General features: G+C 45.0%; 1 long non-coding RNA gene across 1 annotated transcript; it reads left to right on the top strand.

The window, feature by feature from the left end:
- Positions 1-13,368: 13,368 nt before the first annotated feature.
- On the top strand, positions 13,369-121,909 carry LOC138570027 (uncharacterized). The gene is made up of 4 exons (XR_011303383.1): positions 13,369-13,529; positions 13,662-13,833; positions 85,332-85,370; positions 116,777-121,909. It is a non-coding gene; the product is annotated as an uncharacterized lncRNA (long non-coding RNA).
- Positions 121,910-134,309: the final 12,400 nt, after the last annotated feature.

Below are 134,309 nucleotides of genomic sequence, written 5' to 3'. Positions count from 1 at the left end.
CAGAGGCTCAACTGCACTCTCACGTGGATAGTTTAACCAAATGGAACACATGCCAGGCGTAGAAATCCTCTGCTGCGGAATATTCTCAACCAAAATGTGCTAGGGTCTCACACATCTATTCTCTTCTGTAAGATAGAGACACACAACACATGAGTGGACCTCAATAGGTCTATTTCCCAAGAAAATAGGGAGAAGAAAAAAGGAAACTCTAACATAATCCATCTTCACTCCAGGTCGCATGACAAATTACCTTTTTAGACAAAGTTCCATCCATAGATGGGTAGAGTTGTCCCAGCCTGGGGAATCCCAATGATGAGAGACAACGGGGGGAACGAAAGGCCTAGGAGTCCAAGTTTCCTACCGCATGCTTCTTAATTCAGGGCCTGGCACATGTAGGCACTAACAGGGAACCAGGAAGAGAAACACATGGGGAAGGAGAAAAAGAGAGAGATATATGCGGGTGAGTCTAAATCTCGCGGGTGCTCATTAACGCAAAACGCATATGACTAGCTGCTGTATTTTACCTTGCTGCAGTCGGGCTTCTCTCCGTGGGGTTCCGTCTTCCGGTATGTGGCGTGGGCGTGGCTGGAGGTGCAAATCTAACCGCCCTACGCCGTCCTTTATAAAGGAAGTGGAAATTCGCAGAGCATTCTGATTGGTGCGCCTGTGTTCTACGTACGGTCACGTGACGTTCTCAGATGTAACCGCGCAAAATTCTCTTTCGGGTTCCTATCGCGTATCTAATGTCATGTGCTGTTTCACGTGACATCCAAGTCCCTGCTTGTTTACATTCACAGCAGTGATCACGCTATAACGTACCGTGAGTACGAAGTACCCTAAAATGTACACCAGCCGTGCTCGGCATCACTCAATTACACATGGCACAACGTGAACTCCCACAGTACGTCCCCGACTGGAACCAAAGGGCAATCCGCCTGGAAAAACGGAATCTCCCTATCTGCCAGAAGCCAGATGGATACCATCTGGAGCACTGGGGAGCAGGCAAAAATCATCAGCCATCACGGGTGGAGAGAGAAGAATATATACCACAGGGGGTGAGTATACCAAAAATGGAGTCTGTTGCCAGCTTTAGTTGTTCCATCAGCCTTTCTTGGGGGACAATGGAAGTGGCCACCCTATCCATGGCCTGAGCCATCATCTCAGATGATGCTGCCTGTTGGTTTGCCATACCGTATATGGATTGCACCCATGCGGTATTGCCAGGTGGTGCACAGCCACCGCGTCGGCGGGTACCACACCTGTCTGGGGCAAGGCGAACTGCGCCTTGCTGTGCCGGCACTGCCTGAGGCTGCAGGACTGCATTCCCCCTCTGATCTGCTGGCCCAGGAACAGGATCAGATGTTGCAGAGTGTGACCCTGCATCCGTAACCACCAAAGGCGGACCTACCAACACTGACATCCCCATTGAGGGTTCTACCCCTGGTGCAGGTGGGTTGGACAGTACAGAATCCCTCCCAGAAACACTTACCGGCGACGGCACATATGTCTCATCATCCGAATCGACACCTGACTAGAGCTCAGGGGAGGTGCACCCAGAGACACCCCTTGTGAGATTGGTCTGCAGCAAGTGTGGGTTCTCACCCACCACCACACCACGTCCCTCACTGGTGCCCTGTCGGGCCTGAGACCCCACCTGGGTCTGCACCATCTCCACAACCCCAGCAGTATCAAGTGCGTCATCCCCTGCAAAGACATGAAAGAAAAGAAATGGGAACAGGCATTAGCACCATGGCACACAATTAGGGCTGAGAAGCAACAGAACCAGTACTTCATTGACACATGTCCCACATGACTATAACCCTCCCATGCATGCACCGTCACTGCGTATGAAGGGGAGGCAAATGGCACACATTGATGACACCAAGATGGAACACCAACACATTTGCTGCATGCTGGCTAGCAGTGCCATCACACATTGGCCTGTGATTGGCATGTCCAATACACATACATGACACATGCCATCACACAGATGGCATGTACCATAGCCATGTCACACATGTGACAATAGGACTGAGAAATGCCTAGTGAAAGTGGTGGAATGCAAACAATCAGCCTGAATGAACACGGAATAATACACAACAATGTTGTGGCGAGATGACACTTCAAGGGCAACTGGCGTGATGTTGGGCTAAATGTCTACTATTGCCAGAAGGGATACTGCAATACTCAAATCCTGGTGCGCAGAATGTATTGGATGAAGCACATGGGTGACCCAAACCACTCAGGCACACACACCCTCACCTGGCACTCAATCAGAAGCCCTCACACACACACCATGCACATGGATGACACACACATGCATGTGCACTCACCGGACAATGGGCCTCATTACGACCCAGGCGGTAAGTTACCGCCTGGGCCGTGACTTTACCACCATGGCGTAAACTACGTTTACGCCATGGTGGTTGGCGGACTTACCGCCCCATTCCGAGTTTGGCGGGGCGGTAAGTCCCCAATCCCCATTTACCCTTCCCCATTCCCATTTTTGCCCCATAGGGCATAATGGGAGTGGGGAAGGCGTTAATTACGCCACCGTAAATTACGGTGGCGTAATTAACTCCATGGTCCCTTAGCGCCATGGATTTTAACACCTGCTAAAAGCAGGTGTTAAATCCGCCATGGCGCTAAGGGACCTCGTACTCAGGCGGTAAGGGTCGGCGCTGTTTACGGCGCCGTAAACCCCTTACCGCCTGAGTTGTAATGAGGCCCAATGTCTCGTAATCTGGCAGATCTCACACGCCTTGGATCTGTCCCTCCGTGACGTAGGTCCCAGCAACATACTCATGTGGAGTGAGTTCAATGTTCTCTGCTGGAGACCCACCTCCAGTCACTAGAGTAGCGGCATGACTTGAGGCCAGCTTTTTCTTTGCCCTGCGCTTCAGGTCATTCCAGCGCTTGTAGCAATCATTAGCTGTGCGCCTCACGAATCCAAGGGCACTTATGATGTCCGCGATGGTCTGCCAGTGTGCCAGACGTTGTGCATGTGTGGTCTTGCATCCTGCAGTAATCACCATTTCGTGGTCATGTGCGGACACATACTCCACAAGTGCATCAAGTTCGGCCTGATTGAAGCTGGGCTTCCATGGCGGGCCAGATTGTGTAGCCGTGTCTGGGGCATCAGCCTGTACTGGATGAGCACTCTTCCTCTTCCGCTTGGAAGGTGGTGGGGATCCTGAGTGTCCTACGCCGCTCTGGACACTAGGGGCAGGAGCCCCGGTGGACTGTGGACTAGGAGTGTGGGAATGAACACTCACCATGGGACTTGTTGCAGCATTAGCTGAAGCGTGATGTAGTCAGGGGGAACGTCAGCAGGATGGACTGGGACCGACACTGTCCTGGCTGGGAGACTCAGAGCTGGGGTGGATGGAGCCGCAGCTGCCCCTGCAGCCTCCCCACCCTGCCTACTCGGGGCAGCAGATGACATAGCTGCCCCTGATCCACGTGGCCTGGTGACACCAACGTGCACCGCCACACGTGGCCTAGACCTGCTGACCTGGAAGTCAGCCATGGAGTCACCCTGTGCCAGGTCTGGTGCCACAATGGGCTGGTCCAACAAGGGCTGAGCAGGGATGGTGTCAGCCACGTTACCCTCAACCAGGGGTGGGGGCATGGGTGTCCCTAACTGGTCATCCACACATGGGGGGCTAGGGGCACCCTGCAAGTCCCAGCCACGTCCCCTACCGTATCCACCACGCCCACCTCTTGAGGCTCGGCCACCTTTGCCACCCTTACCGCGTGCTCGCCTCCCAACCATGGCACTGATGTTGTTGTGCGTATGGGAGTTGCAGTAAACTATTGTCCTGGGCGATTGGGGGTGACAGGGGTAGGGTACTAGATGGAATTCGTACCCTAGTGCGCTAGCAAGGCTGTATGCGACCCCTGGGGGAAGATGACGGGTCACGCAACGCACAGGCACCCCAAAAAAGGGAGATAATGTGCACGCAACCACCCCTAGACCACATGCGTGGAAAAATAAACCTGCACTACGCTGTGGCACCCAGAAACACAAAAATGAACGTATGCGTGTCACACGCAGCCTAGAATGACCTCTGAAGGGGTACGCGACACACGGGGCAAGCACAGATGTTAAATACATACCCGATATACCGTCTGCCTGGAAAAATAGCGTGAAAAAGACTTGCGTGTGCGTGTTGGCAACACCCCCGCCAAAAGAAGAATTGTACGCTGTCTGAGGAGACAGGACAACAGAAGAAGTGAACGCTGTTTGAGGAAACAGGCCCAGGAAAAAGACAAAAAGAGAAAAAGCTGTCAGAGGTAACAGGGAGTACGAACTTGGAACGCCGTGAAGTAAATCGCGTGTGAACCGACAAGAAGTACAGATTTCACCCACTCGCTCTCCACGAAAAGCACGTACAAGGAAATGGCGTTCTACACGTACCTTTTAAACTTGCCCACACGTCCAGCGTCACTTCCGCGTGTACGTGCTAAGGCCCTATCCTCCAATTACACAAGCTGACACCGTGACGTACAGTCAATGGTTGTGTAACATGCACCCGTGTACACGGAAACGCCCGCGCACGCACCTCACAGACGCGCATACGCGCTGAGGCCCTTTCCACCAATTACACGCTTTGACACTCTGACGTGCTTATTTTTTCTATGCGCCATGGAAAACGCACGTGCGCGTAACGTCATAGACGCACCTACACGCTGGGGGCCTTTGGGCCAATGAATTCGCGTACTTGTGCTTACGCGCTTACGGGCTAAGGGCCTTTCCTCGAATTACACGCAGACATGCTGGATTTACACGTTCCAAATCGCTCCGTATCAAGCTGGCCACGCGTAAGCACACGGAAGACCACGCTCCTGCCCAGAAGGCCGAATTACTGCCCCCCAGAGACCCGAGCACGCTCCGACCTGCCATCTGCTGCCTGACTGCCTGCTGCCCACGTGCCCTGCCATTTGCTGCCTGCACATCAGCCAGGGGTGCTGTTACTGTGACCACCCCTGCTGGAACCGAAGACTCCCGACTGGGATTCCATCGCTCCACAGACCAGCCCCAGGACCCAGTTGCCCACCCACTCCTGCCTCTGGGGTTGTCATGTCGGGCACTGCAACATCTGGCACCACTGGCAACCCCCGGCCAGAGAGGCAGAGGGGCACCAGCTTCACTGCCAACGAGGTTGGTGTCCTGGTGGAGCAAGTCCTGGGGCAGTATGATGCCCTCTTCGGAAGTTTGCGCGCCGACAAGGAAGGACGGACTCGGATCTGGACGGACATCGTGACTGCCATCAACGTGGAGGGGGTGGCAGTCCGACTATTCCATCATGTCAAGAAGCGCTCGGAGGACTTCAGGTCCAGGACCCTCAACAAGGCCCAGTGCCTCTTGAAGGCAGCGGATGCTAAGGGGAGCCGGGGCCACTTGTCGGAAGATCAGATGAGGGTCCTGGAACGCATATCCCCAGCGCTCCACGTCCAGGTCCTTGAGAGGCAGACCCGTCTGGAGTCGAGCGGTAAGTGTACATGCATCCTGAATGTAAGCTGTGCGTGTGGTGGTGTGCCAGTAGTGTGCAGGTTGCACATGTGTTTTTATGGGGCCAAGTATGGGGGGGGTGTACAGGGCCGTGGGGCTAACACATGCGAGGGCTCTCATGTGTGAGACATGGATGGTGCTTGTGTGTGTAGGCTTGCATGCCAAATGCAGATGTGTGGGCACACATGTTTGAATGAATGTGTATGTAAGTAGGCATGTTCGTGATGTCACACATGGATGTTGGTTTCAGCTGCATGTATCTGCACTTTGTACATGTGCATGTGTGTGTATTTGACAAGGGTGCAATAGTGATGCAACATGGATGCATGTGACACCGGGATGTGGAAGACTGATTGGCAGATGTGACATGCATGCCGATCTCAACACTGCGACAGTTGGCATAGGTGTACACATGCATGCAAGTGTGGTGGTGTGTGTGCATGTGTAGTGCACTCCCTGTGTTGCATGTGATGTCTGGTTCACCTTTGCCTGCTCATGCTGTTGTATGTGTATGGATAGTGCTGGCTGTTGCGATATGGCTGTGGTATGGCTCATGTGTGCGAGTTGAAATGGCATGTGTGTTGGTGATTGTGATGCCATGTCTGAGGTTTGCCAATGCCACTCATGTACAACTGTCATGTGTGTATGTGTCCATTGTACAGTGCCCTGATGCCTGTGTTTTATTTCTCCCTGTCTGCAGCGTCAACTGATGAAGAGGGCGGAGAAGGTGCTGTGGAGCACAGCGGCAGGGATCGCACCGCCAGCCGGAGACGCAAGGCCCGGCTCCCCTCCCAGGTTGTCATCTCGTCGGGGAGTGAGGAGTCCGGTGCCGCGTCCCAGGCCGCAGCTGCCGGGGGGAGGTCCAAGAGGCGGAGGTCGGAGTTGGACTCCTCGGCAGCAGAAGGGGCAGCTGGGAACCCACAGGGCCCAACGGGGGGAGATGGCACGGAGTCATCCAGGTTGGTGGGGGGTTTGGTGGAGGAGGAGGCCGTGCAAGCGACAGAGACAGGGTCTGGAGGTGGGGATTCCACTGGTGCTAGTGGTGCAGTGCAGGACCGGGGACAGGAGGCAGCACAGGCCACCGCGGAGGTGCCTGTGTACAATCCTATCCCTGATCCTGTCACTGCATCATCTTGCACCAGCAGGGATGCCTACGTCCAGACCCGTTTTCAGGCAGGGGATGAGCTTACAACAACTGGCCTTCCTCTGCCTGCGGACGTGGCTATCCAGGTACGGGTTGAGCCTGACCTGACTGGTGTGGCATTGCGTCAACGGGCCATGCGAGGTGACCTGCAGTCTTTTCATGAGGAGACTGCACATCATCTCAAATGGCTCGTTGACCGCGTCGGCCTACTGGGACAAGTCACCCAGGCCGGATTCCTCCATTTGCTGGAGCTTGTTCCGACCCCCTCCTCAACTGAACACCCTATGCGCCAGTCGTCCTCCGTGCCATCTTTCCACCCAATTGTCACCTGGGTGCCCTGTGGAGCTGCCTCTGACGGTGCGGCCAGGCTGGTGGAGGACACATCCCTGCCACAGTTGGGAGTCGGACGTCCAGCAGGGGTGGCCACATCAACGACTGCACCCCGGCCAGTGGAGGATGTGCAGGCAGCAGGAGCCAGGGCACGGGCACAGGCACAGCAGCAGCAGCAACGAGGTGGGAGCCATGATGGCTTGGGGCCTTCGACATCGGAGGGGCAGGCATCGGACGGAGGGCAGGAGGACCCAGGACGGGCAGTCTCTTCGGTGTGGCAGTGGTTGGGCCACGCCATAGATGCAGAGCGGCAGCGGGCGGAAGAGGCACGGCTCATGATGGTCAGGGCGGAGAACTCCATGCGGAGGGCCCTGAAGCGGGCCCAGTGCCTCGAGTCAATCCGCAGGGAGTTGGAGGAGAACATGTCGTGATCCCTGCGGACCCTCAGGGCCATGGAAGAGGACTGCCTCCGGGACATTGAGCAGGAGTTCGATGATGCCCTGGCCCGGAACATCCAGAAGTGAGCCGTCGGACTAGCCCGCTGCCCTTGTAAATAGTTTTTTAGTGTTAAGTTTCCTTTTGGTTTTGTTTTGTTTTGTTTTGGGGCGCTTGGACAATGCCCCAACTTCTTGTATATAATTCTTCATTAGGTAGGATTTTATTTTATAGGTTTCATTTAAAGGATTGGGCACATGGACCCTGGATGTTCACTTTGTACATAGTTTGACAATGGATTTGGATTTTTGATTTTTTTTTTCCCATGGATCAATGGTTTTTTATTATTTTTGCACCTTGGATTTATTTTCTCAGACTGACACTTTGGAGACTTGCTTTTGGATTGCTTTTCATTTGGATTTCATGCATCTTTATCATTTATTGGACATGCTGGATTTCATTTATTATTTCCATTTTCTTCTGTTCCATTTAATTGCCTTGCTTTTCTGTTTAATACATTATCATTTGGTACTTCAATGTGTGGTAGTCTCTCTTTGGTTTCATGCATGTCACAATGTGTGTTTTATCATTCACATGCTGTCATTGTGTGGTTTTGACGGATATATGTTGATGTGCAGACTAGCCATTTGGGATGCATCATGTGCTGGTGATTTCTTTGTGGGGTGGATGTCATACCTGGTGGTGTGTTCGGACTGGGGTGGCGTAGGCAGTGTATTGAGGGGGCATGGGGGCCATGATTATGGATCGTCATGAGGTGTTGGGGTGACATGTATGGGGGCCTGCTGGCAGGTGCCCTGCACTGCTGGTGGGTGGGGATGCAGCGGGACATGAGTTGGACATGAGTGGGGGCCTGGTGGAGGGTGCCCCTGGATGCTGGGGGGTGGTGGTGCTGGGAGACATGTGTGGGGGCCTGGTGGAGGGTGCCCCTGACTGCTGGGGGGTGGGGATGCAGGGGGTAATGAGTTGGACATGAGTGGGGGCCTGGTGGAGGGTGCCCCTGGATACTGGGGGGTGGTGGTGCAGGGGGACATGAGTGGGGGCCTGCTGGCAGGTGCCCTGCACTGCTGGGGGATGGGGGTGCAGGGGGACATGAGTGGGGGCCTGCTGGAGGGTGCCTCTGGATGATGGGGGGTGGTGGTGCAGGGGGACATGAGTGTGGGCCTGCTGGCAGGTGCCCTGCACTGCTAGGGGGTGGGGGTGCTGGGAGACATGAGTGGGGGCCTGTTGGCAGGTGCCCTGCACTGCTGGGGGGTGGGGGTGCTGGGAGACATGAGTGGGACATGAGTGGGGGCCTGCTGGCAGGTGCCCCACAGTGCTGGGGGGTGGGGGTGCTGGGCAACATGAGTGGGGGCCTGGTGTAGGGTGCCCCTGACTGCTGGGGGGTGGGGGTGCTGGGAGACATGAGTTGGACATGAGTGGGGGCCTGCTGGCAGGTGCCCCACAGTGCTGGGGGTGGGGGTGCTGGGAGACATGTGTTGTTGATCAGTAGTGCAAGGTGACATGTGGCTTGGCTGGGGGGCATGCCCATGGTGGATGGGCTGCCTGCGGAACATGAGCAGGTGTGCAGGGTAGTCCCCTGTGGTGTGGGCTGCCTGCAGGGACCGTGGAGGGTGTAGAAGGAACACCTGGGAGGACCCACACAGCCAATTCACGTGTAGTACTCCCCGGAACCCCTGAAATACACGTACCCTGCTGAAATCGTGTGTGAGACTTCCCGCACACCCCGAAATACACGTACCCAGGGCAATCGCGTGTGGAACTTCCCACGCACCCCTAAAATACACGTACCCAGGCCAATCGCGTGTGGAACTTCCCGCACACCCCTGAAATGCACATACCCTGCTGAATTTGCGTGTGAAACTTCCCACGCACCCCTGAAATACACGTACCCAGGCCAATCGCGTGTGGAACTTCCTGCGCACCCCTGAAATACACGTACCCTGCTGAATTTGCATGTGAAACTTCCCGCGCACCCCGAAATACACGTACCGTGCAGGATTCGCGTGTGAAACTTCACGCACACCCCGAAATCCACGTACCCACGGCAATCGCGTGTGGGACTTCCCGTGCACCCCTGAAATACACGTACCCTGCTGAATTCGCGTATGGAAATTCCCGCGCACCTTGAGATACACATACCCTGCTGGAATCACGTGTGAAAATTCACACGCACCCTGAAATACACGTACCCTGCTGAATTTGCGTGTGAAACTTCCCGCGCACCCTGAAATACACATACCCTGCAGGATTCGCGTATGAAACTTCATGCGCACCCCGAAATACATGTACCCAGGGCAATCACGTGTGGGACTTCCCGCGCACCCCTGAAATACACGTACCCTGCTGAATTCGCGTATGGAATTCCCGCGCACCTTGAGATACACGTACCCTGCTGGAATCGCATGTGAAAATTCACGCGCCCCCTGAAATACACGTACCCAGGGCAATCGCGTGTGGGACTTCCCGCGCACCCCGAAATACACGTGCCCTGATGGAATCGCGTGTGAAACTTCACGCGCACCTTGAGATACACGTACCCTGCTGGAATCGTGTGTGAAAATTCATGCGCACCCCGAAATACACGTACCCAGGCCAATCGCGTGTGGATCTTCCCGCGCACCCCGAAATACACGTGCCCTGATGGAATCGCGTGTGAAATTTCACGCGCACCCCTGAAATACACGTACCCTGTTGGAATCGCGTGTGAAACTTCCCGCAAACCCCTGAAATACACGTACCCTGCTGAATTTGCGTGTGAAACTTCCCGCGCAACCCTGAAATACACGTACCCAGGCCAATCGCGTGTGGAACTTCCTGCGCACCCCTGAAATACACGTACCCTGCTGAATTCGCATGTGAAACTTCCCGCGCACCCCGAAATCCACGTACCCACGGCAATCGCATGTGGGACTTCCCGTGCACCCCTGAAATACACGTACCCTGCTGAATTCGCGTATGGAAATTCCCACGCACCTTGAGATACACGTACCCTGCTGGAATCGTGTGTGAAAATTCACACGCACCCTGAAATACACGTACCCTGCTGAATTTGCGTGTGAAACTTCCCGCGCACCCTGAAATACACATAGCCTGCAGGATTCGCGTATGAAACTTCATGCGCACCCCGAAATACACATACCCAGGGCAATCACGTGTGGGACTTCCCGCGCACCCCTGAAATACACGTACCCTACTGAATTCGCGTATGGAATTCCCGCGCACCTTGAGATACACATACCCTGCTGGAATCGCATGTGAAAATTCACGCGCCCCCTGAAATACACGTACCCAGGGCAATCGCGTGTGGGACTTCCCGCGCACCCCGAAATACACGTGCCCTGATGGAATCGCGTGTGAAACTTCACGCGCACCTTGAGATACACGTACCCTGCTGGAATCGCGTGTGAAAATTCATGCGCACCCCGAAATACACGTACCCAGGCCAATCGCGTGTGGATCTTCCCGCACACCACGAAATACACGTGCCCTGATGGAATCGCGTGTGAAATTTCACGCGCACCCCTGAAATACACGTACCCTGTTGGAATCGCGTGTGAAACTTCCCGCAAACCCCTGAGATACACGTTCCCCGCTTGGCGTTTGCTGTTTGGCAGCCCTGTAAACTGGTTAGCGCAGACATTTGCGATGAATTGGGGATTTTGATGGATTTTCCTTGAGCGAGGGCGTTCTTGGGGCGTAACTGGCGCTGCTGCAGGGTCGCTGCGCCACTCTGCGCCACGGCTGGTTTTGGAGGCTAAAATCCATGAATACGCTGTGCGATGAAATGGATTTTATCGCACACGGCTGGCGCAGTGTATCGCACGGGGACACTGTGCGCCAGCTGCGTGCGCCACTTTTGTGCGAAATTCTATGAATTACCCAGTAAATGTGACGAGGGACACACAGCACAGACAGGTGGAGTGTTTACTTACCCACTTATTCCCTGGCCATGCTAATTCGGATGGCTAGTCCCACCCAAAACACATCCTCCTGAGGTCTCTTTGAGCTAGCTCTAACCAGCAGTAACATTACACTTTGGCTTGCCAGTGTTATTTCTAAGCAGTCTGCTGCAAGCGATGGCTTAATTACACTAGCTTGGAGCAGTCTACTTAGAAATAATGTGTAAGCACCAAGTAATGGCCAACACTTACAAACATTGACAAAGCCAACAGTGTTGCCTTGTGCATAGATATTAGATAGGCATTTGCTATAAGAAGCCCAGGCAACCTCACTGTTTCCCCTGCTGTTGCCATTTTGTGTACGTTCTTGGCAACTGCCTATCCCATGCCTCCACAAAAGCCAAATCTGTTGGCTTTGGAAATGCTTGTTCGGTCTTTTCCTTTCGCCTATTTTTTATTAAGCTCGCTCATTTCTCTTCATTCACTTTGATATCTGCTTTCTCCTCTCCTAAACAGTGGTGTCTCAAGAAATCAATAGGGTGGTGGGTGAACAGGGGGCACAAATAGAAGGGGGTGCGGTGGAGGCACAAACAAATAAGGTTCAAAGGGTCACATGTTTAAGTAAACATACCTTTTACCAAACTGTTTTGTATTTAGTAAAAATGTTCAGGGTTAGTATAGGACAATAAATGGCGTGCATCAAGCTAATATACACCTTAATGGGTTAATTTAACGGTTGCAAAAAGGCCCTAAAAAAATGTCCAAAGACATTTGCTCTTGCATATGTCTTTTACTGGGTGTTTTTAAATTGAACACGTTATCATCATGTGTTTCTGTGCTTTAAATCAATTAATGCAAAACTACATAACAAAATAAAATACAAATCTGTAATCACATCCCACTCTATACAAATCTGCGATCACACTCATTCTATAAAAATCTGCAATCACACCCCACTCTGTAAAAATCTGCAATCACACCCCACTCTATACAAATCTGCGATCACACCCCACTCTATAACAATCTGCAATCACACCCCACTCTGTAAAAATCTGCAATCACAACCCACTCTATAAAAATCTGCAAGCACACCCCACTCTTTCCCTTCATTATGTATTTCAGGGTCCAATCCACAGCACCCTGAATTGCACCTCAGCCAGACTTTAATTTTACAACTCCGACATGACATTTCAACTGTCTTCCTTACAGTGCCCACTCAGTGCTCTACACACATAAGTGTTCCATTTAACCCATCTCTGTTATTTCAAGTTTAACTGTAATAATGATATCACATTTTCATCTAGCGCTTCATAATAGATACCTCCCTTGTCTAAGTGCTGTAATAAGGTCATTACTACCCAATTTAATCCTAATATAATGTAATGTAAATTGGTATTGTATAGCACAGCTCTAAAATGTGGTTCTGACAGGGTGTTTATGAGGGAGAAGCAGGTGCAAAACATGTGACGTTGATGAATGGGACCAGAAGTACCAGAATCCATAGGGCTGGTATGGTGTGTTACAGTTTGTGGTATTGACACATTAGTATGTGTGTTAATTCCCCCCAACAAATCTCCACTCTGCTTAGAAACTTATGGGCATCATTACAAGTATGGCGGTGCAGGAAGAAATTGGCGGTAATGGAATTGACCCCACTTTTCCCGCACCGCCATACTATAAGTATGGCCCTGGAGTGGGGGATTTACCTCCAGCATAAGCTGCACTCGGCGCATCCAGAAAGTGCATGGGAAGTGCACTGTGACTGTTTGACTGTCCACGCTGCACAACTTTTGGGTGACTTTTGCTGCATTTACCAGCTTTGGGGACTGCTGTGAGGATCGCTGTGGGGCAGTTGGCAAGAGGAAGCTTGGTGTGCCGCGTGACGTGGTGTGCGGTCCTTGTTACAACAATCCACGTCATCAGACCCGAGCCAGCTGCCTGTGAGCTCCGCCCCTGGATACTGATCCAATCAGCTACTTAATCCTGGTGCACGTGCATCCAACTCGTGCATCCAGGAAGTCCATGGGAAGTGCACTGTGACTGTTTGACTGTCCCCGCTGCACAACTTTTGGGTGACTTTTGCTGCTTTTCCCAGCTTTGGAGACTGCCGCAAGGATCGTTGTGGGGCAGTCGGCAAGAGGAAGCTTGGTGTGCGGCGTAACATGGTGTGCGGCCCTTGTTACAAGTAATTGTTGGACTTTACTCCACCCACTGTGTTAGTTGATCTGCTGCAGTATACTGCACTATACTGCTGCACTGATGTTCACGTGTTGAACAAATTCCTTTTTTTTCGTTTCTTTTTCTTGTTTCTTTTTAGCAATCCACGTCATCAGAACCGAGTCAGCTGCCTGTGAGCTTCTCTACCGGACACTGACCCAATCAGCTACTTAATCCTGGTGAACGCGCACCCGGCGCGCGCATCCAGGAAGTGCATGGAAAGTGCACTGTGACTGTTTGACTGTTCGACGGGGTTAGCTGACGATAATATTGTGAGTATTATCTTCTCGTAACCCACAGCCCACGTTGGGAGGTTTTGGTAATCCAGTTTCGAATTACTTCAGTTTATCACATTGCTCCGTAAAATATAAAAGCCGGTTGGATTTATTTTCAGTTGTATTTGGGGCTGGGATTTGGGAGCATTTCCCTGGTGGTAATTGTATTACAATCAAAATGGTGAATGGGCTTCGTAATGATTCGATAGCAAGTCGCAGTGAGCTGGCGTGTGTAAATGTGTTGGTTACCAACGAAATAGATCTTTCTAAAGAAGCTGGCACGTCAATCTGTTTTGAAAAACAAGGCGGGATCATGCTACAAAAATTGCAATATGATGATGTTATTAGTAATGATGAAATTCACCATACTCTGCCTGTTGATGCCAATGTCAAAATAGGTGGACTACCAGTACCGCAGACTTATAACTTGAAGGATATGAAGCAAGATAAATGCAATACTGCTGCAAATGATTGCCTCGATGTACCTGAGTATGGGGAATTATTGTCCAAAATGGGTATTACCACTACAAAGCCCAGCTTTTCTGATGTCTCCATAATTGCACTGGCTATTGATGCCCTTCTAGAAAAACGGATGCTTTTTTCAAGGGGACCCTCAACCCTGGTTAAACAGAGCAGATATTGCATCGAAGATGTCCACGTATTTACCAAAACAACAAACCTGATTGAGAATCAAGGGCAGGGCAATTCACATGTGGTGAGCAATGGTTATCCTAAGTCTGATGACCCCACTCAGGGTTTTCAGAATTTGGAATCTAGTTCGCCTTCTGAAATCTTGGGCAGTGTCAACTCTTTAGGCGCATGTACATTATCCGAACCTGAGATTGCTATCTTCCCCCCCCTATCCTCGAGCCGAGGCTCTCTGAGCTAGTGGTTGAGGCTGAACGTAATTTGCTGGAGACCGCGGCTCTAGGATCAGATTTTCCAGTTTTGACAAGGATCTTAAATTTGCTTGATAAGGGGCATGAACAGACCCATTCCCAAATTGTTACCACAAACGGATTGCTAAGGGAGGTTCTAGCTAAAGTAAATAGGATGGAAGGGCTGCTATTTACTTGTGATACAGTTGCGGCTTTATCAGTTGGGCAACGAAAGGCAAGTTTAGTGATGATTGACAGAGATACACAAACTTTGGCTGATCCGAGAATGGCTGGCAAAACGGTGAAATCCTTTGCGGCAGTAACTGCCAGATATGATCATAAAGATGAGAGTCAATTGTGTCAGCTAAAGAATGAGTTGACCAAGATGGTTGCAGCTAATGCTGCAGCCATGCAACAGATTTTGCAAGGTGAAATAACTAATCATTAAGATGCACGGGGTAAGTTGGAAGTCCCACCTCAGGATGTATGTGCTATCTCTGATTACCAGCCTGATAGCCCCTCAGCCCTCACTAATCTAATAGATTTAGATGATGACTTACAGACAAATCATAGTCTTGCAGAGTTGGCCAAAGAGAACATGGGTCACGAACTGGCTAATAAACCAGTCTTGATTAGGAAGCAAAAAAGATTGATGGTTAGAGCTGAAAAACATAGGGTTCTACAAGAAAAAAATGTAAATACAAATAAAAAACAAAAAATGAATTCTTGAAGCCACTAAAAGCTGACTCTAAGAATACAACTATTGAAGAGGAGAAGATCGACTTTCAACAACTTAATCAAGAATTTAGAGTCCTTTTGAACATTGACTCAGATCAAACTGACTTGGTCACACAAAAGGAGCAGGGCAAACAAGTAAATAGAAAGGTGAATATTGAATTATTGTCTAGCGAATCCCTGTGCGCGGTGTAAAAGAAACAAACTGATCTGATAAACTTTTTTCCGGCATTATATATTAAAAATGCATCAAATAAAATTAAAGTGGCTGGTCCAATTAAAAACTTGAGCAATGCAAATGTGAATAAGTTGAAATCTGTGGGGTTAAATGCTAATGTCTGGGATTCTCATAAAAATGAGAGTAAGGAACTCAGTAAAAAATCTATGACTCAAGAAACTTTGCCTGATATTCTAGCAACTTGTACTATTCCTATGTTATTGAATGAAGGGGGTGCCATGGTAGGGACACATGCCACCAAAGATCTGAAAGGGGATCTGACTATCAATGAAGAAAGATCTAAGTACGATCAGTGTAAACGCCCGTACAAGTCTATGCCTGAGTCAGATGTGGTGATCCTGACCCCTGATGTCCATCAATTATGGGGTGGGAAACTAAGCTTGTATCCACTTGAAAAGTGAACTTAAATCGCTTAGCAATGCTGAAGGCATTCCAGGCAATCCCGGCGCTGCGAACAATTAGAAGTGATGATATTGATTGGGTACGTTTATCAAGCAGCAATCTGACCAGGATGATTTGTGGCTATCATTCACATATTATACTGAAAATAATATGGGAACAGCGAGAAGACTTGGAAGTATTAGGTTTGTTTCCATGAATATTTACCTCAGACGAACTAGTGGAGATTCCTATTGCTATGCTGCCGATAAAAGTAGAAAACCCCCTTGGCCTAATGCCTGGCGGAGGGTTGCCGCAATCTACTGAGGATCTATTCAAGCAGCTTATGAATTTTGCTGCTGCCTTTTCATGAATGACGGATCTGCCAATTTGGCACAGGTGCAAATGTTGAATGATAAACAGTAGGATGATGTGACTAGGCTGACCTTTATGTCAACAAATTCCTGTGGCATAGGTAATTTGAGGTCCTGGACTGCCCAGCTTGATACATTATCCCTCCCAGGTATTTGTTTGATTCAGGAAACCATGGCCCAAGATGGTCTTGAGGTAGAAGGCTATCATACTTATCATCAGCCAGCTATAAGGGGAACTCTCGGTCGCCCGTCTGGAGGACTTGCCATTCTGATTGATAAAAATCTAAGGATGGAGTCCTCACTGGTGTGTGCAGAGGATGCTGTATTGGCAGTGGAACCCCGGCTAATAGGAAGCAAATGCCTGAGTCTCCTACTCATTAACCTATATTGGAATATTGGTAAGATCTCCTTTGACAACCTCTCAAAACAACTTATCATTTTTGAAAATGCATTGTCCTCTAATCCAAGACTGAGTGTTATGATATGATATGGCATTTATAACGCGCCTATACACAAGTGTTTATGATTGGTGGGGATTTTAATGCTACTTGCCTATGTTCATCGAGGGAGGTAATAGATAGCAAACATGGACTGGGTAAGAAATCAATCTTGAATGGAAAAAGGTGGGTCGATTATTTTTTGGCATGGGATATTCAATTGGCCCCCTTTGAAAGAGGATCATACGAATATACTTGGACTAGAGGGCTCTGGACTTCTATGATAGACTATATTTTTGTTTCTACTGAGTTGCTTAGGTTGATAGATCCTGTACTAATTTGTAATTTGCATTATGGTGATCATTTCGCCTTGAAATCACAACTCCATCTAAAGTTGGATACTTTTGATTCTGCACCGGCATTGACAGCTATTGAATTCGATCGGTCGTGTTTATCCCTTAAATGGAATTCAAAAATGTGCCAGAAAATTATACTTAAAATGCAAGATGACCCATTATTTATTTTGGGTGTGAATCAGGTGGAATGGAATGTGTTTTCGCGGAAATTCAAAATTCTTGGAGAATTTGTGTTCACGTGAAACAAATTATGACAGCAAATGCCGAGAGCATTTTGCATACCCATCGGCACCATTATAATATCAAGGTTGTGAACCAACAAAAAGAGAAACGGAAACGGCTATGACAGCTCAGTTTAAGCAAATATGATTCAAATGCTTATCATGCTCGCAAATTGCTTATTACACAGACATATCAAAGACAATTGAAAACTTTAAAGTATGAGATTGCTATTGCTGATAATCAGAACATGAGATCCCTACTATTGAAAAATGACACGAGACATGTTTGGGGCACACTCAGACCCCTTACTGGGATTTCTGAATTAGTTGAAGAACCGTCAATTTCTGCCTCAAAATGGGTTGAGTTTATAAAAACCAAGTTTGCTATGCCACAACTCTTTGCTACCAAACTGCCAAAACATTTTTCTAGCCTAGTGGCTACAACCTGTCCATGGTCCAGTGAAGATATCCGTATGGCCATTATGAAATCAAAGAGCTCTAGAGCCCCTGGGCCTGACAGCATTCCTCCTTGCCTGATTAAAACTAACCCAGAATTATGGGCTTCTATCTTTAAGAACAATTTGACTCAATCCACTTGATAGGCATCATTTCCAGCTCCTGGTGTTCTGCTATTATGATCCCTGTCTATAAAAAGGGAGCCATGGATGATCCAGGCAACTTTAGGCCGGTAGCGTTAATGGATGCCTCAGGAAAGATTTTTACCAGGCTATTATTACAATCTATTCAGGCATATATCTCAGCAGCCAATTTACTGCCCAGATTTCAAGTAGGATTCCGTAGACACATGGCATGCTCACTAAATGCCACTATAATTGTTCATTTGTATCAGCATATGAAGCACAATACCTGCCCCATTTATATGGCAGCCCTGGATCTCACAGCCACTTTTGATTCAGTTATCAGAGCCTTACTGTGGGAAAAAATGTTGAAGTATGGGTTTTCGGTTGACTTGGTTGCTATTATGGCGGCTTTACATCACAAGACTACATATATCGAATACGGCTGACAAAGGCTGGGGCAATTACTGATCCTATTCCCACTGAAATTGGGTCGAAATAGGGCTGCAATTTAGCTGTAGTCCTGTTTAACTTATATTTATTGGATCACGATGAGGGGTGGGATGATGCCATCATCTTTCCAGTCAAACTAGGTGGCCTATTGCTCAATTGGCTAAGTTATATTAGCCAATTACACCCTTTGACCGTACACCTTTTGGTCTGCAGACTAAACTGGATTTGTTTCATACTTACACTTGCAGGTAAATCCCACTAAGTCTTTTATCATCTCTTTTGTGGAGGGTAGGAGAAGGTGTGTAAAGTTTACCTGGTGTTTAAATGGCATTCCCATTCCTCAGACTCTCTCCATACACTATTTAGGATATCATTTATCCAGTACATATTCAATGGATCGATGGAGGGAAATTTTGACTGATAAAGCTAAATCTCTCTCTTCTCAGATGAGGATTATTCATCGTAGACTTGGGAAATCTTCCCTTATTCCAAAACTGCAATTCTATCTAGAAAAAATAGAACCCATCTTACTCTATTCCCTGGACATTTATCTATGTGATATAGAGGATTTCTTAGACGTTTTGCAGAGGAAAATGTGGAAACATTATTGGGGTTAGCTCTATCTACTCCTAACATGATCATTTGTCATGAGCTGGGACTATTACCGCTGTCCGTTAAATGGCATTGGCGCCTTCTTTCTAATTATGGTAAAATGCTATCACCACCGAAAGCATCCTTGTATGAGGATTTGGCGTTTATGATCCCCAAAGGGCAACCTCCGTCCTTTTGAAATTTCGAAACAAAATGGATGCAATATTATCTTCAACTATGATTTCTAAGGAAGACTTAATAATGGGTCTTCCTTCATGCAAACATAAATTCCAACAATATTATTGGTGTCTCCTGGTTGATAGAATAAACAAAAGTAAGTCATATTATGAATACGCCAAATTTACACGCCAGTGGGGACAACGGGCGAAATACCAGGAAATGTTTCCTTGTAACAAGGCTAGGAAAACGTATTTGAGATTTTGCTTAAATCAATTATAAACTAATGAAAAATTAATGAACTGGTATCATGCCAAAGACAATTTAAACATTGGACAATGTAGAGAATGTGCTTGAAACATTTAACCGTCTATTGTACTTTCTTCAAATCTGATAGGAGGCAAATAATTGGGGTACACTTTTTTTCTGACTCCAATTTGAGCAGAGAAAGTTTGTGGCAAAGATGTATGTGGGGAAAGAGTCAAACCCTTATCCTTAGTTTAACGAAATTTATAATGCTTAAGGAAGAAAAATTGGTAGACAAAAGACTAAACTGCTATGATCTAGATTATAACGAGGTTGGTGAATAATTCCAGGATTACATCTATCACGTTCAAACTTGGATAAGCTTGATTGCAAAGTACTATATCATTGACAATTTGAACGTATGAACAATGTCTATGAAGGGCCTAATATCTACACTTGAAGGCATATCTTTCCAGTAAGAGCTATTATCATGATATATGATCGCTTTATAGTTCTAAATGTTAAATTTGGTGATTTTAATTTTACTATTATACATATTAGTATTAATTTTACTAGTAGAAATTGTGTTGATTTCTACGATTATTGAATGATATTTGATATGTAATTTTGTGGTTTTATGAGTCATTGTTGTTTTAATCAGTTTGTTTTATTTTCTGATATGTCTCGTATAAAATGTATGTATTTGTATAATAATGATATTGTAAAGATTTCTTTACCACATACAATAATAAATGAAATAAAAACAATTCTCCCACTTTCTCCTGGAAATCGGCAAAATCGGCCAAAATACTGCATCAGTAATTACGCCAAAAATACCCCATAGAGTCCAATGGACTCTATAAAAATAGAGTTTAACTCTGCCACCGCCACTTGTAATCCAGTGGTAATTCCGTTGGGCAGATTTCCGGCAGATTTACCGGAAAACCGCCCAACTCGTAATGAGGTCCATAAACCTTTATGTGGGCTTCTCTAGTTTAATACTGTATGAGTGCATCAAAGCATGTCACAATACAAAGGGGTTATTGTTATATTCTGAGCTTGTCATATTGGTAGGGCTGCCCCTAGTCCCTTGTAACTCTCGCCTAACTACCTCTTACCTTCCCCCTGTGCCCCACCCGACCTCCATATTCGAAATTTTAGGGAAGTTTGTTATTTTATGTTGGTTCAGCCTGGGGAAAGGGATCTATGTGATTACTGCAACCACTTCATTGTGACCCCAAAAAACATTTTTCATTTCGACCCCTTTTTCAATCAATGTATGTGCGGGGGAGACCACCACAGCCCCCACATGCATTATATGTTATTCTCACCCCCCACATATACATGGGGTGTAAAGGGGGTCAAAATAAAAAAAAAGGTTGACATTTTTGGAGGTCGCAGTGAAGGGGTCGCATTAATGGGACACTCCTGTTAAGCTTTAATAAACAGCTGTTCCAAACTTTCCTGTGCCCCATTTGTCAACGGAACAATTGGCAACAAGAGCTCCAAGAGAAAACCCTGGCTGGCCCACTGTCATTACCTACGTGCCACATCCTGCCATTCATAGCCACGATCGGCAGCCTCTAGGCCAGGCAGAGGAGTAAGTCAGCTACGCCTGCCAGCATCTATGGGAGATGTCAACCCCGCCTCTAGCCAAACTGCTGGAAGTAGGGATAGATCCACCAGCACCTCACACAGTCGTAATGAGAGTACCCTGAACAAACCTGCTGGAAGAAAAATCACTTTGCACAAGTATTCCAGAAGACAAAAATAAGTTTTCCCCAGCCCAATGCTGTCACCCTTCTTACTGAGCAGGGCAAAGACATGAACAGCATAGACAACTACAGAATGCTATCCTTAAAGTTCAAGGAATGGAAGAAAACGATGGATCACCCAGACCAACAGCTCTCATCATTACCATCAGAGTCGAAATGCCTCTGTTAGTAGACTCAGACTCCTAGTACACTGTAATTACTCATTGGCTATTTAATGAGAAACTCGGTGTTGTTGTGACAACCCTGCTTCCCTCTAACATACTCCCAAAGGGATGTTCAGGACATGAAAATTGACCTTAAGGGGTAATTTCAAGCCACCATGACAAGGTCAGAGAGACTATAGCGAGTGTTTTTGCAGCAGCCACTCGTGTACCAATCTTGGGTTGAAAGCACTAGGCTTATTTCAAGATGACATACATTTCAGTTTGTATGGAACAGGTCCTCTCGATGCGTTATGACACTACAAATGATCCAATGAAAGACATAATCAAAATGTGTACTGCCATTATCAGCCCACAACCTAGTGAACCTGTTAGGATGTAAGCATCAGATAATTTTCAAACCCAATATCTCCCCTGTCAAGCACAGAGTGAGACAAGTCTGATTATGTCTCCAGCTGAAACTACAAGAGCATTTAGCCAAACTGGAGAAGAACGGGATCATAGAGCTGACAGAATCTTCAGAATGCATCACCCCCATTGTACTAGCCTCTATATCAGGAACAGATGCAATGCAAATGTGCAATGATCTTAGGTCCTTGAAAAAGAACATCTTTCTTGACCCCTTACCAAACATCAATGCAATGGTCAAAATTATCAACCGAGAAAACATTTTCTTAACGCTTGACTTAAGATCAGCCTACTTCCAATCAAATCAAAATGACTGCTGTTTCAAGAGACAAGATGGCCTTTGTGAGCTTTTCTGGCACCTTAAAGTCCTTACGCATACTCTTCCGCCTAGTCAGTGTGATGATCTTTTTTCAACGCCTTATGGGTAGGTTATTGAAAGGAATCAAATATGACATCTGTTTCCACTCTAAGACCATTAAGGAGGAAAAATGCACCCTCAAGATGGTGCATACAAGAAAAATGCAAGTTGTTTTGCACAGACGTCGACTACCTTGGGCACATTATCTCCACGGCTGCAGAACTATGTATATGACATACTGTACAAATCAGGAACATTCAACACAGCGGCTGATTGCCTTTCACAACTTCCTCAGCTGTAGCAAGGCACACTATCTGAAGATGAGGAGAACATGATCGTCATGGTTGAGGCCATAATTGAGAAAAACATCTCTCAAAGTGAGTGAGCCGAGGCAGATAGGTGAGAGCTGATGCTATGAAAACTCAAACCACAGATACCAGGGGCTGGTCCTCAGTGAAAGCAGTGAAAGCAGCTTGTGAAGAACTAAATCCACAGGTCAAGGTGGCGAATGAGCTGAGCAAAATGAACAACCTTGTGTTTCAGGGGCAGCGTATCGTCAGCCCCACCATACTGAGACAAAAAAACCATAGAGAGCACTCATATGGGTGATCCTTGCATCACCCTGAGCAAGAGGTTAACTTGTTAAGACTTTGGGTGGCCAACTATGGCTGCTGAGCCTGCCAGAGGTGCTTGGGGGACGTCACAAATTGCTCATACTGCCCTGTCCCCATGACCATTGTGATGCTTTCACATGTCCTGTGGCAGAAAACAGCCCTAGACCTAATGGGGCCTTTCAACGCTTCCTAGGGAAAAGAGGTTTGCCATGATACTAATGATCTATTTCTCAAGGTGTCTAGAAGTAAAATATGTGGAGCAGATCTTGACGTCTGTAATTACATTTTTCAAAAGGTGTTTACCCATGAAGGATGACCTGAGACCATTGTAACCGATAATTGGGTGCAACTTGTCTCACACAAAATACGAATATTCCTGAACAACGTGGGAGTGAGATACCAGATGGTAGCACTATATCATCCAAAGGCTAACAGTTTTGTGAAAAGATTCAAAACGGTTGTGCAAACTGCCTTACTTAGTGGGTGCCCAATAGAGGGCGTGATTGATGACATCCTTTAAAATGTTCAGTCATATCCTCAAGAGCCTCACAGGTGTAGTCTCCCTTGAATTGATGTGAAGAAGAGGGACCACTAACCAAATTAGACCACAGTGGCTGATTAAGGAGGCGAACAAGAGCTTGGTATCCAGTAATAAATTGCACCTCATTAAAGAGAGGATGCCAGATGAAGAAAAAATCCACTAAGGGGTTTTATGATGCCATGCACAGAGTCAGGCTACCTGATTTCTCTGCTCACCTCTGGGTCTGCAGTACACTTCCCATCCACATAGTGACTCCTCAAGTTTAGCCAGCCCATCAGAGTAAAGCGGATAATGGAATATGTTATTCTTACCTTGGACAATCAAGTGTGGAATTTGAGGCGAGTGGCAAAATGTGATATTGGTGCTCCAGGGGTCCCCCAGAAAGAGGTTGTGGAATACAAATCATACAGGGTTTTCCCAGAATCATTACCCATGGGCAGTAACAAGTCTTGACCATTCAAAGGCCAGCAAGTCAATTAGAGCTAGATCCTCTTGGAGCGGGCTGTGCCCACTAGGGTCTCCCCAGAACATAGCCAGCGAGAGATCAGAACCTCTCCACTGTTCAGGGTTGGGAGGGCACTTTTGCCCAGTGAATTGCCCTTAGAACAAGTAGGGTCCATGAAACCCTTCATGCATTCCGTCAGGCACAGGGAATGATGTCCCGCTAGTTGCACCTTGCATACATGCCTGCATGCCTTGGTTACTTGTATTTACATTTCTTAGCTTAGCATAGAATCTTTGGTGAAATATTAAGGAGGAGGATGCATGTTATGTTCTGTTCTTGATCTTCTCGTCATGTTGGTAGAGATGTAAATAGACCCTAGCATCTCTCTTTCATCCTCCTCTTCTCTCCACACCCCACCTTCTACATTTTAGGGACATATGCTATTATATGTTGTTCCAGGCTCAGAAGAACAGCGACCCAATACGCAGCTGTTAAGCTTTGATAAACATGTGTTTGCGATGAACCTGTGCTTCGTTTGTCACCGCAACAGTTTTTCACCACAGGTGCCCACTTTTATTTTGGCCTCTGCAAAAGGATGCACGCGGAATTTGTACACCCTTGTTTGTTTGCTGATAAGTATGTAAACTGCTCCTGAATCAATGAGAAGAGGAATTCTAACCCTATTTATGATAAAATATTTACCTGATTTTTTTATGAAAATCACCACCTCATTTATAAACATCTCATCTGTCAGATGTTCTTCCATCTGAAACAGTTCTCACACACTGGCGTTGGAAAATTTCAACAGTTTGCTCAAAGTCATTTCCTTCCTCATGTTTAACAAATTACATTGAAATCAGTAAATTCCTAAGCATTTATGATATTTGATTTCAATATAATATTTTTTAAATGTATTGATAATAGATATTTATGTTGTTACCTTAACATTGTTTTAATATGTTTATAGACTTTAAGTTTTTATTTGTTTAACCTTAACTTTATCATTAAAAAAATATTAAAATAATTTCCTGTGTTTTTTAAAGGTTTTGGTAATTGTTTTTAAAATGTTTAAAAGTACTATTTCATTTTGTAAATTATGTGTTGTAATGTAGTTAATTGAAACATATGCATTTTTGTTGTAATTGTCTTTTTATGTACTAGTGTAGAATCTAAATTACTATTTGTGAGAATGTACGTAACATTTTTCCAACAACTTCCACATCACCGCTTTGAGCCATCCCTTACCGTGAATTCCGATTAGATTTAATGTATGTATTATAGCTTTTTGAAAAAGACCAATTAAAGGTTTTCCAATTTATAATATGAATACTTTTATGTATTTGTTCAATTGTTTTCTAGGTATCATTATGAAAATCGCCAAAGTAGACGTGCATGTTATTAATATTAAAAGAATATATATTTTGAACTTGTATTTTGTTTTATTCAAGAGGGATATCCTGGTCTCCAACCCAGGCCTCCCTATTGCTGATACCCATATCAACGCCTCCTCCAGACAGACTCTCATTGACATCCTTTTTGTCATTCCCTCTCCAGACCTTTGGACCCCCAGACCAGACCCCCAAATGGTCTCTGTTCTCTCTCCTTTCTCCTCCCCTCCACTCTCTCCTTTCTCCTCCCCTCTAATTAATGGTGGCACCTGGTGGGAGGTCATTGTGACCCCCTACCACTCCACTAAGACTATCATCAATGTCTATCTATGGTGCTGTCATGGTCCCGGGATCTTGGCCCGATCTCCTCAATTTTGATCGTCTTCTCATGCGCCTCATCAATTTCCTCCCTTCTTTCCTCCTGGGCCCCTATGCCACCTCATTCCTCCTCCGCAGCCTCTTTGGAACCCACATCCTCCTCCGATCTGGCCCCATGAAACCTCCTTCTACTGCCTCTGCCCACTCTCGGGCCTTTCTTCCGCTTCCGGTGGGTCCTCACTCCTGCACCCCACCCCGGAAGAATTTGAAATGTGGCAACCTGTTCCATGTAGCTACTCTCAACTCTCACTCTGCTGTCAAACATTGCTCTGACATCATGGCTAGCTCTATCATGAGTTTTGACACTCTCCTTCCGGAGGCCTACAAAATCCTCTACTAGCCCAGATTCAACCGGCCCGGAGGTGGAGTGCCCTGATCTTTCCAGAGTGGGTCCCTGCTTCTGACATTCCTGTACATGCCTACTCCTTCTTTGAATGCCTAGTCTGCAGGCTCACTATATCTCCTGGCCTCTCTCTGACTGTGGCCACCATCTACAGGCCACCTGGCCAGGTCACCCTCTGCCTCTCTGAATGGGCGGACCTCTCCTCTTCTCTCCTGGTCTTGACCTCTCAACTTCTCCTCCTCTGAGACCTGCACATCCACTTCGATACTCCTAATCCCTTCCCTGGGCTCTTCTGCAACCTATGAGATTCTCCCTTTCCGTACTACCCTCTGGTCCAACACACTCTGCTAGAAACACCTTGGATGTTCTCATCTCTTCTGACATCTCCCTCTCTAACCCTCTCACCACTCCGCTCTCTTGGACTGACACCTTCTGCTATGCTCTCACCTGAATCTTCTTATACCACAAGCAAAGCCTACCCAAGCACAGCTGCCTTCCTTCTCGGTCATTCAGCCCATGGGCGAGTGTCAGTAGACACCCTTGCCTCTACATTTCTGCTCCTCCTATTTCTGCAGCTGATTTGTACCTTGACACAGCCCTCTCTAACCTGCATCTTTCTATCTCCAACCCTCTGGACATGCTGGCCCCTGCCATGAGAAGCCTACCTCCAAGTGCAACTCTTGGTATGATTCCGACCTCGCTGTCCTAAAAGTGCAGGGTAAGTGGAGGGCTTTGGCGCATCCTCTTACAAACTGTCCTTTTGAAGAATAGGGTCAGACTCTCTGTCCTCTTTGAGAATAGGGTCAATATCCAAGCCAGCATCTCTGCAGCCTCTAACAACACAGCCAAACACTTTAAAACCTGCAAGGAGCTTGCCCATCCTACTGCAGTCTCCATCTCTCCATCTGCTTCCCAGGTCCTCTGTTGTGCTCTGGCCTCTCATTTCACCACTAAAACTCAGGACATCCTGCCTTCACTTTCATCTTCCTCTCCCACTACCTCTCTCAAGTCCCCTTTGGCTGCCTCTGCCTCTCCTCTTCCTTTTTCCTCCTTTGCTCTGACAACACCTGACGATGTCGCTAGACTAGTCCGATCTATGAAAGTGTCATCGAAACACATGCTCAAGGACCATATCGCCCCCCTCTCTACAGCCTTTGTTGATTTCTGCAATCTTTCTTTCACTACTGGATCTTTCCCCTCATCCCCTCTCTCCTAACCCACTCCCTTGTGCAACACCTCCTAAAAAAGCCCTCTTCCAATCTTACATGTTCAGTAAACTATCTCCCACTTTCTATCACTCCTGTCCTGGACAATCTCCTGGAAAAGCTGGTCATCTCCCAGCTTACCCTCCACACTGAATCTATTGGCTGCCTCCTTGACCATCAGGCTGGATTCATAGCTGCCAGTGGCATGGTAACTGCTCTCCTGAACACCTGTGAAGATCTGCTCTCTATCCCTGACTCCACCTCTCCCTCTGTCCTCATCCTCCTTGACCTTTCCTCTGCTTTCGACACAGTCAATCATGCCACCCTGATCAACTGTCTCCGGGTGAACCTGGGCATCACGGATCAGGCCCTGGCATGGCTGACCTCCTTCCTCTGAGACCGTCCCTCCCAAGTCTGACTTGGGTCCAGATCTAGACCCTCTGCATTGCCCACAAGGCTTTCTGGGGCTAGGGCACGCACCACATTCAACTTGCTCTTCTGAAATATCTTCCTTCTAGAACCCTTTGCTCAGCTACCTCCAACTCCCTGAGGGCCAGACGCTTCTTCAGGCAGAGAGTGGGGGTAGATCTCTCTTCTCTGCAGGTGCCTCCCTCTGGAATGGCCTCCCTGCCCCTCTCAGACTTGAACCGGACCACCTGAAGTTCTGTAAGCAGCTGAAGACCCTCCTTTTCTCTGTTACGCTCACCTGGTCTTTGAGGAGGCGTTGGGGCAGGGTTGCAGCCCTCCCTGATCTTGAATCACCCCCTTCAGGTCTCTCCCTCAGTAGAAAAGCTGTGAGCGGTGGTACATGGTGATACTGCTCCTCTGAATTATGGAAGATCAGCTCTCTGTCCTGCTACTTCTGGCAGGGGCGCTTCAAATGGGATCTAGTTCCTTCACTGATCCCTGATAAGGATTAGTCCAGTCCAGCTGCGACTATGCTTCTGCTTGTGATTGGTAAGTCTTTCTTGAGCTCTTGTGATGCTGTTCATTCTGTTTAATGTCTTTATATGTTGCTCCTATTTATGCCCGCAATAATGTCTCTCTTCTGTTTTCTACCCTTGGATGGAAATGCGGCCTCAATGCAGCTGTGAGACGCGAGACGTGGCCGGATGGATGATGGATGCTACCGCAATGTTCGACAGCTCACTGTGCTCAGAGAGACAAAGCTTCACCTCACTGATGAGGCCCAACAAGGCTGAAACACGTGTATGGGGTTGCTTTTGATACTCTTGTTCAGAGAGGAATTGCCATAGCATTTCGGTGCTGGGCTGCCCATGTGGGCGAGACAATGACTGATATGCAAATGGATATTTCCCATCTGTGAAAGATACAGTGAGCAAAAAGCGTGTGCTGCAAACTCTCATCTCAGAACAGATTATCATGCCATGTTCTTTCTGGAGGGGAGCGCCTGCTACCTTCTTTGAAAGGTTTGCAAGGAACTTGGGGTTGGTCACCCTGAATTACCTGGGGGCAACCAGACGTGGGCTCCCTGCTCACTGTGCTCAGAGAGACAAAGCTTCACCTCACTGATGAGGCACAACAAGGCTGAAACACGTGTATGGGGTTGCTTTTGGTACTCTTGTTCAGAGAGGAATTGCCATAGCATTTCGGTGCTGGACTGCCCATGTGGGCGGGACAAAGACTGATATGCAAATGGATATTTCCCATCTGTGAAAGGTACAGTGAGCTAAAAGCGTGTGCTGCAAACTCTCATCTCAGAACAGGTTATCATGCCATGTTCTTTCTGGAGAGGAGCGCCTGCTACCTTCTTTGAAATGTTCGACAGCAGGTAAGTGATGGTTTAAGGAAAAGCGCAAATTATGGCGAAGTGCAACCTTAAACTGACGTCTAACCTTGTCTTCTATTTTTCCTTGCAGGCGCTGCTGTCAACGATGGAGCGTGTCATGCTGCGGTGCCAAGATGAAGATATCGGCGTTCAGGAAAGTGTAAAGATGAATAATGGTTCGCCGAAGAGATGCACAGGTAAGAACAGCTTCCACCAGTTGATAAGTATGCTGGCAGGAAGCAGGATGTCCAGGGAGCAGGATCTTCAAAGGTAAGTCTGACCTCAGGTGAAGGTGAGCGTTACTTTGCTTGCAAGTGCAGAATAACGGGAAGCATCTGTCTTGAGGATCGGGGCAGCTTATATAGCTGTGATCGTGGGCACCTCCATTAAAACCGGCTTACCAACTACACCCTGCCACTCCTAGAGAGTGAGCGTGTGCGAAGGCAATCCATTAGCAGCCACACCCAACAGCCACTTGGGGATGCTTAATGGATGGAATTTTCAAAGTTAATGCATCCTGCTTAATGGATGGAATGTTCAAGGTTAATGCATCTGAAGTGCTATGTCCATAATAAAATCTTTTTGGTGTTAAATGGATGTTCTTGTTTACTTTTGTTCATGAGTAAAATCATGGCTGGAACATTTATAATAAATCTTAACCTCTGCCATTGCTCTGGGCAACCCTCCAGACCATCGTTCTTCGCCTGACAAGCCATTAAAAAGGGGAAAGACCATATACAAATTAGGCTTGGTCCCACCCCCAAAGGGGTAGTCGAGCCCGAACTGCTAGGTCACATCCCTTCTGCACAAGACCACAAGCATCGACAGACATGTTTCAGCCTTGTTGGGCGTCATCAGTGAGGAGTAGCTTGGGTCTCAAGGCCCAGCAGGCACGGGACCCACGTCTGGGCATACCCGTCCCACTCGGGGTGACAATAGCAAAACAAAAGAGGTGATGGCTGGAAGGTTTAGAATAAATCTTAACCTCTGGCATTGCTCTGGGCAACCCTCCAGACCATCGTTCTTCGCCTGCCAAGCCATTACAAAAGGGGAAAGACCATGTGCAAATCAGGCTTGGATTTGCCAGAAACACCCAACACATGTTTCGACAATGATTACGTGCCGCTATCGATAAAGGAGTACATGAAATTGCACTTGGTTGTTACTAACCCATCATTATTTTGACTTGGTGTCCTTTGTATTTCTATAATATTTATGTTGGTTAGGCAATTTGCCTAGTTTTTGATTGTTGAGTCACCAATTAAACTTTGTCTTACGACATAGTTATCCCTTTTGCGATCCTTGGACTAGCATATACGTAAGCTATCCTCACTGTAGTACAGGTGCACCTCCTGTGCGTCTTTGAAACGGGTATCCGTTGACTCTACTCTTTATTCTGATATTCCCCATTTTCCCTCCAGAGTCAGGCCCCCATACACAAAAAAGAGGGTACCTTGCCCCTTTAAATACTCCATGCACTTACTCAGAGCCATGCTGCTCTGATCGTACTTCCCCCTTTCCTCTCCCTTGCACTTTCCCCTCTCCTTCCCCTTGCACTTCTGGTGTTGCACTCGCGCAATCCGAATGACACAAGACCTAGTAGGATAGTTGGTGTTGTCTTCCTTATGGCTCCCCTCCCTTGCCTTGTCACGCGTAGAAACACTTGTGTACAGGTGCGTTATAAATGCCTTATCATATCATAGATGTTGGAAGTTTTACATATTTTAATTAGTAAAAACAATTTTCAGTGTTAACATGTTTTGTACAGCATAAAGCAAAAGTTAAAATTATATTTTTGTTTTATTAATGTTTAACGTTATATATACTTCACATATCAAATTTAAATGTAATGAATTAACATTATTTTACTTATGTATTGTAAGTAATTATATTAAAGAGGTACATATGTTGGATTTACATTTTTAAAATATATAATTTTGTTTAGGCTGTATTATTTGGTTACTATAATTGAATGTTTTATACATCGTAAAGTATGTACAAATCATACTTGAGTGTTTTTTATAGTTATATATTATTGATATATTTAATATATGTTAATATATGTAACTTTTAGATTAGAAGATGTCTTTAGTGATGTATTATGATAAGTTATTATATAACACACATACATATGTTTTTTAAGCGTTTGGAAAAAAGTGATTTTTTTGTGGTTGGATTTATAATTATTTAAAAAAAATATTATTTTATTTTAGTTTGGAAATATACACATTTTATTGTAATGCATTATGATTAAGGCTTCCAGTTTTCTGTTTTTACTAATGTTTACACATACAGATGGAAATAAATCTGCTTTCTGTCTGTATTCATTTATAAAAATGAAAAAAAACGAAAAACAGGTCATTCTGTCTGGTTCTCTATGCCACTCATACATCACAGGCCAATCACATTGCAGATTGGCAGCATGGAGAGTGTAAATGTTGTATACAAACAGCATTAAAGTTCTTCAAACTGCTGACCGCACATATCTTATGGCAGCAGCAGGAGCAATAATTTGTTGTTATGGCTGTCTGTATTCATTTATAAAAATGAAAAAAAAACTGAAAAACGGGTCATTCTGTCTGTTTCTCTATGATGTCACTCATACATCACAGGCCAAACACATTGCAGATTGGCAGCATGGAGAGTGTAAATGTTGTATACAAATAGCAATAACGTTCTTCAAATTGCTGACCACACATATCTTAAGGCAGCAGTAGTCAAAGGAGCAATAATTTGTTGTTATGGAAAACTAGCACTTCTTTCCTAAATGGCTGCATGTGTGCTTTAATAAACACAATTTTTATTAGAAAAAATACAGAAAAATTGTGATTACGAATGATCTTTTTATATGATAAAAAACGAATGTGGATTAAAATAGAAAAAAGGACCAAAAATAAATATCAATAAATACAGAAGGAAATGGCAGAAAAATAAATAACATAAAACCAGGAGCCTTAATTATGATTAATATACAAATATTTTATCGCAATACATTAATATTATAAAGCAATACCCCACATTTACGAATAGGCAAACCAGTACACATTTTAAAGTTCAAATATTTTTATATGTATGCTATATTGTAAATAAAAACACCTGATTTGACTAAATATGTACTTTTTAAAAGTATGTCATAGTTGATAATACTTTAATTTTTGCAGACGAGTAGCAGCATTTGTTTCTCCTATTGCATTTATTGTTCCACATTTTAAACAGACATAAAAAAGAATAAGCATATGCGGGATCAATAGTTGGTAAAATTAGAAGTGACACAGAATCATCGATTTGATATGTTTTTGGGAACTTTTGAAGGTGCATGTTCATGTCTGTTTGCTGCTGTAACATTTTCAATATGTTTTCTTTTAGTGTTTTGTTTTTGAGTTGTACTAACTACATTGTAACTGTTATTTTATTCTTTTATTTTTATAAACCTTTTTAAAATATATTTCCTCATGTCTATTTCGCATTTGTACCAACATTGCTGAATTACCTGAATCATATATTTGAGGATTATCTCTTTTTAAATTTCTTCTGCATATGGTGCAAATTACTTCAATAACATTGTGTGCATCATCTTTTTTAGGAGTTCAAAGTAGTCTCAAATCCAAGATCTTAAGTTGCCAAATGAACTTGTTCCAGAAGCAATTTTATTTTAGTTGTTTTTTGATTTTGCTAATAACACTGCTTGAAATGTTTGTATTGCTATTAGTAGCAGGGACATTTTGTTGTGATATTTCTTGAGTAGTTGAAGTTTCTGATGAATAAGTTAAAGAAATGCCACTAATAGGTAAATGATCTTGTTTTCTTTTGTGGGCAATGGATGTTTTACTTTTAAATACTACTACTTGAAATAGAAGTTCTAAGTAGAATTTTTGATCATGTTACATGAGGTGGCATTGGCAAATAAATTACTTGTTATAATTATAGGTATACGTGAAGTTTTAGTTTTTGAAATACAAGTAGTCTAACTGCTACGATGTATTTTTTTACGGCTGAATAAAAGTGCTTTGTGCCATTGGAAAGGTACTAGTAGTAGGCAATACATCTTTTTTTGCAGCTTCTATTATGAAAGTTGATTCTTTTGAAACAGTACTAGTAGTAGTAGGAAATGTATTTGTGTTATTTCTTGGAATTTGTGGGCTTGGAATTCTAGGAATGGTAGTATCTTTACTAGTAGGTGATTTATCTTTTGTTTTATTTGGTGTAACAGCCCTTCCAATTATTGAACCTGTGTTACAACTGCTAGCAGGCAATGTAGGTTGTATTTTTATTTGATTAGGAGATGTGTGTACTGTTGAAACACATTAAAATTTAGACAGTGCTTTTTTATTAATTGTAATTTGTTGACTCTAGGTGTTTGCCATGGTAAACTACATTGGTGAGGTGTGGTACAGGTCACCTCATTAGTAACATTCGGAGTATTGAAAAGTATATTTGTATTTTTAAGTGTTTGTTTTAAATCTTTTAAAGGACTTGTCGATACAGAAGGAAATACTTCAACCGGTGCAATAAACATTTTTGTTTCTGTATTAACTTGTTCTTTTAAAAATATTTCTTCTACTACATCTTCTGTAACACTACCAATAGTTGGTAGAGTTGTAATGTCTTCAGTGTACTGTGAAGAAATGTTTTTTGAACTTCCTGTGTTCCTAGTGATATCTTTGCTTTTGTGTTCCCCTTTTTAGGTTTCTTTTTAGAGGAATGTTTGCAGTGGTTTTCCATGTTTTTTTCTTTTATAGCTCTTTCCATGCTTGTGGTTTCCAGCTTAAATAACAAAGGTCAATTGTGTTTATTAAAGGGCCAATGGCCTCATCACGTTTGGGCAGAGTGATAAAAATGCAGCAGTAACGCTATTACCACTGCATTACTGCTCAGCCCAATCCCGTGTTTGGGTGGAAAGTTGGGAGATTTACTTCTGGCTTTGAGTTAGAGGTAAATCTGCCGACTTTCTTCACATTTTTGGTACATTTACTGCAGCACAACTTGTGCTGCAGTAAATGTGTCAAAAATTCACCATAGAGTCCGTTGGAATCTGAATAAAATGGAAATTTACAGCCTTGCCACATCTCAGGGTCTGGCACAAATAGCCCTGGACCGAGTTGCGGTAACGGTCTTTGCATTGGGCTGTATCCTGTCAGATTTACCGCTGGGATACCGGCCAACTCGTGATGGCCCCATGTCTTTTATAACCCCATGTGTTTTGTATTTTATTTTATTTTTACTTAAAAAAACAATATTGTGCTTTTGGTTATTGGGGTAAAGACATTTTGTTTTACCTTTGTTATGATTGCACGCTTGTGTTATTAAATGTGTTGTAATAAAACACAATTGTATTTTAAATTTATTGGAAAAAAGACAATTTGGCTTTACTTCTGTTAACTTTTCATGTTTTAGTTAGTAAATGTTTTATTTGTGTTTACAATAAATTATTCTTAAAAGATTTATTTTGATGTTTATGTTTTTTTTTCTTCCCAATATTTGGTTGAATTGTATTTTCATCTTCTTTTAATGTTGATGTTTCACCTATTAAAACATACATGTTGTTATAATAGTAAAATGTTTATGATTATGACAATCGAATAGCAGTAAAATGACTACATGTATTTATCAGTATAAAATAGGTAATATGTAAAATGTTAAAATCAATAAGTGATATAATACAAGATTATGTGGGCATCACTATGCTTAGTAGTATAAGCGTACATTTTTATAAGCTGCACATTATTTTTAATGTGGGTACGATTTGTTATTTGTTTGCTGATGATGTTATATGTCCTGTCCTGACACTGTTAATAGACATTAAAAGTTTAACAAGAGTTTAAAGGAAATTAGATATTATACAAGTGTAACATTATATAAGTATGCTAATAATGTCATATGTACTTTTTGGCCTATACACCTATTGAAGCTGTAAAGCATATCACATGCACAGAGTGCTACCAACATTACATCAAGCACACATAAGTGATTATAAAAGGTATATTATCATGAAAGCGGGCCATACTATGAAACGCTTAAGTGCTCAATAAGAATGCATTTTAAAATAGTATTATGTATACATGACTACATTTATGATGTGAAGTGTACAGTTTTTTAAGCTGCACATTGTCTATTATGCTATTCGTACTGTTTACCGTACACACCTATATTTTATAATTGTGAGGAAATATGGTGCTACAGTATACATTTGCATTAGCATTTTATATATAGTGCTATGACTAGTACGCTAGTGCCTTCATTCGTATTTAGTGGTGTATAGCATTTAAAAAATAACTGAATTTAGCGTACACACTTGTTGAAGCCATGTAGCATATGAAGCATATGAATTTGTTAAAGAAATGATTAGTATGCTTCTGTATTAAGGTGTATTTATAGTTCATATTTACTGTTATACTGCATCATTAAATGAATAACTAAAAGGGTAGGTGTTACTGTTTACAATGTTCACATTTCAAGAATTATTGCTTTCACTGGTAAAGGTAAATGTTGCTTTTATAATAATTATGTTAGTAACCTGGCTCAGTTGAAGCATCTAAAGGAGTGGTTGTGGGTGACATTTTCAAACTTGCTGCAATCAAATTGTAATGCATAATTTATTTAAAAGTATGACATTCAAAAATTATAAGTTCAGCATTATTTATAAAACTATTGATTATGTTTATCTTCAATTGAAGTGTTTAATAATATTAATAGGCGTGGTTGGATACGTTCTTCATTTGATGCACAAACGGCACATGCTTTTTTTTGCAAAATAAGTTCTATGGATTTTTTTTTGTATGGTGCAGTTGGTAATTATTAGCATGTACGTGTGTGAATGGAAAAGGGTTTTTTGGGGAAAAGAAGTTGACATTGATTTTTTTCAAAATGGAACACCAGGTAAGTGTACAAGCAAATGTGGAGTGTATGTATTATGTGTACTTCTTAGTATTTTTATTCATATTATGTTATGAATGTTTTGTAAGTAAATAATTGTATACATCCACAATCTAATTTGTTTTGTAGTTTGCGTTTCACATACTTCACGTATATTCATGCATGCATTTATTTATGTATTATTCCATCTATGCGTGGTGATTGAAAGCACTTTATTTTTTCTTAAAATATAAAGGAAAACCGTGTCAATCATTGGAGATTCCTGGGTTCATTGGCTGGAACATTATGTGAGATGAGTACTAACTGTTTCACCATTTGGTAACATGTACGTGGAATGGCTTGGATATTGAGGTGGCAAATGGCAACCAATAGTTGACAGCCTTGTTGCGTATTATGAAAGTGGTAAAAATATTGATTGTATTTTAATACACACTGCAGGGAATAATTTGGGTTACCAAAGAGGAACTGTATTATGTTTTGATGTTGAAAGTTACTTGGTATACCTAACAAGTTTATTTCCCGAAACAAAAATTCTCCTTTCAAATTTGGCAGCATGTACAATTTGGATGCGTGGTGGATGCAAATGCTCAGTCAATACATAGTAACTCTGGTGTGTAAGAATACCATGGTTGTAAATGGAAGGTATAAGTATAAGTGGTATAAACTTTTCACCCGAATCCACACTTATATGTAGAAACATGCTCTTAAAATGCTGCATCTCTCTTTCTTGCACACGTGATCTGCTGTACCAGTGATGCCACTCATGATTTCATAAGTGATGTCAGATGTGATATCATCAGTGATGTAATTTGTGATCTCATCAGGGTGCTTACGGGCTGTGCAATGCAGGCCTCATAGTTAAGGTAGTGTAGCTTCCAACACCTGCTGAAAGTTTTTTCACTGAATTCCATGGGGCTTGTTACGCTGTACCTCCCACCAGCGGTAATTCAGTTTTTCTTCTGATGACCTGACTGATGTCATATGGCTTGTTATCAATATATTTTATTGATCTATGCAACATCGGGTATATCAAGTATTCTATGTTTTTTTCTGTCCACTAGATAAGAATGGATTAGTAATGGTGAACTGTGACGAGGAAACGCAAGGTGGGGTTAGTGGGTGACTTTGGTGCGGAAGACTGAAGTTATATAGTTGAGGACTGCAATGAAAAAGTGTGAAGTGGAGTTAGTGGTGGACTGTGAGGAGGAAGAGTGAGCTGCAGTGGTTGGGGAATGCTGAGGAAGAGTGAGGTAGAGTAAGTGGGGGACTGCGACTAAGAAGACTGTTGTGTAGTTAGAGGGTGACTGGGATGAGGAAGAGTGAGGTAGGGTAGTTTGGAACTCTGATGAGGAAGACTGAAGTTGTGTAGTTCGGGACTGTGACGAGGATGAGTGAGGTGCGGTAGTTGGGACTGTGATGAAGAAAAGTGAGGTGGTGGTAGTGGAGTACTGTGAGGAAGAAGAGTGAGGTGGGGTAGTTCGGGACTGTGATGAGGAAGACTGAAGTTGTGTAGTTGGGGACTGTGATAAGGAAGAGTGAGGTGGGGTAGTTCGGGACTGTGATGGGAAGACTGAAGTTGTGTAGTTGGGGACTGTGATAAGGAAGAGTGAGGTGGGGTAGTTGGGACTGTGATGAAGAAAAGTGAGGTGGTGGTAGTGGAGTACTGTGAGGAGTGTAAGGAAGACACAATGGATACACGTTTTGAAAACCTTTATTGAATATTTTGGTTGGGATGATAGAATTCTTAACTGGCCCTAACTCTCGAATGGGAGTAATCCCGACGATTAAACAATAACAAATACGTCAAAGTCAGTTTGGTCAAAAATATAAAGGCCTATACTAAGAAAACCTTACCTTCCCCTCCTTCTCAAAATAACAAATGTGTTGAGGGAATACAACAAAAAGAAAAATAGTGTCTCAAAAAGAAATGTCAGAATGGCTTCAGTACCAACTCCCTTCCCTAGGTTCAACCACACAGCGTCTAGAGATCCTCTCAAAAACAAAAGGTAGGTGGCTGCCACAGTTAAATCAGTCTTGCACACTGTGGCTTACTGGTACAATTCAACAGTTCAATCTTAGGCTGTCAACCTGTGGTAGTTCAATCACTTCCTTAGGCTTCACTCTCCTTGCCATCAATACTCAGTTTATATGTTCTCAACTTCTCATAATTCTGCACAGACTTCCCTCTGCCAGGCTAGAGCCTGTCTCGCTTCACTTCTTTGTGGGGTTCCCTTCCCCATATTTTATCTACGGTAAAACTTCTCACTGTCGAAGACTTTTGAAACTGCAAGGAATTTACATAGACCTCTGCATGACCACTTTGACCTCTCTTTTAATAATCCTTCAATTTAAAATTTCCTTTTTCAGCACCAATGCCACGGTACTTGTAGTACTCATTCTCTTTCACTTGCTTTCTTTGCCTTTTTCAAAGTTCTTTTATTTTACTTTTCTCTTGGTCAACTTACTTTCCTTTAATCTCAGTTTGTAAATTCTTTGAAAAATACAATACATTTCACAGAGACTTTTGAATGTGCGACTTCCTCTTGCAGGACCACTCTGAAATTTTGTATCACTTTTGTCTTTTCACTTGTTGTATCTACTTTTCTTTCAACAAGTGTTCTCTCCATTCGAGTTTTATAGCCACACGTGCAACCTTCAACTTTCAAATGACAGTCACTTTCCCTTTAACATCAACCAGACTTTTGTTGCGCTCGATAACACAACGGTTGTGTTAATTGGATTTCTTCAATCTTTTTCCTGCAGCTCAATACAATTACCAACACCGCCTCTGCTCTTCCACGACTCTGTCGTTAACCCGGAAGGATCGGAGGCCCCTTCCTGGCAATTTGAAGGTTTCTTTCCTCTGCTCGCTCGGCTTTGCTCTTCGAACACTCACGGCTTCCAAAAAACTTGGAAATCTTGGCTGGCTTTCTCTTGATCCTCTCAGCTGTCAATCAGCCTGTTGGCCTTCCAACTTCCAAAGCAGCCTCAGAAGAGCTGTTCCTTCTCGTGTGCGCTCCACCTCTTATTTTCACAGGGAGTGTTAATAAGTGCCAGTTGTACATTGTTAGAGTTACGTGGTGGACTCTGCCTGGCCTCATTACAGGAACAGGGCCAATGCAAATCAGGGGAAGTAATCCTTGGGACCCCATTCCTCATCTTCCTTGGTGCAGTACCTTTGTCGAAACAAAGTAGGGAGGAATTCTGGGAGTTGTAGTTTCCCATAAAATAAGCAGGGATATGGGTTAGAAGGGTTGTGGAAAAAGGGGGATACCATGTCTCACCATTCTGTGCTTCTCCCCCACTCCTGGAGGAACCCCTTTCCAGGTGATCCTCCCTCGCTTGTCCACCCCCAGGGTCGGGATCCAAAAGCAATGGCCTCACCCTGGCCACCTGAGTATGGGATCCCTGGGGACTAAGTTGTGAAACACCCTCTAGCTTTTCACAGGAGGAAGAGTGAGGTTGGGTAGTTGGAGCCTGATGAGAAAGAGTGAGGTGGGTAGTTGAGCACTGTGACGTAGAAGAGTGAGGTGGGTGTAGTGGAGTACTGTGATGAGGAAGAATGAGTTGGTGGTAGTGCAGTACTCTGTAGAGGAAGAGTGAGGTTGGGTAGTTGGGGATTAGGATTAGGAAGAGTAAGGTGGATTTAGTGGGGGACTATGATGAAGAAGAATGAGGTAGAGTTAGTGGCGGACTGTGATAAAGGAGAGTGAGGTGGTGTTACTGCTACAAGGAAGCGTGCGATGGAGTTAGTGTGGGACTGTGATGAGGAAGAAGGGTGTAGGGATATATAGGTAAGATTACTATTCAGAACTGGGACGAGGAAGGGTGATGCATGAGTTTAGTTGGGATTCCTAGTTAGGTACTGTGAAGAAGAAGAGGGTGGTACGATCATGTAGATGTCTCCTGCCTGACATCAGACATGAATCGAGAACTTAACTTTTAAGCCATGCGAAAAGCTTGACCAATCACAACAAAGGATATAGTAAACAGAAATCAGCTTACTCCGATCTTTCGCTATGCACTCTTTATTAAACTAATTAATACATTATACAATGTTTTAACACATTTATCCCAAAAAAACACTAATAGCCGACTAACATACCCATCCCACACATTTTAAGTTAATTTAGGAAGCAATCCCTGTAAAACGATTATATTTTTATTTTTTAAAATTTATTAATGTATTTTTACATTTATAGAGCGCACACAACCATTAGGCATCTAGGCGCTGTAGCTTTAAGAACATAGTACATGGTTACGCACTTAGTTACAGTTTGTGCTTCAGTAATGCAATCATATTAGTCAGTTGTAGTTACAGTTATAGTTAAACATTTCCATATACTCATCATTTGCTCAAAGGGCAGCAAACAAGACATCGGGTCTCATTACGAGTCCGGCAGTAGCCGTGCCAGTAAAGCCAGCAGGCTGCAGCCGGACTCGTGTAGATTTACCGGCTACGGACTTCCCGGAATCACCGGGGCATTACAGCCTCAGTGGTCCCGTAATTCCGGAGTCGGCATTCCGTTACTCCCCATTCCCGTGGAGTGCCATGGGACTCCACGGGAATGGGGCAGTGGAAACACCAGAACCATGCAGTAATGGTCAGACCTGGCGGTTGTAACACCGCACGGCCACATAACTCAAAGATAGCCGGTCTGGAAAACACTGCTGGTACGGTTTTACCAGCACAATTAAAACCGGACCGGCTAACTCGTAATGAGGCCCATTGAATAGGATTAGAGATGAAAATTAAGGCTTTGCTGCCACGATGCAAATGGAATTAGTCAGTAATGTTTAGAGTTGTAGTTAAGGTTTGACATGAGATCTTAATGTACTCCAAAAGCAGGCAAACACATTGAGTTGAATTCAAGATGAAGGTCAAGACATTGCTGGTAGGCATAGCTGCCTATTATTGGGATAATTGTTGGGACTCTGTGTTGAAAAGGTGGGTTTTTAACTTTTTATGGAAGGACCATAGGGAAGTGTCATTTCTTAGATGTGTAGGGAGGGTGTTCCATGATTTAGCTGCTAATACAGGGAAGCTTGACCCGCCTGCTTCCGGTTTTCTGTATCTGGGCGTCTTAATGAAGTTGGTATAATAGGAATGTGTTGGCCTGTTTGACTGAGTTTTACTGATCAGATTGCTGAGGTAGATGGATGCGCTATTGGTGAGACATTTGTGTGTCAAGGTGAGGATTTTGAATAAAATCCTGTCTTGGATTGGGAGCCAGTGGAGATTTCGTCTAGTGGCCGAGATACGTTCGTTTTTTGGTATATTTAGTGCTGCTCTGATGGCGTTGTTCTGTAGAGTTTGCAATGTTCTGATGTTTCCATTGCTATTGGTGCAATAGAAACATCAGAAACATATTTTAAAAAACGTATTTTAAAAAACAGATTGCTTCCTAAATGAACTTAAAATACTCCTTTTACCCGAACCAGCATTAACAGTGATTGCCATCTCAATATAAATATAGTTTTGAGGTATTTGCACTTTTCTTTGCCATTCTTGCCAATTCTTGAACTTTAAATCTGATCGGGTAATGGTTGATTTCCAGACATGAAAAAGCTTGGCACCTGCAATGCACCATGGAAGATATCCCTAACATGGGTACAGGGGCGCCCGGCTCTACGCGAAAGGAAAACAAAGCTACTGGACAGATTTATGCGAAACCAAGGAAGGATTTCCTTTGAGTGCTTTCTGCCTGACTTGTTTCTTATTTGGCACAAATCTGTCTAGCGGTTTGGGCTGTTTGTGTGAGTAAAAATGTTATATTTTCCCTATTGGAGAATGAATGGCGGGCGGAGGGTCGTTGCCCAAAAGTTAGTTATATCTCCCATGATGCATTGGTGGGACCAAGTCTTTTCATTTCTGAACAGAACCGTCACCATTATGAAGATTGAGATTCAATTAATTTTCGAGTGGTAAACGAAAAGCATAATTAATTTACAAATATGAAATATTGAGATGTAGCAATCCCAGAGTATTTCATGTTAATTTAGGAAGCAATCAGTGTTTTTATTATGAAAATAAATTACATGCATTGCTTCCTAAATTAACCTAAAATTTGTGAGAGGGGGGCATTAGGAGGCTGCTCCTTGTTTGGTGGTGTTAGATTTGCTTTTGAAGTTTTTAATTGGTACATCATATTTTGTAAAAATAAAAAGCCACAACAGACGATCGAGAGCTGCCAATGCATGTTTTCAATAACCTTTGTTTTGCTTGGACAAGCTTTTCATGTGACTTAACTGTGAAGGTATGTCATCACTGAACATCTCTCCAGTACCACACATCCCTCTTCCTCATCCCAGTACACAAAAAGTAATCCATGTCATTACTCCCACCTCCCACTTCCTCATCACAATCCGCCACAGCTCACTCTTCCGTGTCACAGTGCCCCACTACACCACTTCACTCTTCCTCGTCACAGTCCGGAATTACCCACACATCATTCTTCCTCGTCAGGCACACACTACCCCACCTCACTCTTCCTCATCACAGTGCCACACTACAGCACCTCACTCTGCCTTCTTATAGTACCCCACAACCCTTGTAACACACCAACTAACACTGCACTCTTCCTCCTCAAAGTCACCTGCTACCGACACCTCACTCTTCCTCGTCATAGTAACCCACTACCCCATCTCACTCTTTCTTGCCATAGTGGACAGGTGTGCCTGCCTCACTCCTCCTCATCAGCATGTACAGCTACACCCCTTCACTCTTCATCATCACAGTCCCTTCCTACCCACACCTCACTGTTCCATGTCGCAGCTCCCAACTACTCCAATAGTAATCCAAGTCATTGCCCCCACATTCCTCTTCCTCGTATGTCATTACCGCCACACACCTCTTCCTCATCTCAGTACCCCAGTAGTAATCCATTTTAGTACTCCTACATCTCTTTTCATTGTCCCAGTACCCGATAGTAATCCATGTCCTTACCCCCATAATCAATCTTCCTCTTCCCAGTAGCACAATAGTAATGCATGTCATCACTCTTCCTCGTACCAGTAACCCAATAGTAATCCATGTCATTACCCCCACATCCCTCTTCCTCATCCCATTACCCAATAGTAATCCATGTAATTACTCCCACATCCCTCCTCTTCACCCCAGTATGCAATAGTAATCCATGTCCTTACCCTAACATTCCTCGTCCTCATTCTAGTACGCCAATAATAATCCATGTCATTACCCCGATATCCCTCTTCTTTGTCCCCATATGCAATAGTAATCCATGTCATTACCCTAAGAACACTCTTCCTCAGTCGAGTACCCCAATAATAGTCCATGGGCCTCATTGGGTAATAAATAGCGGTAAAACAGAGATAACTCAATTACTGCCAGATTACAGCACTGCCGTACTATAGATTTAGTGGTGAAGTGGATGAAAAACCTCCAGCAAAATAGACTGGAGGTAATTTTGCCACTTGACTTTCAAAAATCGTCAAAAAGGATGGTAATTCGGCAGAAATCCCCTTGGAGCCCTTCCATTAATGGAGACTAACACCACCATACCACCACTTGTGATCCGCGATAATTCCACCAGACCAAGAGCCGGTTGGCATACGTTTGATGGTATACCGTCACATTTTCCACTGAAATACTGCCAAACCTGTAATGAGGCCCCATGTCACTATCCCCACAACCCTCTCTCGCCCCAGAACCCAATAGTGAACGTTGGCCTGACCACCACATTCCTCTTCGTTGTCGCAGTACCCAATAGTAATCCACGGCATTACCCCCACATCGCTCTCCTTCATCCCAGTACCCAGTAGTTATCCATGCCCTTACCCCCACATCCCTCTTACTCGTTCCAGTACCCCCTAGTAATCCATGTAATTACCACCACATCCCTCTTACTCGTTCCAGTACCCAATAGTAATCCATGTCATTACCCCCAAATCCCTCTTCCTCGTCCCAGTGGCCAATAGTAATCCATGTAATTACACCCACTTCCTCTTGTCGTCCCACTACACATTGGTAATCCATGCTTTTACCCTCACAACCCTTTTCCTATTCCCAGTACCAAATAGGAGTCCATGTCACTACCCCCACATCCCTCTTCCTTGTTCCAGTACCCAATAGTAAGCCATGTCATGGCCCCCACATTCCTCTTCCTTGTCCCTCCCAGTACCCCAATAGTAATCCATGTGATTACCATCAACATCCCTCTTCCTTATTCCAGTACCCCAATAGTAATCAGTGGCATTACCCCCACAACCCTCTTCCTCGTCCCAATAACCCAATTGTAATCCATGTCATTAGTCCAACATCCCTCGCCCTATTACCCAATAGTAATCATTGCCATTACCCCACATTCCTCTACCTCATCCAAGTACAAGTATCCCCACATCCCTCTACCTCCTCCCAGTACCCAATAGTAATCCATGTCATTATCCCCCACAATCCCTCTTCTTCGTCCCAGTAACACAGTAGTAATCCATGTCATTATCTCCGCATCCCTCTTCCTCGTCCCAAAATGCATTAGTAATCCATGTAATTATCCCCACATCCCTCTTCCTCGTCCCAGCACCTAATAGTAATCATTGTCATTTCCCCCATCCTTCCGTGTCATCCCAGTACCCAAGAGTAATCCGTGGCATTATCCCCACATCCCTGTCCCTTATCCCAGTACCCAATATTAACCCATGTCATTGGCCCCACACATCTCTTCCTTGTCCCATTTCCAGTCCCATGGCATCAGTGGAGTTAAATTGCTCAAGGCAAAAATCTGGTATGGGACACAAAGGAGCAGAATTGCAGTGCAGGAGCAAAATCACGGGAGGACAACATTTTTCTGGGATGGGGCACCTAGGAGCAAATCCCAGTGGGTAGAATCACAGTGGGACACCTATAAACAACACATCAGTGGTACACTTAGGAGCAGAATTGCACCAGGACACCAGTGAGCAGACCAGAAAGTAGACTATGGAGTAGGTTAGTGAGTGGGTGACAAACAATCAAGAAGTCACATATTGCAAGGTATTACATAGAATAACAACGCCTCTCAAAATGAAAAACAAGACATAAAAGGAAAGCATTATAAGTCATAGCAATGCTTAAATAGGCCTAACAAGTGATAATAACATGGTCTCAACCACAAACTGCTGTGAATGGCCTCTGCAGATGACTCCCATTTCACTTCATTTCTTTGCCACTATCAAACCGTGCCTCTTTCTCTCTCGCGCGTGCGTTGTTTCTCTCTTTCTCTCACTCACTCACAGATAGATATATTGTACACTATGTGCAAACAGGATTGGGAAATTAACAGATGAGAAGAGAGGGCTCACTTGGAACTCCTCTCGTCACCCAAAGCAACATTTTAAAGGTCATATGAGGTATGAATATTTGGGTTCATAGAAAGAGTTGCCCAAGATATGAAAACCCCATGTGCTCTTTCCACCGTCCTTAGTATGTTGGGAGTCATCTCACGTCTCACTCTAACTTTCTCAGGTTCTGTGCTCCGTGGAACTGCTGGGACCTTGGCCATGGAATTTGCCTGTGGTTTGTCAGGTGATCTGGGCAAGGTCCAGAATCCTATTAATGTCTGCAAGAAATGTACCTATTTTCTGCAATAGGCTGCAGATTAGTCTTATGCAGCATACACAATGACATGCGAAATATTCATTTCCCCCACACCTCTACACATGTCATTGGAGCATCTCCATAACTAAGGCTTCAGAATGTTGCATAAACCCTAAAGGGGCTTTTCCATGTGGGTTCGGGGGGTGATATGATATGACATAATATGATATGGCATTTATAATGAGCCTATACACAAGTGTTTCATGAGGATGAGGAGCTGGAGCGATAAAAGCTATGGAGGGAAAAAATAAACTAGTCAAAAAATATCTGAAGCCAGCTGAAACAACAGATTTACCAATTGAATGCATAACTGTTAAATCCAGGTCGATTTAAAGAATTCTTTTTTGTACAGCAGATAGGTGAAATATTTGCTATTGGTGATAGAAGAATGAATCTTGGGGCACGTTTACTACATATGAAAGGTTTTATTTTGGGCATGAGGCCAACCCAGATTTTCTTCCTAACGGTAATGATGGACATTCAAAATGGTAGCCTCAGAAAATTGTTAATCTTCTATTTCGTATGTCATTTGATCCTGTTACTTCCAAATTAAATGTGATTTTCCATGAATTAATATTATAAATATGTGTGAAAAACATCCAATAGTTCATAGCAATGCACACACAAAACAAGGGTGCGAAAAAAGTATAGTGTAATATTATTATACACTGTACACAGATGAAGGAGTTTGTATGACAATTTAAGAAGAAGAAAAAGAAGATAAAAATATGGAGAAAGTACATAAACTGATGAATCCGTTGGAGCCTGATACTTCAAGACACATCACAGAAACAGAGTGGAACAAGCATTTCATCTGCAAAGAAGACAATTCGGAGGTTCTTCACTGCCCAGCACAGACTAAACGTGATACAAAGGGAGCTGGTTATAAGACAATATCCAATCTACTTGTGGGGTTTAATAGTGTTTGGTGTTTACCAAGGACAATTTATCTGTCGCGTCTGGATGAAGGTAGAGGTATCAAAGCAACATTGGCACGACATAAAGATGGTTTCACAAATCATGCGGATTGCAGTTCATTATAACAAAACTGCAAAGAGCAGAGAAACAGAAGATATCACCAGCGTATAATGCTGATGGTTCTACAGAATTCACCCGTCAGAGTGTTCAAGACAAAAGTTCTGTGAATACAAAGCCAATATGCTTTTTTGTGACATGACTGCCCCAGCTGGAAGATCATTGTGTACAGCTTCTACATTTGGCCTTGATACTCATGTTTGTCACTGTGCCCTTAAACTAGAAGAAAAACCCCTGCTTGCTAAACTGAGTGCAGCCATTCGTATTGCACAAGATGCCATGTACCATATTAATTGCCTCATATTATTTTATAATAGAGCAAGAGACAAAACATAAAAGAAACTGAGATGGACCAAATTAACCATGGTATTGCATTTGCAGAACATATATCATGCCTCAAAGATGCTTGAATGGACAATGAAATTGCACCCATACTTAAACCTGTTGACCCATGCAATCTGTGCAGCATGAGTATGAAACAACTTGGCAGTGATCTTTCAGGATGCTAACATTCCACAAAACAAAAAAAACAGGACACTTGCTTACTTTCCTGACATGGAAGCACATAAGAAATACTGTCACATGATGCTTATATTTAATCATGATATTTGATCTGCACTGAGCAAACCATGTGAATACGATGCAGATAGTGACACTGTTCATCTTGCCAAAGCAGCAAATATAGTGAGAAGAGATATCTTTAAAATGAAACATCACTTCAACTGATCTTTTGGAAACAAGTGTCACAAAGACTCAGTGCCGTGCCAGCAAATGTGTTAACACTGTTTACTATGCTTTTAAAATGGCCCAAATATTAAAGCACAGTCAGGTTCTTCAACAGTGCCACAACCTATCCTCACTGTTGCACAGTGTGACAATTCACAGGATCTCATGAAAGGGGAGCCCTTACCTGTGAGGCTAGGTAGGTGAGGCTGCTACCTAATAGTAGCCCTAGGGGTGGTGGAATATGGGACCTCCAGGGAGAGACTCTTCTCCTGGGGATAAGGACTCCTGTCCCATGAAGTACTTCCCTATACCCATTTCTCCAGAAGCCATGACATTGGTAAAGCCATCTAACATCCAAACTGACAGTGCTACTCTTTGTTGTGTAAAGTTTCTTCTATTTCACCTTTAAGATCTGCTTTGACTGAGACAGGAAGAGTGAAGGAAATATGCGAAGTAAGCACCGACTGGCGACCAAGCGACTGTGACGAGGTGGCCCCAAGGAGGCATGAGTATTGCATCAGGAACACCAAAGAAAAACATTGGTGTTATGCTGGGGCGGGCCCAGCTACACAACATAAAGACTGAGGAAGAACTAAGTTGGTGGGGAAGCAGGAAAAGCCGCGAGGCAAGCTTGTGTCTGTCCGCGCAGCCTGGGAACCTCAAATTCATGATATGATAGGCTATTTTTAATGAGCTTAATACCCAGAGGTTTCTAAGCGCGGACCCGGGGATTGAACCTGTGTTGCCCTGTGCCGTCTTGCTTCCAAGGTGAGCATGTTGCCCCTGAGCTATCCTTGGCATCTGAAGTCCCAAAAGACAGTCTGTCCTCAGGCAAGAAGCACAGAGGAACTCTGCGAGCCATTTGGAGACCAACTCGCTACTGAAGCAGGAAGAATTCAGTGGTGGCGTGACCTCCAAGAGGTGGTCCATTAACAATGCTGAGACTGCCATGGAAACAACTCTGTGGAGTCGCAACAACCAAAGAGAAGCAGCAGAAGAGCACAATGGGGAAGCGTGCAGAAACACCACTGACCTAAGACCCCAGGAAGAACTGATCACACTCCCCAGTCAAGGTGAAGTTTACAGGAGTTGTTAGCAAGCCGGGTGGGGTCTGAGGAGATACAAGAGTCAGGCATTCCCCTGGAGTAAATTCCCTCAACACAGTAGTGATACCCCGAGAACAAAGAGTCAGATCTTCTGCAGGAGCAAGAACCAATGGTAAGTCCAAAACACTGCAACAATCTTATAGTTAGTGACTTGGGGATGGAACAGGCCAGCCACCTGACATCCAAGGGCCAGTAGGATAACATCAATAATGTCCACTATATGTGGTAGAATACTCAATACCCAATCATTTGGCTCAATAGGTTTTCTGGAGAAGGGCCTAGGTTGTGATGTAATGCTGATGACATTTGGAAGTAAAACCGGCCTCCGAGCCAAGGAACAGGGCCATCTTAAGCACTTTTGGGGCCCTGGGCATGGACATCTTTGGGGCCCCCCTTCACCAAACCAAACGAATTAAGGGATAAAGAATAAATGCGCACCCCCTACACCTACCCATTGCGCTCACAACCTATAGGTTGATATGCTGTCTCGCAGCATAATAAGCAGGTTTACTCCCTTTAAGTGTCCTTAACTTCGTCATTCTTGCTCTAATCAGAATGATAAACAAGTAGCATTTGAAGACCAACATTAGCAGTCTACGAATAGGTTACTGCTCTAGGGCATACAGGATAATTGTTATCAATAACATCCAGGAAGGTGTGCAGCCTGTAGTATTAATGCAGGACCACATGTAAAAGGTACATGTCACCCATAATAGACAGATAACTCGCATTAGCTGCCTCATAGAATGCAAAAGTGCTCATGCATGGACAGGGGAAACCAATTGGAAGGAAGGAGAATGCTACAGATACCGTAGCATGGATAGTGGATGCAGATTAGAAGCTACCACAAAGGTGTCTTTATCCAGACAGATTGAGATTAGAAGTGGGATATGGTTTTCAAATAGTGTTGCCATTAGATATCAAAGGAACAAATGCCTGTGGTGTGCAATATGAATATGCTCACTATTAAAGTGGAAGCAACCCTATAGCCAGTGAAACCATGAATAATGAAGATCATACAATGAGAAGGAAATCACTCTGAAGGGCTGACAATTTTGAAAGGTTTAGGGACTGGCAATATAAGATTAAATGAGATGCCCAGGATCACACATTGGTTAAGGGGTGAAGCTGTGATTTGTGCCAACACTGCAATTTCTGCATTTGAACACTTTCTTTTCCAGTTCTTACCATTAACTAAAACAATCTCATTTTATAAAAATGGACTTGGAATGTACACAAATCACATTACCAAACATGACCATTTTTAACAAAATATTATAGAAGGGTTCTATGCAAAATGGGAATGGTTCAAGCTTCATTCTCTCCATCATCAAGGGAAGTATATAAGTACCAGCATACCAATCGATGTGATTTAAGAAATGTAATCTGAGTTTGTCCTTTATTTTAAAGCTTTAAATACTTCCAAAACAATGGCTTGTGACATTTTCATTTATTAACGTGCATAAAAACCTTTGACTTTTACCAAAAAGCTAACCATTTTTTGTGTCAAAGAAGCAGACATTGAAATATGCTTGCCTAAGGCCTGCAACATCTGATCCGCTCTCTTCTGTCTACCACCCCTTCCACTCAAATGGTCTACATAAGAAGAAAGATCAAGTAATGGGCTAAACGATGCCAGAAGCATGCAAGAAGGCAAACCTCACAGGCAAACCTCACAGAAGACAGAAAAGTAATGTAAGATATATTAGATGATTTGACCAGTAACACTGTATCGTCTGCTGGCAAAGCCAGGATACAAGCATGAACGCTTTAGTTCCATAGTCTTGAATTTGGATACTTATTCACCTCTTGTACTAACAGTTTATGCCATCGTTGGAGGCGATTGCCTAGGTTTTACAACACCTCCTCTGAACAAACCAATTTCTAGACCTTCACCATAAGGATGACAAGTTAGTTTTGATAGCATTCCCAATCTGGTACAGGTACATTGCAGATACCAGCAAATGTTGTTCCTCAAAACCAAGTACATATGCAGGCAGTTTTATAAATTTCAGACATAGAAAAGGCTCAGCCTGCCTTGCTGTAATATGATATTCTAATTTTGCATATGTACACATACATGATGAATTGATCAAGGCAGAATGTACTTGTCAAAACAGAAAGGCAATGGGTTTAAGGACTCGGCAGCACCCCGTAAAATATCCTGATGTGTGCTATTTAAGACTGGTTAACAATGTAATCTTACTTCTTCAGATCAAGCTGCCTTTTTGGGACCCCCCCTCCATGGTGGGGGCCCTGGGCAAGTGCCCCTTTTGCCCTCCCATAAAGATGTCTCTGCCGAGGAAGAGCGAGATGTGCATGGATATTCTCTGTTCCTGTGCTCATCCCTGTTGGTTTTGCCTGTAATAAACCACAATTTGAACTTGCCGTTGACTCAGTCCTCCGTGTATCATTTGGGAGGGAGTTGGGCCCTCCAAGTCCGCAGACTTCCAGTGCCTCCCTGGAATACCTGGAGGTCCTCCCCAACACCTTGTCAAGAGCTTATTTAATTCTTTTGTTTGTTTATTAGTGGCAGGGATAGAGTAGTCATTATGGACAGAGGTCAGTGTCTTGGTTTTGACATACATCCTGATGACAAGCACCCTAGCTCTTATTTGTTTAGGAAGTGATAACCTTATAGAAATAGGGAAAGATAGGTTATTTATCCTTTTGCTGATAATACAAATCTATAGCCAGATCCTGTTGTACACCTCCTTACTCCACCACGCCAAACCAATTACTAATGTACAACAGGTTGGTGAGACATCGGGAGTATGAGTCTGAGAGAGCCTTCAGGCACAACAGAGAATGGGACACTCCTTTGCCTATACACTTAGAATTTTAATCCATACAAGAACTTGCAAGCGTGAACTTGTTGACACCCTGCACGAGCACAGGTTAAGCATATCATACGACTGTGTGCTACACATCTCATGAGAACTTGGCAATGAAGTATGTTATCACTATGACATGGAAAATGCTGTAATTCCTCTTCAGTTAAAAGGAGGGCTCTTCACGACTAGTGCGATCAACAATATAGACCACAATCCAAGCTCTACCACTGCTACTGACTCTTTCCCAGGTATCGGAATATTAATATTTCAACATACAGATGATAATTTTAAGGTGAACTATGACTGAAATTCCTTTTGTCGAGAAAGTGACTAAACATCTTCCAGAGTGCTATAGCAGTGTGCCCCCTGTTTCTCCTATGAGAACTGATTGCCCTGTGCCAACAGTAGAAGATGATTTAGTTGACTACCAAGTTACACCGCAAGCTATGGTGAAAGAGTGCACCTGGCTGAAGCATGTAACACAGGTTCTAGCTAGTGACAACGTACAAGTGGATGAAATAATCACCTGGGCAGCATGCCACGCATGTCAACATGAAGAAACTCCAAAAGATTCTGAATGAACACTCGCATCCCTGCTTCCTCTATTTCCAGACCATGCTATGTCAGTGGCTATGTTTCGCGATATTGTGCAGGAAAAGGCCTTAATTCCGTCAGATTCCAATCATTATGTTTGACCCTCCACTCTAAGCATTGGCAAGCAAAATTCAGTAGAACTGGAAAACAGTTCATGGAGAGTATCAATTAATTGTAATATTTGGTGGGCTGCATATTGAGATGGCAGTTCTCAAGGTTCTTGGAAATCTCTTGGATGAAAGTGGGTGGACCAGAGCACATGTGGCTCATCAACTCACAGCCAGTAAAGTCTCAATTTACTTCTGCAGCAGACCTACAATTTCTACAGTCAAGACATAGAGGAAAGTCTTGTTAAGTCCCTTGAAGACTGGTGTGAAGAAAGAAGTGATGTACGTGAAGAGGGAAAATGGGACGATCCCTTCCCCCGATTCCCGTACACACCATGGCCTATGATGTCACGACCTAAGCACCCACCAAGGGATGAGTTCAGCCCTCTGACTGCTGCCCCGTACATCAAGATCCACCGTGGCCACGCCCCGCACACCCAGGCTAGCTGTGCATCATCCAAAGCACGTGGTGGGACCTCGGGTGGAGCTGAGACCAATCATATGGACCAACTCGATTAGACATCACCCACCAGTATCACTATCGGTAGAGATGTCATGACGACATAACCAACGGACAAGAACACACATGCCACCAAGCACCTGGACCAGACATACACAAACCCACATGAAGAACATACTCAGTGCTATGACGTAGAGGACCGCTCACACTCACAGACATGCCTCGTTGTTATTTTTCACATAGGCTAACTACGTGTTACGCTCACCTGGTATCCACGGGGGTGCCACACAATACTGGATGGAGGTCTAAGCACTATCCCGGCCCCTCTCTGCTTGGTTATGTGCGAGACGTTGGGTAGCGCCTATAACAGTTGAATGGAGGGTTAAGATACTGGTTCTGGATGGGTGGACTCCCACCTCCCTCTGGTCCAAATCCCCTCCCTTGGGGTTATTTCTCACCTTAGGTTTTTGTGCGTTAAACTCTCTGTCCTGCGTCTCTGTGCAGGGGTGCGTGGTTGGTGTGGGCATTCTGTGGACCTAGTTGCTTCACTGGTCCGTGTTCCCTTATGTCGGGTCCAGACAAGCTGTGACTCCGACTCTGCTTGCTGTCTTCCTGGTGAGTTATAATGTCTTTTTTGTCTTTATTCTGTCTCTTTCTTTCCCTCCATTTTCTCTGTCTTCTTGGCGTCTTGCTCCACTACGCTGTTCCCTAACAATGTCTCTTTTTGTTTTCACAGGGATGGTTGCGATCTCGGCGTTGCCATGCCGATGGCAAAGACCACAGTGAGTTATTGATGTGTGGAGCGCTGCGCTCTTTATTGGTGTAGATTGCTAACATGTGTTCTCTTCTCTTCTTTGTACAGGTTGCGGTGATGCTCCAGAGTGTTGAGCGATCGAAGCGCTGTTTGCCCAGGTAAGTGCTTTGTTAATGCTGACCTTGTTCCTTCCCCCTTGCAGGTTGCGGTGAAACCCTGAGATGGGCGAGGTAAGAGAAGTGCAGGGTGCTGCCAGGACTTGCTGCTTGCCCAGGTAAGAATTGTTATTAATGTTGTCCTTGTTTCTTAGGTAAGCGAAGTGCAGGATGGATTCAAGACCGGTTACTTCACAGGTAAGTGTTCTTGCTTGCTAATGCTGTTCTTGTTATTCCAGTTTATTAAAGGAATCCGGATCTAGGGCTTCAGGATCGGGCCGCTGGAGAAGCAGATGAGCAGGAGCTGGACACGGTGAGCGTTACGCTGCAGGAGTGCAGAATATCTCGAAGCATGTTCTACTGTTTGAGTGTGGTTTAAATAGCACAGCTAAAGTAGTTCCAGGTCAAGTAGTTCCAGGCCCAGCCACACCCAAAACACTAGACTGCATGGCTTGGTTCTAAGGAACTGAGCTGTGTAATAGGCCTCCATGTTGGATTAAGGTCCAAAACCGGTATTGCTTTATTCCTGATAATGAGCCTGGTGCCAAAGGCGCCAGGACTGACTCCATGTATGTTTCTGATGGAGATTTAACGCCCTTGGGGCCAGTGTGAAGGGCTTTAGCCCCACTGCTGGCAGGGGCTGTTATACCTGAGGGGGTCAAGGGAATGGATCGTGACACTACGGCACCGCAGAAACGCAAGTCGACAGAAGAGCATGTGTATATGCTTGCAGATGCTTCTTTGCTACTAAAACCATGACGATGTCACCCTGTAGATGGACTAATGTATAAGGACCCAAGTTGCCCCTCGCAATCCCAGTGTTATGGACTGTATGCCGCCACCCATAGACTAGGCCAAGGTAAGCCACAAACCAGAACCCCCCGGCCCAGAGCAGCTCAGACAGAGCTGCAAGGTGCTGAACATGCAGAACAAACCCTGACGGGAGCCCCACAGCCAAGGCCACAAAGTTGCAATCTACACGCCGCGCTCCCAGCACCAAGGTTACACCTGCAACTGCTAAACACTCCTCAGAGCAGAAATACAAATCAAATCCCCGTAATTCTGCTTCAGCCACGGTCTCTCAAAATGTGACCAGGCTGACCTGATACGATGCCAAGCCCCAAGAACCAGAGAAGCTCTGGGGTTTCACGCCTGGGACCCAGACTGCAACAACGAAGTTACAAGCTGGACACCGGTAATGATGGTAAAGGGACACTCAACAGCCAGTAGTAAGACCTGTCCATTGTCTGCCACTGACGCATAGTCATACATTGTTGCCAACACCAGGTACATCGCGAGCTGGGAACGGTGATGGTCCCAGGCTTGGGGGCTTGTGGATGAACCAATCAGAATATGAGGCGCTAACCACTGACAACATTATAATTCAACCAATCACTAACTTTCCCCATGTAACTATTCTTATGTAGCAACTCTTAGGGACGACCCAAGCGTACCACCTGACCCCTTCTCTACCAATAACATTTCCTTCTATACAGGTCTATACTGGCCCTACCACTCGGGGAGCCAACCTAAGATAGCATTAGGTTTAGGGGCTAGGGTTAGAAAAAGGGCCTGCTAGCCCATCACAATTAACTTAGAGAGACCAGAGGCAATATTTTCTACGACCACTAGTGAATAGCCCTCTACAAAAGAACACTTTTTTAACAATACACAATGTTCACTCAGTCACTTGCTTCCCCAAATCCATATCTGGTTGTACCTTACTGCATGAGATTAATAACCATTAAATTCTCATATAATACACCAAATTGTCTCAAAAAATAGTTATTTATTTTCCGTATTTCAACAATAAAAAACTTTTTTTTTCTTTTTTTCACAACTCCAATTTCTAGAGAGTTTTTAAATAGTATGCCAAATGACAATATAAACAACATTTACATACATTATTTCTATGTACATTCAATCTCATCTCATGTAATATTGAATCATTTAATACTTTTCGAAATTCATCTCTTAACCTGGATCTGTAAATTGCTCCCCTCTCTCATAGAGATAAACATCTCAGTCCGTAAAACATTTCACTTTGTCATCATAAAACCCATGCTTACTTTCATACCGCATTCATACCATACCCGACATGTTTCATTCCTTTCACACTTACAAACAACTAACAAGGAAATTCTTCAGGGGTAACATTTACACCACATTCAATTAAATGTACAGTTGTATTTGTCTTTTTATGGACTTCATTTCTTGTAGGGATCGGCTTTCAATGGGATCCCGTCACTCCTTTCTTTAAGGTCCAACCTTCTAATGGATACACTGTTGGAAGCAAGTGTGGGATAATCGAATTTTAGTACTCGAGATATCATCCCGGTCAACATTTATATTATGTACAACCTACTGTATATTAATTATCAGCAGAAGGGTGTCTTCACTTTGACTATCTCCTTCTTTACATCTGTTATTACATCAAATCTCTGCCTTGGTCAACAAACAGGTTCTACACGAACGATTCGTTCCGGGTAAGTAATTATATCACCCAATATTCGAGACCAACATTACAAAAAGCCATAATATTATCACATATGGTCTAGTCTTCACCTCGCTCTTATTCTGGGTATATCACAGTATTCTAGCCAGTCACTAAAGTTACATGATACATCATTAGATGTCCAAGTGTATCTTTATGTCTTTACCTTTAACAGGCTCACTTCTTCTTTTATGTCATCTTTAGATGGTCCATCTGAGTCTATGTTCAACCTCCAGACCCCTCTGATGTTTAAATTGCATCGCTCTCCACCAGTTGGAAGTATCTAGGATCACTTGGGTGCGTTCCTATTCGGAAAACATCACATGTTAGCCATAAAAAAACATTTTTTACACTTAATCATTGTTATATTATCAGCTTCTAGCACTATATACCACCATATAGTCATTCAAACTAACCTTTTGATCTTGTTTTGTAGGCTCCTGTTCTCTGTATTGATTGACTTCTCTCGTATAACCTCTCTTTCTTAGTCAGATCGAGGCAGTCTTCTCATCTTGTCTCGGGGGGGAGAAGCCATCTGTATATCTTTTTCTAAAGCAGAAGGACACATCGGGTACACAATTACACTCCTTTGTACCACCGTGCATTTACATTGGGATATTGTTTAACCTAAGGTCTTCCATTCTTACCTTTAATTCATCTGTCCTTGCCGCCACTGAGAGATGTTCCTTGGGTACCTATGCTCTGAGAACCTGTCCCTGTCTGTTTTGTGCAATAGACAGCAGTAACTCTTTGCTCTTGCGTGTGCCTCATACTCCTTTAGGACGTGAGAGGAGTTGGGCCAAACCAACCCAAGAGGTCCGTGGACGGCCCTGCCGGCACCCGGGAAATTACCCCGACAAGTGGAGGCACTGCTGAGATGGTGAGATAGACCACAGCGGGACAGTTTGCGTCAAGGTGGCCTGGCAATGCGGCCCCCTCTGCCGTTGCCCCCTTTGGAGGACTGCAGGACCATCATGGAACTGCGAGACGACCGGACAGTGCAATCCGGAGATTGGCCGTCGGGAGCCGACTTAAGACATTTCCTGCCCGCGGTTGGCGAGTGTCCAGACGAGGGGAGGTGGTGAGCTGTTTGGGAGGGGTGCCCACAGCCGAGCGGCACCAGCAGGCGAGAGCCCGATGTGAGTATGACACACGCAACCAGCAGTTTAATGTTGTGCGGGTGGTGGGAGGAATTGTGAACAGCGTGGCGGGTGGTTTTACAGTGTGTTAAGAAAAGATTTTGGTCATTAAGTGGTGATTGATTTGTAAGGTGTAGTAGGGAACGGAACGAAAGCCGTCCCTTCTGATGTTACGGAGCGTGCTGGGTGGAGCGTTCAGCTCTTACGTGTTGACTGGCGGACCGCGCTGATTGGTCTAGATCACGGACACCTGTACAGAGGGTGTAGCATTCCTATGAGTTGGCGTTGTAGGTTGATAAATAGATTCCTATTAATTGAGTGTTTTAGCTCACTGAATAGATGACATATTCCCTCAAGAGGTAGCTAGATTGTTTCTCAGTGCGGAAGATAGTTGGCTGGTCAAGCCCCCTCTAGGGAGGGGGCGTATCACATGTGAGGCGACGCAGCAGGTGCAGCACAATTATAATAACGAAAGTGATTAATGAATACTCCACTCCGGGTGCGGTGGGAAGACAGCTGTGGGGATTGTGGGAAAATAACATTGTCAAAGTTGGCGTGCATTTTATGTTGCAACTGTATTTACCGGTAACACATTGTACTAGATGGTGACGTCACCCATATGGCATGCGGTCTTCTTCAGTGTAATTGGAGCAATGACGCGCGGTTAAAGAGGGGTCAAGTGCGACAGGCGGCCACGCACGGAGAACACCGGCACGTCCTCGACCATAGGGGTCGCGCTGAGCAGCAGTGCGATTAGTGGGAGAGGGAAGAGACGGACATACACTGATCAGGCAGTGGGGACAGAGAGAAATGAGGAGGGGTTAGAAGAATGCCGAGTAGCGGGCGTGCTGAGAAGGTGGGGTGGCCCAAAACATGCCGCGCAGGGCGCGAGGACGCAGGGGGGCCTTGTGCGCCACGGGTCGAAGGGGGCCCTAGCCGATAGCGTTGTGAAGAATAAGAGAGCAGTGGTGACCAGCACAAAAGTATTGTAATAACAACATTGCTTTTCCTTGCAGCGGAAAGTCGGAAATCCCCAAATTACGGTGCCAGTTAACAGCGGTAAACAAAATGTGCAAATTTCAAAATGTCTGTGTATTATGGGAGAGGGGCAGGATATAGGGCCAGCACATTAACAACACCACTCCAGCACATCTGCGCAACACTAATACCACACAGAGATAAAATAGTAAAGTACAGTATTGAATGAACTCAAGGGACAGATGACAGGATTAGGAAACCGTGGCCGCCCAACTTAACACCTATAAGGGGAATAAGTTAGCAGGCCACCTAGAAGTTTTCGATCTCTGGAGAATGTTTCTGGTGTATACACCAGGGATGTTGAGCATGCAGGAGGTAAAGAAGGAGGAAGTGAGCAAGGGTGATGGTGCAGCGCACCCCAAGCTCCTCCCAGTGCTGAGGAGAGCGAGGAAGAGGCAGAAGGATCATACCCCGTTGCAGAAATAAAACAGGAAAGTGAGGGCGAGGCACCCCCAATTGAAGAAGTGAAGAAAGAAACAGAAGGTTTGTATCCACTGAGGGAATTAAGAGAAGCAACACAACCACAATTAACAGCTGCTGAGGGATCCTCCAACCCAGCATACAGCCCAGTACCATACGCGCCAGAAGACCACTACCAAAAGCGGCTGGGTATAGGGAGTACAGTAGACACCAAACAGACACAGGTAAGCTCAGGTAGCATAAAAAAAGGCCCAAATAGATTTGGCGAGTATAGGAACAGACAAATGGATAGCAGCAGAGGTGTTATTGAAGCTTCGTGGGACGGTAACAGGAGAAGAAGAGGAGGTGATAAAAAAGGTAGATAAGGAAGAGGTAGGACACACTCAGAAAGGAAGCGAGGTAAGTACCAGGGAAGAGGGAAACATGAAGAAGGAAGAGGAGGCGGTATTGGAGGCGAAACTAGCAGAGCTGAGGGAGGCACAAAGCGTATTGATTAGACAGCTCGAGCAAAAAGAGCAGGAGAAGAAGGTGACGACGTAAAAAGGAAAGGGGGTGCGAGCGGGATTTATTTATTTATTTATTTATTTTGGCATTTATATAGCGCTACGAACCCTCAGGTATCTGAGCGCTGCTTATTATTACCCACGGTGTGTGGTGCTCATTTATCGACCTCGGAAGGATGAAAGGCTGAGTTTGGCCCCGCCGGGATTCGAACCTGCGTTAGCAGGCTCTGCACAGATGTCAAAGCGAGCGCTCTACTCGCTGTGCCATTTGACCGGTCAAAACCAGCAAAAGGAAGAGTGACGGAAAAGGGAAGAGGACCGCATAAGAGGGATTGCAGAAAGAATAGCACGTATGGAGCAATGGGATATCAGAAGGAAAGAAGAGGAACGGGAAGAGAACAACAAGGAGATGACACTATGGAAGAAGAAGATTATATCAGAGAGGGCACGGAAGTACGAGGAAGGGAGAATAATAGAGAGTATACTGGCAAACGAGGGCAGGACGTGGAACAACAAGGGGGTGCTATGACAGGTAAGTGATGCGATAATGAACGATATTCGCAGGGCGGAAACGGTGTTAGAGAATGAAGGAGACCAACAAAGCACTCAGGGGCTAAGAGGAACAAGCCAAGCACCCAGGAGTAAGATCAATGCATGTAGTAGTAAAGAGGTAGCAATACCACAAGTACTGGGAGACACAGAGGAGACAGGTGAGTACACAGATATAGATTTGGAAATCTAGGAGGAGGGATCCTGTGGAGGCTAGAGTGATGGGAGTGGAGAAGGGCTAAGTAAACTATATATCACACGCACAGGCTGCGGGTCATTATGGGAATGTAGGACACAAGAAGGAGAAACAACAGTATGGGAGGGAAAAACTCACGAAGGGAGGGGACACTACAAACAATGACGCCACCAGCACAGCACACGCCATATGTCAACAGGCTTAGAGACCTCCCAGGACGCAGAATAAAGGGATCAACAACCACACACAACAAGGACCAATCGGGTCAACGGAGAGGCCATAAGGGCATAGGGGACACGTGGCTTGCACAACACCTTACTGAATTTATCAAAGAATTTTCTGACATGGAAGAAGAGAGTGAACACACACACACCACCGCACAGTTCACGCCAGAGGAAATAACTGAATACACACAGATGCCATTATTAGAGAGAGGGGGGGGCAAGACCACAATACGACCCATGGAAGCATGCAGACAAGGAGAATATTAAATGCAGACTGCCATCTTTAAGCGGAGGGGTGGGAAAATGGATATATGAAATGGAGTGACAGTGACATGACGGGGCACCATTTGCAAATTGCAGACACGCACTATGGCAAGCGCTGAGGGTACAATATCCGGACACCTCAGACATAGGGGCAATAACGTCATGCAAAATGCGTGAGAACGAGGACCCTGTTAATTACATCCAGGAAATTCTGGAGAAGTGGCGCCTAGAAATGCGAGAGCCATGGGACAAAACATTAGCAATTTTTTACCACATACTGATACAGGGGCTCCCAGAACCAGTACAGAGGCAGTTAAAAAAATTGGTAGGGATGGAAGCAAAAACATGGCCAGAAATACAGTTAACAATAGTACACCATTGTAGGTTATGGCAAGAAAAGATGAAGCAGAAAGAGGAAGATAGGAAGGCAGATGAGGCAAAACTGGTCCAGAAGAAACTGTCAAAATATGCGGTGGATACATGCCAATGGGCAACGGCTACAGCACCAACTACAGAGGGAGCGGTGGATTAACCAGAGGGAGGGGATTAGGTCCAACGGGACACATGCCAGGGTTCTGAGGGTATAGCCAATACGGACAGCAGGGGTATTTAGACAACACTGGAGGATACCCGTGGCAAGCACGAGAGCCGCCAAAGTGCTGGACTTGTGGACTAGTAGGATACGTATCACGCACATGCAGGGCAAGGCTGACACAAGCAGGATGGGGAGAGCAAGGGTAACAGGGTTACAATGGGGACAAAATTACTACCAACAACCACAGCTACAACAAATGGGCAAAACACACATGCAACAGCAAGAGGGACTGGCACAACGAGTGCCACAACAACCACAGCAACAAACATACGTGGCGCCCACTGCACAACAAATAAAGCACCAGCCCGCCCCACACCAAGCACAACAAATGATGACGGCACAACAACACATCCAAACGGTACAACAGCTCACACAAATACAAGACAATACACAACTACCTACGGACACGCCAATACCACAGATGCAAATGGGAAAGGTGACGATACTGGGTCACAACCCATACACAGGGAACAGACAATCACTATACCCCCAATAGGCTAGCCCACAGACGTCTTTGTTGTGTCCCATCCTGTCGGTAACACCTAACCCTGCAGAGGAACCATGCATAAAGGTGACAGGGGAATAGTATGCTCAACACCAGGCATACACATGTTCACCGTACGACACATACTTCAGACTCACTGTGGCAAGACAGTGGAAAGGGCAGAACCAGTGGACGGGGATATATTCCAATACGGAACAGCTATGGTGATATCATGGCTACCGGGGATTGAGGGTAAGGTGTGGAGGAGGCCGGCAGAATGGGCCTCATTACGAGGTGGGCGGTAAGGGATACCGGGCACCGGTAAGGAGACCACACGTCCCTTACAGGTCCCGTTAGGGGACCAGGGCGCTAATTACGGGCCTGCCACTAACATGCCCGTAATTAACGCCTTCCCCATTCCCATTGAGCCCTCTGGGGGCCCTCTGGGGGCTCAATGGGAATGGGGAATGGCATTTGGAATGGGGACTTACCTGGTCCACCAAGGGTGGAATGTACCGGTAAGTCCCCACTCCACCAGGTCGGACCCAGACACGATTTTGGAGGCAGCCATGGTGCTAATTGCGCCATGGCTACCTCCAAAGTCGTAATCAGGCCCAATACCTTTTCAGACCGGAAATGCCCACTAGTGAGAAAGAAGGGGCAATAATATCAGTGGACATCGAGAGTATTGTGGCAACCAAAGACTACATTGCAGTTCACGCTCACGATGGGGAAGGAAAAGCATGGAGGGCAGTAATAGCATTGGCTGAAGGATGCAGGCTGACGCAGGTGTCAGACGAGGAACTGTTCTCAGACGAAGTAGGAGATGGGGAGATGGTGTTCCAGATGAACGTCTACATTTGGTTGAGAGTGACATACAAGGAGGTAGCACAGATAATGGCAATGGCACTGGAAACACCCGTCCCCACACAATCAGACTTGTACGAGGAAGATTTAGCAGCTGTACCCGCCTCACTATGGACTACTAGTCCCTATGATGTGGGATGCATAAAAAGCATTGGAGGAGTAAAAATAAAGCTAAAAAAGGGAGCAATGCTGCCCAGGGTGAAGCAGTACCCACTGTCCAAAGAAGCTGATGAAGGGATTTATGAAACAAAAAGTGCCATAGTGGAAAGAGGAATATTGGTACCATCAGAGTCCCCATGCAACACTGCAGTATACCCAGTGCACAAGGCAAAGGGAGGGTCTTGGCATTTCATACAAGATTTGAGACCTCTTAACCACATTGTGGAGGCAGAGTAGTCGATAGCAGCTAACCCAGCCACAATACTGTGCGGAGTACCACCAGAGGCATCATGGTTCACCGTGATAGACCTCAAAAATGCATTCTTCTCAATTCCACTGCACCCTGACTCACAAGATTTAACAAGTTTCACATACCGCAAACCTAAGTGGAAACACACTAGACTACCCCAAGGGTACTGCGAGTCACCATCCATCTTTAACAGAGTAATACAAATGGACCTAGGGAACATCAACGTGGAAAGCACGGTGCTACAGTATATGGATTATATCATCATCTGCAGCACCACTGAGGAAACGTGCAGGAGGGACCCTAAAAATGCTCATAGTGCTGGCTGAGAAAGGATACAAGGTTGACAAAGAAAAACTGCAGTACAGTCAGGAGCAAGTACTAAACATCGGGCAGATCATTTCACAAAAGGGAAGGGACATTGCACCACATAGGTCACAACCAATAAAGAACACACCACAGCCACAAAAGATAAGGGAATTGCAACAATTTCTTGGCCTACACAACTATTTCAGAGCATGGGTTTTCGACTACAGCACATACATAGGACCCCTATTAGAGACTCTCAAAAAGGCACAGAGGGGGGCGAGAAAGTTTGGATGGACAAGAGAGATGACTGATGCATTTAATGAACAAAAAGATGCAATTTCAACGGCACCAGTTCTGGGTACCCCTAACTATGATAATGAGTTCTACATATTCTCACATTGCAATGGTGCAGTAATAAAAGCAGTGCTAACACAAAAGACAAACCTGGGACACAAACCAGTAGCATTTTACAGTGGCTATTTTGATCCAGTAATGATGGGGCACTTTCCGTGCGAACAGCACTTGGCTACAGCAGCTTTCACAGTAGAAACATCCTCATCCATTACTATGGGGTGCTCCACCACACTATTTGTGGAACACGCCCTCTTCGCGATATTAAAGAAACCAAAATCCACACTGACTACTCAGAGAGCAAAAGGGTATGAGATTATTCTCTCTAGACCTGAATTGAAAATTGTAAGGTGTAGCAATGTCAACCCAGCACAGTTCATAGCAGAGAAAGTGGCCGAAGTAGAATATGTACACGACTGCACACATTTTCTCATCCACTAGAAAGGTAGAAGAAAATGCCCTAGAGGGGGGTGAGGTGTTATACATTGATGGGTCATCTAAATTTGACCAAAGTGATGGTGTGAGGAGAGCTGCTGTAGTACGATTGAGGGAGGATTGGACATACGTTCCGGTCAAATGTGTTAGATTACCCCAACAATACTCAGCACAAGCAGCAGAATTGGTGGCACTGATCATAGCTTTAGAAGAAAGCAACGGGAAAAGAGTAACAATATACTCTGATAGCGCATCTATCACCCCGACAGTACATTCAGGATTAATAAAGTGACAAAGAAGAGGATTCAGGAGAGGCGATGGTACTCCAGTGCAACATGCCCTCCTCCTGGGTGAACTGATAGAAGTAATAACATACCCAGCAGAGGTAACCCCGGGGAAGTGTCAGGCACACACAAATGGAGAAGATCCAATATCAAGAGGTAATGAAACAGAAGATGCACATGCAAAATATGCTGCATACTTTGGCGAACCATGGGACCTCCAAGAAAAACAAAAAGATAAGGGGAGGGTAAGACAGATGATAATGAAGGATAGGTACACGGACATCCCAGAGACACAGATTATGGAACTGCAGGCGGCAGCCCAATGGCAGAAAAGGAACTGTGGGTTAAAAGAATATGCACCATGTCCCCCACAGATGCACTATGGCGACAGAATAATACAGGGAAAGTTGTGATGGCCCTGGCCCTACTGAAAACAGCTCTGGCCCAACTACACCTCCCCACTCATACAGGGAAAGAAGTAATTGCAGCACGAATAAAAGAATCCTGGTTCTGCCCCGAGCTAAACTCACACGTTGCAAATTTTATTAGCAATTGCCTAACATGTCAACAATTCACGGCCGGTCACACGCTGCAAGTGATCAAAGGTACAATACCCCGGTCTGAAGGACCATTTTTGCACCTACACATTCACTACTTCGACATGATCAACGTATGTCAAGGATACAGATACATGATTGTAGTAGTATGTCCATTTTCAATGTGGATTGATGCCGGCCCGTGTTCTCATGCAGATGCATTTAGAGCAGCTACATTTTTAGTAAGGGAGGTCTTCCCGAGGTGGGGAGTTTGCGAAGTATTGAGGTCAGACAATGGTCCCCACTTTGCCAATGAATTATTTCAGCACGTAACTGCCCTTCTGGGGATCAAGCATAAATTTGCCTGTGCATATCACCCACAAGCTAATGGCGTCTGTGAATGCCTCAATGGCCTCCTGAAAGAAGCAATAGCAAAAACCCAACAAGCAACCTAAAAGAGCTGGCTCTATTGCCTTCCTCTGGCTTTGTTTGAATTGAGGAATAAACCAGGTTCAGACCACCACCTCACACCACATGAGGTGGTAACTGGACGTCAGATGCGCCTTCCCCTCACACCACCATCAAGGGCAATGAGTGACTGTCATGGAACAAGTACTGTTTTTGGTGAAGAAATGCAAGAGTATGTCTCTTCCCTGTTTACTAGTGCCTCTTTTATCTCTCAACAGATTCAACAGATGCAGGGCGGGTCAGAGAACAACCAACAGGAAACAGCAACCAACAAGGAACAGCAGCTGATTGGACAGTGGACAGTGAAAGAAGGTGACAAAGTACTACTCAAGAACTATCGGAGAAAGTGGAACACCCCTAGACTCACAGGGCCCCACACAGTCCAGAAAGTGGCCCCTAGGGCCGTCAAATTGTCTGATAAGCACGTTTGGACACACATTCATGACATCAAGCCCTTCAAAGCATAGACCTGCCCCATCTCTACAGCGACAGGCCAATGCTTCAGCAACAAGGAATAACAACAACACAGCACAAGTGCCAGATACCCCAAAAGACACGAACGACCAACCAGCCATAGCCCACCCCATGGTCACGAGGTCACAGACAAAATACGCCCCCATGCCAGAATAATATAATTATTTTAATTAGGAAACTGACAATAGAACTGGAAAAATAAGTTTAACTAAAAAGCACCCGCCAACAGCAAAAGAAGAACATTGTGAAAGAGATCTGTAATATACACCACACTGTGTAAAGACGTGCATGCTCTCTTCTTCTTTTTGTCTCGCACATGCAGGTATCGTGCATTGTTATTATTGAATGCAAGTATCTCATAACGAACATACGCCACTGCCCAGGGGCAAATGCTACCCACAGACGAGATCCCAGAAGCACTGTCACACCAATTTGTATACATAATAAAAAGGCCAAAGTACTTAAGGCCCAGTAGAATACGCATCTATTATAGCGTGTTTCTCATGCTAATAGTATGATCATTTCCACACCTCCACGCAGCACCACCTGCCTTGAGAGATAGGACGGTGAGGAAGGAGTGAGAGGAGCTTTTCACCTGGGCATTGAACGACCACTTGATACGCAAGGCTTGAATAACAAACACTAACAGTAATAACGCAACTTTTTAAAGATTTTCAGGCAGGCACCTATAACATCTAAAGTAAAGTAGCTGCAGGACGGCAGCAGAGGTAAGATAAAAATGCCAGTGGTAATAGCAACTGTTATAAAGATGTTGGAGATATTTTTCACCACTGGTCTGATAACTGCCACTGTCTGGCAGGCATACTACACTTTTCATGTGACCGCAACTCCCACTACTAACATTTCCCTACCACGGCTGCAAGGAGAACTGTGTCAGGTGGTACAAGTAACACGGGAGCCAATGTAAAAAAAGGTAAACGTAGTGTTTCTTTAGATGTACATGGGGTGGACACATATTTTCCAGAATCCGCACACGTCTCCAACAACATGTGGTATAAACACATGTTCAAAATTGGTAACGACACGACAAAGGACAACTGCTATGTGTGCTCGTTGATCCCATACACCATGAGTGGCTCAAGAACATTTGTGGCTATTGAAGTACCAGCAGCAACAGCAGAATGCCTTTTATATTTAGCATTATTTCAAAAACGAGGGTGATTTCAAGGTAAACAGGCAACACTAAGATGGAAGTCAAGGTCAACATACCCCTACGAAGACAAGACATTACCAATGTATGACAACTCTTGGCAGCAGACAGAAGGACTTCAATACATAACTGAGGGACCCGACGAAGGAGACACAAAAGAGGTCACATTGAACTAACTGCCATGCAAATGGAATGCAAGAGAGGTTGGAGATGAACCAGAGTGCTGGGAGAGACCACTAATACTAGTGTATGGCAAAGTATATACGAAGAACGGATGGGTGAATGGAGTAGTAGGAAGCAAGGTAGTGACATTGGCAAAATCATCAGTGATGACAGTACATGAGGAAAATGACAAATGCTACAAGGAGTGGACAAAGAGTGCAGCACTGCTAGCTTGGTTGGACGAAGAAGAATAACCAGTAATGATAATACTCATTGCAGCCCCTACACCAGCACAATGGTGAGGTTGATGTTGGAGTAAACAAAGGATGTAAAAGAACAATAAAGATTCCTGAGGGGGGAGCAGGAACAGCAGTACTGATGGACCAATATTGGGCCTGCGGAACAAAAGCTTACAACAATTTACCACAGCCATGGAATCGGGTATGCACCATAGTACACGTCAACTTACCATCCCTGGTAGTACCACAAAAACACATCAACCTGGAGAAGTTCCCTAAAATGGACGAAGGAAACAAAAGAAAGAGAAAGTCCCTGGAAAAAGCAGAAAACGCCTCAAGGAGTGACATTACTACAGAGAATTAAGTATTCAGAGTAAAAAGACAAGGAGAACCACTGACTGGAAATGACCTGTGGGGAAGGTCAGAAACAGCACTGAGTGAGATTCCACCAGCTCACAGACTATTTAGCAGAGCAGCGATATTCTTTTCCTCTGTGATACATCCAAGAGTGCAGGCGTATGCAAATGCAAGATGGTTACAGATAACAAGATAGGAGCTAATGATGATGATTAACTCTACTGTTAACGGATTCAACGCAATCAAAGAGGAACTGAGGGCAATAAGGATGGTGACCCTATAGAATAGGTATGTGCTAGACCTTCTCACAGCAATGGAAGGAGGTGTTTGCGCAAAAATTGGAAGTTCATGCCGCACATTCATTCCTGCAAACGACGAGGACAAGGGCACCCTATCTCCAGCAGTATCCCAGCTGGCCAAGATGCATGCCAAGATGGAAGAAGACTAATAACAAAAAAGGGGTTTGTTCCTGGTGATAGAGCTATGGTGGGGGTCTAGAATATACATACGTAGAAATCCAAAAAGCTGCTGAGGACATTTTTTATTTTAGCCTAACTAGTGAATTAAATTCAGTTTGTATTCACATTTGGTATCATTGATATCCTTATTGATTAACCCTCTATAGTTAAAATACAGTCAGCAGAAGAAAAAGAGGAGAGAAAAAAATGATTAGAACTTTTTAGTTTTTCTGATTTATTCTATTTAACAGAAATACAAAAGGTGCAGATAATTTACAGTGAAAACCATGATGGTGAAGACCTAAAAGATTCCAAACAAATACAGTCAATGAATAAGTGACAAATGAAAAAGAATGAACAGAAAGTCAAGTACTCTTGAAATTCCAAAAATGCAAATACCAATAATGCGAGTGGAAAATAAACAATAAATAAATAAACACAGTTGTGCAAAGAAAGTTTTTCTTTGAAAACAATTTTGTGAAACCAACCTATGCAAAAGAAAATGTCACAAGCTTTAACAAAGTAAAAAAATCAGTTTGTAATGTCGCTTGAGCACAAATTTCACAGGTTGAAGTTTAACTGTAAATAAATTAATAAACAGGTTTGCCTATGTAGAAAACAACGGTTAATATTTGTCTCCAGGGTCTGAGATGCTGTAGCCCAAAATAGTGGAGGACTAAAAAAAATGTTTTCATCTAGCATTGACCACAATACGTTTCGGCGAGGCCACCTGTGGGGCCTATATTTCAAAGAACGCCTTCCTCGGGGCAGGATGTAAGGGAAGCAGACAAAAAGAGAATCCTAAGAACTTCACACTGACTGTGTTTAGCTATAAGTTTTTCCCATGCGATTTGGTTAACCAAGTAAATAATGACTACTTATTTGAAAAGTCCTGAAAAGCAGCCTTACCACACTGAATGGTGAGGGAAGAACAGGAGCAATTTTTCTTAGACAGAGAGAGACCCACGTCGTAACCAGTGTGCGTGTCCCAGCAAAGCGAAGAGCCAGAGCCAGTGCTTTCAAGTATAGCGTCTACTATTGAAAGAGGTGGATTGACTGGTCAAGATGTTATAATGCCAGATTTTCCTAAATAAATTGGATTAACAGTTGGAGTGACCTGGTGTTAAAATGTAGAAAGTTGTTCACCTTTCATTACTAAACAGATGCTTATCTGAACATTCCAATTGCTTACTTGTTGCAGATGTATCAGTGCTTTCAGGGGAAGCAATCCTTCAATATATGCAAGATGGAAGAAGAAGCAAAGGGAGTAAAGAAGGATGGTAGCTGGTTTTCGTATATCTGGTCCTGGATGCCATCATGGCTGTCGGATGGCCTCAAGGTTGTGGCAGGATGCATGATCCTGGCAAGGGCTTCACTGTTGGGGATAAAATTATGGATGGTAAGATCAAAGCGTACTGCCGAGAAAATGACAGGCATGCACGTGCTAATGCCCGCTGAAGACGACAAACACGCAGATATAATAATCAAGGAATGCGAGAGATTGCGGCAACAGACAGTGGAAGCAGACTTGTACCCACCATCGATAAATATTGAGAATCCACGAAACTGAAAGAGCTATGTTGGAAAATGGGTTTATTGCAAGCCCGGTGGTGGATGCGTATACATGTTCTGGTCCTTTGAAGGTCACGTGGACCGATACGGATACCTGGATACCATAACGAAGGTATGGCGAGTAAGGGGAGATAAAAGAGAGGATAATTTTGTGGTCGACAAGTCGACCAGAGGGGGGACTGAAGAGGGAAAATGGGATGGTCTCTTCCCCCGATTCCCGTCCAGACGATGGCCTATGAGGTCACGACCTAAGCACCCACTGCGCGATGAGTTCAGCCCTCTGACTACTGCTCCGGATGTCAAGATCCACCGTGGCCACGCCCTGCACACCCAGGCCAGCTGCGTATCATCCAAAGCACGTGGTGGGACCTCGGGTGGAGCTGAGACCAACCAAATGGACCAACTCGATTAGACATGACCCACCAGTATCACCATCATTAGAGATGTCATGACGATATAGCCAATGGACAAGAACACACGTGCCACCAAGCACCTGGACCAGACACACACCAGCCCACACAAAGAACATACTCAGTGTTATGAGGTAGAGGACCGCTCACACTCACAGACATGCATCGTTGTTACTTTTCACATAGGCTAACTACGGCACAACAGATACGCAAGACACCAGAAGAGCTCGTGTATATGCTTGAAGATGCTTCTTTGCTACTAAAACTATGAAGATGTCACCCTGTAGATGGACTAATGTATAAGGACCCAAGTCACCCCTCATGACCCCAGTGTTATGGACTGTATGCCGCCACCCATAGACTAGGCCAAGGTAGGCCGCAAACCAGAATCCCCAGGCCCGGAGCAGCTCAGACAGAGCTGCAAGGTGCTGATCATGCAGAACAAACCCTGACGGGAGCCCCACAGCCAAGGCCATGAAGTTGCAATCTACACCCTGCGCTCCCAGCGCCAAGGTTACACCTGCCACTTCTAAACACTCCTCAAAGCAGAAATACAAATCAAATCCCCGTAATTCTGCTTCAACCATGGTCTCCCAACACGTGACCAGGCCGCCCTGATACGATGCCAAGCCCCAAGGACCAGAGAAGCTCTGGGGTCTCACGTCTGGTACCCAGACTGCAACAACGAAGTTACAAGCTGGACACCGGCAATGATGGGAAAGGGACAGTCAACAGCCAGTAGTAAAACCTGTCCATTGTCCACCACTGACACATAGTCATACATTGTTGCCAACACCAGGTACATCGCAAGCTGGGAACAACGATGGTCCCAGGATTGGGGGCTCGCAGATGAACCAATCAGAATATGAGGGGCTAACCACTGACGACATTATTATTCAACCAATCAGTAACTTTCCTCATGTAAATATTCTCATGTAGCATCTCTTTGGGTCGACCCAAGCGTACCACCTGACCCCTTCTCTATCAATAACATTTCCTTCTATACGGGTCTATACTGACCCTACCACTCGGGGAGCCAACCCGAGATAGCATTAGGTTTAGGGGCTAGTTTTCCCAGGTGACGCACATAGTTGCGTCATCTGGTTAGAAAAAGGGCATGTGAGCCCATCACCACTGAGAGATGTTCCTTGGGTACCTATGCTCCGAGAACCTGTCCCTGTCTGTTTTGTGCAATAAACAGCAGTAACTCTTTGCTCTTGCGTTTGCCTCATACTCCTTTGGGACCCCAGAGGTCCGCAGACGGCCCTGCCGGCCCCCGGGAAATTACCCCAACATATGTACCCAATTTAGATTCTGGTACGTCATTCTAAAATTAGAACTGATTTTGAGGTCTCTTGTAAGAGTGATACGAGAAGGAGATTTCCAGCTCTATTTAGAGGCGCTATCCAAGATTGGTCCCTGGTTCTTTCCCTTGGACCATGATCACTATGCACAATGGATTCCTGTCCTTGGGTGATATGGTTTCACTCAGAAAGCATCATCCTAACACGTCTGCAGAATTCATGAAAAGAAAGTTTGTCACAAAAAAAGTCAAAGCGTACATATATCTGCAATTGCCATTGATCAGGGCCATGAACAACATTATACATCACTCACAGGTGATGGAGGGGCTGTAGGCCTCACAGGAAACCCAATCTTTAAAGATGAGAATCATCACAAGGCCAACAAGCATTCATAGATGGCTTTTGCAAAAGGTATCAAGTCCCTTACTCATGCAATACAAGATATGGGAAACAAATTTAGTGAAACCAGCTGGCATCTAATGGTACTTGACAGCAGAAATATAGTACATCCAGCAGTTGCAGACATATTGTTAAATAGTGAAAAAACTGATGTTGACCAGTATGAGGTATATGTCTGTGACAAGCTTATTAATCAAACTAAACGTATCACAGTTACAACTTACATCGCTGACATCACTATTCTCTAGACTCTACGTTGCATCACAGATACTTCATGGTGATCTAGATGTTTTTTTAGACACAAAAACCAAGCCTGTCCTCCAGCACTGTCGAAGTTAGGGCGTCTAAGAACTGGAATAAAGTCTGATTTATTGATTTGACTGGAAGAACAAACACCCAGACTTCCCCATCCTTTGCTAATGGAACCTACTTCTCCTAACGCTTTTTAAATGTTTGTTTCAATTATGTGAAGGCACCGTATGAGGCTGATTGCTGCTTACTGTTCTGCCATCTGCATGTTTGTACGCCTCACCCCTAGCCTGTAACGCTTCACATCTGGCAGCCCCTGCATACTACTAAGTGGCTAGCACACTCTAGGTACGATGTATGAGAATAGTCATAGCCCATGGTACTAAACTGTATGTTGTATTCTATTCCTATGCTTAGCACCGCCATAACACAGCACAACTAGCCTTTCCATGTTCACTTTATCTATTGTCTTACTCCATACATGCATGAGCCCGTGCTGCTCCTCAGCTGTGCATACACATGTACGCTTTATGTTGCTACACTACTAACATCAAGGCTTGCTATCACCCTCGACTAGCCCAGCCTACACCTAGACTCAAACTACTTTACTGACCACTGCGCACAGCGCTTGCTCTCCTTGCATACCCTGCTGTGCCTTGCTGCACCACAGCAATCCCATCCAAATGAGACCCAATTCTTACCCTTTGTGACCTGTTTCGTAGGTATCTCACCTGGGCTTCTAGTACCACCATCATGCCCGTCAGTGTGCTCCACTTTGGCCTTACAGGCGCCCTCAGTCGCTCAGTTACCTACTGCAACAACTTCCCCCCTTTGGCCTAAACCCATTCAGCCACCTAACATTCTGGCCTGTCTGAACCTACACCACCAGGTATTGCCCACTGTGACGCCTATAATGAGCCCGGCAGCAACCACCACAGGTTTACACTACTCCAGTAACCATTTCAACCAATACCTTAATGACCCATCTCTGTGGTTGGAACACTTCGCCAGGAAACCCACCCCTAACCCACCCTGCCCCCTCTCTATTAGAAACAAGAGACTAGGCACTATATTCTGCCTACGAAACACCCGTAGTAACGCCACCAAGCAAACCTCACATACACCACCCGGCTCACCCTCGCTCACCACTACATGCAAATTCACTACTACAGGGATATATACTGCCTTTGATTAAGGGCGCCCTTATGAACGCTAGATCTCTCCCAGCACACGCACTAGACATTGTTGACCTCATCACCACCGCTGACCTTGACTTCATTGCTATATCCGAAACTTGGCTACATGCCGCATCTGGCCCCTCACTATCCCTGGCTTTACCGCCTGACTATGGCATCACGCGATATGACCGTACCATTGCCCAAACCAGAGGCGGTGGTGTGGCCTTCATCCATAAAAACTCTCTTGGTCTAAGAGTGGCATCTGACACCAAACTTGAATCAGCTGAAGCGCTGTCCGTCAAATTATCACTAACGCCTAATCAAACGGCCACCCTCCACCTTATCTATAGTCCCCTAGGTCCGGCACCAACCTTTGTCGGTGAAATATCCACCCTACTCCTTGACAAAACTAAAACTTATTCGCAAACGATCATCCTAGGCGACCTTAACTTGGGTCTTGGTGACCCGAAAGACCCTGTTGCACTAGATCTGGAGAATGCTTTAACTGACCTTGGCCTTACCTTGTACATTCATGAACCAACTCATATCAAAGGCAGGACCCTTGACTGGTTAGCCGGCTCTAACTGCAATATCAAGGTTCTCGCCAATAACCCCTGCTTATGGTCTGACCATCACATCATAACTTTTAATATTGAAGCAACCCCTCGGGCGCCGACCTCGATAGCCCCAGCCCTCCCCACTAGAAGTAAAAAGGACATAACCAAGGAGAAACCTCTCCCATTGTTACTCCCATCTCTCAATGCTGCCACTGACACCTGCTCTGATCCCACCTCCCTAGCAGACACCTACAACCGAACCATGCTTACGGCTATATACGCTATAGCACCCATCAAACTTAGGAAAGCTAAACCACGAGCACATCTCAATTCATGGTTCACCCCACAGTTAAGAATGCTCCGCAAAGCTAAACTTCTGCTGAAAATTGCTGGAAAAGCCACCCTTCTGATGAGCATAAAGATGGTTTCCTCCTTGCCTCACTCACCTACAAAGATGCCATTATCACTGATAAAAAAGAGTCTCTTAATAACCGTATTCTGCAAGTTGACTCGAACACAAAGGAACTCTTCAGGATCCTAAAAGAGCTAGAAACTCCAGCCTCCCCCCTGGACACCTGCACTAAAGATAGTAAATGGTGTGCTAACATTCAAGCAGCTTTACTGAATAAAACTTTACTCTACAATCCAAAATTAAAGACAAGCAGGACAGTCTGAAGCTCGACAACCGTTCACCCTGCCCTGCTAGGGCCTTCCCTCTAGACATTGCTAACACTAAACCATTCGCCATCTCACTGCTCACCATCACTAAGGTTGAAAATATCATCCTGAGAATGAAACCATCCAACTGCCAGGGTGACCCCTGCCCAGCTCCCATCATTAAGGACTCCGCACATGACTTGGCCGCATTTAATACGGCGTTCATCAACTCTTCCTTTAAAACAGGTATTGTCCCGGATAACCTTAAGGACGCTTGGGTGATCCCATTGCTCAAAAAACCATCCCTAGACCCAAGCATACCCACTAACTTCAGACCTATTACCACAGTACCGTTTCTGCTTAAGATCTTAGACCCTGCAGCATACCTTCAGATCCAAGATTACTTGGAATCTAACAATCTTCTAGGTCTACGACAATCTGTATTTCATCCCAGACATGGGACGGAAACTGCTTTAATAGACCTAAAAACCCAAATTGAGGTATTGAAGGATAAGGGTAAACTAGCAATGCTACTTCTCCTCGACCTCTCTGCAGCATTTGATCTGGTCAAGTACCAGATCCTATGCAGGCACCTCCACCCTGCTGCCAACTTCTCGACCTCAGCCAGGGCCTGGATCAAATCCTTTCTGAGTAATAGATCCATGAGGGTCTTTGCCCCGTCCGCAGCTGCGGACCCATCCCTAATTCACTGCGGCGTTCCTCAGGGATCTTGCGTGTCACCTACACTCTATAACATTTTCACGAAGCCTCTCTTTGATGTGCTTGACTATCTGGGTGTCTCCTACACAAACTATGCAGACGACACCCAGATACTCATTCCCATCACAGGTGACTAGCTGACACCAAGGCCCTTAACGACATCTACCTGGTCATCCAAGCCTGGATGGCCAACACCAGTTATGCCTAAATGACGACAAGACAGAGCTCCTCATCCTGGGCCCCTCGCAAAGCCTTAGCAAACTAGAGCCTTCCTATCAGTCTTTCACCATAGACGGTAATACCATACGAGTCTCGAAGGACACCAAAACGTTAGGTTTTTACCTTGACGCCACCCTATCCTTATCTCGGCAAATAAATGCAGTCGGATCTGCCTCTGCATACACGTGTAAACTCATTGCAGCCTGCAGACCGTTTCTTACCACCCCCAACAGTGTCACACTAGCCAGAACTCTCATTATGGCCAAAATTGACTATTGTAGTGCCCTTTACTTAGGTACTAGCCAAGAGAACCTGAATAAACTTCAAACAACCCAGAACAACGCTATTCAATCTGCCCTAAATATCCCCCAAAACCACCACATCTCCGAATCCAGAACCAACCTAAAGTGGCTACCTGTCAAGTAGAGAATCTCACTAAAACACTTGCCCTCATGCACAAATGCTTGGCTAACAAGGCCACCATCTACCTCTGAAGTCGGATGTGTCGCCACTCGACATCCCGACCTCTAAGAACTGCCCAGACCCACTGTCTTTTGATTCCCAGGTTCAAACTTCAAAAAGCGGGGGGGCACTAGCTTCCCTGTCCTAGCTTCTAAGTTATGGAAGTCCCTCCCCGCTACAATCAGATCTTAAGACTCATTTAACACATTCAAGTCCAAAACCAAAGCTTGGCTTTTCAACCAGCACTAAGACATGTCTTGCTCCCACGTCTTACATACTCTGGCCCACTGACTTGCCTACTTTATTTTGTACACCCTCATGGGTATGTCCCTTGTCATGCCTTCATCGGCATTGTAATTTATGTATATAGAAATGCTGTTTATTATCCTGCTCTTGTAATTTCTATGTCTGTATATATGTGCTAATATAACCTTGTACAATTTTGCGCCCTGATGCCTCCGGGCCTGATGGCTGCGCGTTATAAATGAACAAATAGAAATACAAAAACACAATTTCTAAACCAACAGTCCAAATGACCATCTTTGAGATCGCTGTAATTATCAACATGCTGTGTTCATACCCTACATCAAATCTCAGTTTCAATATGTTGTACATCTGAGATGTGTTTCTCTGAAAGTCACAGGGAACCCCACACTCTGGATTAGGGTTTTAAAGTAAAAATTGATTGCGGAAAAGAACATCCAAAGGATACAATTTGAAAGTGGGTATCAAGGAAATTTATTAAACCTGATACCTCTTTAATATGACGTAAATCATGATTTAATCAGCACTTACTGCGAAAAATTACATAGCAGGAAAAGAACTATTAAGAACACATCTATCAAATACAATTCATTTTATTCAAACGTGCAGACTTTCATCCACATACATCCACCACTCATCAATTCACTCATTCAAAACAACATTGAATAGAAAATCTAAAATCTATAAAAATCATGACATATAATTCATCAGACACATTTATAGAAAGAATTTATTTAACATTTATAAAGCGCTCACACAGCCCACAGGCATCGAGGCGCTGTTACAGGAATTGTTTGTTTTTCTTAGTTGTGTAATTGTGTTGTTTTTTTTTGTCTTAGTTACGTATTTATAACGCGCTTAAACACCCAGAGGTTTCTAAGCGCGGACCCGGGGATCGAACCTGTTGTTGCTTCGTGTCGTCTTGCTTCCAAGACGCGCACGCTGCCGCTGGGCTATCCTCCCGGGACAGAATGTGAAATCAATATCGCCACACTGAAAAGTAAAAGTGGCCGACAAAATGAGATGGGTCCAAAGAATCTTCAACCACGACCTCATCCCAAATTCCTCTCTACCGGTTTCGGCGTTTGTTCTTTATTATAGTGACGTCTTCTTCAGGAGATACAAATTCATTCTAGAAGAAGGAAACATAAACTTATGAATCCCTAATCTATAGATGAAAACATGGTATAATAAAAACCAAATGCACAATACTAACAACATAATGAATCAGTATAAAAACCCAATACATGAAGACAATAATATCCTGCTGTCACCCAGAGTAAAAAATCTCTAAGGCAAACCATAGGCGTCTAACAGGAAAAGTGCTACCCCTAAAAATTGATGTCCTAAATTCCAGTGGACTTGGGTCATGGACAGAAACAGTGCCAACATATAAATATATTCAATTTTGAATAAAACCAGGCATAAAAGACTCTCTCAAGTTTGCTTTAAATAAGTGAAAGGCAAAAAATACTTTTGTGGGCTGCAAGAGACTGCTCAGGAATCAAATGCCACATAATTATAGAATATCCAAGAGTCGTATATAGACATTCCTATGTGTTTAAGCTCGCTATTCCAATACTTCATTTAAGAAATATATATTACCAATGAACACTAACCGTGTCATGGTAAGTAGGGAGTAGACACACTCCGTCATTCCCTTTATCATAAATGGAACAACTGTTTGTTTGAATTGGCAGTGTCCAGGGGCTGGTTCCTGCACAGACAATGTGCTGAGCTCACAGTAAGGTGCCCTTTTGAATTATTAACATGAATTAGCACGATTGCATATCAATCCCATCTCTAATATGAGTCATCCCAACATACAGGCTTACCTAAAGTGTCAAGATGGAAAGAATGCTCTAGGGATAAGAGTGCCGGCTACACGCGTCTCGCACTAGATCACACGGGAGTCTTACGTCCCTGAAACAACAACAAAGAATCACATCACTTATGCTGGAAGGTCAGACAGACATCAGTGTTTCTGTGACATACTTAATACAAAAGTAAGTCAGTTGTTCATATTCTATAGCACGCGGGTTGGTTCAAATCCCAAAACTCATAGCAATATCGTGGTTCAATTTTCAAAAAATCCAATATATGTTATCTTAGCTGGTCTAGTTTTTCATGGCTGTAAAATGCCACAGCAGGAAAAGAAGAGGGGTGCAAGTGCGTGGATTTGTCGCTTACCTTTCACCAAAAAGCGGGGGGGGCTTGCAAAGCCACCGCCGGCTGGAGATGTGTACAGGTCTGGCAACTTGAAGAGTGACACACGCAATAAAAGGGGAAAAGGTGTTCAGAAACGTGTTGCTCAAAGAAACGCACTTCCTAAAAATTCACCGGATTTTCTCTGGGTTGATGAAAATAAGACTACATTGTTATCTTTTTTGGCAAAAACCTTACTAGCTATTGAAAAGAACAAGCAGGTAATTACCACAAATAGTACCAATTTTCTTTCTATAAATCATCAAAATATCTTGGGGTTGGCTCTATGCTCACATAAAGAAGCAGACACTCACATCCTACTCCATGTATGTGATGCTGTGCAGCAAGGATATAACCAAGCTGAAATACGCACTGTGGACACTGATGTTATAGTTCTCACCATCACATCTGAACAAGGTCTGAACATTGAGGAACTATGGGTTGCATTAGGAGTTGGCAAGATACCTAGGGAACAATATGGACAGTACTTTCACTTCAACCTAGGTGCAGGATCTGCTAGTATCATTTGTGGTTTAAATGACCAGGAAAATGGGCCTCATTCCGAGGTTGGTGCTAGTCATGGCGCTTCTCGGTACCGCCACCGACTTGGTGGTATGGGGACTTACCGGTCTATTCCGACCATTGCGGGACCGGAAAGTCCTCATTTGAAAAGCCATTCCCCATTCCCATTTGAGCCCCCATAGGGCTCAATGGGAAGGCGGCAATAACGGTACTGTAAATTACGGTACCGTTATTGACCCCAGCATCCCTTTGCGGGTCCCGTCCTTAACGCCTGCTAAAACCAAGCAGTAAGGAAGGTCCCGCAAAGGGACCTCGGAATAGGGCGCAAAGGGATTACCGGCACCGGGGTCATTACCGGTGCCCGGTATCCCTTTGCGCCCAGCTTGTAATGAGGGCCAATGTGTTGTGGGCAGGAATTGAAAAAGATATTAGACATCAATTCTCACCTTATCAGTCTATAGAGGATGCCAAAAAGCAGTTTATACTATGACGGCAAAGCCACATATGCCACCTCGCCAATACCTTCAAAATTTAAAAAGAGAATTTTTACGCTTTGATTTGGCCTTTGACCCTAACTCTGCCGAATTTAAGACTGCATAGTTTTATGGGCTCCAGAAAGAAATTGTCTCCCAGTTAATTTGTGAATTTGACAGGGAAAAACACATAGAATGGATAATAGAACAGGGGACCAAACTGTATCAAGTGATATGTGGTCAGAGAGAGCACCACACCAGCAATTTTGGAGGTAAAATCTGTAAAGATGCTGCTAGAATCAGCCCAAACTCAAACAAGGAACATCATGGGATCTAGTCAAAGGGGTGTACCTCCACAGAGGATATCACCCCAAACTCCTATGATCCATTCCATTGATCCCAGCAATAGGGGTTCTTATATTAGCCCTGGGTAATCTTGGTATTTCTCCCAGAGTGGGATTTCGCCACAATATGCCAGGCCTAAATAACAATTAAAGTCAAATGTACACTTGCCCATACCAGACACTGGGGGACCAGAGTAGATTTGACCCTAATACAATGGCATATTTCCATCCAGAAACACCAATATATGTGGATAAATTGATTGAAAATTGAACCAGCATAGACAATTCCCACCAAATGAAAGACAAAATATGAATGATGTCCCTCACCAATATAATCAACCACCACCACCAGTTGACCATGGTCAAATGATGGTCACTCCACGTTCTCCACCTCCTGTGTCGCCTGAATTCAGAGGTAACACAAATAGAAATCAATCTCCTGAGAGATATCAGAACAGGCCTAATCAGGGTGAGTTTAATCATTACCGGTCCAGGCCACAAAGGGAGGAATTCAAAGACATGGACAGGTTTCAATGCTTAGAGGACCAAGTCAAAATGTTCTCTGAACAGATAGAAAAATGGTGTGCAGTCCAAAAGGAAAAGCCAATTTAAGGTGCAGAAGGTCATAGGAGTGATATTGTGCGTAGCGACACAAGAGACTAGCTAATAACCTCTGCACTGATGAAAACGCAGATGCTCGTAAATTGCTTGCTGATTTAAAAATGAGAAAACAAACTAATGCAAATGAGATAGGGAATTTCAACACACACAAAATAGGTCAGAGTTGAACCAGACTATTCTGGTGTGTGAAAATGAAGAATTAGAGGGGGAAAATGAACAAGAAAATCCCAAAGAACAGAGAAGCAGATTTAAAAAGAATATCCAATGTGAAAATAAAGCACAAAATGAAGAAATAGGATCAACAGATATATAATTTTTACTTGATGATCAAAATACTGTTGATACCCACACAGAGGATTCATTAGGCCTATTCATAGTAAATCAAATAACCCTATATTAAGTGTGCAAAAACCCAATGGGCAATGGCGCTTGTGTGCAGATCTACGAGAATTAAACAAAGAGCTACCTGTTTCCATGTGGCCCCTTCCATTTATTGATCAGGGTCTTGCACATGTTCACAGGTAAAAGGTGTTTACCACATTAGACCTTACAGCTGGATAATGGTGTGTGCCACTAGCTGAAGATATTCCAATTTTTTTTGCATTTTCATTTGACAAATCACAAAATACGTGGTCCCAGACCCTTTTGGGTATGTCAACTGTGGAAGTGAATTTGGGATATTCCTGAGCAAGGCACTCCCGGATATAGCTGAAAGAGGGACAATAGTCTATGTGGATGATGTGCTAATTACAAATGAAGATCTGAAAAGCCACTTCAATGAGATTAGACATGTGCTCAGTCAGTTACAGAAGGCTGGGGCAAAAGTATCTTTACAGAAAGCACAGTGGTGTAGAAAAAGGGTAAACTTCATAGGTCATGAAGTAACAGAGCAGCGGTTAAACCCACAAAAGAAGAAAGTGGAGGCGATTCATAAACCAAAGGATCCCACTAACCTGAAAAGTTTAAAGTGTTTGTTAGGAATGACATGTTAAAACAGGAAATGTACTGAAAATGATTCAAAGATTAGACAGCCTTTAACGAGATTACTGAAGCTGGGCATCCACTGGAAATGGACAAAGGAACAAAGTGAGGCAGTGGGCAGGCTAAAAGAGTGTCTCATGAAAGCACCATGTTTGGCATATCCAATGGAAAACCAGGATTTGTTTGTAGAAATGGGATTCACAGATCAATGCATGTCAGCAGTGTTATATCGGAAACATGACGCGAATAACAAAACCATTGCATATGCTAGCAAAGCATTGTCACAAGTAGAGACCAAATTCAGTGAATGTGAAAACGCCCCTTTCACCACTGTCTGGGCATTACAACATTTCCACATCATAATTCAAAGGGAACGGGTGATTGTTGAAACAAATCACCAGCCTCTGCAATTTTTGCAAAGTAAGAGATTCAGATCAGGGAATTTGGCCCAGTCCAGAAATACTTCCTGGACATTAAAGATATGGAAGTGAAATATGGACAAAATAATATGAGCCCAGCTGCTCAAGGACTAGCAGAGTTGCATGACTGTGCAGCTGTCTGTGCGCCTGATGACACAGAGCTAGAGACGCGTTTAATTAATTTGAGCAATCCCCACACAAGGCATTCAATGAAGAACCATGTAAGGATTTACCAACTGTGTATGTAGATGCATGTACATACCATGTGGAAAATGGCAGGGAAAAAGAGTTCATAGCGGGAATAGCAAACATATGGTTTAAATGTGACAACATTCTAAGAGTAAGCATGACGATAGGTCCCAAAAGCAGTCAAGTGGCAGAACTGGCCGCTATTTATAAGGCAATATCTACAACAGTAGGAAATAGACTGAAATAAATAGTTCTATTAACTGGTTCTGATTATGCGCAAATAGATTTGTGGAGTATTTACCTTGCTGGAAAGTGAAAGGCATGCTCACCTATAACAAGAGGCCACTTACACATGGCAAGATGATTCAAGCTATGGACAAACGTGTCAGAAAAGTACCTGAAAATTCATTGGAGGAAAATACATGATCATTTGAAAGCAACAGGTGAGGATAAGGAAGGAAATGATAAGGCAGATCATTTACCCAAAATTGGAGCTGTAATGGGGGAGTTATTTCCTATTGAACACCTGATTGGTGAAATACAGATTGGAGGGATAACACGTTCAAACAATCCAAAAACAGTTGAACAGCCTGTGGCACAATGGCGTTTTGATACTCCAGAACACGACTTGATTATGGCACAAAAGATCCTGCATAATGCTCTGAAAATGGGAAAGAAAAATTAACTTTAAACATTCAAGCTGAAAAATGTGAAGATCCATTCCTAAGGACATGGCATTATCTTAGAGCAGGAAGTGCAAGAAATATATATCACTTTGCTCTCCAGCAATGCAGTTTGCAAAATGAGAAAGGCACAGAGGAAATAACGTGCTATTTGAGTAGAATGATCTGATCAAGGGGAGGTGTTTTTCTGGAGTGACAGGGGTTTCATAAAAAGGGTTTTGAGGCAGAGTTGAGAGGCATTCCTCTTCTGGCACTGACTGACGAAGGAAGCAGGGGGCTGGCGCTGGGCTGATTGCAAGATGACTAAGGCTGAAGCTGTTTCTCACCTTGGTTGGCATTCTTTAGCAGAGCTGCAAAGTCTCCAGAGACCTTAGCTGTGAATGACCATGGGTTACTGCCAAGCTGGGTCAGGAATATCGCCAGCTTAATCTAGGTAAATAAAATAGTAACAGTAATTGAGGCGTGTGTAGTGTACGTGAGAAATGCTTACAGGTTGTGTAATAGAAATATGTTTGTTTTCTTAAAGTAATTCATGCTCTATATTTTGCGTGGATTCCCATTTTGAAGCAAGCAAGCTTTGTTAAGGCAAGAGAATTATAGCTGCAAAGCATTGTATGAGATAAACATTCCCGGTTACATCAGACTGTGCGTTAGACAGCCAGCAAACAAATGTGTAACTAAAGCTTATTATTAGAAAAGCTATGTGTGCAAGCTCCCTAATGAAATGCATTTTATAATTTTTTAAATATTAGGGCCTCATCACGAGTTTGGCGGTAACCCTTAAATCCGGCGGTAGCGCTGTTACCACCGGATTTAAGGGTCTGCCAAATCAGGGCTTCGGCGGATTTCTCCCCAGCTCTGATCTGAGGGGAAATCTGCTGAAAATTCGCACTCATACCGGCGGCGGGAAATCCACCAGCAGCATGAGCGTGAAATTTCCCCATTGAGTCCAATGGGGAATGGGGCCTTCCCGAATAGGCTCAAAGGGGAATGGGGATTTCCAAATCCGCCAAACCCATTATCCGACGCTAATAGCGCCGGTGGGTTTGGCAGTAGGGCAGATAGCGCCAGCGCTATTAGCGCCGGCGTTACCGCCCAACTCGTGATGAGGCCCTTAGTCTGTAAAGGAGTACAGCAGAATACAACTGTTTGGTCACTTTCTGAATTTTGAAATTTTATAAAACCATGAAAGAGAAAACCTGAATTGGATTAGCATTTTATTATGTGTCCAAATTATTGTTAGCACAGAGACTGAGGTCCAATAGGTGGTCAGCCTTTTTTACCAAAGGCAGTAATTCACATTTTACCACTTATGGGAAAGCATAAGGTAAATTACTCGTGGGTTGTGCTATGTGTGTGTGTGTGTGTGTGTGTGTGTGTCTGTGTGTGTAGTGGCAGTGAATTGTTTTACTTAGAGAGGGTGATTGAATGTGTTATATCAATTGCATGCTTTACATTTGTTGGAACACAGCCAAAAGGGCATCTTCTTGATGTTGTAAATAAAATATCACAGGAGAGCATGAGCCATTTATTAATAGTGTATTAGGTCCATTATTTGTTTGTTGTTAGTGACCCTGGTGAAATAATGATTAGGCAGTAGTCTGAAATTAGTCACACAACTATAAAAATACCACCATAGCAAAATACCACTATACCAAAATACCACACATATCACCATAGCAAAATACCACAATTAAATACCAGGGAGTACTAGGTATAACCCCAAAATGTGTCTTACAACACCGACACTGTAGTTCTCACCATCACATATGTACACGGTCTGAACATTGAGGAACTATGGGTTGCATTAGGAGTTGCAAAGAACTTCTGGTTCTTTGCCGTTCGTGAGCCAGCAAGAACTTCCGGTCCTGATTGTTGTACTGCCTTACCGAAGTTTCACCCAGTAGTGGTGTGTGACATTGTGACCTTTTCTGGAGGAAGAGGCAAGAGGACTGGATGGGACCCCTAGGATGCATACGGAGATACCACCTCAGCTTTTTGTGGATTGGCTGACAGGCCTAGTCAGCAGACAGTAGAAGAAATGCTGAAGCCATTGGAGAGATGTGTAGTTTTTGCTTTATGACCGTACTAGCAGCGATGAACATGCCAATGAGGCAAGAAAATACCTATTTACGCAGAAAGGTAGAGCAATTAAAAATCTACCTCCTACGCACGAAGCGTCATTCAGCATACAAAAAAAGATGTCTATCAGGCTGGTTACTGCTGAGCCCAAACGATGGACACAACACCACAGCTTCCATTACCAAGCGATTGGGGGTGGAAGAAGGATGAAGGTAGATGGGAAATATCCTGGACAACCCTACCGGAGGCTATGCAAGCTTGCAGGGAACTCTTACGATGTGGCTGCAACAAAGGCTGAACACTACAGAGCACATGTAGGAAGACTACCCTACAGTGTACACTGCTCTTTGTACTTGTGGCACTCTTTGTACTGACTGAAATAAGGTTATTACCAATAATCAGTTTGAGAAATAGTATCAATATTCTTTCAATAATGAACAATACGATAAAAATCACTCAACAATTGTTAATGGTTTTGTTTTCCTTCCTTTGACTAAATCAACAAATGTATATATTCTGCTATAAGTTATGGAGTAAAAAAACATTATTATTTACTATTAAGCTTCATTTGTACTTCTTAAGCATACAATAGGAATTGCACGACCACAAGAAAATTATTGAACAATGAATATCTACAAAAATTAAGATATCTAAATGGCAACTTGTCGACATTTTTAGAAAAGGGCTGCTCATTTTGTTACAGGAAAAATCTTAGATTGCCTCATAACCAAACATTTTCATTAGGGTGTGGTCTAAAAGTGTGCCAAAATACATGGTCTATCATCAAAGGTACAATTGTTTCACCTTTCCGAAGTACAATTGGGCAAGAAGACTGGGTTGACACTTGTCAGTTACTATGAATTACAAGCTCCGTAGCCATCTCAAATGGCAGCACAAACAACAGTGACTATTAGCCCCTTATTTGTCAGTTTTTCCTACTCCACGTTATAGAACTGCTTTTATGAAATGTAGGTTCAATTTACTTCAGACCAATTAAACAATTTGTATACGTGAGAAATTAAATATTACAAAGACAGTTTGTAGATATTGTGCAAACGAGATTGAACATTGAAACACTTCTTGATGGTGTTTGAACACGCAATATGATCCCTCCTATATATCGGGAGGAATCTCTCTGGGAAAGGATTTGTAATGGTAACCAGTAGGTTTTAATGTAATGATGTAGTACAATGTATTATTATGCTCTGTATCCGTAAGTATAAAATGATTTTATGAGGATTTTGTTTTTGATATTGTAGAAAAGCAAGATCCTTGGACACATCTGTCTGGTTCCACAGGTAAGCTTTATTCCAGTTACAACTTAAGATGATAACCTGAACCACGGGGTGCCATCACCCAAGCTAGACTTCTCCAACTGCTAACTCCTGGAACCTTCACGACAGGCATTCCTACACTCACACACAAACATTCTCTCAGGCACACCAACATGCTCTCAGCAATCCCATGCACCTGCATTCACACCGAGCACGATACAACACATATTTTGTAAGACGTTGATTATTGTTTATTCTTATTTTGTTTCCATGAACGCAATAAAAAAAAGAAAAGCTGGAGTGTGCATTCCATAGAGTGCTCCACAAATTAGAGCATACCAGCCCTTGGCCTAAAATGGGTGCTGCGGCTTCAAGAGCTGAAGAGAAGCATGCTGACAAGGAAAGGAAAGGGCTTGGTGGGCTAGGTATAATGGCCAATCCAACAACACTGCTTTTTATTATTTGATGTACATCTAGCCCCTTAGTAAGTACTGATCTCTCAAAAGCCAAAGAATGGGCCATGGCACAAGAAATGTGCTGCCCCACCTCGCAAGCTATGCAAAGGTTGCCAACATCAGATGCAGGCAGTCACAGTCTCAGATAATTGTATGCGTGTTCCCAGATTATGGTGGATGCTATGCCAGTAGGGTCTTCAACATGTCCCGCAGAGCAAGGTGCATCATCCCTCGGGCTGGGTTCCACAGTTCTCAAAAAACATGTATTCCCACGAAAGTATGCAGTATTATTCTAATTTTGGAGATCTAGGGCATGATGGGAGGGGTGGGTTGGCTGAGGAGGTCGGCTCTAAACCCAGGCTACACAGATATGCAAGGGACAGTCAGAGGTTATAGGCACAAGGTGAGGAAGGATAGCTCAGGGGCAATAATGCGTTTGTCTTGGAAGCAAGACAACGCAGTGCAGATAGCGCCCTTAGAAACCACTTGCTGGTATGAAGCGCGTTATAAAAGAACAATTATAAAGTATAACTCATAAGACTTTGGGGTGCCTTTCTTCCATACGGTGGAATACTGAGTGCTGCCCAATATTTACATTTTCATATGATTTGGCGCGATTTCAAGGATGCGTATCAAAATGATGGGCATTCATTACTGGAGTAACAACCTCAAGGAAGGAGATGTTGCATTCTTTGTGTAGTACCATTGAGAATCTGGCGACCAGAAGTCCAGAACATGTCCCGTAAGGGGATTGATATGAAGATGAGCCAAAGGGAAAATTATTATTAAAAGTCACCATTTTCTCCTGGAGCTGATGCCACTGAGGAACAGGAGTCAAGGATGTTTTCAGAGAACTCCAGTGACTCTAGAACTAGACAGCTGATGACGAAGGAATACTGAGAATCATTACATGCCGTAAAAATGGAGCGATAAATCCATGGCCACCACTGTATTTTGCACTTAGGCATTTACTGGCACTTTTAGCACATCACCAAGCTACGAGATTGGCAGTGAAGTGGAGCATGTTGCTGAAGGTCTTTCACTTCCCAAGAAAATTGAGAATTTACCTCTGTCGGAATGAACATCTGTGGAAATCCATTAAATGTCCATTGGAGTCCAATAGACTAACTCCGACATACCACTACTCTTAAGCTGGCAGATTCTGTCAGAATGTGATTGCCGGTAACGGTAACCTAAATTACACTGCCAACGCGTAATGTGGCCCACTGTTGCTTGGACAGAATCAAATACAGGCCAGATAAACTCATCTCCTGTGAGAAATAAGCACTGACGTGTGGAAATGATTGTAAACTCACACACAAAATAAGCAATCGTGAACAATGGAAAAAGTGCATCAGTTCAAGAATTTGTAAGCGCTCTATAAAGAATGAGTTGCTATTGGATGTGTGCACATGGAAACCTTATCACTTCGGACGAATAAATGCAAATTGAACTTCTAGAAGTTTCCATCGAATTTACCATTCAGGAAAAATTATGCAACTTGGTGTGGTCAGCGACTAATCATTTTATTTCCTTGCTACATTTAAAATGAAGCCTTGAAAAATAGCCATGCTGTATTCGGTAGATGTCTGAACTGTGGCTGAGTGCTTGCCCTGTATGCTGGGAGGTGTAAGTTTGCAAAAAGGAATTCCAATAAGAGATACAGGTACTTATTATGTTGACAATTATGGCAATAGATGCGGACTATGATCCCAAACTGTTGCAGCGGCTGCCTTGAAACTGAATGAAAAAGCCACAGTCCTCTGTGAAGCGGAAATGACATTTTCCAACAGCTGACCTTCATCGCAACTTCAGAGGGCAGCCAGACCGGAATGGGCGGTGCCGAACAAGCGCTTTTTGTTTTTTTCATAAAAGGCATTGCAAGTGTCTGATTTCCAATGGCCTATTTCTTTTCACTGGAATTACATGTTCTTTGCATGTTCTTCGCAACAAAAACAAAGCAAAAAAAGAATATTTTTGCATACATTGTATTCAGTCCGATCGAGAAAAATATATAGGTCGCCTAAAATGTATTCATGGAATGTGTCTCAGTCACATTCATTTCTGATGCCGAGCCCAGTGTATTGTGACGAGTCTGCAGCAGTAAAAAAGTTCCAACTAAAGGTGTATTGAAATTTTCACAAATAATCTTCAACTATTGTTTGGCGCAAACAGCTGCCTTAGACTGCCCCAGATACTAAGAACTGTTTCAGATGGGCCTTGCCAGTCAGATATCGTTAACACATGCTGCGGTCAGGGACCACAGTATTCATGTATTTTTTGTGTGTAGGAAAAAAACAACACACAAAATCAGAATTTTTTTAGACATGGGATTCAATTCCAAAATATGACGGTCATTAAAAAAGCGGTATTAGCGTAAATGCACCACTCATGAGGCCCACAAATGCCTCTTTCTTTCCACAGGTGAGACAGCCTCATGGCATGAAATCAGAAGAACAAGTCGCCCTGCGCTGTAGCTGGGAAGTGGGCAGTTCTTGTTCTCTGGCTGCTTATGGCTAGTGAGTGGGTCAAGAGAAGGGCAAATGCAGCCCCTTGCTCGACCCTAGAATCCAATCAGCACCTTCCTTCAAATTCTTCTACTTTCTTTTCGTCATATAGTGGAATCCTGCTTCTCGACATCATTTTCTTTTTACCATTTCAAAGTCCTTCAGTTTCAAAATATTACGCGTTTTAATCACTACACAAATAGAAAATGAGCACAAAATCGCATATTTCAAGCGCATCAAACTCTTTGACCATGCATGACCACTATGATATTTTAATTCAGCCCCTTGTGATTTTGGATTTCACCTGATTCTGCGTGTGAGATAATTCACCAATTGTTTTAAGATGCCTCATCACTAGTTCGGTGGTATTTTTGACGGATATTCCGCCAAATTATTAATGGTACTGCCACTTGGTCTTTCAGGTTTACTGCACATGCCGAGTGGGCTAATGGCAGTGTCCATCTTCTTTTTATGAGCCCACAGGGTGAGATTCTGCCACACTAATTACTCCACTTTAGCTCAACAGTGAGGAATAAAGTGTCTGTAAAGTGGTGGTAACAGGATTGCTGCCATTTTTCCTGCGCCACCAATCACGGAATGAGCCCAAGTGTGACTCCTATTTAGGCGAGCTATCCATTACTCGGGGTCCAAGAAGGGCTTCCCCTTTCCGGTTGTTGTTGGTGCCATTTTATGATAATATTGCCTGTATAGGTTTTTATTACTGCAAGCCTTGTGGTTTCACATCATGCAACATGAGATTATTGGAAACAGACATTTCACTCTTTGATTTGGCCAATTTCAAAATCACAAAGTATAAAAGCCTGAAAATATACTCTTGCCCATTGCACGTGAACCTTCACCCCATTTAACGAAATGACGTAATACAGCACAAAATAGCTCATCCATTTCACTATCAAACAAGTTGACTATTTCCGAATCATTCTGAACTGTTAACGCTTTGAGAGGAGAAGAATATCAGAAATGCAATGCCTTTTTATAAATACAGCAAATACACATGCATACAGATTGACCATTAAAAAAGAGGCCACACATGCATTAACCCTATGCATGCACAAGCACCACCTGCAAGCGCAAACAGCTCACAACTCCTGACCATCTATTCTAGACCATCTGTAGCTGTATCCCTTCCCATGTGTTCCAGCACATCACACATCTGTGTCCCCACCACCATGATCTGCTTGATTGCCATCTGCTGATGCTGCCTCTAAGCTGCTCCGCTGGATGCCTCCTCTAGAACTCTGCCTTCTTAGGGCTGCATCCTTCTACACTGAACTGCCGCCTCAATGGAAATTGTGGTCACTACTGCCTGTCTGAACTCTCACCGGCTACCAGAATATGCACGTGGCTAATTCACATAAAAAATAGTTGGCCCATATAATCGGGTTTCATTAGATCTAAGTGTATGAATGATTTAATGGCAATCCTGGTAGTACAATGTTTAGGATGAGTTGTGTCACTATTCAGAACTCTGATGGACTTGACCTTATTGCACAATTACTGAGAGTAAGGGAGGACATCTGCACACAAACCAAGGCACAGGTGTGCACCCCAGCAACCAGGATGACCTGAAGAAGTGGTGAAATGACATACAAAAAGAGTGTCTGCAGCGGGAGGCCACAGAAACAACACAAGAGGCTGCTCATCACCCTACTAAGAGCTGGGACTGTGGGAGGATGAGGCCATGTCCATATTTGATGTGGCAGACCTTCCAGTAATTAGCCTAGAAATGAGACGAAGGTGATTGCCTATGTGCATATAATGTGTAGACAGCCAATGGTGTACACCAAATGCACCCACAGATAGAGTGAGGGCACTGGCACCCGGTGCCTTATTACAGATGCCATGCAGGAGACCGCATTGAAGGCCAAAAGAAAGGACAGTTACAAGGCAGCACTTAGCCAACCTCTATAAGCAATATCAAATGAGTACCTGGGCTACTAACAGCCCATATCCTAGCTGGCAGTACCTACTGCACGCTCCTTTTCAGAGCTTTGCATCAACATACTTGCTGTGAACCCACAGGTCCTTCGGAGGATGATACCAGGGTATGCATTGCAAGTGCTGTCCACAGAGGATGAGAACATACATCTATAGGCTGGTTAATACAATAATCTGTGGTCTAGACCAATCGCCCTGACCTACAGAATCCTCTGATACTATCTCACTAGGCAACGCCAGCAGCAATTAACCTGCTCTCTGATTGTCTCGAGCTCCAGGAAACCCAGAATTGGTCTGAAGTCTTTTGCTGTTCTAACCTTGGCAAAGTGGGATGCTCACCCAGCCCTGCTAAGAGACCAAAGCAATTACCTGGTCTTCAGAAGAAAACATAAGACCTTATTCAATGATGTATAGTTAAGGCTCATGCAACCTGTATACTGCCAAGATGCCTTGGAGCGAATGCTCTACGCTTTACAACATCCCTTAATAAATCAAATATAAGTGCATGCCAAGGTGCTGGAGTTGCAAGGAATGACCTATTCAACAAAAAAGGGTGCCCGGATGCCTGGCCTTAAAGGAAGGAGGATTAGTCTGGGAAATAACATATACACTACAACACAAACTCCTACCCTGCATGTGTGAATTGGAACCTATCCCCTGTGTATACTTAAAAAGTGATGCTTCCATTAATACAAATTGCATTCACTTTCGTAATTATTTTGCTAAAACAATTTGATAGGCAGTTATTGAAAACTGTTCTATGTATACAAAAGTCGTGTAAATCCAGCACATATCATTCAAAAAGATTGTGTTATTTAATACATTCTTGCACAACAGATTTTACATCTCAGTTGCATAACAAAAGCCCAAACATTATGAATGCTGTCATTATCATAGGAATCTATTTCTTCATGCATAAGACCTTCCTTGGGGCAACACCAAATGTCAGGGCTGCAACAATCTTCCGGAATGAATCTTACTGCCTCGTTCTCCAGTATTGTTAATTTTAGCCAGGAGGCTTAAAGCACTGCCTGACATGTTTCGCTCCATGTGGACAATCTAGGAACTTCTTCAAAGGCCGTGGGCATACGTGGTTTGACATCTATTGAGGTATATGAGACTTGATTCTGAACCTAGGAGACGGTTCTAAGACACCTTATTAGACCACAAGCACTTGGTAGAACTAGAAATAGTTCTACCTGAGTTCATTCCTATGACTTGACCGTGACTCTCTCTCTTGGGACAGTCCCCTGTGGCTATGTCCAACACTTCTCTCACTGGGTCTGGAAATATGAAGTTCTACAATCATCCATCTGTGAATAATAGGGAGAATGACATTTGAAACCAGTGATAAGCACTGGATACCACTTTGACTATTTTGAGTCAAAGATGACTACAGAATTAATATCTGGTAATTAATCTGTATACATACCTGCTGGTCAGTTAAGTGCACAATAGTTCATATCTCCGTTTCCTGTTTAGGCAGGGCGGCCTCAGTCCATCCCTTTGTAATTCTGCCCTGAAGGGCAAAGGCATTGGGGTTGGTGGTTAGCGTTACCTATCATTCATCTGGTTCTACTTAGTAAATCATTAGGAGCGCACCCCACACAGAGGTTTTCTGCACAGGTAAGGAATGACCCTGCAATGGCCTCGAGGCAGGTGGATGGAGCCCATGCTGAGGCCTCCACTCTTCATGCACAGCACAGAGGAACGTCTGTCTATCCAGCAAGCAAGTTTGCAGCCAAAATGCAGGATTTACCTGTGCCCCCTTTTCCATGTCACTAACCCAGCAAAGTATTGGTGCCTCCGACCTCCTCCAGTAAAATGGGAAATGGGAAAATGTAAACCAGGACTGGCCACATGCCACCATAACCAGACTGCTGGTGTCACAGGTATCGTCAATCTCCCTTTTGTCTGTGCACTCTGGTAGGGGCTGTGCCAACACGGTTGCTTTCCCTTCCTTTACCACCTTCCATGCCTAAAAATCGAATTTTTAGCCGGACACAGGAGACAGTCTAATCACAGTATTGTTGCTCTAAACTCCCCCTCACTTCCCTCCTGCATGAGAATTGGAAATAGTGGTGAAACAGAATTGCTTTGGTTAGGGGTGGGGCAGGATGCTCTCGAAAGGTCAGGTGGGCCATCATCAGCCCAATAAGTGAAAGTGCTCATGAGAATTGCAGCTAACACTTTCAAAATGTTTTGAGGAGTAGGAAGATTAATTTCTTTTAAGGTGCTTGGAAAGATGCCCTGATTGAGTGAGGCATTTACTATTTGCAGGAAGGGGTAACGAAGGGTCCTGAGATCTGTTTCAAGACATTCTGAGTAACAGTGTCAGTAGAGTATGTATAGGGACCCATCATTCAGAGGTCACTCACCTTATATTTGGGGGTCACTCAAGGGGCATTCTTATCCCCTCTGCTTTTTAATGTGTACTTTAAACCACTCCACGCCCTGTCACAGGACCAAGGTATAACCTTTCAAAATTACGAAGGTGATACTGAGTTGGTCTTTCATTTTCAAGGCCAGCCTGAAGGTGCTCTAGAGAAGACCCATTCCGCTTTTGGTTTAATTGAACTATGGATGAAATATAATTGGCTGTGTCTGAACCCCCCTAAAATCGAAATTCTCCTTTTTTCAATGAAAACATCTCTACAAATGCCCACTGCTGCTTTTAAGAATTTGAACATACAAGGGAATATTATCTAGACACGGGATAACATGAAAATCGTAGGAGTAACATATGACTCCAAAATAACTTTGGAGAAACATGCAAATAAAGTAACGAGCAATACCACACATCACCTTATGCTTCTATGTCTAGTTGAACCTTTTCTATCTCAGGAGGATTGAGGTCTCATAGCCCAAAGGATCATAGGTGCAAGAGTTGATTATTGCAACTGAGTATGATTGAGAGTTCCCAAATTTGTAATGAACCGCCAGGAAACTTTGATTAATTGTTCCGCTGAGATGATCACTGATACTCCTAGGCAACAACATATAACTCCAATCTGACGCAAATTACACTGGTTACCCTTCAGATGCAGAGTTAAGTTTAAAGCTCTGATCCTTGAGTTAATTGATGGGACTGTGCCATATTACATAAAACATTACCTTAAAGTATACATTCCAAATAGAGCTTTAACATCTGCAAAATTGTGCTTGATGTGCCAATGGTTAATCAAGCTCATGACATGGTACAATACTTTGACTTCCCGCCAAGTACCTGAAGAGCTCAGGCTAACCCAAAACCTTTTAGCCTTCTGTCAGAAAATACAAACAGGGTTGTTTTAGATGACAGTTTTGATGCTAGCAAGGTTTCTTGGATCATGAATATAGTTTTATAATAAACAAAATGGCGGCCCCCATTTTATTATTGGAAGAGCACTTAAAAACCCGTTTTGGTCGTTAGCACCCTATAAATGATCAAAATCCATCAAATCATGATGACAGAGGGAAAGATGGTGTCCTTGAATAAGGTAGGATTTTAGCAGCATAAGCTATCCTTGCTGTTTGCCACTGCTCCGGTGTGTCTTACGTGTTGTTTGTGGTGGAGAAAGACACTGTGGCTACCTCCACATTACACATTGTTGCTTACAGCCACCTGAAACTTTAGTCATCTTAAGGACACTGGTATTTTATTTGGGTGCGGAATTTAGAGAGTGGGCCACAGTGATTGCTGCAGCACACAACCCATTGCTCAAAGACTGTCGGGCTCATTACGAGTTTGGTGGTATCTCCACGAAGATGCCACCAAAAGGTATTACCGTTACTGCCTTCAAATGACTCCATTGGGGATATTTGATGGTATTACCTCAGGGAAATTATCAGATGGTAATGCCGGCGATTTTTGGCAGTAAAGTGGAGGAGTTGCCGCTTGCTTGAAGCTTGAAGCTGGAGGTAACTCCTCCACTTTACCTCCAAAAATCTGTGGTATTACCATTGGGTAATTCTGCCGAAGGTAATACTGCCAAACTTGTAGTTTGGCGGTGTGGGAAAAATTGAGGTAAACAGAATTACCTCCACTTTTTTCCTGAACCGCCAAACATTAAATGAGGCCCTATGATTATTCAGTGGACTACATCTGCTAATAGCCTCACAGCACCGCCGTGTCAGCATCGCCCACAACACCTTCCTTTATGCACCATACATGAGCAGGCCTGTAGTTCCTTCTATCCCACAAATCCATTGTAACGTTTAATGTGTCCTCTCTCCCACACCTCATAGCTCAAAACGGGAACCTTGGTAGACTACCCATTGAGAACCATCACTGAGGAGGATTAGAAGGTCATTTTGAGCACCCGCAAACTCTCTTTTGGTGAGATAGTCCACATTATGGTCACACATTTGGTCAATTTCAAACAGTATTAGCAATAGCTGAAAATGTTTGCTTCACCGAATCAGCCAATAAGAGATCCCCTCCTCTTAAATAGGGGTCATATTTTGTCCTTTTCCAGTGCAAGTGATTTGGTGACAGCCCTCAGCAGTGTAACAAGAAGAAATGAGCTCATGAGGATGGTACAGCGCAATTCTTGCTCCAAGATAGAGTGCATCATTAATTGCTTACAGGGACGTCATTTGGTGGTTGCCAGGGGTCGCACCGGCGACCCCTGTGTTCTCCCCTACTACGCCTAAAAAAACAGCAAAAACAGTTTATTTGTTGGGTTGTTTTGGTTTCCTTTTTACAAATTGAAGCTCCTGGGCTGTGGCCAGTGCCATGTGGTTCTTTGTTTCTAGAGTGTCTGGCTTTCTTGTTCAGGCTTCTTAAAAAACGGGGGGTTCCACAAGTGTAACACTTTGAGCAGTGACCCTAAATAAGAAAGAATAGGAATAACAAATAATTTGTCTTTCTGGAATACTATCCAATATTTACTAGACTCATTAAAGGTTTATTTCAGGGACACATCAGGGGTGAGTCACTGATTTAGTCTGTTCTTAAACACCTCAAATTCACAATGCAGACAAAAACCTCCAAAAAGCATTTAGAGCAGAATAAGCATCCATTTCGGGCAGTGGAGTAACTTTGCTGAAAAAGTTGGGGGGGACATGACATCTGAAGACAAGCTTCCCCAGCCAAATGAATGAGGACAAAATGGTGTGCTATGAAAGTTGGGTGGGACAAACACCCCTGTCCCCCCCTAAAATTACGGCCATGATTTCGGGTTATGCGTTTTGCTTTTCACAAGTTGCAGTTATAGCATATTTTTCCCTGCCGTTGTCTCTGTTACGATCATCACAAGACATTCCATCTCGGTGTCCTAGGTCACTAAACAAAATCCTTGTGCCTAAAAGCCTGTGTACAGTGTAGAAATGTTTGACCATAGCACATAAAGAGCCCCTTGATTTCATTGTACCACAAGTAATGCTTTGTTGTAATGTGTCTAGCTTTACTATCTCCATTGGATGCTGTTTAGGAAGTTTGTTTGCATTAAGGAGGTAACGAGTGCCCAGAGTACACAATGCCGTGTGAGTGCGCTGCTTTCCCTGCGCTACTCTAAATTCTTTAGTACACAGTTATGAAACCTCCCAATGGTATGTATTTTGTCAACCTTTAAAGCCTGAAAAGTAGATTCACGCAGGCTTGACATGTAGCCAAAATTGCACCAGACCTGCAAATGAACTGGACTGCTGTTAAATCTCAGTTACTAGTTTAATGGTATCCACTACAGAGTGTCATTTGAGTATCAACACAGGTTGGGTGGTATTGTATGTATATTTGTTCTATATAAAGCGCTCACACGTAAATGTTATGTAATAACACATCATTATCATTTGACCTTAGACATCTGCTTGCATTCACAGTAATTTGGTATTATGGGCCTGTACACACTGATATCAACAATGCATATGGTGTTCCATTCTTGTATCAAATGTGTATCACATTACAGTGATATTTTAACAATATTTTTCGTAGTGTACTTTGGAATAATGCTAAATGATGCCACTTCTTGTTTTGTCAAGGGGTGAAAGGTCGTGTTCCATCGCTTCCCGTGATGTCAATTTGGGGTGGGGTCAAATGACATCAGAAGTCAAGGGTCGTGTGTGTCACTTTCGCTCCCCCTATCATTTTGGTGAAATGACGTCTCTGATTGCTTACAGTGTTATTTTAAAACAAACACGTAACAAATACTTTTGGCCATCCCTGAAAAAAATTCCAGCTACTTCCAGTTGCCTGTTGAACACTCCCTGAAATGCATACTATTGTTATCTCGCCAAAATAAAAGGGCCTAAACTAAAAACAAACTATTGTAAATCCTTAACGCTAAACATACATAGTGAGGGGTAGTGTTCATGAAAAAGAAAGAAGTGTTCACAAAATGATATGTCAGGATGTTCAGACCGTTGGCCTCCCTACCCCGTATTTGCAGTACGGGACACGGCAGTTCACTCGAGCAAAGCACACACTCTGGCTTCTTCAGCATGAGGACACAGTTCCATTACCAGCATCAGGACGTTCTTTGATGCAAGTCTCTTTGCTTTCCAAAAGTCTCTTGACTCAGAGGGCCTGATGTACAAGAACAAAATAAATACAAAATTCCTTTCCTCTTTCGAGTGTTCAAGCCGGGTGTCTCACCCTGGAGCCAGCCAGGCTCAGATCCCTTTTTATAACACAGTCAGTATCGTAGATCCCCCTCTTCCGGACTCAAATCCCCCTTTTAAAATGTTCAGAGAATACTCTTTCTTGCGTGACTCACGGTTCTCCCCAGATCTCCCTCAGCCAGGTTTAGATCCTTTCTCCGTCACAATTAGTCTCCCACAACTGGGCTCAGACCAATTGTAGCAAGCATTCAACTATTGAAGACTTGAGAATGTGCACAGGATTTAGCTTGACCCATTGCAGGAGCACTTCGATCTCAAAATTCTCCTTTCAAAGGTTGCCAGTTAGTTTGATACCTGAAAGAGACCTTCGAGTGAGCACCCACATGTCGCCGGACCACTCTGATATGGTATCTTATTGGGCCTCCCCAAAGTTCAATAATTCCTCTGGTTTTCAATTGTATTTGCGTCATTCGTCACATACGTTTCACACGTTATTCTCTATATTCATACAATGTTGCTGCTCGCAGTCATGGCTCTAACACAGGCCGGTTTGGTATCAGTCTCTCCGACTCACCGGCTGTGCTGTATTTACTGGCACTGCTTTGTTGTAGGAGCCAAGGACAGTACCATGGCAGCAGCAGCACCTCCCCACCTTGGTTATTGATGCAGGAGAGCCAGGGTACCTCTGACACACAATGCAGGTTTGTTCAGCTTTAGTTCCCGGTGTTAGGTTTCTTACTTTCCAAGGTTCGCGAAAGTAACTGTCTGAAAAGGTCAAGGGCACTTCCCTCCTGCACTTCCCTCCTTGCAACCCTCTCTGGTCTCACCGTCTTTCTCCTCATATTAAACTGCCATCTTGAAACCACTGTTTCCTCGTGTGCTTTGCCTTGCTCAGAGGTGTGCCGGTCAGCTTGATCTCATGGATGATATGAATGTTACTGAGCAACATATATGTAAAAATGATTGAGTCTGCCACATTTTCAGCACTGCACACCCAATACTGGACATCGACCTGTGTGAGGCAAGGGCCAACCACAATAGTCGCACATCTTGGCCAGTTTCAGCAGTAGGGCACTCTCTTTATCTCGGTGTGCATTGTTTTTACTGCTTGTCACGGTTCTCCATGGTTGTCTTTTTGCGAGAGCATGCACCTCTTCCATCTTCTATGCCCTAATCTCAGTTAGGTCATGCAAGCAACCCAGTTCTAGAATGTATTGCAGTGGTGTGAGGAATCACCCTATGGCAGGGATGTTGAAGCCCCAGTTTTTTTTATTTGTATTACTTAATAAAATGATGCAGGTAATTCTATCTCAGAAAGGGCAATCTGTTAATCAGCTCTCCCTTTCATAAATTCCATTGAAAAAGCATAGTGTACATTTGTGACCTGCTGAATCAGTACCCTGATCTTCAGTGCCTGGTCTCCAATAGCACAGAGCAGGTCCAGGTGCCACAGGTGCCTTCTTGATAGCTGCAGTGACAGCCAAGTCACTACAGTCCAATGGCTGCATTTAAAAAATGCACCTCTGTTCCCGAACCACATGATTATGAGAGATACTATCCTGTTGAAAGTTGTAATCTTTAAATATAAGACATACGGGAGTTTAATGTATGGTGGCTAGCATCTCTCATACTTACTAAAGCCACATCAATCTGATATCATATATTTGTCAGCAATGTGTGTCCAGCTCAGTTGCAGAAGAGTTATGTGTATTTTGGTCACAGAGCCCTGCCAGCTGGTGGAGCAGGCAACGGAATGACTGTGATGCTCCTTTGATCTGTTGTGGGGCCTGGTAACACCTCTCTCCAGCATGACAGCCACCCAGCAGGAGCTGACCCAGAAAACAGGCATCAAAGGGCACTCATCCCAAAAGGATTAGCCTCACACCGGGGAGCTGCATTCCAAAGGAGCTTTTGATTCTATTGACAAGGGAAGGGGTGGGTTAGTGTTGATGCAAGGAGCTCAGAATAGCTGAAGGAGGATTCCACCATCTTATTTCTTTGTATATCTCTCTTTCCTTCCTGTCTCCTCCACTTTCTTTAGCACAAAGCACTTTGGACGTGATGTCAGAAGACAAAGACTTGTCTCTCGCACAGCGATTGGATCCTTCAAAACAGGCTTGCTTTAGTCCAATCACCCTGTAGACTTTTGCCTTTAGAATAAGGGTTCTCCCACTCGTTGATTCATCTGACTTCAACCTTTAAAGAATTCATTAGACACAGTTGCAGGAGCAATCCTTTCCAAAGTCCTTTAGTTGTGAGGTGAAGACAGGTAGTCCAAGGCAGAGGCAATCTCTGCTCTCCATCTATCCCCAGAGCACAATGAGGGTAACTTGCTGCTGGAGCAAGACCTGCCTCCACCAGCCACACTATAGCCAGGACATCAATGGGCTGAAGACCCCTGCTGTTGTGTGTCATTCTTCCCCATGTTTAAGAGCCTGAGAACAAGGACTTCTTTTGTCCTTGAGACCTTCAGTGTGGCTTCACAGCAACTGAAAGCCAAGACTGCCAGAATCCCTGTGTTTTCACTGTCAAACCCGCTGCGAACCGTGATGTAGGCATGTTTGATCCCGTTCAAACCAACAGGAGACTCCAGTGCAGCCTTTTTGTCACTGATCCAGTCGACATTCAAGCTGGCCCAGGTCTCCTCCCCGAACTGCTTCCATTGAGCACAGCATCAAACTCGCCTTGTACATCCCGTCATTAGCTTTCCCACTGTCAAACCTCTACTGCCAAACCAAATCTGGCTTCCACCTTGCGCATCGATCGAGCATCGATTTGAACTGTAATGACCTTCAGTTTGACCCCATCTCAACATCTGCTTGTCATCTAGACTAACCTGACTGCCACATTTGAGCCCAAATCAAGTTGTCTGGAAAGAACCAAGAAACCTGGTCGAACCGCCAAGAACACAAAGCTATTAGTGACTGAAAGCTGCCCCCATACCTCAGTTGTGGGCCCTAGAGACTGTCATGCTCACTTTATTCCCTTTCTCGTATAACATATCGTTTTTAAGACCATTGTGGTTGATTATTGGCTTTTTCTCATTACTCAGAGTGCTGCATTTTACCATCTTTGCATAGTCTGTGTTATTTTTACAGGGGTGGGTTTTTGCAGTGTTTTCTATTTAGTTATTATTTCATATGGTGTGTTTCATTAAAGTATATATATTTTTATAGATCCTTGATTGGACATTACTTCATTTTGGACTATTGAACTTTGCTGTTTTGGTTGCTACTGTTTCAGATTTTGACAGCCTTCCCTCAGCCCAAACTACCACAAAAGGGAAAGGAGGTATCTATTTGTTTTTATTATTAATTTTATGCGGTTTAAAACAAACCTTTACAATAAAAACAATGAAGGTAAGACAATTGTAACACAAATAAGGTACATTTCACCATTAAAACATTTCCAATTAAAACAATGCAAATCTGTCACAATTTTTAAAACTAACCCCAGCCCCTATAAAAGTTCACAGCCCTTTAGAAATCTCGCCACCACAAGAAAGGGCCCTCATTACAAGTTTGACGGTATCCCGATGGTAAATCCCGGCAGTGTGGGAAAAGTGGCACAAACATATTTTCCTGCACTGACAAACTTGTAATGAGGCTCAAAGTCACAGAAGTACCACCCAATATATTCCACCAAATGTCTTAACTGTGTCTGTTTTACTTTTATGACTGGGATTTTTGGATTGTATTGCTTATAGCGCAAACCTAGCTCAAGAGCAGCGGAGCACTTTACAACAACTCTGCCAGAATTGGGCTTCACATTTTATAAAGTAACACAGTATTGTTGGTAGAGGGAGAAAGGGACTTTTATGCATCTGGCAGGTACTGTTGAAAGAGCCACGTTTTTAGTGTTTTGTGGAACTGGAGGATGGTGGGTCATTTTGAGCCGCTACGGAAATCGAGTTCCAGTTGGTTGTGGCGTGGCAGGAAAAGGACTGCTTGCAAGTCTTCTCTTTGTGGGCTAGATTTTACTCCAACCTTTTGATAGTTTTGCTACATGAGGTGTGAGAGCCTGGAGAGGTGTGGAGTTTAGCCACCCAGGGATCACTGTTGTTTGGTTGATTTGTAGAAGTGTGAGGGCTGAGCAGGTGGTTTAGCCACTACTCATTCCTGTACGCTTGCAGAGTAGAAGTAATTACTTCACAAGTGGAAGGACTGATTTGCATAGAATCTACCTGCGTAATTTGTTGCAGAAATATCCTCCAATACGTTGGGCATGCACCCCATTCTTCTAATTCAAAAGGGTGAGGTGGAGGCTAGGTAGAATATACGTGTGTGAAATGCATTGATCGGTTTATTGATCGCTATGCAAGGTGAGCTGCTTGCCTCACTTGGCATAGTTGAAACGCTTGAAGGCAACATTGGCTTTGGGTTGAAGTACTCTGTCATCATAAGTTTTGCCGCCCCATAGAAGATGTCTAGAGGGGCTAGGTTTTCATTGTATGCACACCCATGATAGCATAAAAGAGCGTAGCTGACTTCTTGGAATTGTCATCAACGTCTCTGGTGGTGGAAAACTAAAACTCCATTCTCTTGACCCACATCAGCCATTTATGGCCTGGAGAGGAGGTTGATCCCATGATTTTAAAATCTTGGATGGGCATAGTGGAGGCATTGGGTCTTCTTGTGAACTAGGGCCTTTATGGTGATGCAAGGGTTTCTGCCTCTTCAACCAAGTCCCCATCCTGGCCATCTTGCCGGTTGTTGTGTCCTACCTAGTCCCTGCAGGGATCTGGACACCTGGAATCTGCAATGAGCACACTAACAAGTATGGTATCAGGCAGGGCTGTCTGAGGGCAAGCAGGGCATCATAGGTGTATGTCCGTGCACCAGAGATCCAAAGGTTTGTCCATCCCCCCACTCATACTCCTTTTATTAATGCTGTAACATGCCTCTGTGTCACTGTGTGCATGCTTGGGGGTGTCTATGCGGGCCATGCACATAGCACATCAGCCACATCACAGTGGTGTCTCCCAGACACCATAATAGGCAGCGGCACCACCATAACCAAGTATGCACAGAAATTTGAGGTTAGTTTGTTCCATCTTCCTGTAGTCTTTTTTAAAAAATAAAAAACATTCTATTATGGTTTCTTTCTTTAAATTAAAGAATAAGACTGGTGGAACTTGAAAAATAAACATGAAGATGTACCTCTCCCAACAAACTCTACTCACTTTGACTACTGAGCATTATCCTGACATGATGAGGGCAGCGTTGAAAAACATGACCCCAGAGATGATGAGAGCAGAGAAGGGACATATAATACTAGAATTTGATAGAGGGCAGCACTGAGGAGCTTGACATACCTCATAGATGCAGAGTATTGAGAGGTGTGAAGAAGTCCCCTACTTAACCTTATTAGTGGATAGTAGGGTCGCCAAGGTGGTTGGGTGCAGCTATAAACCAGGTGATACTAGGCCAAGGGGCAGAATAGGAAGGATCCTATGGAAGCCACCTCTAAAGCATGTTGGGGAGGTAGGTTCACATCACATTTCTACATGTGCCTTTAAGGGAATCAGTAATGAGGAACATTTCAGATGACCCAGCCGTGCCTGTATGATTTGTTCCTCCCACACTGGTGCAGAAATCATATCAAAAACCACAGGTGGAAGGAGGGGGCCTGGATCTAAGAGAGAACACTTAGGCAGTTAATCAGCTCACAATGTCTCCACACACATACACCCGAAGCCTGCTAGGCTTAAGGAGCCCTCTAAAAGAGCACGTCCAGGATGTTCCAATCATATAGAAGACCATCCTTGACGGAGGATTACCAAATCCCAAGTCCCACATCAGATGTGCAAACCATCCAAGAGGCAGGGTCAATCAAGTAGGGAGGAACACCTGAATTACCTTACACCAGAGATAGGCTGGAAGGTTGAGGGGAGCAAGGCTCTGTAAAAGCAAGGAGCTTGTGGCAGAAGCATGTGGGTGTCCAGGGAATACGCTCATGACTGACAATGAGGGCAGAAAGAGCAGGCGCAGGAGACATGAGGCCAGAAATTAGACCTATGAGGCCAAGTCAAAAAGTCCTTAGAGGCTGGGGTAACACAGAGATAGGATGCTACATGAGCCCCACGAGGTTGGGAGAGAAAGATCCATGTGTCTCAACAGAAAGTATAAATTGTCGGGCTCCTAGCAATTCCATGATCTGTCCAGGTAGACAAGATAAAAATGTATACAATTGATCGAGGTGTCCCAAATGGACGCAAAACTCTTGTGACTCAGAGATGTTTTAATAAAATGCTTTACTCATACTGAGTTTTCGGTTATAGCATATTTAGGTGCCTAATACAAAAAGTGATCCTACTTACACAGGACAAAATCAAAACATTTTGTGTATATGTTCTGATAGGAAAGGCAAAAAAATCAATGCACATACAGGAAAAAACAACAGAAAACTATTTTTACAAAACATATTCTTCAAAGCAAAGGGTTCCCATTTTCTTTGTTGGAAGACACAACTCTTGTAGTATTTGCTGATTTCCACAGCTTAGATGACTGTGTTAACATTTATCACTGTGAGTGGACTTGTCAACACAGGTGTGTTTGGCCACATTTAGCAATCTATGGTGCTTAGAATTGGGCGGCCTTCATCAGGACGGAGGAGGAGCATGTACAAAGACACTGAATGATGGATCCTGTGTGTATCTGTGAAATGTCAAACAATGTTGATGTTTGAGTCATTGAGTAGCCATATGGGTATATCATTAGTGATTTGAATAAGCTATTATTGCTTTTAGTTGATGAAAAGAAACCCTCAGAGGGGTTTACCGTGTGAACTTTGTTGAACATGGTGTGCAACTCCACTTATGTTGGCTAAAGAGTGTCCATGGTGGAGCATTTCTCATTCTTGTATGCCTCATTCTTTTACTGTAGGTGTCTTGCTTGGAGTACTGCTGGATTAAAGGCTAGCTCATAACCCTCTACTATGGGCTGTGACACCAACCATGTTTCCTGAAGGCAGATAATATCAAGGGGTTCAAGCAGCTTAAATGATTTCTTCATCAAATGGGAGAAGCCGCGTGTGTTCAATGAACCCATAAGTTTTATTCCATCTTGACTTGCCTCCGGTTGTTAGCTGTCATTGGTTGTGTTTAAGACACCAGCCACCCAGCTCCAATTTTCATCGGTGGAACCCTTCGTATCACTTTCCTTAACCATTCTATTTGCATCATTTACATTGTTCTGGGACTCTATTGTGATTCTAAAAGGTTTTTTCAGTTTCACCAGCTCAATAAGTTCCTGATGACCTATTTCAAGCTCTTCCTGCTCTCTCAATGTTGAGTTTGTATACAAACCAGCATCTTTCAATTGAGAAGTAGCGACAGAGAGCTGCATCTGCACATCGCCTTTTTTTATTAAAGTTTCTATCCGTCTTTCTTTCTTTCAGAGCAGCTCATCTTGTCAATCTCTTTAACTTTGAAGCCTCGTTTCCACAGATCTTGGGCGTTCTCCATTAAGAGATCATGAACAATCCTTGAGGGGTTGTGCAGCACTACTCTGTCCAGTGTTGATTCCGATATTAATTTAATCATCTTGTACGATATTCCTTTCAAGGCCAGAAGATGATTCAATAACTGCAAGACATTGTAACGGTTTAATATCAGACCATCTTCACTCGGGATTATTCTCTCTAACAGTAAACGCAGAGCTGTCTCACTTTTACAGAATGTTTCAGAAATCTTTACTTTAGACGGGGCTCTAAATCTTTTATCAACTCTCCATGCTTCTTCCTATTCCCAAGCCACTGACTGTGTTCTTTTATTAGTTTGTTTTAAATCTTTTATTGTGTACTGTGCTATCACCCTTTCAGACTGCTTTAAGATCTTATTGTCACACATTTATTGTTCAGCTCTTGTTGCCGGGATCTTCATTTTACCCAAAACTTTTTCTCTTCTATCTTCCATTGTTATAGGCTCGGCATGATCTCTTATACTTTTCAAGTCTCTTCCTCCATCCTTCGTAGGCTCCTTTTCAGGAGATGCTTTGGAAACTATTATTTTCCATGATTTAAAAAGGCCACCCGGGATGTCTTTCTGAGGGGTTATACAGCCTCATTCTCAGAATCAGAGGATAGTGTCACCCTCTCTTCCTCATACTCATCAGATTGGTCTCCTTCATCTTCTTCATCTCCTATTTCATATGTAGACATGTTAAGGAGTTCTTCCATAAGGGCAGCTTCTTCTTTTACATCCGGTAGCATTTTGTTTTCAATGGCTGGACTGACATTCTTAACAGGAACAATCTCCTTCTGTTTTTGACAAGCTCTTGCTTCTTTTTCAAACAGATTAGGGTTGTTCGTTTTGATTGTAACATTCAGAGACTTTACATTTCTCAAGAATTTACAAGAATTCTTAGCATTTGGGTTTTTGGTTTTTGTCATATTTTTGGTCTTTTTCTTCATTTTAAAAAATTGCTTTTTGTCGGCATCTGAAGGTTTTATGCTTTCCGGAATTCTTTTTTCTTTTTCAAGGATATCAAAGCTTTCTTTTGCCATATTTGTATGTAATTCCTTAACCTCAAGAGCAGCATCAGTAACAGCATCTTTCATTGGATCAGCCAGATTCGGACTTTCCTGGACAGGATCCTGCTTTTTCTCAACGATCTTGCAATCTTTTTTCATCTTGGCATAGGTGTCTTTGTCATCTGGCACGTTCAAGGGGTCAAATGGATATCCCTCCGCGTCTCTAGACATAGAAGCTTGGACCATTTCTGCTGTTACTCTTCCTTCGTATACCACAAGTATGGTTCTAATAGAGTCACCACTACCGGTCTGCAGATCACACTGCACAAGAGCTTGCACGCCATCCTGAATAGTGCTTTTTGGTTTCGGGACATCTCTTGTTGAGTCTTTAGGCAATGTACCTTCTTTAGCAGTGGCACCATTGATGATTTGCACTTCCACATCTTTGATTGCATCTTCTATCTCCTCAGGCTTAATCCCGTCTCCGTTGTTATTTCTTTTTACAATCACCAAGGTCTCCCTTGCTATTTCAGCTAGCAATTTTTTATCTTCTCCTGTGCTTCGCAACACATCATACAATATGCCTGCTGTCAGCTCATCTTTATGTTTATCTTTTTTCAGTTGTATCTTCAGTTCTTGTATGTCCATCTCTAATTTTGCCATTTTATTGTATTTTGGTCCCTATAGCTCTTGTTGAATTGTTCATAGATTTTGGCCAAAGGAACAATTGTTATAGTTGTTGCTGACATTACATTTGGTCTTAATTCATTCATTATTGTTTCGGTCACTTCTTGGAAGAAACTCTTTGTGGCTACAATTTAATTTTGGGATATAAGTCGTTGGCAAAGACTTATGCCTTCTTTGACAAGATGGAGATGAAGAGCCAGAGGATGTTTCATCTGTGGATGTATTTTCTATCATTGATTCAATGTCAGGATTCAAGATCTTCGATCCTTTCCTTGAGGGTCTGCTTATTAATTTCTTTGCACGTGATTCTTCTCTCACAAAAGATCTTTTTTGTGAGCAGCATATCATTGCTGTAGGGCTTGAAGGGATTCTTCTTCTTTTGGCCATACGATTTCTCATGACCGGAGTAGGTTAATTTGTACTTCCGTACTATAAACATTTATCATCACAGGTGGATTCACTCCTGGTGCTCTGTTCCTGGGGCACTACTGGCACAAGCGCCATCTCACTTATTTTTTCAGGGCTCTGTTTCTCGGCTGCAGCCTCGACATTCCTGATATTGACTTTTGCCGTCATCTCCATTAGATATTTGATGAACTGATCCGCGACAGCTAGTGAATTACGTCTGTCATGAGAACTGATGTTTTCTTGTTCCAAATGAGAGCTCCCTAATGAAGGATCTGGGGGTTCATGTTTTCACCTCTGCCCCCGTGTCTTGAAACTCCTCGACAGTTTGTCCAGCCTCGCTATCTGAATTAAACACTGCATCCATATCCACATCCGCATCTACAGAAGGGGTGTCAGCTGGGTATCTTTGTGACGAGGGCGACATGTAGAGAGGTATTACTTTGAATCCTGCGTCCGGAAATGCACCCGCCTCATCTATACACTTAGCAACTCTATTTGCATTAGTCTGAGAATCACTCAGCTTTCTCTCACAAAAACGAGGGGGCGGAGGCAGAGGTGGAGCCATGCTCTCTTCTAGCTACTTACTGCCCGATCGCTTTCACCTTCTTCTTCAAACATTGGTAAGTCATTATACTCTTTCTCTTGCACTTACTTGCTGGGAGCAGATTAGTCTGGAAGTCTGTTCACTGGCGGCCAGTTTCTTGGGGATACAGGCTGGTGCAGACACACAGCGCCACATTTTGGCTCGGGTAGACAGTTGTTGCCTTGTTTCCATTCCCACCAAGCCCAAAAGTCAATTTCAAAGTTGTTCAAAGTTGCTCCAAAGTAGGTGCCACGTTCCACTCATACCACATGGAACACAAGGAACACACCCTGGTCGCTCTGCGTCGCTCTGCGTGTGAGAGGACATTTTACACAATAGGCTCCACTTTGCAGAAAGAAAGAAAGGGAAAAAACACTGGAATCCACTTGAAAATGTCGATAGCTTCACAAAAGGAACACTCCCTCGTCACTTTTATATTACGCAACTAAATATGCTATAACCAATAACTCTGTATGAGTAAAGCATTTTCTTAAAACATCTCTGAGTCACAAGAGTTTTTCCTCCATTCGGGAGGCCCTGATCAAATGTATACATTTTTATCTCAACAGACAAAGAGCCAGGATGCTTGGGAGAGAAAGATACAATAGGCTTGAGAGAGCAAGACACAGATGGCTGGGGAGGGAAAGACCTAGGAAGCTGGGGAGAGAAAGACCTGGAGTGTCCCATGAGCCTGGAAAGAGAGGGACCAAGCAGGCTTGAAGAGCGAAAAATGCCCAGGAAGCTGGGTAGAGAAAGACCCTGGACGCTGAGAGGAAGAGAGAGAGCGAGAGAGAGTGAGAGAGAGGAAAGAAAGAGAGCGAGTGTGTGAGAGAGAGGAGAGAGAGAGAGAGAGAGAGAGAGAGAGAGAAAGCGAGAGAGACGCACACAGGAAGTTAGGGATGGATAGAGAGAGCCAGGAAGCTGCACACTTTCTCCCCGGGAGGCTGAGGAGAGAGTGAGCCCAAGGTAAAGCATCATGGAGGTGCACGAGAAGAGGACAGAAAAGGAAGAAACAATGGAATGTCCAAATGTGGCGGACAATCAAGGAGTACAGAAATACTTTGCCACGAGGAGAGGGACGCAGGGACGTTGCTAGGTCTGGAAAAGATCTGGGGCTACAATAATGTCGGGACTGTCGGACTCAGGGCTAGCTAGCCTTTTGGTTGTAGCCTCAAGCTTCTATCTGGGGCAACAACCAAAAGACTGACATAGTCAGCCTCTGAGCGACGCCTCTGGAGGGAGGTGGTAAGAGGACTAGTGAGAACCCTGAAAAGACCTCAGGGTGGCCTCAGCCTTCCTGTGGCTCTAAGCCTTCATATAAGGCCAATGCCAGCATGATAATCAAGTACAGGATAAACCATCAGTCTCCAGTACAGACTTGAGACCTGGGAGAAGTACACCCCACGGTACACCGCTGCTAGGAAAGTCACCAAGGCGATTACCAGAGACTGAGACTTTGCTATGGACTGAAACAAGAAGCTTGTGAGCCCTTTTTCATTGAAATTCTTTGTTTTATTTTGGGCAATGACCACCTTTCCCCGTGTTCAGCTGCCGGGAAGGACAAAGACTCAACCTTAACACAAACTAAAAGAACTTTTGACTTTTCTTGAAACTTCACACATTTATTGATATATTATTTGGGCCAACACTCCAACCCACTATTTACCTTTATGGACATCCTTGCCCCCAAAGAGAATGACTTTAGTTTATCCTTGTAATCCTAATAAAGCCATTTGTAAATCAAGCATGACCCCAAAGACGAGGAAGATGGAGAGGGAAGCATGATCTATGAGCTGAGGAAGAAAAAGGGGACACGCTTGACACAGGATATTATATCTCTGGTGACAGGCTATCCCTCTCTACCCTCCTCAGCCCTAGAGCCATGCTTGCCCTTTCTGCCCAGCTCATCTCTGAGGCATGCATCCCCCTCTCTGCCCTCTTCCCACCTGCTGTCATGTTTCCCTACCTTGCCCTCCCCATTACTAGGGTCATGCTTCACCTGTCTGCTTAGCAGGGGATTGGCGAAATATCTAAGTGCTGACTTGAATGCAATCCTGCATATCATATTTATAATCCAGGGTCAAGTGCTCAAAGTGCTAGGATAGTGCAAGATTATCTGATCATTTTGCAGCAGTAGGTTGTGGAACAACTCTGTCAAATATAGGGCTCCTTTCCCCCACTTCAGTAGCACTCTCAGGTTGCAGAAGGCCAGCAATTGCTGCAGCTCCTCTTTTCGCCCAGAGTGACCACATTTTGCGTTGCTCTGCGCCACGGTTGTGCTCTTGCTGCATTGCAGTGCCTACATTTTTTTTAAATTACACTGTGCCTTGATCTTTGGCTGAAGACCTCCCAAATCCTGAACCTGGGCAACGAGACTCTGCTCCCTGACTTTAAGTGAAGGCAATATTGCTTTGCGTGTGCGTGTGCAATGAGGAACCTTCCAGAAAGGGTCACCGCGTCCGCTCACCAACCGCTGCTCAAATCCAGAACTGGCTGATGGAAAGGAAGCTGTGATGTTGGCTGCCGCCGGTGAGGTGGGCAGCAGAGGAGTTATGAAGTGGGCCCTGACAGAGGCCTACTCCAGTGCGCAGCGCGGCGGGGCGCAGCGCGGCAAGGAAAACACGACCACTCGCTAAGGTGCATAACCCCGGACTGGCGCGCTGACGCCAGTTCCGGTGATTCCTTTATTTCCTTATCGTCACGTGCCCCGGACTAACGGGTCACGTGACACCACATTCCTCCCCAACTTGGAGGTGTTTAACCAACTGTTTAACATATGTGATTTTAGCAAGATATCATTAGCTCCGCTGTCTTAGAGTCTGTCTTGGCAGGGTTTCCTGTATATCCCGTCCACCACGTACCCTTGAAGACGGGACAATGGTCTGGGTCTTTCTCTTAGAAGGTACCGAGTGCTGCTTCTCTCCGGTGTGTATGTTCTCGGGGATGCCGGCAAGTCTGGGTCTTCTTGCTGGGGCGGTGTCTCGGAGGTGGGTGTTGTGGCGCGGGCTCTTGACAGTGTGTTGTTCTGGGGCGTGAGTGGTGCTGTCGCCTCGCTCCTTGAAGATCCTAGTTGCTCTTCCCACAATTCAGCTGGCACTCTCCTAAAATGCGACACGGTCTCGTTTCTTCGCGTGGCGGTGACCATGCTGTGGTTCGTCGCGCTTACTGTCCATGGTTGCGGCTCAAAGTTAAGGGACATCTTCTTGGGTGTTTCTCGGTTTCTGACAATTACTGTATCACCTGGTCTTAGTTCTCTGTGGCGGGCCCTCCGGGCAGTGCTTTCTTGTTCGTTCCGCTTTAGTCGCGCCTCTTCCATGGCTGGGATGTCCGGTTCGGGGGCTACCCATCGAGGGTGTATGGGGAGTTCTGCCTGTATCAGTACCCCGAGCATGAGGGCGGCAGGGCTGACTCCAGTGGATGAATGAGGGGTTTGCCTGTGTGTTCTTAGGAATCGATAGACAGCTTTCAGCCATGGGTGTCCTTTTCCTTTGGTGATGCGAATGACTTTGTTCAGCGACCCCATAAATCTTTCTGCGTCGCCATTCGCCTGGGGCCATCTGGGGGTGATGCGTTGGTGTTTTATGTTCACTTCTTTGAAGAATTCGCGCAGTTCTTGGCTGGTGAATGATGGGCTGTTGTGGCTCTTCACCTTCCTCGGAATTCCGTGTGTCGCGAAAATCTTCTCCAGTGTGAGAATCGTGGTCTCCGCGTTTGTGGATGCGACGTGCTCTACCTCAGGGTATCTGCTGAACTCGTCGATCACTACGAGTAGGTATCCCTCGCCTGCGATTGTGCAGTGATCCATGCTGACAGCATCCCACCGATTGCTGCTTCTCGGAGCGCTGCTGAGGGGTTCCGGGTTCTCTGGTCTCCTGGATGCTTGGCACGCAGCACATGATTCCACCAGCTCCATTACCCTTTGTTGCATGTTGGGCATCCACATTCTAGATTTGAGGTATGCAGTGGTCTTGACGATGCCTTGGTGGCCGCTGTGGGCTAGCCGTAGGGCTCTCTCTTCCAATGACTCGGGTAACACAATGCGGTGGCCTTTGAGGATCACTCCTTCTGGAGCAACGGAGAGTTTGTGTTGTATCCCGAACAGTGCCCGGAGTTTGGTTTGGGCCGATGTGGTGCGCTGGGCTATGGAAGTGAGGTATGTCTTCCAGTTTCCTGATTGGATGGCGGTTGTAGTGTGTTGCAGGATGGTGTCTGCTTCTGTTTCATCGGCTATTTCTTTTAAGGTGAGGGCACGTGGTCGGGCGCAGGCGACCACGTGGCACACGTGTTCGTCCATTTCTTTCGAGTGATGTTGTTCTCCCCTGGTGGCAGGTCTGGGGTGGCGGGACAAGTAGTCCGCTGGGTTGTCTGTCCCTGGGCGGTAGTCGACCTCTATGTTATAGGGCTGTAGCTGCACCATCCATTTCTCAATGCGTGCTGGGGGGTGGGGAGCAGAGCCTCGGAATATCGGGATCAGTGGCTTATGATCGGAGTAAACTTTTGCTTGTTTTCCGAGCAGGTATACCTTGAAATGACGACATCCCCACAGGATGGCAAGGGCTTCCTTCTCAATGTGAGCATAGTTTTGCTCTGGTTTGGTGAGCGCCCGACTGGCAAATGCAATAGGGAACACATTACCCTCGTTGTCCGTTTGGGTTAGGACAGCGCCTAGGCCTACTGGGCTGGCATCTACCAGTAGTTCGGTGTGCCTGTCTACGTTGAAGAAGGCCATGGTCGTTGATGCTGATAATGTGTCTTTGATCTGCTGGAAGGCTTGTTGGTGGATTGATGTCCACTCCCATTTCTGGTCTTTTTTGGTCAGTTCACGTAGTGGGCTTGCGATGTTAGCAAGGTCTGGAATGAAGCGCGCACAGTATGTCGCCATTCCCATAAAGCTCCTCACCTCCGTGGCCGATTGAGGTGCTTTGGTGTTCTTAATGTCGTTTACTTTTGATGGATCAGGGGATACGCCTTTGGCACTGAAAATATATCCAAAGAAGCATAGCTCCTCTTTTGCGAATTCGCATTTCTCCGCATTCAGCGTTAGGCCTGCTGTTTCTAGCCTGTTCAGGACTGCTGCTAGGCGTTTGTAGTTCTCTTTCTCATCTGAGGCGTACACGAGAATGTCGTCGCTGATATTCGTGGTGCCATCTAGGCCTGTGATGACTTTGTGGATTTCGTGCTGGAAAACTTTGGCCGCCGATGATATTCCAAAATTAAGTCGTTTGTACCTCATTAGCCCAAGGTGAGAGGAAAATGTGGTGATGTACCTTGGGTCTCTGGCTAGTTTGAGCTGGTGATAGCCCGATCGTAGGTCTAGTTTGCTAAAGATTGTCGCTCCAGTGAGATCTACGATGAGCTCGTCTATCGTTGGGGTGATGTGGCGTTCTCTTCCGATCGCCGCTTTGGGGAGCCTCATATCTACACAAATTCTTACAGCATTGGGCTGTTTAGGTTTTTGGGCCACCACCATTGGTGACACCCACGGGGTAGGACCCGATGTTTTTTGGATTATCCCTGCTTCTTCGAGTTTGGTTAGTTCTTCCTCTACGGCCTCACGCAGATGGAATGGTATCCGCCGGTGCCGTACTGCTTTCGGCTCAATCGTGGGGTATATGTGGAGTTTGATTGTGCGGCCTTTTAGACACCCGATGCCTTGGAACAGTTTCTTGTGTTGCTGTAGTAGATCGTCAAGATCGTTGTGTTGGAGGCTAAATGCAAAATGAATTAGCTTTAGTTTCTCTGCAGTCTTGCAGCTGAGCAGTGTTTCACAGCCAGCATCCACTACATAGATGCGTGCCCTGCAGCTAGTGTTATTGTGGGCGAAATCAGACTTGAAAGACCCTAGTACGGGTAGGGGTCTCTTACATCCATATGCGTATAATCTGACTTTCTTCTTGTGGAGCGTGGGTTTCGGGCAAAGCTTGCTGAATGCAGTCGCTGGCATTACGTTCACTGTTGCGCCAGTGTCGATGACCACTTTCAGTGGTTTGCCGTTGGCGATGACGGTACACGATGGTCTCTTTCTTCGTCGTGATCGGTGTGGTTCGACGGATGATATAAGGTGTACTCGGTGTATCCGTTTGCCTCTTTTCTTCCGTCTCTCTTTTCTCTCCGGGGATATACTGTCGTTGCTGTCGCTCGTGTCTGGGGACTTTTGAGAGTGGTCGACAGCTCTGGCTTTTCCTTTCCGGTCTTGTTGGTGTGAATATTCTCTCGGGGCGAACTTTTTCCATCGCTCGGGTGGTATTCGTGACACTGCTTCTCTGTCGCTTCGGTTTGGAGGGGTTCATGCAGACCGCTGCATAGTGATTGAGGCGGTTGCATTTCCTGCACGTGGATCCCCATGCTGGGCAGGATTCTCCTTTGTGCCACGGGCCACCACACCATTTGCAGGATTTGTTCCGTTCTTGCGGCATCTGTGATTTTTGGCCATGCTTCATGCGAGTGCTTTGATGTGTAGACAAAGCTGCTACCTCTTTTGATGGCTTGGGGTTGTCTAACGGGAGCCTTTGGATCGCTGCTTCGATCACTGCTACTAGGTCTTCGGTTTGCTAGCGAAGGCGCGCCATTTCTAGAATGCGGGATAGCCGTATGTTTCTTTCTGAGAGTATTGCTCTTCTCAGCTTTTCAGAGGATATGCCGTTGATTATTTGGAGGCGGATTGCAAACTCTTCGTCCGGGAACTCACAGCCAACTGCCATCTCGCAAAGGCGAGCGTGAAATTTGTCTACTGTTTCCTTTTCACGCTGTCTGGCCATGCAAAAATGGAAGCGTTCATAATCCGGGTTGAGGTTGGGTTTGAACATATTCGTGAGGGTTGCTTTGGCTGCGTCATAGTTGTTGTGGTCTCCGCGATCAGGTGTAGCGTTGAAGAGGCGTAGGGTGGCCGCTCCGACATTGAGTAAGAGAAACGTGCGCTTCTTTCTCGCTATGGTGATGTCTCTGGCGTCAAGGTGCATTTCAAATTGTTGTAGCCAGATTTCCCATCTGATGGCCGCCCCTGTGGTAAATGGGTCAAATGGTGGCATGAACGTCGTGAGTGCTCGGTCCATGTGGTCTGTGATGGGGCTCTTTCTGATGGAGGAGCCGGTGTTAGTTCTTACGGGGCTGCTTTCGGAGCTCGACATGTTGTTAAGGCAGTGAGGCTTCACACTAGGTAGACTGGGTCTAGTGGAAGGGCGTGTCACTGTGCGGCCTTACTGGATGGGGTGGTTGCTCCACTCACCGGTGTTTACGTCGGGATGGTTTGGTGGCGACCGTAGGTTCCTATTGTTTGTGTGGCCACTAGGCAGTCAGGATTCTTGCACGTTGTGTGTGTGTGAGGTGGGGTTTGCTCACTGCTGGTGCGCGTGTTAATACGCGGTGTCATGGAATGTTCCGGATACCGCTGCCGACGTTGTAGTGGCCGACGCGTGGGCAGGATGTTTCCTGACGGAGTGTCAGCGTTGGTTGTGGCCGTCCGTGGCCTCTCCGAAGGATCGCTACTGTTTCTGCGTGCGAGGCACGGCAACCGGAGCGCGTATGACCGCGCGGCTCCACGTACAGGCGGGAGGGAGGCGCGGTCCCACGTGGATTCTTCCACGGCCTCGTCGCCAGTGTGATGTTGGCTGCCGCCGGTGAGGTGGGCAGCAGCGGAGTTATGGAGTGGGCCCTGACAGAGGCCTACTCCAGTGCGCAGCGCGGTGGGGCGCAGCGCGGCAAGGAAAACACGACCACTCGCTAAGGTGCATAAACCCGGACTGGCGCGCTGACGCCAGTTCCGGTGATTCCTTTATTTCCTTATCGTCACGTGCCCTGGACTAACGGGTCACGTGACACCACAGAAGCCTGGTGGGGCCTCCCGTCAGTTCGTGTCCAGTGCAAAATAACTTACTTTCATTATCAACTAAAACCTTTCTTTCAAGACCCACATCGATAAAAACATGACCGCATGGTAGCAGCTCTCTCCCTCTCCCTCTCCCGGATTATTTAGCCTTCCTTGCTTCAGACTTCAGAGCTGTCATCCAGTCCTGGCCCTTTCCCACTTGGACACCAACGCTCTCAACACTGGAGCCTAAACGTCCTGGCTGGCACTGCTGAAGGCTGCCGATCACACAGCAGCTTGTCACATCACAGTCATTCTCAATTATTGTGTTGTCATGAGGGATAAGGTGTGCTGTGCATTTTATCACTTGCGCCAAAAAAAGAAGCAGCCCAATCCACCAAGGGCATCTGAATGCATGCAGGTGCACTTTTGTAACCCCTTTTCACATTTGCGCAAAATCAGGGGGTGTTTCTGTGCATTTAAAAAAATGCATCATTAATTCACAAACAGGATGCACTCTTAAATGTGCAGAAAAACAAAACATCCCCGGAACTTGTTCGGGAAAAAGTGCAAGCGAGTGCACGTTGCTCGACAGGGTCTTTTGTGACTGTCATGTATTTTGATTGAAGTGTGACAGCCGCAATTTAAACTGCAACTCTTACACTTGTATTTCCACCCCCCAAACAGGGATGAAAGTGCTATTTTTCTTTTCCCGTGTTTCTCATGGTTGCTGAATGTTGTATGCAAGGGGGCTGGATAGTGCTGCTATCCAGCAGCCCTCCAAAGTGTTCGGTTCACCTTTGAGAATAAGGTGAACTGCGCTTTTCTACAATGAGCGCAAATGAAACAAGCGCATCATCTGCACATTTTTCATTTGTGCGCATTTTTATGAATTTGGCGGGTGTTGTCTAGATTCAAGGTACAGATCCACAATTGAGATACAGATGGTGAAGAAGCCCGTGACATTTGAATATGGCAGCTCTCCATGCAATTGAGCTGCAACTAAAAGTTTGAATGAATGCAACCCTATAGCTGGGAACTTAGTTACCCCATCAGCCCTCAATCTACCATTTAACTGAAGGTCTGCGGCTTACCATGCCTAAAGCACGGAAAAAGATGCCAACCCAAAGATAAATCAGGAGAAAGCACTTCTGATCATTGACATGCTCTAATGTCAAATCTCTGCCTGGAATCTATGGAAACCTGACTTCTATTGAACAGAGAGAGGCCAAGGTGTGCTGTTTCGTCCCCTTAGCTAAACATTGAACTTGGAGAGCTCTGCCGCATCTGAAAGAGCCACTGGCCGCTGTTGCTATCCAAGGCAAAGCTAAACTGCACCTGAGCAGGCACCTCAAACCAGCAGCCGCTCTTAGAAACCTTATAAATCTGCGTTATTTACTTGCAAACTGCACCCACATCGTTTACCTTTAACATGATTTAAAGTGTATTTCCATGATACCTCTGGGTGGACATTCATTAGTTGAAAGTAATACCATGCTACCTTCTATTGCTGTCTACCCTGCTCTACCCCTGAACATGGACATTGGCTGCTCGGCCACAGAGACCAATGGGTAAGCCCAGAAAAGTGTGAGGATGTTTGTTTCTTCTAGGCTTAGGAGGGTAGCTCCCCTCCCTGAACCCAGGGCTGCTAGAATCCTCCTTAACAGCAATAGAACAGAAAATATTCTTAATGGATTATCTATATGTATGACCTGTATATAATTATGCTAGTAAGCACTCTTGGCAAAACAGATATATTCACACTACAGACACCCTGCCCATAAAGTGCACACCATCCCCAATAATGAAAGATGCATGATAGTTGTGTAGACCCACTGAATGTTGCAATCACGTGTTCAGCATGGCCTCCATACGCCTGCAATTGTGTAAATTTAACATTTCCTTGTAAAGAAGGACACATCGTTTAATTGGGTCACGTGTTAGTATGTTCACTGCGTTTTTCTAATACCTCTGTACCTTCGTTGATTGTGGCAGAATTGTTTTTTCTTCATCAGGACAAGACAAGAACAACTGAATGATGGGACAGCAGAATCTATAAAAGCTAGCACAATGCCTGGTATGTTGGACACATAGAGGCTACGCTAAGAAGAAACAACATGCCTGCTCTTCATTGAGATTTTTAGTTGCAGCAGCAAGCAATCTACGTATCTAGAATCCTCAAAGAGACTGAAAACCAAGCACCTCACAGATAGAGAATCCACCTCTCCTGGGTAGCCGTACTTCGTTTTCTGTGTCTTCTCAACTGTTTCTATGCATTTCTTTTGCATCTTCCGCATTTATCGTGTCTAGGTGATTGTTTTGGCCTCCATCACTGTTTCTCTACATTCTCCTGCTTGTTCTGTTTTTTTTTCCATCTCTGTGAATGTTTTGGCCTCCATCACTGTTTCTCTACATTCTCCTGCTTCTTCTGTATTTTTTCCCATCTAGGTGAATGTGACTGTCATGGTCGAAGGCCCTCAGTCCAAACTCCTACTACTTGATAGGCACCTCCCTCGCCTCATCAACTTCCTTCCTTCTCCTGCTTTTCCTTCTACTACTTCTCCTTCTCCTCTGCCACCTCCTTCTTCAACTGCTCTGGCTCCTATGCCATCTACTAACGCTCTGGATCCTCGTCCAACTCTGTCCTCCATCTCTCTGGCTCACTTGCCATCCACTACCTCTCTGGCCCCTCTGCCACCTCCTCCTTCACCTCTCGGGCTCCTCTGCCTCTTCTGATGGGTACTTCTTTTCCCTGTTCTCCCTAACCCCCCGGAAGTGGGAACCTGCTTCACGTGGCTACTCTCAACCCTTGTTCTGCTGTCAAACACTCCTCTGACATCTGTCAACTCCTTGAACTCCTGGACCTGGATGTTCTCGCTCTTACCAAGACATGGTTCAAAGCCAGCTCTGTCTCGAGTTTTGAAACACTCCTCCCCGAGGGCTCCACAATCCTCTCCAAGCCCAGGCCCAATAGGCCCAGAGACGGAGTGGCCATAATCTTTCCTGAGTGGATCCCTGCTTCCATCATCCCGACTCAGACCTATTCCTCCTTTGAATGCCTGATCTGCAAGCTTTCTATCTCTCCTGGCCTCTCTCTGACCTTGGCCACCATCTACAGGCCACCTGAACAGTCACACTCTTCCTCTCTGAATGGGCTGTCCTCACTTCCTCTCTCCTTTCTTCTACTTCCCAGCGTCTCCTCCTTTGTGATATGAACATCCACATATTGACTCCCCAGACTCCTCTGGGATTTTTCGCAACCTATGCAACTCTCTTTCTCTCTCCATACTACCCCGGTCTGACTCACTCTGCCGGCCACACCTTGGATGTCCTCATCTCTTCAAAGATCCCCCTCTCTAACCCTCTCACTAATACTCTCTCCTGGACTGACCACTTTCTTCTTTCTTCTCACTTGAAGCTTCCTGTTCCCTTCACAAAGGCCCACCCAGCACTGCCACCTTCCTTCGCGGTCATTTGATCTATGAAGCAAGTGTCAGTGGGCACCTTTGCCTCCACTTTCTCTCCCTCACCTACTCCTGCAGCTGACCCCCATACTGCACAGCCCTTTCCATCTCTGACACTCTGGATATCTTTGCTCCCATTATGAGGATCTGCCTGAAGCCTTCCATCAAGTGCAATTCTTGCTATGACTCTGATCTGGCCACTCTGAAACGCAAGTGCAGAGTAGCTGAATGGAAGTGGGGAGCTTCGGGTGCACCCTCTACCAAACTGGCCTGCTGCCTGCTCCAAAGGCAATACAGACTTTCCATCTTCTCTAAGAAGTGGGTATATATTCAAGCCTGCATCTATGCGGCCTCTAACAACACCGACAAACTTTTCACAATCAGCAAAGAGCTGGCCTATCCTACTGCAGTATCTGGTTCAATGTCATACTTTCGCTTTTTGTTGGTCACCTACTAAAAAGACTGATTATTTTTTCTTCCGGCTGCCCGCAAAAAGTGAAAATATGACAGCCCTTTGCCTACTCACGCCCACCCTTGCTGGTGAGATGTAAAAAAACAGGGGGTTTCACCCCCTCCTCAGCTGCCGTCACACCCCTTCCCCACCCAAGCATACCCTGACCCCCTAAACTCACAAACATGCAACACACTCACACACACACATAAACACAAACACATAAACACACACTTAGACACACATAAACATACCTGCTCCTCTGCCACGGCTCTTCCTGCTACTGACATGCCTGTCAGCACATGTGCGCGCTCATGTGCAGCAAGGGCATGACAGTTTGATTTAGAAAGACTGCTCTGTTTTTGGATTTACCTTAGTAAAATTATACTTTCACTTAGGACCCAGTATCTACCTCTTCTACACCTACCCATGCCCTCTGCATGGCTTATCATTTCACCACTAAAACACTCCCCTCTTCTTCTCTTCTCTCTCCCTCCACCACGTGCAGGCCCTCATTGGCCGCCCCTCCCCCTCTTCTGTCCTTCTCTCCTCTCTCTGTACTGCAAGACCTGAAGATGTTTCCAGACAAGTCCGGTCTATGAAAGTCTCATCCAGACAGGTCACCCCCTGCTCCTCCAAAACCATTAAGGACAACACTGGTTCTCTCGCTCCAGCCCAGTCTGGCTTCAAAGCAGCCAGAGGCATGGCAACTGTACTCCTGAACGCCTGTGAAGATCTGCTCTCTAATCCTGACTCTAACTCCCCCTCTCTCCTCATTCTCCTCAACCTTTCTTCTGCATTTGACACTGCAACCACAACATCCTGATTACCCATCTCTGCGAGACTCTTGGCATCATGGATCAGGCTCTGGCGTGACTACCTCCTTCCTCCTGGACCAGCCTTCCCAGGTTCAGCTTGGGTCTTTTCTCTCCACCACCTCTCTCTCCACATGTGATGTTCCCCGGGGCTCTATCCTCTCCCCTTGCCTCTTCAATGTCTATCTGGCCCCTTTGGCCCTTCTGATCTCTACCTTTTCCTCTAACTTTCAGTGTTATGCGGATGACACACAGCTCTCTTTCAGGCTAACCTTGGTCTACCCCTCCTCGTCGATGATCCCCAGCTGTCTACCTGCTATTCAGGCATGGTGTGCCTTTAACGATCTCTGCCTCAACGCCAGTAAGACTGAGATCCTTCTCATTGGGATCTCTGCTCCCGCATTTCTTCTCTCACTCAGGTCGCCCTCTTTGGGCCCTCTGCCCTCACCCTCTTGTGAGGCAAAAACCCTGAAGTCATATTCAACTCCACTCTCTCCTTCTCTCCACGCATCATGGACCTTGCCAAGAAGGCCCACTTCCAGCTGTACCTCCTCAGAGGTATTCTCCTTTTCTCACCTTCGCCCAGAAGCTCACTGTCTTGAAAGCCCTGGTTTCCTCTAGGCTGGACTACTGCAACAGCCTCTTTCTCAATCTGCCCATCTCTACTCTTCGCCCTCTGCAACTCAGCCAAATCCACTCCATGCCTATGAGAACAACTGAAGCACCTCGACTTCTATTAGGAGACATTTCTGTACACATCTCTACCAGTGACCCATGCACATCCCACCACTCACTCAGCCCCATAAACTAAAGGCTCCATTATGGATGCTGTTTCATTTCTGGCCCTATCTTCCCATGTAGTGGTGGCCACCATTAATGCATGCAATGGCATGGTGTGTAGGCTATGTAACTCAGTCCATTGCTGAACAGTATTTGTGGTGATTTGACACCCACCTTAAATTTCAGACTTCACTTACCAGATCGCAATGAAGTGTGGCTCAAATGTCACTTCTGTGGCGTGTATGCATGCATGCATGTGCTAGGTTACATATGGAGTGAAGCTGTGGTGAAGCAATGATGTGTTGCGCAACAGGGAATGCTGCCTACTGGAACACCATCCCAATTGCAATCGAGACTGCACCAACACACTCGCAGTGCAAGGAACGTAAGACCGTGCTCTTCAGTCAATACCTAGATGCACCCTAGGCTCCTTGTGTTACCCTCTCGAGTTCTTCGCTGCTCTAGCTCTTACTCCCTCAAGGTCCGTCGTTTTTCAAAGAAACGAGCTGGGGGTAGATCTCTGTCTTTGACTGGGGCCTCCCTCTGGAACAGCAGCCATGCCATTCTAAAACTTGAGGAGAACCATCTTTGGTTCCGGAAGCACCTCAAGACCTTCCTCTTTGCTTCTGCCTTCGCTCCCCCTCTCCCCTGCTGATCTGTTCTCTCTTGGCACCGTGCACCTGGCCACCCTCTGTCTTCCGGGCCCAGGTACCTGCTCACCCTGCCTCTGGGCCACCCTTTGCACTGCGGTCTGTATCTGTAGCCATACAGCCCCCGCCCCCTTTTTCTTCCTGCACTTATCAGACCTACCCTGTCTGCTGCCTTAAACCCAGCACTTGCTACCTGCACTACCACTATTTGTTGCCTTTATTATTTATTTATTATTTGTCTCTTTCTCCTTTGCTCCGCCCTTTCCACTTCTCCCTCCTTCCATGCACTTTTCCCCTCCCCCTCTCCCATGCACTTGCACGTTCTCAATGTCACTGGGCCTAGTAAGATCGTTCTCCCTTGTTCCCCTCCCTTGCCTTGTCGCGCTCTGAAACACTTGTGTACACCGCATCGCTGGAACATCCCATGCCACATACAGTAACCCTACTTACCTTACATGTTAACGTCAATACCATGTACAGTGCTCTGCTACTTCCTAGCTGGTTCACACTATGTAAAATACTATCTATAAATACTCTAATAGGTTAGAATACTATTAATACAATCAGAAGGACAGAATACTGTGGGCACACTGGAAATGACATGGAGAGAGTGTTTCAGGCCGGGGATGCATGCTTGAGAAGCGAATTAGAACCCCGCTTTCATCTAATTGTTCGTGAATCAGCAGCTGTGGTCACATGTCCCTGTGATGTCCCCAGTATCTGACCTTTCGAGGTGCCCTGTGGAGTCCCTGGGTCTGCATCAGCGATGAACTCCCTTGCCCTCTTCTCATTATAGGGAGGAAGCAAAGTGTGTTCCCTTTGAATCCCAGTCCGAGCCCCACACGAAAGTCCCAGATATGAACTGGATTTAGTATGCGTATAGGAATGTAACTTTTCTTTGCTTCCCTCCAAGATTCCACGCTTCTGACTAGTCACTTGTTTCAATTATTAACACATCTTATTTGGATATAATAAGAAGCACATATCCCCAAACGAATAAGCTTTTACTGTTTCTTTGTGTTTGTGGGGGGGTGGGGGGAGGGGTATTAAATAAATCAACACGTGCCCTATGCTGGCAATATGGTAATTTGCAGCCATACAGGGTATGATGAGTAGGGTTAATAGGGAAGTAAGCAGGCCTGTGCAGGAGTGGGGAATGGAAGGGCTGTACATAGAGAATGGCATTCAATTACAGTCTTCAATTGTCTGCAGATGTGTACCATGCACCGCTGCCATTGCCATGGTCTCTGAGCACTGGCGGGCCTGAAAGAGAGGAGGGGCGTTATGGTGGCTCCAGTGATCCATTCTACATTAATCGCTGGGCCTCTGTCAGTGTTCCACTAGCAGTAAAGACAATATAAATGCAAGCACACAGATACATGAGCACTTGCCATATCAGCGTGAGGCCCTGCTGAAGGTGCTGGGATAGTGATGTCCAGCTCGCAGCACTGTGTAGCAGCACACATAGTTCAGGTGGTGCCCCATGAATACGTGTCCCCCTGCTGAAAAACTAGTAGCCCGTGCCCAGTGTAGTCCATGTGGCTGTGCTGTATCCCAAGGTCTCTCCATCCGACAGCCAATCTGAATGCTTGGAGGGCTATTGGAGAACTAAGCCTTGGTCTCTAACAATTGGATAATGCATCGATGCTAACACTGTATCCTTCATCATATGGGGTGCCTGTGTAGATGTGTGCAGGCCAACGTCCAAAGCCCTGCCACTTGTTGGCCCACTTGTACAGTGCTGAGGTACTTTAGTGCATCGCACTAGGGCAACATGTGACAGTAACCACTGGGAGCCCAGCATCACGCCTCCTTCAGAGACATGTATTGGGTGAGTCACCGAAAACCCTACTGGGTTCAACCTTTAGAAAGAGAATGAGAGCGCCTGCTGAGACTGACAAGCCTATTCACAGGCAACAGGCAAATTGGATTTCACATCAAGACTGTGTTCTAACTCTGGCTATGCAGCCATCAGTGATTGACTAGATAATAACCACGAAACCTTTAGATTAGCAGGTGATTGAATAAAGTGCTTTTCGCTGTTCAGAGGTACAATGTCTCAGCAGAACATATTTCATGTGACTAATGGCACCCATAAAAAATCTGAAGGACAAATGATGTATAACATTCTTGAACAGAATATGTAGTGTTTGCAACTTTGATTGGATTGCTAAAATATTCTATGCATACACCGCATGGATTACTCTGTTCACCCACTCCATCATCCCAAAGCACTTTCTATTTTTCTTATGGCATAATCCTGTCTTGCCCTGAACTCGCTGGAATCCGGCAAACAATATTTTAAAGACCTCTTCTAGCGCAGGCATTCACCCCTAAATGTCGACATATTAGCTAAACAGCTTTTTGAGAACATTTGCTGCCTTGGGGAAACCATAATTTTGACTCTGCCCTCCTGGGGCCAGATTTGCTTCTTGCTTACGTTAATCTGGTGCCCCCTAGCGTCACGCTGCTGTAACTCCGTTGTCCCTCACCTATGACCTCGGTGTAAATAAATTTGAATATGCAGTCAACGAGGACCACTCCATGCTTATGTTCTGGTTGCATATTCTCCCTGGGAGCAAGAAGCGGACCAAGAAAACTTAGTCTAACTTTTTCCCCTGGAGCGTCTTGTTTTTCTAGCAGATTTTTTAGTTTCGTTTTTTGTCACTGGCTAGCCATTCCCGGAGTGTTTTGTGGCGTTTTCAAAGTCATGAGGCCACTTGTACGCTTCTCCAATCATCTTGTTCATCAATGCGATACGTAGACGACCTTTGTGGGCTTTTTTCTATGGCTTGAGACCTGATTGCAGATGGGGAAACATCTTTTAGCGCATGTCGGTGGTTTTCAAGTCTGCACGTGTCTGGCTTCTGGAGGCACTCTGTCTGCCGGAAATGCTGAGTTTCTCTGCGAGGTAGCTGGGTGACTTGAGGGCGACTGCCTCATAGCACGACTTGAAGGTGATTTGTCTGTGCAGTGGGAGCCAGTGATAGTCGGGGAGGACTGGTGTGATGGGGTTGGGCAGTTGTGTGTAGGACACTTCTCAGGGGCACAGGGGAGGATGACAGAAGGTCTTTGAGGAGTGCATTGCCCCCATCCAGGTGCGATAGGACCAGTGCTTAAACAGTGGATGTAAAGCCGCTCGGGTGGAGGAAGGGCTTGACTTTCCGCAGGAGGGAGAGCTAATACCAAGCTGTCTGAGTTTTCTTACCGATGTGTGTCTTGAAGGAGAGGCGTTTGTTGATGTGTAACTCAAGGGACTTGGCACAGGGGGTGAGCTCAGGTATGGAGCCCTCAGGGTTCATAGTCAGGTCTCTATGTCTGGGTGTATGGTGTTCGTGGTGAGGAGTGGGAATTCTGTCTTGGAGGGTTTGAGCCTCAAGTATTAACTGGACATAGGGTCGATCTTGAAGTATAGCTGTGTGTCGTCAGCATACTGGTGGATGTGGATTTTGTATGTGGCTAGGAGGACTCCCAGCAGCTCCATGTATAGATTGAAGATGACTGGGTAGAGGATGGAACCCTGCAGGACTCCACAGGTAGCGCTAGGTATCTAGAGGAATCCATCTGAACAACTGCTGGCTGCTGGCAAGGTAGTACTTGAACCAACATAGGACAAGGCTCTGATCCCTATGTGCCAATGTTTGCATGAGTGCCTGGTGGTCTACTGTGTCCAAAATGGCTGATAGGTCCAGCAGAACCAGGAGGCAGAGGTGGCCATCATCAAGGATGGTGAGGGCGTCGTCACCACCTGTATGGTTGCCTTCGCCGTGCTGCATCTGGGTCTGATCCTAGATTGGTAGGTTTAGGGGAGGTTGTTGGTATTGATGTGTTGCTGCATTTGTGCGGCTCTTGCTTTCTCTTGGATATTTCCTCGGAAGGGAAGATGGGTGATAGTTACCTAGGTTATCGGGATCCAGACTGGGTTTCTTTTGTAGAGGGAGGATTCACTCTGTCTTTGAGTTTGATGGGAAGGTGCCTTGAGTTAGGCAGCTGTTGATGATCTCTGGGAAGGGAAGGAGAGTTTCTGCGGGGAGGATCTTCAGGATTGATGCTGGGATGATGATGTCTGTCTACGATGTGGCTTTGAGGGCGGACAGGGTTTATAACAGGTACTCTGTAGAGAGTGTGGAGATTTCATGAGGAGGGACGCATGGTGGGTCAGTGGATGGAGAGCTGGTGCCTATGTGGTGGTGAATCTTGCTGATTTTGTAGTTGATGGCGGTGGATATTTTTGATGGAGTGTGATATGGCAGGGTTGGGTAGCGGGTTGATGCAGTGCTTGACTGCTTTGGAGATGGCTCTACTTTTGTTGTCTGCTTCTGCTATGGTGTTCTGGTAGTAGGAGGCCTGGACTGTGTTGGTTAGTTGTTGGCGGGTTTCCCAGAGTTCCTAGAGGGGCGGCAGGTCAGATGTGGTCCTGGAGCAGCGCCAGATTTTCTCTTCTTTCCTGATGACTCTTTTGCTGAGGTTGAGTTCTTGTGTGTGCCATGGTGCTGGTGCATTGTTTCAGAGGCATGTGCAGGTTGGTGGAGGCTGAGAGGTTGGTATTGAGTGCTTCTTGTAGAGAGTCGCAGTTTTTTTGGGGGTGTTCGGTCCATGTGAGGTGGACTTTGGCAAGGTCTTCCTTCAGGGCTTCCACGGGAAGTTCTTAAAGGACCTGAAGGTTTGTCTGCTGGATTTCTGCTGGCAGTGCTTGACAGGGGTGGTGTGTAGGGTGTTGAAAGGCACGGTCAGGTGGTCAGACCTGTCAAGCAGAAGAGAAGAGCCGTAGTGGAGGGAAGACAGTGCATTGATGATTAGGTCGAGGATGTTACCTTGCTCATGTGTTGGGTCTTTCTTGTGCTGTGTGAAGCAGGGGGTGTCGAGAAGATCAAAGAGAGCTTCCTTCATCAGTTTGGTGGCCTTGTTGCCGGGAAGATTAGCTATGGCATTCAGTACATTCAGCTTGAAGTCTGATGGTATTCCGGCGATAATACTACTGGGATACCACCAGTGCAAATAGCATATTGCTACTCTGAATTTGGACCAGATTCTGAGTTGTGATAAGGTGGTAAGTTCCTGTTCCTCCTTGGGTCCATTGGAACTAAAGGGGCTTGGGGGTGCTACGTGCGCCGGCGCATTTAGTGCTGAGTTATTAATGCCGACAAACAGGCAGAAAGCAGAATTTTTACCTCCAAACGTTCCGCCCAACTCTTAATAGGGGTAGCCCTTAAATGCGACCATAATACCGATAACACCGAAATTAAGGGCTAGTACCCAACTCCTGATGAGGCCCTTGTGTAACACACACTTGCCCTTTCTGAGACATATGCCTGCTGGCAGTTTTTGTAAAACAGTTTTTAGAGTGACGTTGTTTATTTCTGATTGTCCATTTACTAGGATGTAACCCTGAAGGTATGACATGTTGCACACATCCTGCGACATCGTCTGTTGAAAAACAGTAGTTGACTATGACAGCCCAACGGACATTCGTGTGCATCTGAACATGCCACATAAAGTGATCAAAGCTATAAAGGGCTTAGATTAATTGTGGAGTCTAAATTCATTGGATGAGTTTCTCATTTCAAGTTTTGAAAAAAAATCCTTGCAATTAAAAGCATCAGTACCAGTTCCATATATTCGCTACAGGGTAGCTGTCCGTAATGATTTCACTGATCAAGCCGCATTATCTGATACGTTTGTTGGATGAAGTTTTTTCCCCATGATGACCACTGAGCTCAATCACTCTGCTGCTTTAAAAGGTTCAAAGCCCTTATCATGTTGTAGCTTCTGTGAGAAATCTTTCAACGGTTGAGGACTGTGGCCACGACTGGATGGACTGTGTGCTTGATCAGGACTGATGCTGGACGCAGCTCGATCTTATTGTGTGTCTACTTTTACACACACCCTAGATCTTCTGAGAATAGACTTTTGTAGTGGTTAACTATGTCTCCTCGTTTGGTTTTGTTGAGACACGGAAGCTGTTCTTCACCATTGGAATCGAGCACTATGCTGAATACGGCCTGCCCGTGCTACCCTAACACTGTAGGTCTATGTTTTGAGAAGTGTATTTTGGTATTTGCTGCACAGCCTTTAAGAGCTAGCTTACATTTTTCGCACCCTAACAGTTATACAGGGAACCCTCCATTTGGCATGTGGCATTTCTCAAAGTTCACATGTTGACCTTTTAAGAATAAGAATAAAAACAGATTAAAAAAGAAAAGTTCACTTTTCTAAGATTTACATGGGATTTACCTACCACTTTCTACTAAGTATCAATTGGTATGACTATGAGATTTGAGCCAGAATCAGCCAGGAGATTGAATTCACTTCTCTTAACAGGCAGGTTACAATGGTACTTGAACCTTGTTTTGTGCCTGTCTCTATTTCTAATTTGATGGTTTCTATCTGCCCTCATAGTTCTTCATTATTGCCTATATTTTCTATTGAGGCTACAGATTTACTTTGTTTATGGCAGCACAACTTACGAAATGTCCTCGGCGTCTCCATGCTGCCCACTCACAGGACTCACAGGACAGGATTGCTCATATGGCTCATATGGCATGAGGTTTTCGCTGCCGCAGTGATGGTACACTCTTCCCTCAACCCGTACTTGCAACGGCCAGCTTGATGGCGGAGTACACCATTCTCTGAGATCGAGGGTTTGGAGAGTACCTCTGACGCAAGCGTGGATGTCATGTTCGCACCCCTTCTTAGCATCTTCTACTCCACTGATCTTGCTATTTGTACTGTGTTGTACAATTAAATGCCCTTCTCCTGGTTGACGTTTCCTGAATCTTTTGGTTATTGTTATTCACTAGTAGCATGTCCCTTATCATGAATTTGTCTGATCCTTGAAGCTGCACAAAGCTGAAATTTCACTTAAAGGAACTATGCCACCATCAGTCAATCGTTGGGGCCTTGGACCCTTGTGCAGAACTCAATCTTATGCAACAACGTTCACTCAAAGACTAGTGACAGCCGTCTCCTACCTTCCAGGTAAACTGTCTCATCTGCAGCACAAAAGAGGGGTTCAGCCTTCAAACCATTGACTTGCATTGTCCTAACACCTCCTTGCCACATTAAGTAAAATGCCCGAATCCTGGGCCCCCAATAGCCTCTACATACATTTTGAAAAGTGGAAACCACTAGATATGTGATATCATCCTAGCATGAGTAATAGGAAAGAAAGGCGGTGGTAGAGTGGTGCCCTGCATCGTGCTGCAGTATTTGAGGGGTTACTGTGTCTGTGGTCTGGCTCATCGCCAATATCCAGAAGTGGACAGCAAATAAATACTGCGAAGTCAGTTGGTGATTGAATGTACTATGTTATTCCATGTGCAAGAGAGGCAAGAGGAAGAAGAAGGAAGGAAGGAAGTGTCTAAGAGCAGGCCTGGAAGACTACTTGGGAAGTGAGGAGTGCGTTCGACTTTCCAAATGAGTATACCTTGCAACACTGCAATGGTCTCCCTCTAGCGCGTTCAATCTTTGAGCTCTCTTCTGGAAGGCTAGTCCAGCTGTTCTGCTCTGTACCACTTGTGTGAGTGTTTGGAATTCTGGTCATTGCAGGTGCAGTGTTAGGTTGATGGGAGCTAACCCCCCCTACTACTTCTGTTAGTTGGACCTCAGTGGAGACTGGGAAGCACTTGTCACAGGTGCAGAATTCCTCTGTGAGGTGGAGTACCCTTTGTGCCACCCCTTAGGAGTTTGGTTCTACAGAGAAAAAAGGTGACTTGTTGAGTGAGGGGTGCACTCTAGTTCCGAACTGAGAATACCTTGCAACTTTGTGATGTTCTCTTACCAGCAATTAGAAGCCCTGCACTCTATACAACAAGGCAGCTTCAGGTGTTGCGGTCTGTATCACTTGCATGCCTGTTCGGAACTCTGGTCCTTGTAGTCCCATTGGTAGGTTATTGAGAAGCAACACTCCCCCATTATTTATATTAGCGTGTTCTCAGTGGGAAGCTTGTGGGAGCTGCCAGCAGTGCAGCATTTAACATTGGGGTGGAGTAGGCCCGCTGCTGCCCCTGAGGAGTCTGGTTTACCAGAGAAAAATGTTGCTTAGTGATTGAGGGGTACACCCTCGTTCCCAAATGATCACACTCTGCAACTCCGTGGTGTTCCCTTCTAGAATTGTAGAGCCTCTTGTTATCTTAAGGGAGACTGTTTCAGGTGCTGCGGTCTGTGTCACTTGTGTCAGTGCTTGCAATTCCGGTCTTTGCAATTGCTTTGTTAGGGCAACTCTCCCTCGTGACTTCTACTAGTTAGAAGTGAACCCCTGCTCCCAACTGCAGCCTTCCTATGTGGTGTGGACACGTTAAAGGACGTGGTTCTGAAATTAGAGGGCAGGGTGAATGCAATGCCTCAAAACGCTCTGACACAACAACATAGTTCCCTGGAGGAGATGGAGGACATCAAATGGTGGGGATTCTCACCAGTGCTCTCATAAAAAGTAAATGATTGGCATCCTATATTGAGGGGCTGGGGAATCGCCAGCAAGCCCCCTTCTTACATGTGGTGTGGTTTCATGGTGGAGTTGAAGGATCCTTCATGCATGTTTGTAGGAGCAGCAAGCAGGGTTTTCAGAGGGTAATGACTTTTGGAGGGGCGCAGGCACTTTGTTTTTCCTTGTGTATGCGAGGTTATTAATCTGAGGAGGAGAAGCTTCGACGCCATGAAACAAGTTTTCTTCGAGAAAGCATTACGGAAACTGCTTAAGGACAACACAGCATACAACTTCTAGGAACCAGGGGGGGGTCAAACCCCTGCTGGATTCCCTAAAGTGGAAGGTCATTTGCAGCGAGGAATCTTCAGACTCTGCTACAAGAATTATTTCTGAAAATTGCATCACTGGAGCATAATATTTATCAAGAAGGGGATCTTATGTAAGACTGGAGGGTGTCCCCAGGCTTGACAAGTAAGCACAGGGCCTATCAGTGCTCTCTGCACAAACTAACACACTGAGAGGCCATCACTAAGCAAAAACAGTGGAGCATTTGCTTTAACATTCCAAAGGAGGGTTGCGAAAAAACCTGTTTTTGGCACAATCATGCTGTGCCCATCATCACTGTGAATCCTCGCCTACATTTTCTGTTGCCTTACAACATTGTGTTTTACTGACCTCTGCAACTGTATTTGCTCTTCGCTCTGCTTCTCTGCTCTTTCCACTGTTTTGTTCTCTGTTCTCATCTTCTCTCCCCTCCCTCCCCCTTCTCGCACTCTCTCCTCCTCCTCCCTTACTTTTTCTCTGCACTTGCTCTATCAGAATTGTCCCTGGACCTAGTATGATAGTTACAATTGTTTGTCCCCCATTTACTTGTTATCTCCCTTCCGGCGCTGCCTGAGGTGTCATAGGGCTTAGTGCGATGGTCGCTTGTTTTGGTACTCTCCCTCCTTTCTCCTTCCCTCTCCCTCACCTCGTGTGATTCCTCGGAGATGTTGTCAGGCCTAGTGCGGTAATCGCCAGTCTGTTCCCGTTTCTGTCCTGTCTGTGCCTTGGTGCTTGCACTGCCTGGGGTGTCGCTACCAAGTTTCAGACCCCAGGTGTCCCCATTTCACCTTACTGTACCCCGGGCTGGGCTTTGCCTAAGTACCCAGACTCCCAGTACCCTCCCCTTGGGCCCTCCTCCGAGATCTTACCCAGAGCCTCCACCCCCGTAATCCCTAGTCCTAACCCTCCATCTCACTGGTTTGCTCCTCCCCTCTCCCGGTTAGATATGGTTAATCTTCGCATTATTGCTGTTCATGGCCTGTAGCATTTTTTTTGTGTTTTCCCTTGTTCCCTCCCTTGCCGTGGGGCGCTTTGAAGCACATTGTGTGTGGGCGCTGTATAAATAAACTATCATATCATATCACTATGTTTACTCTCTACTGTACACCATCACACAATTAGAGTGCAGCTACACCCCTCGATCAATTCAGCCTAGCTACTCACATACGGACACTATCCCATAAACACCTCATCATTCTAATAAAACGCAGCTATATCCCACGACAAACCGGCCTAGCTGCACACATAAGCGTCCCACAGGCCTAACGCAGCAAGAACCCAGTCTTGGTGTCCACCCGCCAAACTGCACACATTGAACCGATATCAGTACCACCAAACCTAATGCTAGGATGCAGCTACCATCAGGCAATTACATCAGCTGTGTTAACTGGTGCACCTAAGCACCCTTCGACACCCTACTCTATCAACTGACCTGGACTACGGTCCCCGAGGGCATTCAACCTACCAGCGCTTTGAGGTCATACCAATGATATATAGAGTGCTATATAAATACCACATAACATAACAATGGATTGCAATGGCGAATTGGGTCCAACCCACCACCAGTCTGTCAGTAATGTGAAATTTGGATTTTGACCCCCTTAGTGTCTGAAATGGGGGTGGGGAGATCTGCACAATCTTAGAGACCAAGAAGGTTGGGTGTACATTTCGCCCTGTCAGAGGCTTGGCGTATTCTATGAGCCCTGATTGGCTAGAACCCTTGGTGTCTAACCAATCAGGTATCAAGAATCCTTTAGCTACACTGATTGGCTGCATTGCCAGACATCCCTGTTAATCACTGCCCAGCTTTGCCCAAAACTTCACCACCATAATTTGGAGCACGATTCCTAGACTCCTGTGCATTGGCAAAGAAGAATTAGGGGGTAGAATCCACTTGTTGCATTCCACCCTCTAATATTCTTCTCACGCCACATCAGCAGCAGGTCAAAGCACTGTCCCTAACCCCAGGCCTTGCCCACACACATCCACGCCTGCTGGCTACGAGCCACAGAGGTTGGGGAGAGATTTTCCACAACACATAACTCTTTCAGAGTGAGACTGCAATCCTAAAATATGCCAACAATGGACACACGAACGCCTTTAAAAAGTAGGCAGACTACTGTGCTCAGGGCTGAAAGGATGTAAACTGAGAATGGTGCAACCAGTCACTACTGTACTAATTAAACGTAATCAAGTCTGCCCTGCTGTACATTGGGGGATCTGGGTCTGGCACTGCTGTACTAACTGGGCCTTGTGGACCTGGCCCTTATGGAATCTGGGAAGACTTTTCTAACTGGGCATAAGGTGATCTTGTCCTGTGATAATTGAGTATCAAGACACATTGTGCTAACTGGGCGTTATTGAATGTGGGACTGCCATGCTAACTTGGCAAGATTATCTGGGCCTTCTGTGGCTAGTTGGTATAATTGAATCGGTTCATGAAGTGCTAGATGGGAGTAATGGAAATGGACAACAGTGCAGTGATTGGGTTTGCTGAGAACCTGAGCTGATGTGCTAACTGGCCATAAATGGAGCAGGCAACCATGGGCTCGTTGGACATGCATACAAAGTGGCAGTGAATATTCAAGGGAAGTTAACTGACCCAAAGTGCATTGAAATCCACTACATTTCCTTAGCATTCCTTGATGGAGTGGTGAATTGCCAAATACCCCATCTAGGTGGACCATCGCTCCTTAATACGTCTCACCAATGTGTCCATTCCTTGTGTACATTTAAATGCAGCATTCATAAAAACAAAAGAACAAGGAAATCATACCATTGTTAGTTCTGGCTATTAGATGATGCTTAGGCAGGACCCATAAACCAAACCTGTTGCACTGGAGTGCAGGTAGTAGGGGTATAACATGTGAGGAGGGACACAGAGCTTGTGGCCGTTGTTTGGTTGCTTACCCACCCACTGAATGCCCATGGTCTTGCCAATCTCTGTAACCATCCTCACCCACTACTTACCCCATCCTGAGTGTAAAATGGAGGGGGACAGGAACTGCCTATATTCACTATATCTTGTGAAAAAATAAAACATTTCCTTCACAAGATGCCAACAACCTTCTCATGAGACAACCGAGATTAGAGTTAGCAGCACTAGGCAACATATGGTCATGATTGCTTTTCTTCTGCACAATCTCTATTTTGTTAAACATAAAGAGGCAAGTATTATGCTTACAAGCTAATTCACTTAGCAGCAATGAGTGAACATAGCTGCACAGAAAACAGGTAACAGAAGTAAATGGGAGGGGGGGACAGCAGAGGATCCTATTTGCCTCCATGTATTTAGTAAAATATTGATTTTACTTCACCATCTTTAGAGAAATCAGCATTTATTTGTCTAGACTGGAGGCTATCATTATGCTAGCTTAAAGTGAGCCATGCACCGCAAAGGTTGCGTGGTAGATCGGCTTGAAAAATATTGCCACTGACTGGCCAATTGGAAATGAATCCTGGTGGTTCAGTGAGGCAAAAGCAACTAACTCCAATCGAGCTCCGTGAAGCGACATGTACGAGGTTGTTTACCCACAAGGTTCCTGTCAATGATGGGATGTCTGGCCAGTATTGGGGAGTGAGTCATGTTAATAGTTCAGGAGCATTTCTGCCAACAGAGAGGAAAGAAGGGAAAGTCACTGTGTGGATGGTAGAGGAATTAGAGGGGTCGAGAGCCAAGTCTTTGATGTGACTGGAGGCACACGAATTACGTACGATGTTGACAGCGGCCAATGAAATTTGCAAAAAAGATCAATTACTCCCAAGATTAGGAAACTAAAACAAGTTTGCTTGTCGATATTTTGCTGCCAAATTGATCGCCCTGCTCCTCCCCTGTTGCTAGTTGCCGCTCTCTTGTTTCTCTGCTTTCCACTCCGGGTTCTTCTCCCTACAATTGTAGAGAGGTCTGTTACTTCCCAAAGCTAGGTCTGTGCTCATTAAATACCCTAATAATATTAATAATAATTGTTGCCGCCAGAGACTCCGGAGGCCAGCTGAAGAACCTGAAATTCTGTGCAATGAACCTGGTGGAAAAAAGATCTTTCAAAATGGGACTCAACAGGTCTGAAGAGTCTGCAAGTCCTCCCTCTGGAATATCTCATCACTGGAGTCTGTTAGGTGATGTAAGTGTAGCCAAGAAAGATATTCCACGTGAAAAGAGAAGTGATGGTCCTGGCAATAGTGCCAAGGTTTCCTGGACACATTGGCCAGGTGCACGGATGCTCAATGCAACAGGGCTGCATTATGGAATTACCTGACCATGTTCAGAAAGAAACTAAAAAGTCTTCCTTTTTGAAAATCTTTCCATGAGACCTTGTGTGAACTTGTAACCATCTTCTATTACTTTTTAGACATAGGGCCTCATTACGACTAGTGCGGAATGGGTTTAACGGCGCTGGTAATGGTGCCGTTGCCATTAAACCCACTCCGTACCATTACAAGGTCCCCTCGCGGCACCCGCTCTGGACGTCTGGTTTTTCCAGACGTCCATAGCGGGTCCCGCGAGGGGACCAGGGAGCTAACAACGGTCCCGTAATTGACGGGCCCGTTGTTAGCTCCCTCCCGATTCCCATTGAGCCCTATGGGGGCTCGAATGGGAATAGGGAAGGACCGGGCCCGGGTTCCCTGAAGGAGGAAATAC

This window comes from Ambystoma mexicanum, chromosome 2q (assembly GCF_040938575.1).
Source record: "Ambystoma mexicanum isolate Mex_15411 chromosome 2q, UKY_AmexF1_1, whole genome shotgun sequence".
Taxonomy (NCBI): domain Eukaryota; kingdom Metazoa; phylum Chordata; class Amphibia; order Caudata; family Ambystomatidae; genus Ambystoma; species Ambystoma mexicanum.
Note: the sequence above shows the minus strand (reverse complement) of the source record. Positions and strands in the feature narration are given on the sequence as shown.